This window comes from Xenopus laevis, chromosome 8L (genome assembly GCF_017654675.1).
Source record: "Xenopus laevis strain J_2021 chromosome 8L, Xenopus_laevis_v10.1, whole genome shotgun sequence".
NCBI lineage: Eukaryota > Metazoa > Chordata > Amphibia > Anura > Pipidae > Xenopus > Xenopus laevis.
Window position 1 is genome coordinate 4,578,589 of NC_054385.1, and position 144,179 is coordinate 4,722,767.

Below are 144,179 nucleotides of genomic sequence, written 5' to 3' on the forward strand. Positions count from 1 at the left end.
CATGAGCAGTACAGTATGAGGGTATAGCTTATTGTGTGCCCAGAACATTCCTTCTCTGTATATTTGTATTTATACATATGGGAGGAGGTGCTATATTGATTCCCTTAGACAGTACAGTATGAGGGTATAACTTATTGTGTGCCCAGAACATTCCTTCTCTGTATATTTGTATTTATACATATGGGAGGAGGTGCCATATTGATTCCCTTAGACAGTACAGTATGAGGGTAAAGCTTATTGTGTGCCCAGAACATTCCTTCTCTGTATATTTGTATTTATACATATGGGAGGAGGAGGTGCCATATTGATTCCATTAGACAATACAGTATGAGGGTATAGCTTATTGTGTGCCCAGAACATTCCTTCCCTGTATATTTGTATTTATACATATGGGAGGAGGTGCCATATTGATTCCCTATAGACAGTACAGTATGAGGGTATAGCTTATTGTGTGCCCAGAACATTCCTTCTCTGTATATTTGTATTTATACATATGGGAGGAGGAGGTGCCATATTGATTCCTTTAGACAGTACAGTATGAGGGTATAGTTTATTGTGTGCCCAGAACATTCCTTCCCTGTATATTTGTATTTATACATATGGGAGGAGGTGCCATATTGATTCCCTATAGACAGTACAGTATGAGGGTATAGCTTATTGTGTGCCCAGAACATTCCTTCTCTGTATATTTGTATTTATACATATGGGAGGAGGAGGTGCCATATTGATTCCATTAGACAATACAGTATGAGGGTATAGCTTATTGTGTGCCCAGAACATTCCTTCCCTGTATATTTGTATTTATACATATGGGAGGAGGTGCCATATTGATTCCCTATAGACAGTACAGTATGAGGGTATAGCTTATTGTGTGCCCAGAACATTCCTTCTCTGTATATTTGTATTTATACATATGGGAGGAGGAGGTGCCATATTGATTCCCTTAGACAGTACAGTATGAGGGTATAGTTTATTGTGTGCCCAGAACATTCCTTCTCTGTATATTTGTATTTATACATATGGGAGGAGGAGGTGCCATATTGTTTCCCTTAGACAGTACAGTATGAGGGTATAGCTTATTGTGTGCCCAGAACATTCCTTCCCTGTATATTTGTATTTATACATATGGGAGGAGGTGCCATATTGATTCCCTATAGACAGTACAGTATGAGGGTATAGCTTATTGTGTGCCCAGAACATTCCTTCTCTGTATATTTGTATTTATACATATGGGAGGAGGAGGTGCCATATTGATTCCTTTAGACAGTACAGTATGAGGGTATAGTTTATTGTGTGCCCAGAACATTCCTTCTCTGTATATTTGTATTTATACATATGGGAGGAGGAGGTGCCATATTGATTCCCTTAGACAGTACAGTATGAGGATATAGCTTATTGTGTGCCCAGAACATTCCTTCTCTGTATATTTGTATTTATACATATGGGAGGAGGAGGTGCCATATTGATTCCCTTAGACAGTACAGTATGAGTGTATAGCTTATTGTGTGCCCAGAACATTCCTTCTCTGTATATTTGTATTTATACATATGGGAGGAGGAGGTGCCATATTGATTCCCTTAGACAGTACAGTATGAGGGTATAGCTTATTGTGTGCCCAGAACATTCCTTCTCTGTATATTTGTATTTATACATATGGGAGGAGGAGGTGCCATATTGATTCCCTTAGACAGTACAGTATGAGGGTATAGCTTATTGTGTGCCCAGAACATTCCTTCTCTGTATATTTGTATTTATACATATGGGAGGAGGAGGTGCCATATTGATTTGATTTGGATTTTGCCAAAGCGTTTGATACTGTGCCCCACAAACGACTGCTTTCTAAACTAAGGCCTGTTGGGCTTAATGAAGTAGTTTGCACATGGATAGGAAACTGGCTACAGGATCGGGTACAGAGGGTGGTTGTTAATGGGACATTCTCTACTTGGAGTAAGGTTCTTAGTGGGGTCCCCCAGGGCTCAGTATTGGGTCCACTTTTATTTAACTTGTTCATTAATGACTTAGGGGAGGGTGTTGTAAGTAATGTATCAGTGTTTGCAGATGTCACAAAATTATCCAGCCCAATTAATTCCATCCAGGATGTGGCACTTGCAACAGGATCTTGACTAACTGGCAATCTGGGCAGCTAAGTGGCAAATGAGATTCAATGTTGATAAATGTAAAGTCCTGGGATGTAACAATATCCACTTATACCCTTAATGGGACTGCACTAGGCAAATCCATAATGGAGACGGAGCTTGGAGTCCTTGTAGATAATAAACTTGTCTGTAGCAAGCAATGCCAGTCAGCAGCATCAAGGGCAAATAAGGGCTTGACTTGTATTAAATGGGGCAGAGAGTCACGGGAGGAGGGGGTCCCACTGTATAGAGCACTGGTAAGGCCCCATCTAGAATATGCCGTACAGTTTTGGTCTCCATCACTCAAACAGGACATTATTGTATTAGAGAGGGTACAGAGAAGGGCAACTAAGCTGGTAAAGGGAAAATCTTAGCTATGAGGAAAGTCTGGCCAAATTGGGGATGTTCACGCTGGAGAAGAGGCGCTTAAGGGGTGATATGATAACTATGTATAAATATATAAGGGGATCATATAATAATCTCTCTAATGATTTATTTACCAGTAGGTCTTTCCAGCTGACACAAGGTCACCCATTCCGATTAGAAGAAAAGAGGTTCCGCCTAAATATTGGGAAGGGGTTTGTTACAGTGAGAGCTGTGAAGATGTGGAATTGTCTCCCTGAATCAGTGGTACAGACTGATACATAAGATAGGTACAAGGAAGGGTCGGATGCTTTATTCACCTGTAGCTCCTCCCAGCAGACAGGAGGGAGCCAATGAGATTAGAGGAGGGAAAGGGGTGTTACAGGGAGAGCTGGGAAGTGAATCAGTGGTACAGGCTGATACATTAGATAGGTACAAGGAAGGGTTGGATGCTTTATTCACCAGTAGCTCCTCCCAGTAGACAGGAGGGAGCCAATGAGATTAGAGGAGGGAAAGGGGTGTTACAGTGAGAGCTGGGAAGTGAATCAGGGGTACAGGCTGATACATTAGATAGGTACAAGGAAGGGTCGGATGCTTTATTCACCAGTAGCTCCTCCCAGCAGACAGGAGGGAGCCAATGAGATTAGAGGAGGGAAAGGGGTGTTACAGGGAGAGCTGGGAAGTGAATCAGGGGTACAGGCTGATACATTAGATAGGTACAAGGAAGGGTCGGATGCTTTATTCACCAGTAGCTCCTCCCAGTAGACAGGAGGGAGCCAATGAGATTAGAGGAGGGAAAGGGGTGTTACAGGGAGAGCTGGGAAGTGAATCAGGGGTACAGGCTGATACATTAGATAGGTACAAGGAAGGGTCGGATGCTTTATTCACCAGTAGCTCCTCCCAGCAGACAGGAGGGAGCCAATGAGATTAGAGGAGGGAAAGGGGTGTTACAGGGAGAGCTGGGAAGTGAATCAGGGGTACAGGCTGATACATTAGATAGGTACAAGGAAGGGTCGGATGCTTTATTCACCAGTAGCTCCTCCCAGCAGACAGGAGGGAGCCAATGAGATTAGAGGAGGGAAAGGGGTGTTACAGGGAGAGCTGGGAAGTGAATCAGGGGTACAGGCTGATACATTACATAGGTACAAGGAAGGGTCGGATGCTTTATTCACCAGTAGCTCCTCCCAGCAGACAGGAGGGAGCCAATGAGATTAGAGGAGGGAAAGGGGTGTTACAGGGAGAGCTGGGAAGTGAATCAGTGGTACAGGCTGATACATTAGATAGGTATAAGGAAGGGTCGGATGCTTTATTCACCAGTAGCTCCTCCCAGCAGACAGGAGGGAGCCAATGAGATTAGAGGAGGGAAAGGGGTGTTACAGGGAGAGCTGGGAAGTGAATCAGGGGTACAGGCTGATACATTAGATAAGTATAAGAAGGGGTTGGATGGTGTTTAGCAAGTGAGGGAATACAGGGATATGGGAGATAGCTCATAGTACAAGTTGATCCAGGGACTGGTCCCATTGCCATTTTGGAGTCAGGAAGGAAATTTTTCCCTCTGAGGCAAATTGGAGAGACTTCAGATGTTTTTTGGTTTTTTTTGCCTTCCTCTGGATCAACTGGCAGTTAGTCAGATTTAAAAAAAACAGAAAAATCTAAAAGGTTGAACTTGATAGACGTGTGTCTTTTTTCAACCTTACTTACTATGTAATAGAAGGGCTTGTTATTATCCACAGAGTGTTGGGCCAGAGAACTGGGGGGGGGGAGCTATAATGTAAATATGAAACAGATCAGAACCAGGATCTGAAAGTGGTTCTTGGTACTGAGAGGAGAGTGAGACATTCTAGAACCCAACTGGTTACTGCTCCAGTTTATCCACTCACCCAATAGTGGAGACCTTTGTCTCTTGAGCCTCCATTGTTACATTGAATTATCAGCACCTCTCCATGGATTCAACTAAATTGGATAAAACCCAAAAGCAAAAATACCCCATGCCACCCCCCAATGATGCCAAAACTCCCCCCTGACTGCAGTGCCCCCTGGAACCTCTCTGACAGCGGCCATACTTGCATCTTATATTACAACTTCCATTACCCTGTCTAACTGATCCAAGGAGAAGTCATCCACTAAATGCATATTGGGAATTCCGTTGGGCTGTGGATGTGAGTTTGCTATGATAAATAATCTCATTATTTGAGAGAGACGTCAGAACAACAAGCTTCTGTTTGCTGGCCCCGCTATGTAAGCAGTTTGGGAACTTTTAGGTCAAGCTGACCAAACTGAGAGCATTTTTATACATTGCGTTGTTAAGGGCAACATGACACTGGGACAGCAAAATGCACAATAATTATATTTTATAGTAAGAAGGGAAAAAAAGCCTTTGCAAACACAGGTAGCTATAGATTAGGGGTTAGTGGAGAAGTGACGCTACAATGCAGTTTATTGCCAATTGTGACGTCATTATTAACATTAAAGTAAGATAATAATACACCAATAGAAAACAGACGAGCCGGGGGGTTGCTTATCTTGGGTGTTCACGCAGTGATTGAGCAACAGCCCAGAATTCAGCATATGATTTTGGTGGCCTTTGGGTCAGACTTACTGGTTTGCAATAACATGTACTGCTCCAGCATCACACCTCCCACTGGACTGTACCACAGCAAAGCCCAGAGTGGAGAGGAGGAAGTGTGGGTTACTATTGGGGGTCAGGGGGTTCTGTAGCAATCCTCACTAGCTTTAGGCATCGGAATGGGTAAAAGGGAGCAAATGAATATGTCATTTTAAAGCTCAGCTGCTTTGGTGAATTCAACACGGACCCTCTAAGTAAATTATACAGGGGTCTCCTCTATGCAGCAGAGACCTAATGTATCCCGATGCACATGCAGCATTACTAAAGGCCTTGCTCTTATATATATATATATTTTTATTACTTGGCAGCTGTCACATCGCTTGTCAGCCATGAGATGGGGAGACTTTAATCAGCACCGGCACCCCCACCCCACTGACATGTTGTGATAGACAGAGGGCAACTGTCAGCCGAGACGACTGTCACCCACACTGAGTCTGTGTCTCTCTTCATCATTGTGGGACATTAATCTGGAGATCTGCACAGTGGCATCAGGGGAGGCAAAATACTGAGACCCAATATTGATGAATTAATCAACAATAATGGTTTTATCAAAAGCCTAATAAGCAGAACATTACATTTGTAATTTAAATGAACAAGGATCAGCTTGTAAGTCATTACTATACCTTTAAATTTCCACTAAAAGTCCTTATAGCTTCACTGATACAGAATCTCAGCTGCCATAAAGCAGGACAGGACTGCTGCTTACAATGGGGATCAGATAGGAAATGTGCAGCCACTGGGACAGAATGCTCTGTTATACAGATAGCTAGAATCTCAGCTGCCATAAAGCAGGACAGGACTGCTGCTTACAATGGGGATCAGATAGGATCTGTGAAGCCACTGGGACAGAATGCTCTGTTATACAGATAGCTAGAATCTCAGCTGCCATAAAGCAGGACAGGACTGCTGCTTACAATGGGGATCAGATAGGATCTGTGCAACCACTGGGACAGAATGTTCTGTTATACAGATAGCTAGAATCTCAGCTGCCATAAAGCAGGGCAGGACTGCTGCTTACAATGGGGATCAGATAGGATCTGTGCAGCCACTGGGACAGAATGCTCTGTTATACAGATAGCTAGAATCTCAGCTGCCATAAAGCAGGACAGGACTGCTGCTTACAAGGGGGATCAGATAGGATCTGTGCAGCCACTGGGACAGAATGCTCTGTTATACAGATAGCTAGAATCTCAGCTGCCATAAAGCAGGACAGGACTGCTGCTTACAATGGGGATCAGATAGGATCTGTGCAGCCACTGGGACAGAATGTTCTGTTATACAGATAGCTAGAATCTCAGCTGCCATAAAGCAGGACAGGACTGCTGCTTACAATGGGGATCAGATAGGATCTGTGCAGCCACTGGGACAGAATGTTCTGTTATACAGATAGCTAGAATCTCAGCTGCCATAAAGCAGGACAGGACTGCTGCTTACAATGGGGATCAGATAGGATCTGTGCAGCCACTGGGACAGAAGGCTCTGTTATACAGATAGCTAGAATCTCAGCTGCCATAAAGCAGGACAGGACTGCTGGAGAGCAGCATTGGGCCCCAGGTTAAGTACAAACAGGCTGGGAGGCCATTCCAGTGGGAAATAAGATTTCTATTCATTTGCACACGGCAGAAGTAGAGAGATATTTGCCAGACAAGCAGAGGCAGTAGGAATTGTTGTCTCTAATCAAAATTTCACACATTTATCACATTTTGGGAGACACAGTAGACGGAATATCAAATCTCGGAGGGAAAAGGGGCTTGGTGTCTGGATTGGCCATTAGATGTTACAGAAGTGTAAATTGGTACAAACGGCTGCCGAATTGTCTCCAATAAAAACACTGTCACCTTCCCCCAGAGGCTCCAGCCGCACACACAGGAGACCGACCCACAGACGTCCGAGTGTACGCAAAGCAAAACGGATCTTTTTTCCCTAAACTTTATTAACTGGTAGAACAGGGAACTTTAACCTATGGGTCCCCAATGCTTTTTAGGGTGCACCTCCTAACACAGTCTCTACAGTTGGGTATGGGATCTATTAACCAGAAACCTCATATCCAGAAAGCCCCACAATACACAAATTAAATTTATCATGGGTCCCAATTCAACAAAATGATAACCCCCACACAGGGACCCAGATATTTCCTTGCCTGTTCAGAAATGGGGCACCCATGGGGCAGCGGCCATTTGGTTGGACCTGTAGCTTGACACCCATAAAGCCCAGATATTGCTGGATTATACTCATCTAAGTCCCCTGCAGTCCCCGCTGTCCCCCTGTGGTGGTTCTGATTCCAGGGCCCAGCAAAATAAAGCTTCTATAAGACATTTTAGCAAAGCTGAGGTTGGATTGTTAATGTCTTTAAGTTCTACTGCCTCGGGTGGTTGCTTAGGTTCACCCTGGAAACCAAAAAGCAGGTAAATTGCAAGCCTTATTTTATTATTTGCACTTTCCCACCTTATTCTTCATCTGGTCTCCGTCGAAGCAGTTTGCGTCAGTCGGAACCTAGAAAACACAGAAATTATTTTTGGCTTTTAAGGTGTAAACCCCCAAAATGTCGCTTTAAAACAATGTAGCAATAGCCGGCGCAAAGAAAAAACCCCAAAAAATGCAAGGCATACTTTTTCTCAAGAGTCGGAAGCAGCAGTGCAGAAAATAAAAAACAGCCAGGGAGATAGTGCTGACATGAAGGTGCTCCAGGATCTCTAGGAAAGGGCAAGTTTGCCCAATGATTCTTCCTTGGATGAACCTCAGGGGTGCAATGGGGAAAGGTTCTCGATTATGATTGGTCGGTGGAATTGGGAGCAGATGGAAGGCACCAGATTAGAGCAGTGCAACCTTGTTAAATGTGTGAGTTTGGGTACAGTTATGTCCCTGACACAGGAATTGCACCCATGGGAAACTCAGAGCCAGGGCCCTTCCCGGGGCCAATTAAATAAATTGATCAGGGACAAATAAGGAAAGAGAAGCAGAAACAAGTAGGTCTGTGGCACCCGCTGGGCAAACCCATTAGCCACTTTGGGAACAGGGGGGCCAACAATGTCAGCAGAGGACTCCTAGAGGCCAATTAGGATTCTTTCATGTTCTGATTCTCACTATACAGCTGCTTTCCTTGGGTTTATTCCTAATTCTGGTCCTACAGGCAATAACACTGCACAAAAGGGCCCCTGGCAAAAAAAAAAACAACAAAATAAATTAAAATAACACTTTAAAAAAAAGCAAGTACTGAAATATCCCTGATAAATGATATAAATATAAATGTGTGTGTGTCTGGCCAATGGCTGGGCTTGTTATACTCGTATCCACATCTCCTGTATAATTATAGTAGGGGGAGCTATTTCTTGGGAACTTATCTTTCTTCTAAAGGGGTTGTTCCCCTTTAAATGTACTGTTAGTATAATGTAGAGAGGGATATTCTGAGACAATTATTACTTTTAGGGATGCACCGAATCCACTATTTTGGATTCGGCAAAACCCCCGAATCCTTCGCGAAAGATTCGGCCGAATACCGAACCGAATCCTAATTTGCATATGCAAATTAGGGAGCAGGAGGAAACATTTTTACTTCCTTGTTTTGTGACAAAAAGTCACGCAATTTCCCTCCCCGCCCCTAATTTGCATATGCAAATTAGGATTTGGATTCGGTTCTGGCGGGCAGAAGAATTCGTCCGAATCCTGCTGAAAAAGGATGAATCCTGGCCAAATCCCGAACCGAATCCTGGATTCATTGCATCCCTAATAATTTTATTATTAATTGTGGTTTTTGACTTATTTAGCTTTTTATTCAGCAGCTCTCCAGTTTGCAGTTTCAGTCATTTGGTTGCTAGGGGCCAAATTCCCCTAGCAACCATGCATTGATTTGAATAAGAGACTGGAATATGAATAGGAGAGGCCTGAATAGAAAGAGGAGGAATAAAAAGTAGCAATAACAATAAATGTGTAGCCTTACAGAGCATTTGATTTTTTGATGGGGTCGGTGACCCCATTTGAAAGCTGGAAAGAGCTGAAAAGCTGCTTAGAATGAGCTATTCTGTAACATACTAAAAGTTAACTTAAAGGTGGAGCACTCCTTTAATGTGAGTAATAGACCAATATAAAAGCTTGTGTATAGAGTAAACGATTATTAGGAACAGGGGGGTAATTATATAACTCAAGAAATGGTCCTGTGCTCATTGTGACATCACTGACAGTATCCGCGCAATAACCAATCCTCACGCAGGCTTTTTTTGCTTAGGCCACGCCTGTTAATAAAGAATGTGACTAGTGATGGGCGAACTTGTCCTGTTGAGCTTCGCGGGAAAATTTGCAAATTTCCCAGCAAAATGCCGAAGAATTTGCGAAACGCATTGAAGTCAACGAACATCAAAATTATTTTCATGCTCCTCAATTTCGACGTCCGCAACAATTTCTATAAGCGAAGCTATTTGGTCCAAATGCATTAAAATCAATGGGCGTCCGAATAATTTAGATGCACAGCAAAATATTATAAGACGCGGTCTGAATTTTTGCTAATTTATTCACCGGTTGCAAAATTCGCGCTTTGCAAATTTATTTATTTATTATATCACTACATGCGACCCAGTGCCATGAGTGGAATTTCCATACCGTGTCTCATGCCATGAAATTAATTAGCGAGCTCCGGGGACATCCGTCCAATCAATACTAATCCCTTAATTACGTGACGTATTGCTGCTGCTGCGGAGGATCTGCTGGGGCCTCATTAGCTTTTTCTGGACAATCTCTATTCTGAAGCCTCTGTCTAATTATAACCTTGCCGCATGTAAATCTACAACCTCCGGGGGGCGCCAGGAGGGACGTTCTTATTATTTGACCCAATTCCTGGGGTCACCCTGTGGGGTTTTAATATATTACTGATATAATGCAGGAATAGAATGATGAGGGTCACATGGTATAAGTGAATGAGTGAAGGCTAAACCAATCTAGACATAGGGTACATCTCATATATATATATACAGTATATATACCCCTATACCTCCTGTATCTCCTGCAGCCGCTGGGTCTGCTTCCTCTGTAGTTACCCCCTCTGCGGGGAATGATGGGAGCTCTAATAAGGACCAGTTTGTATTTTAGTTGCCCTTTACATTTAGCAGAGTTCTAGTAGTCCACGTGGGAAGAGAAGGGGCACTTAGTAGCATCACATGGATAACAGAAGTGCACATAGTGACAATGCATTGAAATTGAATTGATCCCCAGAGTTTCCCCTGGTTTCAGTACAGGGCAGAGCGAACATTAGCAGGAGACACAGATATTTATCACAGGGAGGCCATACATATTCACGGCACTTACTGGAATAATATCCTCCGTTCCACAGTCGCATGAAAAGCAACATTGTAAATTTATGAAGGTAATTATTTATGCTTCGAACTGACTAACTGAGCTAAAGGCTGCTGGAGCATGCTGGGAGTTGTAGTTTAGATATAAAATGGCAACAGGACATAGACCCACAGAGGCCAAGACACTTGGGTTCCAGCTCACAGCTGGGTCTCAGGAGAGACTCAATGCTCCAGCCAATCAGTGGCAGAGGGGTGCACACACGAGCCAATGGGCTGTCGGCTCTGTCCAGAGGGGCCATGCTGGCAGCCAATGGTTAAAAGTCAGAGTAATGGATATAAATACAGAAACAGCAGCTCCAATGGGTCCAGATGGGAATGTTCTGACACGGTTGCCTACATTTCCCAGCATCCCCTGCTGGCCAGTCTGCATTTGCAGTGAAGGGGGTTTTTCTGCACTACAGATTCTCAGAGCTATAAAGGGAATGGAAATTAAAAAAAAAACAGGTCTGTTAATAGGATGAATCTCAAGGCCGATGTGCGGGGGCTAATAATGCCCATTGTGCCCAGCACCCAGGGGGCCAATACAAAACCCAGGGGCAGAGTAAAAGAAATGCCAAATGCCTGGGCTGCTGCTGAAGCTCTTGGCTCAATCATGAGCAATTTCTGAAGGATTTGTTTATACTGTGGGGGGGACCCAGAACAAGACAAACCAAGGCTGATGCTGCTGCAGAACCTCTTGTCTCTGGGGGGCTGTCATTACTAAATCTATGGCTTATATAAAAATATAGATAAACCCCACAGTAGATCAAACTCCTGGGCTGCTGCTGCAGAACCTCTTGGGCTGTCAGTGTAGAGCAGCTGCTTCATTTCTCTGCCCCCACCCTGCCCAATAATAACTCCCAGCACCTGCCAATCTCCGACACCCACAGCCCCTCCCTCCATTCCCTTTCCAGTCGGAGGACACAAATCCCACAGCAGCCGTTGCCTTTAAGGCAGAGAAGATGCGAGAGGAGGACCCGGCGCTGCGAATTCTTCACTGACTGACGGCCGGACGGAGCAGGAGACACGGGGAACTGACAGGGGCGGGGTCTGGGGAGACAGAGGAAAGGGGAGACGGAGCAGGGTCCCCACAATAGTCTCAAGGGAAGGGAGGGGTTAATCTCCTGGATATTTGGGGGCAGGGAGGGACACAGGGTAAGGAATAGAGCCCCCCCCCAGGCTAGAGAATAGGAAAACTAAGGCTCCCCAACCAGCAGGACAGGGGGTGAGACAGGAGAAGGGACCCCCATAGGCAGAAAGGAAGGTCCCCCCAGTCTGTGGTTGGAGAGGAAAAGAAAGGGAGGCCCCCCCGAGATTGGGAAGAGGTAAGTGATCCCCCCCCCCAGACTGGACAGAAGAGAAGGGTCCCCCAGACTGGGCAGAGGGTAAGAAGAAGTGGGGTCCCCCCAGACTGGGCAGAGGGTAAGAAGAAGTGGGGTCCCCCCAGACTGGGCAGAGGGTAAGAAGAAGTGGGGTCCCCCCAGACTGGGCAGAGGGTAAGAAGAAGTGGGGTCCCCCAGACTGGGCAGAGGGAAGTTGAGGCAACAGAAGGAAGTGCAGACTCCCCAGAGGATTAGGGGGAGCAAAGAGAGAAGAAGGGGTGAGAGAAATAGACGAGAAGACTCTGCAGTGATAAAAGCAAAGTGTCTGGGACAGAGAAGTAATAGTGGGGTGTCTGATATAAGGGGGTACAAAGGAGAGAGGGAAGGACATTGGGGTGCCTTGAGTTGGAGGAGATGACCTGCTGTTTAGTACTGAGGACTGAGGAGACTTCCCGGGATTTGCTCCTCGTGTAGGTGAAGGGGGGGGGCCTCAGACACGCAGGGGTTAATTGATTAGGAGCTGTGGGTCCAGCAATAGGGGAGAAGGTGCTCAGAGATACACAGGGAATTCTGGGATAGGACTGAGTGGGATTTGGGAATACGGAGCTGACAGTTTAGTGACAGGGAATGAACTGAACAGACACAGAGGGGGAACCTCCTGCAGCCTCTCAGCTCCCCGACCCCCGAAGAGGAAGCTGATTGTGTCACCCCGAAATGATTCCCAACTGCCTGACTCTCTGATCTGCATCAGCCGCTCGGGACCCGGGAGGATGAGAAAACTCCGGAGATTTGTGCACTTGGTGCTGTTCTGCCCCATTTCAAAAGGATTCCAGGTACTGCCTCCCCCATCCATCCTTCTCCCCCCTCACCCATCCACACTGTACCCCCCAAACTCTCCTGCAACCCCTGATAATGTCCTACCCCACATACCCCCCCCCCTGCGTTTATCTAGAGCTGCACTGGGCACCCACACAGCTTAGGGGTTAAATTAAAGGGGAAGTCTATTTACAACCATCATCATTAATAATAAAAAAGGTAAAGTTGGGAATATCAGCAATTAAATCCCATTCACTTTCTGTTCCCAGAGGAACGACTGGGATATTAATGATGTGGCTTGGGCTGGGGGTGCTCTCGGATATATCTGACTTTATTACTGTCTATTAGACTTCCCAGACAGCTCCCTAATCTGTTATTATTCTGGGATGTACATGTGTCTTTAAACTCCATGCGCCACTAAATTAACCATCGCTGCGCTGCATGCAAAGGCAAGAGATATACTGATATATATATATATATATATATATATATATATATATATATATATATATATACATATATTTGATGTGTACTGAACCCCAAAAGACTGTCACGGTCCCAGAGAGAGAATTTAGCCACTTTTATCTGTATATTCAATGGTATTTGCCTTGGGTATTGGCTCAGAACTACAAGCCATGGGCAACGGTTGTGTAACATTGTATTGGTGCTGAGCTTGTGATGGAGGATACAGCAGATTCCTTTTACTACAGGTGTAGGTATATATGAACAGGATTGGCCTGGAAATTGTCCCACCCCCCTCTTTTTCTCTAATGGCCACTCCCATATGTATAAATACAAATATACAGAGAAGGAATGTTCTGGCCACACAATAAGCTATACCCTCATACTGTACTGTCTAAGGGAATGAATATGGCACCTCCTCCTCCCATATGTATAAATACAAATATACAGAGAAGGAATGTTCTGGGCACACAATAAGCTATACCCTCATACTGTACTGTCTAAGGGAATCAATATGGCACCTCCTCCCATATGTAAAAATACAAATATACAGAGAAGGAATGTTCTGGGCACACAATAAGCTATACCCTCATACTGTACTGTCTAAGGGAATCAATATGGCACCTCCTCCTCCCATATGTATAAATACAAATATACAGAGAAGGAATGTTCTGGGCACACAATAAGCTATACCCTCATAATGTACTGTCTAAGGGAATCAATATGGCACCTCCTCCCATATGTATAAATACAAATATACAGAGAAGGAATGTTCTGGGCACACAATAAGCTATACCCTCATACTGTACTGTCTAAGGGAATCAATATGGCACCTCCTCCCATATGTATAAATACAAATATACAGAGAAGGAATGTTCTGGGCACACAATAAGCTATACCCTCATACTGTACTGTCTAAGGGAATCAATATGGCACCTCCTCCTCCCATATGTATAAATACAAATATACAGAGAAGGAATGTTCTGGGCACACAATAAGCTATACCCTCATACTGTACTGTCTAAGGGAATCAATATGGCACCTCCCTCCTCCCATATGTATAAATACAAATATACAGAGAAGGAATGTTCTGGGCACACAATAAGCTATACCCTCATACTGTACTGTCTAAGGGAATCAATATTGCACCTCCTCCTCCCATATGTATAAATACAAATATACAGAGAAGGAATGTTCTGGGCACACAATAAGCTATACCCTCATACTGTACTGTATAACACAGGGGTAGAATGAGCAGTGGCCAGTTGGCTACTAGTTCAGTGCAGACACGAAACGGGTGTTTGTCGCCATCTGATCTGATAATCCTAATCTTGTTAATGGGATGAGCGGTTCCCTGGGACAGACTGCAGGATATAAAGCAGAGCTATAGACACACAATGACAATGGTTGTGGCCTCTAACACAACAATAAACATTCACAGTTAGAGATCAATAGTAAATTAACTGTAGTTAAAGGTTCAAGTACCATCTGCCTGTCCATATGTTCTCTATCAACAGGCCACGCCCACTTACCCATCATTCTATTTAGTGGCCCCTGGTATAACTGAATCAGTGAAGGCCAAACACACCTACATGTTCACCTTTAAGTTAACTTTTAGTACATTATAGAATTCTAATCAACTTTTCAATTGGTCTTCATTATTTATAGTTTTGCCTTCTTCTTCTTCTGACTCTTTCCAGCTTTCAAATGGGGGTCACTGACCCCATCTAAAAAGAAATGCTCTGTAACACTACACATTCAATTTTATTTTCACTTTTTATTACTCATCTTTCTATTCAGGCCTCTCCTGTTCATATTGCAGTCTCTTATTAAAATAAGTGCATGGTTGCTAAGGTGATTTGGACCCTAGCAACCCGACGGCAAACTGGAGAGCTGCTGAATAAAAAGCTAAATAACCACAAATACTTAAAAATGAAAACCGACTGCAAATTGTCTCAGAATATCACTCTCTACATCGTGTTAAAAATCAGTTCAAAGGTTAACAACCCCTTTAAGTAAATTTGGCCCCTGGGGGCCCAGGATGCAGTTTGTTCTACCAATACTGCTCAGGGCATTGCTGGGGCTCATATTCCCCATCTCCTTGTCATCTGGCCAAAGGGGATCCAGTGACACCCAGTTCAGGACGTCTATAGAACAACATCACTCAACAGCTCCCTACAAAAATGCCCGTGTTGTTTCCGGAGATCCCATTACAGCGCCCATTGTGACGTTAGACGCCGGTGGGATTAGAACGATCCCCAGCAAACCCCACGGTATGTATGACCAGGGGTAACTGGATAGCACCATCCATCAGTCACAGGTTACTGCATGAGAATAAAGAGGATAAGTACTGATCAGTGTGCAGATGTAATGAACATACAGCAGGGGCAAACAAAAGAACGACCCATTGTGATATCACTCAGCAGCTCTTACAGACGATTATAGTCTTCCTAAAACAAATGTATGTTATATTCATTATACAGATATACATAACCTGCTTCCATATCACAGAGAGAACTTGTGTACCTATCCTATATATATATATATATATATATATATAAAGTGACATAGTACTGCACTCAACGGGAATATTTGTGAAAAAATCAAGATTTATTGAAAAAAAATCAGACGTTTCGATCACCAACTGTGCTCTCCAGGACAACATATATAGTGGATAATGTACCCCCTACTGTAATTTATAAAGATATTATAAGTCACCGGCTGAGTCCTTTTATACAGGTCACATAACTCCGAGGTGACTTCTGATATCTTTATAAATTTCTAGTAGGGGGTACATTATGCCTTATAATCTACATTTTGTGGGGGGGGTCGGCATCAAAATTTTGGTCACCGCCGTTTTGGGCGAGGCGGTGTCCGTTTCGGATGAGCAGCGTCAAATACCGACGCACGGCGTCAAATTCCGACGCGATACGTCAAATTCGGCGCCCTGGGGGCCCATGTTATAAACGGCGCATTCAGAACGTGCCGTTTATAAGGATAGAATTTACAGTCTGGTCCCATAGGGAAATGACTGTAGATTATATAGTGAATAAAGTACCCCCTCTTGTAAAATATAAGGATATTAAAAGTTACCAAGGATTTTCATGACCATACAGGTCATGGAACTCCGAGGTAACTTCTAATATCCTTATATTTTGCAACTGGGGGTACTTTATTTATTATAATACACAAGTTTCAGTGAGTCATGTGACAGAAATGACATCAGAACTCACCGTTTATAACTGATGACATCAGAACTCACCGTTTATAAGGATATAATTTACAAGATATTCATGGCTTTTGTGTATTATATATATATATATATATATTCATGGCTTTTGTGTATTATATATATATATATATATATATATATATATATATATATATATATATATATATATATATATATATATATATATATTGCGGTGTGCCCAGAACATTGCTCGGAATTGGCTGAATCCCAAACCCACTACATTGTGTTATCGATGGATGCAGTTGATACAGCGGATATAAAAGAAAACATTTACAAAGGGATCGATGTGATCTGTTTGTAAGCAACAAAGTGGGAGCCCCATCAAGTTTGACTGCCTAATGCATTAGTAGATTGCAAGCTCTTTGCGTCAGTGACTTTCACTTCCCTCTATTAAGTTGGAGTGAAGCCTTTATGTCCCTGTAAGATATATATATATATATATAATATATACACATACACACATTCATTTGTACTTGAGTTTCAGGACAATCCTTCCCATACGGTTTTATTAGAATGAAATGACAGTCAGACAAGACTGGCAGTTACTGTGCGTAACACATTGCTTTAGGCATAAATTTATCTTTATGTGGAGGAGAGGAGAGGATTCTGCAGGAGAAATGATAAATATTCATAAATAAATGGCAGGATCTGCAGCTGAGAGATGGGATTGGGTAGGAGAGCGGCCGCAGAGCAATTAATGGCATCACAGAGCCGCGGCCGCTCACCTGCCGGATGGAGAGAGAGATGTGAGTTCCATTCCCTGATTGTAACTACACACAAAGCTACTGAAGTTAACACTCTATTAACTTGTCCTGAGAGAAGAGAGAGAATTAGTACATCTCTATGAAAGGGGTTGTTCACCTTTAAATGAACTGTTAGCCAATGGCTGGGCTTGTTATAGTTCCAGCCACATCTCCTGTATAATTGCAGTAGGGGGAGCAATTTCCTGGGCACTTATCCTTCTTCTAAAGGGGTTGTTCCCCTTTAAATTAACTTTCAGTATGATGTAGAGAGTGATATTCCGATACAATTTGCAATTGGTCTTCATTTTTTATTATTTCTGCTGTTTTTTTAACTTATGTAGCTTTTTATTCAGCATCTCTCCAGTTTGTAATTTCAGCCATCTGGTTGCTAGGGTCCACATTTCCACTAGCAACCATGCATTGATTTGAATAAGAGACTGGAATATGAATAGGAGATGCCCTGAATAGATACATAAGTAACAATAACAATAAGTGTCTAGACTTGAAGGGCATCTGTTTTTTAGATGGGGTCGGTGACCCCCATTAGAAAGCTGGAAAGAGTCAGAAAAAGAAGACAAATCATTATAAAACTATAAAATAAATAAATAATGAAGACCAATTGAAAAGTTGCTTAAATTGGCCACTCTATGATAAACTAAAAGGTAACTTAAAGCTGAACCACCCCTTTAAGGCGTATTATATCTGCTGTAATGCAACTCCCAGCATCCTTCGCCAGGACAGCGGGAGTCGCAGTGCAGATTTGGTTCCTATCAGGAGATATTTAGGATTCAGACACAAGGGATTTGATGAAGGCACCCCATAAAGTTTTTTTGGGGGGTTTAATTTAACACGTTCGTTGCTGAAAGGTGGACGTACAGAATGTTATTGGTGCAGAAGCCACTAGTATGAATGACTGTTGCCGCCTTTTTATAGTAGAAACGATGAGCACTAGCTTAACCCCAGCAATGCCAGGAGGATCACTGCAGGAAATGGATAATGAGCACTAACCCCAGTCATCAATGAAATACCAGTAATAGAAGTGCAGCAGGAGTCCGCTCTCCATCCGACTTCTGCTACATTGTTTCAGGCAGAACCAGCAGTGCAGAGAACATAACGAGCAGACGGGTCCTTAATAATAAAAAGAAAAAAAACATTGTGATTCCCCATTATTGAAATAGTTTTATCAAAGGCAAAGAGTATTCTGGGGGTTGCGAGGTGTCATGCAGGGAAAGATGTGTCGTGACTATTAAGTGTTTGGGAAACGGGAGAATTGAGTCTGATTATCCACAAGGTGTACATTCCGCTTGGAATCCGGCGCAGGGAGGGCATTTCAAGTGGAAAAACAGAAGCCTGAATGGGGGGAAATGAAAGGGTTTAATCCCTTTGTAACTCAGCAGGACAGTCCGATGATGTGCCCTGGTATATACAGACTATTGCACAGATAGCTAGAATCTCAGCTGCCATAAAGCAGGACAGGACTGCTGCTTACAATGGGGATCAGATAGGATCTGTGCAGCCACTGGGACAGAATGTTCTGTTATACAGATAGCTAGAATCTCAGCTGCCATAAAGCAGGGCAGGACTGCTGCTTACAATGGGGATCAGATAAGATCTGTGCAGCCACTGGGACAGAATGCTCTGTTATACAGATAGCTAGAATCTCAGCTGCCATAAAGCAGGACAGGACTGTTGCTTAAAATGGGGATCAGATAGGATCTGTGCAGCCACTGGGACAGAATGTTCTGTTATACAGATAGCTAGAATCTCAGCTGTCATAAAGCAGGACAGGACTGCTGCTTACAATGGGGATCAGATAGGATCTGTGCAGCCACTGGGACAGAATGTTCTGTTATACAGATAGCTAGAATCTCAGCTGCCATAAAGCAGGACAGGACTGCTGCTTACAATGGGGATCAGATAGGATCTGTGCAGCCACTGGGACAGAATGTTCTGTTATACAGATAGCTAGAATCTCAGCTGCCATAAAGCAGGACAGGACTGCTGCTTACAATGGGGATCAGATAGGATCTGTGCAGCCACTGGGACAGAATGTTCTGTTATACAAATAGCTAGAATCTCAGCTGCCATAAAGCAGTACAGGACTGCTGCTTACAATGGGGATCAGATAGGATCTGTGCAGCCACTGGGACAGAATGCTCTGTTATACAGATAGCTAGAATCTCAGCTGCCATAAAGCAGGACAGGACTGCTGCTTACAATAGGGATCAGATAGGAAATAATGCAATATATGCGCAGTGTATTACAGCCAGGGCAGCCATCAGGGGGGGACAGGGGGGAGAGTTGTAGAGGGCCCCGAGAGTAAGGGGGGCCCGGCCATGCCACACTTACTTGATTAGCCGGGCCCCCCATCTTTCTGAGAGCTGCTGACTTCGGGAAGGCTTGGATGTTTAAGGGGCCCTGGCCACCAATTTTCTTATAATGTGGGGGGGGGCCTGGCCACCAATTTTTTTTTCTCATGTGGGGTCCGAGCCACCAATATTCTTTAATGGGAGAGCCCTGGCCACAAATGTTTTTTTTTAATGGGGGGCCCTGACCACCAATATCTATTTATTTTTTATTTATAACATGTGAGAACCCTAGCCACCAATATTTTTTTTGTTTATTTTACTGTGTGGTGGGGGGCGGATCTATCGGGTGGGGAGGGCGGACCTGCAAGTGGGGCTTGCGGTGGGCACAGCCCAGGGGGCCCAGGAAATGTTGTCGTATGGGGCCCTGTGATTTCTGATGGCGGTCCTGATTACAGCTGTGTGTCATTATATACAGTGTTAGGGCCTATATATATTATATATATATATATATATATATATATATATATATATAAAACCCTCTCACAAACCGCACTCCAAGGACTTGTAAGGTGTCAAAAATCAAAATGCCTTTATTAAAAAGGCATTTTGATTTTTGACACCTTACAAGTCCTTGGAGTGCGGTTTGTGAGAGGGTTTGATAGAATTATTTTACCAGCACCCAGGCGGATGTTTTTTGGAAAAGAGTGCACCTGACTAGGATTGATATATATATATATATATATATATATATATATATATATATATATATATATATATATATAGCAATCCTAGTCAGGTGCACTCTTTTCCAAAAAACATCCCTGACGAAGGTTCCAAGAAGGAACCGAAACGTAGGATCACAATAAACCGCATGGTTTCACCTTATTTGATCGTTTGATTTTTTGCCTGTGAGTGCCGTCTTTTCTGCATTGACTATATATATATATATATATATATATATATATATATATATATATATATATATATATATATATATATATAAAGCCAGACTGATCAGCAAAGTCTGAGTGGTGCCATTTTCGGGGGTTATTAAATTAAATGATACGTTCCCAGGTGCAGATTTGGGGCAAATCTCTGGCTGTTTCAGATGGGCGACACTCAATCAGAACCTCCCACTCAAGATGCTCCCCGGCACCTAATTGCAATCAGTTATGGCACATCTCAAGCTGGCGGCGCAGAATGAGCCCGTCTCTCATCCAATAAGGGACTGCGGGGGGCTCAATGCTGTGTGTCTGCACCACTTACTGGGGACTCAGAGATGCAGAAAGAGTTAACTCGTGGCAGAGAGGAACAGCAGCACAGAGGCCTATGTATCAGAGCTTGAGGAGCTTCCTTGTAATTAGCAGCACATTTTAAAGCCATTAATTAAGGGAACGTGTGCTTTGTGCAGCCGTGTGGCCCACCCCTTCTTTGTGTGACAGCGGGGGTCGCACAATGATGTGACAATGTGGCTTAATACACTCAGCTGTTTCCGTCATGTGTATAGAATCACTCATGTATATAAGGGATAATGTACCCCCTACTGTAAATGATAAGGATATTAGAAGTCACTGAGGGGTTGTTCTGTGACCATATAAAGGCACAAGGCTGCAGGCTGAGTTATACAGGGAACTCTGAGTATCACTCATGTATTATAAGGGATAATGTACCCCCTACTGTAAATGATAAGGATATTAGAAGTCACTGAGGTGTTGTTCTGTGACCATATAAAGGCACAAGGCTGCAGGCTGAGTTATACAGGGAACTCTGAGTATCACTCATGTATTATAAGGGATAATGTACCCCCTGTAAATGATAAGGATATTAGAAGTCACTGAGGGGTTGTTCTGTGACCATATAAAGGCACAAGGCTGCAGGCTGAGTTATACAGGGAACTCTGAGTATCACTCATGTATTATAAGGGATAATGTACCCCCTACTGTAAATGATAAGGATATTAGAAGTCACTGAGGGGTTGTTCTGTGACCATATAAAGGCACAAGGCTGCAGGCTGAGTTATACAGGGAACTCTGAGTATCACTCATGTATTATAAGGGATAATGTACCCCCTACTGTAAATGATAAGGATATTAGAAGTCACTGAGGGGTTGTTCTGTGACCATATAAAGACACAAGGCTGCAGGCTGAGTTATACAGGGAACTCTGAGTATCACTCATGTATTATAAGGGATAATGTACCCCCCTACTGTAAATGATAAGGATATTAGAGGTCACTGAGGGGTTGTTCTGTCACCATATAAAGGCACAAGGCTGATTTCTTTTATAGAGGTCATGGTTTCAACGACTTTTGTGGTACAATCCCTGCAACAATAAGGCAGCCCCTCTATAAAGCATAGAAATATACAGAGTACGGATGTTTTCAGCAAGTGAAACCATATGGCAGCTCCTCCCGCACTTGCACAGTCTCTAGTATTGCCGGTTGCTTGATGTTTCCTCTTCTCTTTCCAGACTCGACTTCCCGGCATCAAGGTGAAGTACCTGTTCCTGGCCTGGCTGGGTGTATTCGTGGGCAGCTGGGCGGTGTATATCCATTATTCCTCCTACTCGGAGCTCTGCAGGGGCCACGTTTGCCGCATGATCATTGTGAGTAACAACATTCCTTATGACCCTTCTGATTATATACTGTACATGGGAACCCCCAGCAGGGGAGAAACTACAGGGGAAGCAGAGGGGGGCCCAGGAGGCCTTCATTTATTTTAGGGATTCGCCGAATCCAGAATTCGGCCTTTTTTTTTAGCAGGATTGGGATTCGGCCGAACCGACTTCGAATCCGAATTTACAAATGCAAATTAGGGGCAGGGAGGGAAATCACGTGACTTTTTTTCACAAAACAAGAAGGTAAAAAATGTTTCCCCCATCCCACCCCTAATTTGCAATATCAGTAAATATTGGTAAAAAGTTCAACCTCTAGTAACATCTAGTTACTAGTGACCCCCAGCAGCCTCTAAATTACCAACCAATCATCATTGAGCTTCTGTATATTAGGGATGCACCAAATCCACTATTTTGGATTCGGCCAAACCCCCGAATCCTTCACGAAAGATTCGGGCGAATACCGAACCAAATCTGAATCCTTATTGACATATGCAAATTAGGGGTAGGAAGGGGAAAACATTTTTTACTTCCTTGATCTATGACAAATGCAAATTAGGATTCGGATTCAGCCCAGGCAGAAGGATTTGGCCAAATCCGAATCCTGCTAAAAAAGGCAGAATCCCGAACGGAATCCTGGATTCAGTGCATCCCTACTGTGTATATATGTATATAATGAAAGGCCACAAGCCCAGAGGAAGCTTTAGGGAAGAGACATACGCTGCGTTTTGGGGAGATTAGGCACCCAACAAAAAATCTCCTCTTCTTTGAGGCGACTAATCTCCTCTTCTTTAGGGCGACTAATCTTCTCTTCTTTGGGGCGACTAATCTTCTCTTCTTTGGGGCGACTAATCTCCTCTTCTTTGGGGCGACTAATCTCCTCTTCTTTGGGGCGACTAATCTTCTCTTCTTTGGGGCGACTAATCTCCTCTTCTTTGGGGAGACTAATCTCCTCTTCTTTGGGGAGACTAATCTCCTCTTCTTTGGGGCAACTAATCTCCTCTTCTTTGGAGCGACTAATCTCCTCTTCTTTGGGGCAACTATTATCCTCTTCTTTGGGGCAACTAATCTCCTCTTCTTTGGGTTGACTAATCTCCTCTTCTTTGGGGCGACTAATCTCCTCTTCTTTGGGGCGACTAATCTCCCCAAACTGCCTTCCCGCCAGCTAGAATGTAAATTGCCAGCAGGATGGCACTCAAGAGTCCTTTGTTTTCCGAAGTCACCTCTTGAGGCAGTTTAGGGAGATTAGTCGCCCCAAAGAAGAGGAGATTTGTTGCCGGGTGCCTAATCTCCCCCAATCGCAGCGTGTGTCTCTGCCCTTATAGTTACTGCTGATTTATTAGACAAATAAGAGAAAAGCGCAATGAGGCAGATAAAGTGCTCGGCTCTCCCAGGATTTCTCTGCAGAGACTGAGCCCAGGGGCAGCGTTATGATTCTCATTGGATGGAACGGAAGTTTATTTTGGCCTTACAGGCAGCTCTGATCCCTCTAAGAATATTATAGAAGGTAAAGGAACTAGGGGTGAGCGTTTGTTTTCGAGGTGTTCTGCCGGGGAAATGACTCCCATAGACTTCAATGGGAGAAAAAAAATGTCGCCCATAGACTTCATTATTGGTCTTCATTATTTATTTTTTATAGTTTTTGAATGATTTGCTTTTTTTCTTCTGATTCTTTGCAGCCTTCAAATGGGGGTCACTGACCCCATCTAAAAAACAAATACTCTGTAAGGCTACAAATGTATTGTTATTGCTACTTTTTATTACTCATCTGTCTATTCAGGTCTCTCTTATTCATATTCCAGTCTCTTATTCACATCAATGCATGGTTGCTAGGGGACTTTGGACCCTAGCAACCGGATTGCTGAAAATAGTAAATAACTAAAAAAATACAAATAATAAAAACCAATTACAAATTGTCTCAGAATATCCCTCTCTACATCATACTAACAGTTCATTTAAAGGCGAATAACCCCTTTAAGGGCTCTATTAGCATCTGGGGTAAGGAAAACATGAAAGCAATATGGCAGCTTCCGCCAAGTGCTAAGGGAAATCTGCAGTGCTTTACAGACTCTGTGACTGCTGGGGCCCCCCAAAAAGTATAGGGGGTGCTAAATGATAATCAGTTTCAATATAAGTAGTAGGCCAAGGAGCTGCCATGTTATTCTTCAACTCCCAGAATCCTCCAAAACATCAGCAAGGGCCACATTACTAGAGCATGCTGGGAGTTGCCATCCACCTGCCAGTTTGGGAAGCGAGTAGAGACCCTGCTATTAATCTCCCGGGGGGAAGAGACACGGGGAGGGTTTTCTGTGAAAGGGCATTTTAACTTGATGGAAGATGTTTTATATATTGATGTTCTCAGCACTACGGAGGGAAGTAATATAACCTGCGCTTCCAAGCCGCACGCCTCGTCCCTGAAACGCTCGAAATAGCGAGTACAATGCCAAAAAAAAAAAAAAATCCAAGAAAAGCGATAATTTACAAGGAACCTAAAACAAATAATTTTTTTTGTATCCAACTGTAATTGTTCTTTTGCCTACAATGCGTCACCTTCACCCAAAACTGTATTGGGCCGATGCCATCGGATTTAAAGGGAAACGCCACCCTAAAATGGTGCGATTCTAAGCAGCTTCCCAGGATCCATTTATTCCTCCTTCTCACCGGGTTTATAGTTATTTCTACACCGCTGAGCAACGTAGAAGAGGTCGGCTTGATTAAGAGACCTGGAAGGGGACGGCCTTCTGCAATACTGTATCTAGAGCATTTAATGGTTTTAATAGGTTGCTGTTTCTTTAAATCGGTGATCTGAAATGTCTGGGGTCTCACATGCGCCCCCCTTACTTCACAAGCCATTTGTGGCCCCTGTTGCTGGTGGAACATGCAGGGCCACTGGATTAAAACTAGAGATGCACCAAATCCACTATTTTGAGTCCTCAGTGAAAGATTCGGCCGAATACCGAACCGAATCCGAATCCAACATGGGGTCAGGAAAGGAAAAATTGGAAAAAAATCTTTTTTTTTGTGATTTCCCTACCTGCCCCTAATTTACATATGCCAATTGGATTTGGTTCTGCCAGGCACAAGGATTTGGCCGAATCCGAATCCTGCTGAAAAAGGCAGAATCCTGATCCGAATCCTGATCCAATTCCTGGATTCAGTGCATCTCTAATTAAAACTTAAACTCCAGAATCTGAGTTTTGGCCGGGCGCCATTGGTCCATTTGGCTGTAATTAATCGGACACGGTGCGTAATATTCCTTCACGCCGTTACCCCTGCAAACGTTCCCTAATTATCCGCCGGCTCCTGGTAATATTTCCACTTACTGCTGCCTCTGTCCTCTGTCTCTCTCCATTAGCGGATCCTAAATGAATGGGAACCGTCTCTATATTCTCCTTATCAAGTGCCGAGGGGTCGGACCGGCAGCCATTCACCCGCTGCTTAGGAAAAAAGGCCCCAGAAACTAGTATCTCACCCCTAGCAATCTGTTACACTGTGTTGCCATAGCGACCAGAAGGAAAAGTTGAGTTGCTGTAAATAATTAAAGGGGTTGTTCACCTTGAAATTATATTTTAGTATGAAGTAGAGAGGGATATTCTGAGACAATTTGCAATTGGTTTTCATTTTTTATTATTTGTGGTTTTTGAGTTATTTAGCTTTTTATTCAGCAGCTCTCCAGTGTGCAGTTTCCGCAATAGGGTCCCCTAGCAACCATGCACTGATTTGAATAAGAAGAATAGGAGAGGGCTGAATAGAAAGAGAAGTAATAAAAAGTAACAATAACAATACATTTGCAGCCTTACAGAGCATTTGTTTTTTAGATGGGGTCAGTGACCCCCACTTGAAAGCTGGAAAGAGTCAGAAGAAGAAGAAGGCAAATAATTCAATAACAATACAAAATGAAGGGCAGTTGAAAAGTTGCTTAGAATTAGCCATTCTATAATATACTAAAAGTTAACTTAAAGGTGAACCACCCCTTTAGGGATAAAAGAGACAACAACAGAAATCATTGTTTGACCCCTGAGCTGTGTCAAGTGACCCATACAAAGGGGGCGTCCGAAATGATCACCCCAACTGGGGCGTGAATATTAGGGATCCAGGATTCAGTTTGGGATTCAATATGCAAATTAGGGGCGGGAGGGAAATCATGTGACATTTAGTCACAAAACAAGGAAGTAAAAAATGTTTTCCCCTTCCCACCCCTACTTTGCATATGCAAATTAGGATTCGGTTCGGTATTCGGCCGAATCTTTTGCGGATTTGGTGCATCCCTAGTGAATAGAGAGCAGTAAGCAATAGAAGTAGAAGCTTATAATGTCTCCAGCTTTAAAGGGGGAGTAAACCTAAACTGTTCGAGCTCTGTATAAACAAACCCCTCTTTTCCCTAAGCTGCAGCATTTGGTAAACTTTGCGATAAGGACTTTATCTGTGAAAATCTGGTTTCAATACCTTCTCCTCCCCAAACAGTGACTCGGGCTTCAGTGTGAGAATTAAATCAATAGGTGGCCCTGTTTATTTAGCTCCTGTTTGACTCGAAATGATTGTTAGAATTACTGGAGCAGGGATCCAAGCCCTCCTCTGGTTTTTGGCACAAGAACTCATGCTGGCATTTTCCCAGAAGTACCGGGAAAGAAAGAAAGAAAAGTGCGAGCTCTGTGGCCAGATTTTCTAGTGTGTGCCCCCGGCTTACAGTATGAGTCACGGAGCATGAAAGCCGTAGGCACAGGATGGGAACACTAAGAGCTTGCAATTAGACAGCTGTTGGCTATGGTGTGTGTATGTGACTTAGACAAAGCCGATTTGGCCAGTGTGGAGCAGGAGGAGGATTAGGAAGGTCAATAGCCCGACATGAGGCTGCGGGTCCAACTGTGCTGAGGTCGGAACTCTTTGAAATTCAAATGGGGTGTCAGAATTATTCAGTGCCTGTCGGCTAAGAACTCATGAATACGCAGGGAAAAGAGCAGGAATCCTCCCGGCAGCAATTCTGCAACTGTCACACACTGGGCTGTTTTAATTCGAGAACTGGGGGCAGCGCCATTCCTGGGGGCGGATTTATCAAGGGTGGAAGTGAAAATTCTAAATTAAAAAAATCGAATTTCGAGCTAATTTTTGTGTACTTTGACCAGAGAATATTCCAAATTCGAGCAGAAATTGAAGAAAATTAGAATTTCGATGTACTGGCTCTTTAAAAATTCGACTTCGACCATTCGCCATCTAAAACCTGCCGAATTGCTGTTTTAGCCCATGGGGGACCTGCTAGAACCTAATTGGAGTCAATTGGTGGAAAAATATTACTTCGATTCGTACGATTCAAATTCAATAAAAAAAAAAACCCTTAGATTTAATTTCGGTTGGTCTTTTTGAATTCGAATTTCGAAGTTTTTCAAATTTGACCCAATTCGAAATTGCCCCCTAGTGTGCCAACGGGGGGCACGAGTCATTCTCAGAATTCAGTGTCTGTCCATATGTTCTCAAGGAAACAGGCCTGGTCTATTACATCACTATGTCGCACTCACTTACCCTTTATTTTATGTGCAGGAGTCTCATGGCATTACAATGAGTTCTGAGCGTTACATCTTATCACTGATTCAAAAACTAATTTCCTGTTGCCCCTTAAAGAGACAGGGAACCATTTCCTGTTGCCCCTTAAAGAGACAGGGAACCATCTCCTGTTGCCCCTTAAAGAGACAGGGAACCATTTACATACTGCGAGTTTAGTGAGCAACTTCTGACACCATCAGCATGTTTTATTTTTATTTATTTTTTACCTACAATGCAATGTTTTCCACCATAATTCCAGTGCCATTGCTGTTTCCAGGGGGAATTGTGCCTGACGCAATTGCACAAAATGGGCACAGATGCTTTTGCATTCGACTCACGTGGAAAGCAATTGTGCTGAACGTCTGGTTCCCTCGCTTCAATAGGCGCAACTGTGTGAAATTCGGAACAGGAGGCAGGAGAAAGGCAGCGGTGCTACAAAGTGCGAGGGCTTTATTTGCCTTTAAAGGGATACTGTCATGGGAAAAAACATTTTTTTCAAAATGAATTAGTTAATAGTGCTGCTCCAGCAGAATTCTGCACTGAAATCCATTTCTCAAAAGAGCAAACAGATTTTTTTATATTCAATTTTGAAATCTGACATGGGGCTAGACATATTGTCAATTTCCCAGCTGCCCCAATTCATGAGACTTGTGCTCTGATAAACTTCAATCACTCTTTACTGCTGTACTGCAAGTTAGAGTGATATCACCCCCCTCCCTTTTTCACATTCAGTTACATTGAGAAGGAAAAACAGCAGCCTGCCAGAAAGCATTTCTCTCCTAAAGTGCAGGCACAAGTCACATGGCTGGGGGCAGCTGGGAAATTGACAAAATGTTTGAAAAAAACATGTTTTGTGATGACAGGATCCCTTTAAATTAATTAGTATGATGTAGAGCAGGGGTCCCCTGAACTGGGCCGCCGAGCCTAGCGACCAATAAACGCAGTAGGGGTGTGTCCAGAATTGGACGCCAATCCCTCCTGACCCGGCCAAAAAAATTTGGGAACACTGATGTCGAGGGTTATATTCTGAGTCAATCTGCAATCGGTTTTCATTTTTCATGAGTTATTTGAGTTATTTGGATCCTAAAACTAATATCCTAGAATAAAAATTCAGCAGCTCTCCAATTTCAGCAAACGGGTTTCCAGGGTCTGAATTCCCCTAGCAACCATGCACTGATTTAAATAAGAGACTGGAATATGAATAGGAGAGGACTGAATAGAAAGAGGATGAATAAAAAGTAGCAGTAACAATACATTTGTAGCCTTACAGAGCATTTGTTTTGTAGACAGGGTCAGTGACCCCCCCCATTTGAAAGCTGGAAAGAGTCAAAAGAAGAAGAAGGCAAATCATTCAAAAACTATAATAAATAAAAATGAAGGCCAATTGAAACGTTGCTTAGAAGTAGCCATTCTATAACACAGGGGTCCCCAGCCACCGGGCCGCAGGCCAGAACCAGAACAGTCTTGAACTGGGCTGCCGAGCCTAGGGACCGATTAACAAGGCGCAATTGCATGCCAGCTTGCCAGAATTGGATGCCGCAAATATACAGAGAAGGAATGTTCTGGGCACACAATAAGCTATACCCTCATACTGTACTGTCTAAGGGAATCAATATGGCACCTCCTCCTCCCATATGTATAAATACATATATACAGAGAAGGAATGTTCTGGGCACACAATAAGCTATACCCTCATACTGTACTGTCTAAGGGAATCAATATGGCACCTCCTCCCATATGTATAAATACAAATATACAGAGAAGGAATGTTCTGGGCACACAATAAGCTATACCCTCATACTGTACTGTCTAAGGCTGGGGTCCCCAACCGTTTTCACCCATGAGCAACATTCAGATGTAAAAAGTGTTGGGGAGCAACACAAGCATGAAAAATGTTCCTGGGTGCTGCCAAATAAGGGCTGTGATTGGCTATTTGTAGCCCCTATGTGGACTGGCAGCCTACATGAGGTTCTGGTTGGCAGTACATCTGGTTTTTATGCAACCAAAACTTGCTTCCAAGCCAGGAATTAAAAAATAAGCACCTGCTTTGAGGCCACTGAGAGCAACATCCAAGGGGTTGGGGAGCAACATGTTGCTCGCGAGCTACTGGTTGGGGATCACTGGTCTAAGGGAATCAATATGGCACCTCCTCCCATATGTATAAATACAAATATACAGAGAAGGAATGTTCTGGGCACACAATAATCTATACCCTCTTGCTGCAGCAGCCAAGGGCTGAGATTATTTGCCTTGATACCCCAGGGAGGGTATGCAAACAATAGTTACTGCTGGCTTTCTTGTCCCGTGCATTTCAAGTCAAAATCCTGAGATTCTATTTGGAGCTTTTCAAACCCCCCTCCCTTTATTTTAGTGCAAGTTCTGCTCCAGCTTGTCGGCCTCCTGTTTCCATGGAGATAGCAGAGTAAGGCCTACACCATAGGTATCGGGGAAAGAGGCAAAGCTGTCTCTCTGCATCCCACCCAAGGTCAATACGGAGCCAGTCAGCTCTCATTTGCACCTAGGGCTCCTCCATATATGTGTCAAACTGGATAGATTTCATTTCCCAGGTACCCCAGGGCCCCATCTGTCCTGCTCATGGCCAAAAACCAAGCTGCAAATCCCTGACTTTCCATTTCAGCCTGAGGCACAAGCCATTGAGATACAGAGGGAAGAACAGAGTCTACCCTTTATATATATATATTTATCTGTCTCTATTTATATAATATGAGTGTGTGTCTTAAGAACATTAACTGAAACAATATTATATACAATTGTATGAGCAAATTCTGTAAAAGTAGGTTTTAGAGAAAGGAACATTTTGTTTATAAACCTCACTTCCTGTTCTGTAGACCAAGAAGCCATCCTTATTTCCTGTTCTGTAGCTGTCCTTACTTCCTGTTATTAGATCAAGATGTTCTTAGACCAGGCTCATTTCCTGTTCTTTAGCCATCTTTACTTCCTGTTATGTAGGCCAAAAAGCCATCCTTGTTTCCTATTGTGTAGCTGTCCTTATATTCTGTTCTATGGCGGTCCTTACTACCTGTTCTGAAGACCAAGAAGCCATCCTCATTTCCTGTTCTGTAGCGCACCTTATTCTTCTGTTCTGAAGACCATGAAGCCTTCCTTGGTTCCTATTCTCTAGGTGTCATTACTCCCTGTTCTTAGGCAAAAAAGTCCATCTTCATTTTCTGTTTTGTAGACCAAGAAGCCATTCTTGTTTCATATTGTGTAGCTGCCCTTACTTCCTGTTCTGAAGACCAAGATGTCAACCTCACTTGTTGTTCTGTAGCTGCCCATACCTTCAGTTCTATGGCGGTCCTTACTTCCTGTTCTGAAGACCATGAAGCCTTCCTTGGTGCCTACTGTGTAGCTGTCCTTACTTCCTATTCTTAGACCAAGATGCCATCCTCATTTCCTGTTCTGTAGCGCACCTTATCCTTCTGTTCTGAAAGACCATGAAGCCTTCCTTGGTTCCTATTCTCTAGGTGCCATTACTTCCTTACTTCATTCTTGTTTCATTCATTGTGTAGCTGCCTTTACGTCCTGTTCTGAAGACCAAGATGTCAACCTTACTTCTTGTTCTGTAGATGTCCATACCTTCTGTTCTATGTCGGTCCTTACTTCCTGTTCTTAGACCAAGATGCCTTCCTCATTTCTTGTAGCTGTCCTTACCTTCTGTTCTATGGCTGTCCTTACTTCCCACTCTAAAGACCAAGACCATTCAGTTTTGTGGACCAAGAAGTAATTCTTGTTTCCTATTGTGTGGCTTTCCGTATTGCCTGTTTGTAGATCTGGATGGCATCCCTTACTTCCTGTTCTGTAGGCCAAGAAGCCACCCTTACTTCCTGTTCTGCAGCTGTCCTTACCCTTCTGTTCTATGGCTGTCCATATTTCCTGTTCTGGAGACCAAGAAACTATTCTGTAGTGGTCAACACTTCCTATTCCTATACAATGGAGTCATTCTCCCTTTTTGTTCAGTATCTGTCCTTACTTCCTGTTCTGAAGACCAAGAAGCTTTCCTTGTTTCCTGTTTTGTAGCTGTCCTTAAAAGCATATCATATGGAGACAGTAGCAGGGAATGGTTGACAATAAGTGTTGGGAACCCAGGGAGGTCCTAATGAGTCATTTTGAGACATTTTGTGTTCAATAATTTCCATTTATTCCACTGCTTAATGTGTCCTTTACTTTGTGTGGGAGCTGCCACACTGCTGCTTGCTAAGCTCAATGGAAATACCTTCTTTATCTGTGGCTGTGAGGGGATGCTGGGAGTTTTTGTTCATCCATAATTATGATGTGATAGGAGGGTGATACTATTGGCATCCTATAATAGTCTAGCCAATAAATGCCAGTGCTGATATATATAGTGAATAAAGTACCCCCTCTTGTAAAATATAAGGATATTATAAGTTACCGAGGAGTTTCATGACCATATAAAAACACGAGGCCGAAGGCCGAGTGTTTTTATACAGGTCATGGAACTCCGAGGTAACTTCTAATATCCTCATATTTTACAACTGGGGGTACTTTATTAATTATAATACACAAATTTTAGTGAGTCATGTGACAGAAATTACATCACTACTCACCGTTTATAACTGATGACATCACTACTCACCGTTTATAAGGATATAATTTACAAGATATTCATGGCTTTTGTGTATTATAAATTGATATACTTATATACTGATGCAAGGAATGGTACCACAATACATGCCCCAGTATGACATGTATGAGCATGACACTGGCACCAATCACAAGGCAGCACAGAAAGCAGCTCTCACCGTATTTCACCCACTGCCAGTGCGTATGATTAGGGGGTAGAAAGACTATCAATTAGGAGAGAAGGAATTTTAGAAAAGGAATGTGTTTTGTTGGATGATCAGATGGGCACTCGGGCACCTGCAGATATAAATGGCACCTACAGACGCTCGTTATGCTGGAAATTTTACAAGCCTGGGATTTCCTAGAAAAGTCAGGCTGGATGATGCAACGGGACTCTCAGTCATAGATTTTATGGTAGTGGATTTTATGGTAGTGGCCAAGAAATCCAACGAATCCAAAAAAAATCAAAAAAGTCTTAACAAGCTCCCTCCAACGTTCTCTACGAAGCGGCACAATTATCCCAAATTGCAAATGTTCATGGGCTGGAAATAAAAAACAAAGAAGCTTTGGCCTCCCCCTGTTCTCACCACTTGTCCTAAAATATTTCACACTGTGGACTTTTTACAGTTCATCAGGGAGTTGATGAAACCATTTAATGGATCCAATTCATTAAGATATCAGCAATATTGCAAACAAGGCAGGATGGAGACAGCAGGTGAGATGAGACTGAAGAAAGTAGGGCAGAGTGGTTTTAATAGGGTAAAATGACTACGGTAAACAAGATGGAATAAGTAGGACAATAGATTAGTAATAATGCAAAGTGCTGTCAGTAAGGATTGATGAAGACAGCAGGCCACAATGGAGATGCTAGACCACAATAGAAACAGCAGGCAATGATAAAGACAGAAGAAAGAATGACATAATAGAGTAAGAAGACTGTATAAAGAAAGATGGAATCAGTAGGACAATAGATCAGTAATAGTCCAAGGTGGTGTCAATAAGATTTGAAGGAGACTCTAGACCACAATGGAAACAGTAGGCCACAATGGAGACACTAGACCATGATAGAAACAGCAGGCCACAATGGAGACACTAGACCATGATAGAAACAGCAGGCCACAATGGAGACAGAAGAAAGAAGGTCATAATAGGGTAAGAAGACTGTAAAAAGCAAGATGGAATCAGTAGAACAAGATATCAGCAATAATGGACAATGGAGGCACCAGGGCACAGCGGAGAACAGTAAGAAAAGGTGGCAGCAGTTTGAGTAGGGTCAAGTAGGTACAAGTCATGATGGAGGCAGTAGAAAGTAGGGAAGACTGGTTTAAGTAGGCCAAGATGACTAGAGTAAACAAGATGGAATTAGTAGGACAATAGGTCAGTAATAGTGCAAGGTGGTGTCAGTAAGACTAGATGGAGACCGTGTGGCACAATGGAGACAAGTAGGACAATATGGAAGAAGTTTGGCAACAGTAGGGTACAATGCAGATAGTAGGACTGCAAGATGGAAACAGTAGGACAAGATAATCGTTAATGATGATGGCAGTAGAAAGTAGGGGGAAGAGGACTGCCAAAGACAAGATGGAACCATGCCATTATTACAAGGTATTGGCAATAGGGTAAGATGGTGTCAGCAAGAATAAGTGCAGACAGTAGGGCGTCATGGAGACAGTAGGACATCATCCAGACAGTAGGGCATCATGGAGACAGTAGGACATCATTGAGACAGTAGGACATCATGGAGACAGTAGGACATCATTGAGACAGTAGGACATCAGGGAGACAGTAGAGCGTAATGGAGACAGTAGGGCATCATGGAGACAAAGGATGCAATCAGTAGGAAAAGACTGACAACAGTGCAAGATATTCAGATTATAATTAGATGGATAGAGTAGGACAAGATGAAGACAGCAAGGTGATCAAAGTAGGCCAAAATGTAGATATTATCACTTTATATCAGCATTGCACAACCTGCCACCCTTCAGTTGTTGCCAAAGCTCAACTCTCTGCACCCAGTGACCAGAGCCAGAGTCTAGTCAGGACGGGGGACTAGGAATTGTATGAAAACAACTGTCCATGAGACAACCTTCATTCATACAGTCACTATCAGTCTTGTCCTGGAAACCCTTGCCCAACCCAGAATAGGGGCCCATTCTCATATTCACCCTACCATCCTCCTGGTTTATTACCATGAACCCCCAGCTTGTTTAGCTACAGAGATAAAATGATCCAAATAATGAGAGATGTGAGATAATGATTATCTATCACAATACTTAGGGGTTTAAACGTCGGCATCTTGGCAAATTATGTCTCGTACCCCCCCCCATGTCCCGTGTGTTTATTATTAATGGTCTTAAACGCTTTCCCCTTAATTCACACCCTCCCCTTTTCCTTTTCACGCTACATTTGTCGGCTGCTGTGTGTGACATCCATATTAATCCAAATGTCTTTATTAGAACTCGTTAGTCGCACTCGTCAATCCCACATCCAGCAAACCGGCTTCTACTTGCTGCCAGGGTTCTGCTCAGAGGCGAACAAAGGTTTAGGGATGGCAATTTTATTGTCAGGTTTTAAGAACCAACTGTGACGTCCACTCTCACTAATATGACTCAGCAGTCGCTCTATTTTCCCACAGAACTTTCCTTATGAGATACAAAGAAGTAAAATAATCACACAGCAGCAGTCCTGTCCTGCTTTATGGCAGCTGAGATTCTAGCTATCTGTATAACAGAGCATTCTGTCCCAGTGACTGCACAGATCCTATCTGATCCCCATTGTAAGCAGCAGTCCTGCCCTGCTTTATGGCAGCTGAGATTCTAGCTATCTGTTTAACAGAACATTCTGTCCCAGTGACTGCACAGATCCTATCTGATCCCCATTGTAAGCAGTAGTCCTGTCCTGCTTTATGGCAGCTGAGATTCTAGCTATCTGTATAACAGAACATTCTGTCCCAGTGGCTGCACAGATCCTATCTGATCCCCATTGTAAGCAGCAGTCCTGTCCTGCTTTATGGCAGCTGAGATTCTAGCTATCTGTTTAACAGAACATTCTGTCCCAGTGGCTGCACAGATCCTATCTGATCCCCATTGTAAGCAACAGTCCTGTCCTGCTTTATGGCAGCTGAGATTCTAGCTATCTGTATAACATTGTCCCATTAAATAACGAGTCCATGTAATGAGCCTTTAATCAAAGTGAGCTTTCAGACAAACAAATCATCATTTAGACTGATAAATACATTTGAGCGGTGCAGCTGACTGGGGCGGCTCTGCATTATTTATAGCCCCATAAGTGGCAAGTTGCTCTTTAACCTCTTCAGCGCCAAGAGGTACTGCACATTAATTACAGACTAATTTGCACAGTTTGCCAATGTGTTCATTAAACCGACGGCCCCCCCTGTATTGTGCAACATTCTGTTTTGCCAAGTGAGCAGAGGATAGAAAAGTGCGTCAATCTCAAGGCTAAATATATATTGTGTGTTTCTAATATTGTCATTTTCCGAGAAATGCCAGGCTTTATCTTTAACATAAATACACTAACACCCAGTGCCAGCGCTGGGCCGCTAATAAGCATGAACCCCCAAATATTGCAAGGTTAAAACAAAGACATAAAATACTTGGTCACTTGCAGTACCATTTATCACCAGATGTCAGCAGCAAATTCCTTGCTTTGGCAGCAATAAAACAGCACCACCAAGTGGCTATCCAGATAGATTGTAGAAAACCTATTTTGGGTTCTTTGACCCTTAATTGCTTTAAGAACTTTATTTGTACAAATATCCAAAGGTCTCACTGCAGCTTCCCAGTCACACAATGTCCTCCCTGAACAGTTGACATTTGGTGATCACGCCTCCATATTGATCCTTCTGACATTCTCAAACGCTGAATAGCTCCCTAATCCGATTTCTCCCTCCACCCCCCTGACTTCAGCTGCTCCAACACAAAGATATAGGAAATATTACTATTGAATAAACACGTCCCAGAGTAAATCCACCTGGGACCACTGGAACCTTCTATACCCGGAACATTATAACAGCTAAGGGCCCCAAGTACCCCTGGAACTACAGTATGTTACCCCATTGTTTCCATATATCTGTAACCTTTTTATGAGCTAAGGGGGCCCAGTCTCAAGGTCAGTTAGGGGGAGATTTGGGGTGAGTGTTTATTTATACCCTGGGTACCCCTGGAACTATAGCAGGGTGACTGTTACCCCAATGTTTCTATATATCTGTAACCTTGTTATGAGCTAAGGGGGCCCAGTCTGAAGGTCAGTTAGGGGGAGATTTGGGGTGAGTGTTTATTTGTACCCTGGGTACCCCTGGAACTATAGCAGGGTGACACCCCAATGTTTCTATATATCTGTAACCTTGTTATGAGCTAAGGGGGCCCAGTCTGAAGGTCAGTTAGGGGGAGATTTGGGGTGAGTGCTTATTTGTGCCCTGGGTACCCCTGGAACTATAGCAGGGTGACTGTTACCCCAATGTTTCTATATCTGTAACCTTGTTATGAGCTAAGGGGACCCAGTCTGAAGGTCAGTTAGGGGGAGATTTGGGGTGAGTGATTATTTGTACCCTGGGTACCCCTGGAACTATAGCAGGGTGACACCCCAATGTTTCTATATATCTGTAACCTTGTTATGAGCTAAGGGGGCCCAGTCTGAAGGCCAGTTAGGGGGAGATTTGGGGTGAGTGCTTATTTGTGCCCTGGGTACCCCTGGAACTATAGCAGGGTGACACCCCAATGTTTCTATATATCTGTAACCTTGTTATGAGCTAAGGGGGCCCAGTCTGAAGGTCAGTTAGGGGGAGATTTGGGGTGAGTGCTTATTTGTGCCCTGGGTACCCCTGGAACTATAGCAGGGTGACTGTTACCCCAATGTTTCTATATCTGTAACCTTGCTATGAGCTAAGGGGACCCAGTCTGAAGGTCAGTTAGGGGGAGATTTGGGGTGAGTGATTATTTGTACCCTGGGTACCCCTGGAACTATAGCAGGGTGACACCCCAATGTTTCTATATATCTGTAACCTTGTTATGAGCTAAGGGGGCCCAGTCTGAAGGTCAGTTAGGGGGAGATTTGGGGTGAGTGCTTATTTGTGCCCTGGGTACCCCTGGAACTATAGCAGGGTGACTGTTACCCCAATGTTTCTATATCTGTAACCTTGTTATGAGCTAAGGGGACCCAGTCTGAAGGTCAGTTAGGGGGAGATTTGGGGTGAGTGATTATTTGTACCCTGGGTACCCCTGGAACTATAGCAGGGTGACACCCCAATGTTTCTATATATCTGTAACCTTGTTATGAGCTAAGGGGGCCCAGTCTGAAGGCCAGTTAGGGGGAGATTTGGGGTGAGTGCTTATTTGTGCCCTGGGTACCCCTGGAACTATAGCAGGGTGACACCCCAATGTTTCTATATATCTGTAACCTTGTTATGAGCTAAGGGGGCCCAGTCTGAAGGTCAGTTAGGGGGAGATTTGGGGTGAGTGCTTATTTGTGCCCTGGGTACCCCTGGAACTATAGCAGGGTGACTGTTACCCCAATGTTTCTATATCTGTAACCTTGCTATGAGCTAAGGGGACCCAGTCTGAAGGTCAGTTAGGGGGAGATTTGGGGTGAGTGATTATTTGTACCCTGGGTACCCCTGGAACTATAGCAGGGTGACACCCCAATGTTTCTATATATCTGTAACCTTGTTATGAGCTAAGGGGGCCCAGTCTGAAGGTCAGTTAGGGGGAGATTTGGGGTGAGTGCTTATTTGTGCCCTGGGTACCCCTGGAATTACCAGACAAGAACAGTTTAAATGCTGACCATGTGTCTTATAACTTCCATTCCTTGATATTTCGTGGGGCCACCGGCACCACAGTATTATTTCTACTGATTAAATGTCATGACAATTGAGAAATCTCTATATATAAGTAATTATTACTACGGCAGCTCTCGCTATAAGTTAAGGCGCTTCCCATTATTGCGGCTGTCAATTGGCCTCCATAATGATGCGCCAGAGCGAGGTACATTGCTTGTACTCCGCAGGGCTGAACGCTCGATCTAACCAAATACAGGCTCGGGGGACAGGGGGGTAAATAGGTTTCTGGTTTATTTCAGGACAAATTTACCTGGGCGGCGGTGCCATCATATAATCCAGAAGTGTTTGGTATTCGGTGCACAAAAAGCTTTTAATCACAGCCCGGGGGTAGGAATAACGATGGAGGACTCATGGAAGACAGTTCATCTATAAAAGACATGTCCATGGGGGCAGGGGGGGGGCAGTATTATCATCCATATATAAATACATCAATCCTAACACACTTCTTTTAATACGCCGGCTGGGGGTGGGGGAATAGAATAAAGCTCAACAGCTCAGGCAATGTCTAAATGTTGGTGGCCAACATCAAGTGTTGGGCTTGGATCCTGGTCTAGGGGTCACTGACATTTGTCACTCGGATTCGGTGAGGGAAGGTGATGGATTTCAGCCAGATTCTGTGGCTCACAAGGCAGATTTAGCCTTTTGTAAACTCAGACTAATTGCCCCAACCTTCCTTATACCCTCATAAGGCTCCTATTGTGTTGCTGTACTCCAGCGAGACAACAGAAAGGGGCACGACAGTACTTCCAATCAGATCTACCCTCACATGGAAAATACTCTCTTGATGCTAAGGTGAGTGGATATGGACAGGGTGGGCATCCATAGATCAGTCAGATGTGAGCCTATATGGACTTCATGTTGACTAAGGGCAGACGGGTAGCCATAGTTTAGGCAGTAGGGACATCCCAGTGATCAAGGACAGATAAGCATCCGTAGTTTAGTCAGATATTGGCAGTAGAGACTTTCTGGTAACCAAGGGAAGATGGGCACCCATTAGTAAGTCAGCTATGGGCAGTAAAGACGTTCTGTAAAGGGAAGTGGGCAACCCCATAGGAGAGTATGGATAGGTCTGCTAACCAAGGGGCACCATTAGGAAGTCAGCTATGGGCAGTAGAGACGTTCTGCTAACCAAGGGAAGATGGGCACCCATTAGGAAGTCAGCTATGGGCAGTAGAGACGTTCTGGTAACCAAAGGAAGATGGGCACCCATTAGTAAGTCAGCTATGGGCAGTAGAGACGTTCTGGTAACCAAGGGAAGATGGACACCCATTAGGAAGTCAGCTATGGGCAGTAGAGACATTCTGGTAACCAAGGGAAGATGGGCACCCATTAGTAAGTCAGCTATGGGCAGTAGAGACGTTCTGGTAACCAAGGGAAGATGGGCACCCATTAGTAAGTCAGCTATGGGCAGTAGAGACTTTCTGGTAACCAAGGAAAGATGGACACCCATTAGGAAGTCAGATAAGGGCAGTATAGACTTTCTGGTAACCAAGGAAATATGGGCACCCATTAGTAAGTCAGATATGGGCAGTAGAGACGTTCTGGTAACCAAGGGAAGATGGGCACCCATTAGTAAGTCAGCTATGGGTAGTAGAGACTTTCTGGTAACCAAGGGAAGGTGGGCACCCATTATTAAGTCAGATATGGGCATTAGAGACTTTCTGGTAACCAAGGGAAGGTGGGCACCCATTAGTAAGTCAGATATGGGCAGTAGAGACTTTCTGGTAACCAAGGGAAGATGGGCACCCATTGGTTAGTCACCTATGGGCAATAGAGATGTTCTGGTAACCAAGGGAAGATGGGCCCCCATTGGTTAGTCACCTATGGGCAGTAGGGACTTCTCAGTGACCAAGGACAAATAACCATCCATAGGTGAATCATATTTGGGCAGTAGTAACTACCTAGTAACCAAGGGCAAATGAGCACTGATTGGTTAGTCAGCTTTGGGCAATAGCCACATCCTAGTGACCAAAGGAAGATGGGCACCCACCGGTCGACTTCTCAGTAACCAAGGGCAGTAGGTGCAGACAGATGGATATTGAGCGTGGGTGGGATTAGAAGCAGTGACAGAGATTAGGGAAAGATGGAAAAAATTAATTTATTTTCAATCTAATTTTCTTCCTTTTCCTTCCCGTTCTAAACTCACATTTATCAGTGGGAGTAAATCTCATGGCCCCGGCTCAAGGCACCCAACCTCCTCACATCCTAGACTTCTTCCTCAACTTACATTTATTTTAGTTTAAATCTTATTTTGAACATATTGAAAAAATAGAAACCAACCTTCAGGACAGATATCTCATGCTTCCATGGCAACCACCAATTAAAAATTTTTTTTCTAGCGCTATAAAAAAAGTGGGCGTCCTTTAGATTCTTCTAAAGAAATCCAGAATAAATGGGAGATTATATTTAATTGTGTGTTTCTGGCAGCAAAACACTAATTTCTGCAGTCCTGTCCTGCTTTATGGCAGCTGAGATTCAGCTATACCATGTTTCCAGCTGTCGTTCTGTACCCTCCAGTGGCTGCACAGATCCCTAATCTGCATCCCCACTGTGTCAACGAGACATCGCGTCCAAGATCTTACTGGATTCGCCTGCTTCATCTATGGCGAGCTGCGACATTTCCATAGGCGACGTTATCTGATCATACGTCAGCATATACGATTGTCGTATCCCCATGTGGCCTCTTAGCCGCCTGCAGCAGATCTAATCTGGCATTCCCCTGATCTCGTAAAGTCGCAGCTAGTCCTGCCGTGCTGCTTCTATGGGCTCGATCATAGCTGATATTCTAGCTCACGTGTTATACAGCGCGCAACTGTTCATGTTCCAGTGGCTGCTACGGATCCTTAATCCTGCTCCCATCTGTAGGCAGCAGCGTTCTTGTCGCAGCTTGCCTTCGCTTATGGGGCGCATTGAGTGACTGTTCGTAGCTACGATTCTCTGTATCATGCATGGTTTTCACCAACCGTTAGTGAGCCATTGATAATGTCCTGCTTTATAGGCAGCTGAATTCTAGCTATCTGTATAACAGAGCATTCTGTCCTAGTGGTGCACAGATCCTATCTGATCCCCATTGTAAGCAGCAGTCCTGTCCTGACTTTATGGCAGCTGAGATTCTAGCTATCTGTATAACAGAGCATTCTGTCCCAGTGGCTGCACAGATCCTAAATATTATAAATTGGTACATCCCTACTCTTCATCCTTTACAATTAGAATATTGGCATAAGGTGCCACCTATTCCAGCCAAAAAGCTTCCAGCTATTTTCTATCCCATTGATGCTGCACAAACTAAAAACAAGGTTTAATTCTGCCTATAGCTGGTGCCAGGGGGGAAATGATTATTTAATCCAATGTAAAATTAACCCCCGGCATCATCTTTGGGGCAGGAGCCCTAAATGAACCTGGGATCAGTCCTCGGGGAATATAATATTAAGAATTAATATTTATTTATTATTAATAATTTATTCCTTCCAGCATATGGAATGCTTTATCTGCTGCAGCCCCAGCGTTGCTCTGTTGAAGCTCAGATAGTGATTTAATTAATAAGTAACATGGATACAGCAGGCCCTTGCTTTGTGTCTATGTATTGCTGCAGCGCGGGGGTCCAGGGTTCAATTCCAGCCGGGGCACAATCTGTAAGGAGTGTGTATGTTTCCTCACTATAACATGCAGCAGCTTAATTGGGGTTAAGGATTTGCTTAGACTCAATCTACTTGCTGGTTTAAAGAGGAACAGCCTGTTATCATGTTCTAAACTTTGCTTGATACAAAAGAAAAAAATCAGGATTTTACAGGTACTGGATAGGAATAACTGATAGGCCGCTGACATGTTTGGGTTATATATTGGTAATGAGAAGCAGCAGTCGTGCTGTTGGCATGTCACCCCCACAGCGTACCCCCCGCAATAAACTGTCCGTCGCATTAAACTTGAAGCAGAGATTGTATCAGTACGATGGTCCGTCCCCTCTAATCTGATCACTAAGTGTCAGCCTCCAGCACAGCTCAGTCCCGTGATTAGTTTCCCCCTTCTGATGGTGTCTGTCTGGTGACATAACAAATGAATATCTTATTACTGAGCAATTGTAATGGAACAGGAGGGAGATCACAGATGTAATGCATATTTATACACTGGATATAAGTAGGCTCTGTAGTCTCCAATAGTAGTTTAGATCTACACCCATTTCTTTATCTCATAGTCTTCCTGATGTGTTACAGTATTCCTGTAAGAGGGCAGAAAACATCACGGACTGGCAGTCAAAAAAGGTATAGTACAGTTGGATGAAATATAAGGGCAAATCCCAATGAGACTGGGCTAGCAAGCAGGAAGCTACAGTTGCTGCTCATACCTGCATTTAGCTAGCAGTCCCATAAAACTCACTCTGCTAATGCGCTCGGTATTCCCCGTTACTAAGCACAATTTCAGTCAGGAACAGTCCTAAGTTTGCTCACTACTAGTCTGTACAGTAGAACATCCATTAGAAACATACTGGCGTCTACGTCAGCTGAGCTCTATAAATTCCCGTTACTACGCATCAAGTTCACGCCAAGGAAAGCAGTAGCCCTGAAAGTTTGCTCCAATAGTTGTTCAGGAGTTCCATATGGTAAACTTATGGCCGCCATAGTATTTCCTGAATAAGGGCAAACTTCAGCAGGAAAGTTCCCTAGTTTGCTACATAGTCTGTACAGAGAGGATCCCTTAAAATTGGAGATAGGTATTACCCTGTACTAAGACACATTCAGCAAGGATACAGTCCCTAAGGTTTGCTCAATAGTTCTGTTACAGAGACGATCCCATAAATATAAGGCCGGATACGTTATCCTGTTACTAAGCACAATGAGTTTCACGCAAGGATACAGTCCCTAAGTTGGCCTCATTAGTTGTCCAGAGAGCATTCCCAGTATTAAATACTATGGCCGCATAAGGTATTCCCTCATATAACTAAGCACACAATCAGCAGAGACAGTCCCTAGTCTTGCTCATAGTCTGTTACAGAGTAGATCCATACAAACTATGGGCAGCATAGGTTAGGTATTCCCGTGCTACTAAGACAATTCAGCGGACTAGTCCCTAAAGTTTGTTCATAAAGTCTGAATACAAGAAGAAAGATCCAATAATACTATCGGCAGCATAGGTATAATTCCCATGTACTAGCACAAAATTCGAGCAGGACAGTCCCTATAGTTTGCTACTAGTCTGTTAAGGACGATCCATAACGTATGGGCAGATATAGGCTCATTCCTAAGTTATAACCTTAACGCACAAATCATCAGCCAAGGAACAGCTAACACTAAAGGATTGCCTTCTAGATTCAATGTTACAGAGAGATCCCCATAAACGTATGGCAGATTAGAGTTAATCTTCAACCCGAAGTTACTAAAGCAACAATATCAGCAGGGAACAGCTCCCTAAAAATTATGAATCATAGTAGCTGTACAGAAGAGAATCAACAATAAACGATATAGGCATATAGGTAATTCCTGAGTATGTCAGCACTAATTCAGCCAGCGCACAAGCCTCGATGCGCCCCCAATCATGATATGTAAGTAGTGAGTATGATTGCCAGGGGAACAAGACAACCAGCCACCGAGAATAGTTTGAGATTGCCAAGAAGGTCCCAATAGCGAACTGGCACGTGGGTGGCAGGCGTTTATCAGACAGCCAGAACATGAGCAAGCATTAATGAATGAATAAATAACATAATTCTACCTTGAAGAGCAGAACCTTGATTACGGAAATAAAGAGGCATTCTTCTGCATCCCCTGCCGGATAGATAGAGCATGGTCCGGTGAGTGAAAGAGATGCCCCCTTCCATACAACTGAGAGTGGCATCCCTTAAATTAACCATAAGAAGCGTTAAATACAGTTAGTGCAAAGAGAATACATTTGCATATTTACATAATATCCCCATGTAATAAATAATGTGGTGTTAGTTATGGTGCCTGTTTGATCCAACTGATATACCCTACAGTATTTTTATATTTGTATTTATACATATGGGAGGAGGAGGTGCCATATTGATTCCCTTAGACAGTACAGCGTGAGGGTATAGCTTATTGTGTGCCCAGAACATTCCTTCTCTGTATATTTGTATTTATACATATGGGAGGAGTTGCCATATTGATTCCCTTAGACAGTGCAGTATGAGGGTATAGCTTATTGTGTGCCCAGAACATTCCTTCTCTGTATATTTGTATTTATACATATGGGAGGAGGAGGTACCATATTGATTCCCTTAGACAGTACAGTATGAGGGTATAGCTTATTATGTGCCCAGAACATTCCTTCTCTGTATATTTGTATTTATACATATGGGAGGAGGTGCCTAATTGATTCCTTTAGACAGTACAGTATGAGGGTATAGCTTATTGTGTGCCCAGAACATTCCTTCTCTGTATATTTGTATTTATACATATGGGAGGAGGTGCCATATTGATTCCCTTAGACAGTACAGTATGAGGGTATAGCTTATTGTGTGCCCAGAACATTCCTTCTCTGTATATTTGTATTTATACATATGGGAGGAGGGAGGTGCCATATTGATTCCCTGCTTAGACAGTACAGTATGAGGGTATAGCTTATTGTGTGCCCAGAACATTCCTTCTCTGTATATTTGTATTTATACATATGGGAGGAGGTGCCATATTGATTCCCTTAGACAGTACAGTATGAGGGTATAGCTTATTGTGTGCCCAGAACATTCCTTCTCTGTATATTTGTATTTATACATATGGGAGGAGGAGGTGCCATATTGATTCCCTTAGACAGTACAGTATGAGGGTATAGCTTATTGTGTGCCCAGAACATTCCTTCTCTGTATATTTGTATTTATACATATGGGAGGAGGGAGGTGCCAAATTGAGAGAGGTGGGAGCGATTGCCTAAATAGTGCCGTAGGGTCATTGGGAATCCCACCATTGATTCTATGGAGTGTGATAGAAGCAGAAATGTTCCATTATTAACGTTTATTAAAGGGGTTCATAGAGCAGAAGCAAAGCCGGGGAATTACAATAGGCCCCAACATGTACCCAGGGGCCCCCACTAGCCCAGTAACAAGTGCAGGTCTATCCTCCAGCAGCCCCCCTGCTATTTGCCACAATCCACAGACTGCCAGTCCGGGCCTGCTCATCACTATACAGAGCACCAAATGCATTATCAGTCTATAGATACTCAGTACTGTTATACAGAGCAGCAAGAGTATTATCAGTCTATAGATACTCAGTACTGTTATACAGAGGGCCAAGTGTATTATCAGTCTATAGATACTCAGTACTGTTATACAGAGGGCTAAGAGTATTATCAGTCTATAGATACTCAGTACTGTTATACAGAGGGCCAAGTGTATTATCAGTCTATAGATACTCAGTACTGTTATACAGAGTATCAAGAGTATTATCAGTCTATAGATACTCAGTACTGTTATACAGAGGGCTAAGAGTATTATCAGTCTATAGATACTCAGTACTGTTATACAGAGTATCAAGAGTATTATCAGTCTATAGATACTCAGTACTGTTATACAGAGCAGCAAGAGTATTATCAGTCTATAGATACTCAGTACTGTTATACAGAGCAGCAAGAGTATTATCAGTCTATAGATACTCAGTACTGTTATACAGAGGGCTAAGAGTATTATCAGTCTATAGATACTCAGTACTGTTATACAGAGCAGCAAGAGTATTATCAGTCTATAGATAGTCAGTACTGTTATACAGAGGGCTAAGAGTATTATCAGTCTATTATCAGTACTGTTATACAGAGGGTGAAGAGTATTATCAGTCTATAGATACTCAGTACTGTTATACAGAGGGCTAAGAGTATTATCAGTCTATAGATACTCAGTACTGTTATACAGAGCAGCAAGAGTATTATCAGTCTATAGATACTCAGTACTGTTATACAGAGGGCTAAGATTATTATCAGTCTATAGATACTCAGTACTGTTATACAGAGGGCCAAGTGTATTATCAGTCTATAGATACTCAGTACTGTTATACAGAGAACCAAGTGTATTATCAGTCTATAGATACTCAGTACTGTTAGACAGAGGGCCAAGTGTATTATCAGTCTATAGATACTCAGTACTGTTATACAGAGTATCAAGAGTATTATCAGTCTATAGATACTCAGTACTGTTATACAGAGGGCTAAGAGTATTATCAGTCTATAGATACTCAGTACTGTTATACAGAGGGCTAAGAGTATTATCAGTCTATAGATACTCAGTACTGTTATACAGAGCAGCAAGAGTATTATCAGTCTATAGATACTCAGTACTGTTATACAGAGGGCCAAGAGTATTATCAGTCTATAGATACTCAGTACTGTTATACAGAGGGCTAAGAGTATTATCAGTCTATAGATACTCAGTACTGTTATACAGAGGGCCAAGTGTATTATCAGTCTATAGATACTCAGTACTGTTATACAGAGTATCAAGAGTATTATCAGTCTATAGATACTCAGTACTGTTATACAGAGGGCTAAGAGTATTATCAGTCTATAGATACTCAGTACTGTTATACAGAGTATCAAGAGTATTATCAGTCTATAGATACTCAGTACTGTTATACAGAGCAGCAAGAGTATTATCAGTCTATAGATACTCAGTACTGTTATACAGAGCAGCAAGAGTATTATCAGTCTATAGATACTCAGTACTGTTATACAGAGGGCTAAGAGTATTATCAGTCTATAGATACTCAGTACTGTTATACAGAGCAGCAAGAGTATTATCAGTCTATAGATAGTCAGTACTGTTATACAGAGGGCTAAGAGTATTATCAGTCTATTATCAGTACTGTTATACAGAGGGTGAAGAGTATTATCAGTCTATAGATACTCAGTACTGTTATACAGAGGGCTAAGAGTATTATCAGTCTATAGATACTCAGTACTGTTATACAGAGCAGCAAGAGTATTATCAGTCTATAGATACTCAGTACTGTTATACAGAGGGCTAAGATTATTATCAGTCTATAGATACTCAGTACTGTTATACAGAGGGCCAAGTGTATTATCAGTCTATAGATACTCAGTACTGTTATACAGAGAACCAAGTGTATTATCAGTCTATAGATACTCAGTACTGTTAGACAGAGGGCCAAGTGTATTATCAGTCTATAGATACTCAGTACTGTTATACAGAGTATCAAGAGTATTATCAGTCTATAGATACTCAGTACTGTTATACAGAGGGCTAAGAGTATTATCAGTCTATAGATACTCAGTACTGTTATACAGAGTATCAAGAGTATTATCAGTCTATAGATACTCAGTACTGTTATACAGAGCAGCAAGAGTATTATCAGTCTATAGATACTCAGTACTGTTATACAGAGCAGCAAGAGTATTATCAGTCTATAGATATACAGAGGGTGAAGAGTATTATCAGTCTATAGATACTCAGTACTGTTATACAGAGGGCTAAGAGTATTATCAGTCTATAGATACTCAGTACTGTTATACAGAGCAGCAAGAGTATTATCAGTCTATAGATACTCAGTACTGTTATACAGAGGGCTAAGATTATTATCAGTCTATAGATACTCAGTACTGTTATACAGAGGGCCAAGTGTATTATCAGTCTATAGATACTCAGTACTGTTATACAGAGAACCAAGTGTATTATCAGTCTATAGATACTCAGTACTGTTAGACAGAGCAGCAAGAGCATTATCAGTCTATAGATACTCAGTACTGTTATACAAAGCAGCAAGATTATTATCAGTCTATAGATACTCAATACTGTTATACAGAGGGCTAGGAACATTTTTTTAGAATTATTGTATTAGCAGATACTCAGTACTGTGATATAGAGCAAAGAGAAAGCAAGACAGTGATTGGCTTCCAGTAAAATTGACTTGGAATCCAGACAAGACTAGTGGCACTTACCTATACAGGTGGGGGGGGTAGGAGTCAGGTAGGTCACTCCATTCCTCCTCTCATTAGCAACAGGATACTAAATTCAGAAAACTACAACTCCCAGCATCCTTTGTCCAGCTCAGTTGTTACAGGAATACTTTGCCTTTGTAGTTGCGCAATATCTACTGCAGCTTTCACTCTATAGGGAGTGGGGACACCTAGTGGCAGGTGTGTGTAAAGCAGCTGAATCCTCTAACACTTTCCTTCTCTCCCCAGTGTGACCAGTACAAGAAAGGGATCATCTCTGGCTCGGCTTGTAAGGACTTGTGTGACCAACACTCCTTGGTGTTCCAGCAATGCTTGTCCTCGTCTCCCACCCACCAGGTACTTAGGTGCTCCTTATCCTAACAGACAGCATAGACCCTCCCCCCCCCCAGTTCTTGCACCCTAACACCAGGCAGGTCAAACGACTTACTGAGACTCATGTAAAACTGGGGGACCCCATTAATTCAGCCCGACATATAAAACCCACATTCTGCATGGCTAAACTGTGGTTATATTTAGTTTTGTGGTGCATATAGCATTGGTTTCTATACAAACATGCAGCATGCACCAGAACAATTTGCATATTGAGCATGTAGCTAGTAGCTGGATTGTATTTAAGATGTTAAGCAACCATGCATCTCAATGACTTTATAATTAGCCATGCAGCATGCATCTCAGTGACTTTATAATTAGCCATGCAGCATGCATCTCAGCGACTTTATAATTAGCCATGCAGCATGCATCTTAGTGACTTTATAATTAGCAATGCAGTATGCATCTCAGTGACTTACTAATTAGCCATGTAGTTTGCATCCCAAAGGATTCACTAATTAGCCATGCAGCATGCATCTTTATGACTCGCTAATTAGCCATGCAGCATGCATCCCAGTCACTTTCTAATTAGCCATGTAGCGTGCATATTAATGACTTTCTAATTAGCCATGCAGCATGCATCCCAGTCACTTTCTAATTAGCTATGTAGCGTGCATATTAATGACTTTCTAATTAGCCATGCAGCATGCATCCCAGTCACTTTCTAATTAGCCATGTAGCGTGCATATTAATGACTTTCTAATTAGCCATGCAGCATGCATCCCAGTCACTTTCTAATTAGCCATGTAGCATGCATATTAATGACTCACAAATTAGCCATGCAGCATGCATCCCAATGACTTTCTAGTTAGCCAAGTAGCATGCATCTTTATGACTCACTAATTAGCCATGCAGCATGCATCCCAGTCACTTTCCAATTAGCCAGGTAGTGTGCATATTAATGACTTTCTAATTAGCCATGTAGCATGCATCCCAAATGATTCACTAATTAGCCATGCAGCATGCATCCCAGTAAATTTCTAATTAGCCAAGTAGCATGCCTCTTTATGACTTACCAATTAGCCATGCAACATACATCACTTACTTAGCCATGCAGCTCACATCCAAATAACTCATTTAGTCATGCAGTGTGTGGATTTTATGTGCAGCTGTTAAACTAACCCTACTGCATCTTTATATGCGATGTTGCAGCCACGTAAGCACATATTCAGGCCGTGCAGCAGCTGTCGAATACAAAGGCTTGTGGCCACCACATCTCCAGAGCAAGTTTTTGTAACTAACACATTTACTGTACATTCCCCCCTCCCTGCAGATCTACAGCGGCAAATGGGGGGACGGGGAGGTGATTATTAAATGCGGCGTGGAGGAGAATGTGAAAGTGGACAGCAACCCCGACAGCCCCCCGCGCAGGGAACTGGTTCTGTTTGACAAGCCCACCAGAGGGACCTCCATGGATGAATTTAAGGAGATGCTGGGGAATTTTTTAAAAGTGAGTCCCAGCAATGGGGGTCAATCTCAGATCATTATCTGGGTCCCCGTATGGGGAAAAGAGGGGGCCCCCATCTCTGTCGCCTTCTCCATGAGTCACATTGACTCCAGCGCTTTTTTTTTTTTTTAAAGGGTTTGTTCCCCTTTAAATGAACTGTTAGTATGATATAGAGAGGGATATTCTGAGACAATTTGCTATTGGTTTTCATTTTTTATTATTTGTGTTTTTTTTATTCAGCAGCTCTCCAGTTTGCAATTTCAGCCATCTGGTTGCTAGGGTCCAAATTCCCCTAGCAACCATGCATTGATTTGAATAAGAGACTGGAATATGAACAGGAGAGGCCTGAATAGAAAGAGGAGTAATAAAAAGTAGCAATAACAATACATTTGTAGCCTTACAGAGCATGTGTTTTTTAGATGGGGTCAGTGACCCCCATTTGAAAGCTGGAAAGAGTCAGAAGAAGGCAAATAACTCAAAAAGTATAACATATAAATAATAAGGACCAATTGCAAAGTTGCCAAGAATTGGACATTCAATAACATACTAAAAGGATAACCACCCCTTTACTATACATTGACTTTTAGTATGATATAGATGGATCTATTATAAACAATATTTCTGTTGATTTTCATTTTGTATTTTTATTTTTTCCAACCGTTACCCTTCCTTCTGGTTCTTTATACCCTGCAGTTAAAAATGGCATCTGGTTTTCATCGGGGAAGCCGATGACCCTAGCAACCAACAAACAGATGAACCCTGAAGCATCAGTGTTATTGTTCTTCATATATTTGTATTGGAATTTTTTATTTTTTTCGTACCCTCTACTTTGAACCCTGCTTGCTGGTTGCTAAGGTAATTAACACATAGCAACCAGCTACATGTTTAAATTCCAAGCACTGGATGATCCTCCTGCATAAGGAATGACTGGATATCTGCACTGCTGGTTCAGGAGTCAGAACCAGCAGTGCAGAGAATATAACCAGCCAGATACAGCTTCAAACTGTAAATGCATTTACACATAACTATAAGGAAAGAATGGAGATTGGGAAGTTGTGTGGCTGTGGTTCACCTTTCAGTTCATTTGTAGTTTGTAGCATCTTTTCAATTGGTCTTTTTTTTAATCTTATATTTTCTGAATTATTTGCCTTCTTCTTCTTCGTCTTGACTCTTTCCAGCTTTCAAATGGGGGTCACTGATCCCGGCAGCCATAAAAATGATTGTTTTGCGAGGCTACAGTTCTATTGTGGTTCTTATCTTTCTATTACACCTCTTTCTATTCAGGCCTCCCCTCTTCATATTCCAGTCTCTTATTCAAACTACTGCCTGGTCGCTAGGGTAATAGCTAGCTGTAGCAACCAGATAGCTGCTGAAATTCCAAACTAGAGAGCGGAAAAGGTAAATAATTCAAAAAACCACAAATAGTAAAAAATGAAGACCAATTGCAAATTGTCTCAGAACATCTCTATGTCATACTAAAAGATACTTTTAAGCCCTTTTAATCTTCTGCTGTGGTTAGTTGGCCACATGTTTGGAATTCGATACAACAGCAGCTGCTAATATCTTGAAAACTAGAAAAAGTGTAAATTGTGTAAATTGTAAAGTGCTCAGAAGAGGTTTATATTTGCTTAGAGATTGGGCAATGGCCAATAGGAGAGCAATTAGATTTAAAGCCGCAAATTCCTAATGGATGGAAATTCCATTAAAGGCGTTTTTTTTTGTATTTCAGGTCAACTTAGGAGACCAGGCATCCCTTACTTCCTTGGTGAGTCGGATTTTGACCATGGCCGATGTAAACAATGACGACAAGGTGTCGCTTGCCGAAGCCAAATCCATATGGGCCCTGCTCCACCAGAACGAGTTTCTGCTGATGCTCTCCCTACGTGAGAAGGAGCACACCTCTCAGCTTGTTGGCCACTGTGGTGACCTGTACGTGACGGAGAAAATCCCTCACGATTCCCTCTATGGCACTCAGATCCCCGGGTTCCTCCAGACTTTGCTACCTTCCCCCGTGCATCGGCTCATCCACCAGTGGTGTGCCCCTGCTTGGCCGAGAAGGGCCAAAATCGCCATCGGGTTGTTGGAGTTTGTCGAGGAGATATTCCACGGAACCTACGGGAGTTTCTTTATCTGCGACGCCAGCTTCAAGAACATTGGCTACAATGAAAAGTACGACTTCAAGGTGGTGGACCTGAGGAAGGTGGCCACGGAAATGACAATCAGAGGTTTCCTCAAGGGGCGTCACTGTGAGCAGAACTCAGACTGCACCTTCGGGAGGGACTGCACGGCAGCTTGTGACAAACTGATGAAACAGTGCAAAAACGATGTAATCCAACCAAACCTGGCCAAAGCCTGCATGCTGCTACAGGACTACTTACTCTATGGTTCCCCATCTGACCTAAGGGACGAGCTTCAGAAGCAGCTTCGGACTTGCATGACACTGAGCGGCTTGGCCAGCCAAATGGAAGTCCACCATTCCCTTATCTTGAACAATATCAAGACTTTGCTCTGGAAGAAGATATCCAACACCAAATATTCTTGACTGAGCATTCCCCTGAAGCCTACAAAGTCATGGGAACCGTAGGTGTCTTAAATGGGATGAGCCAACATCTACTTCTACCTTGAGGAACCTGCAAATGTGGCCACGTTTGACCTGTTTGCACTTTCACTTGGTATTGCAGGCTAAACCTTTGTTAGGTCTTGAGTTACGGGCCAAACCATCATTAGGTCTGGAGTTACTGGACAAACCATTGTTAGGTCTGGAGTTGTGGGCCAAAACATCATTAGGTCTAGAGTTGCGGGCCAAACCATCATTGGGTCTGGAGTTGCGGAGCAAACCATTTTAAGTCTGGAGCTGTGGGCCAAACCATCATTAGGTCTGGAGTTGCGGGGCAAATCATTGTAAGTCTGAATTTGCGTGCCACACCATTGTTTGGTTTGGATTTGCAGGCCATACCATTGTTATATCCATCATCTAAAATGCTGTAATCCTCCTGTAAAATAAATTGCTTTTATGTGAATTTTACCAACTTCTATGTTCAAGTGCACGGCAGGGTGCGGGAGGGAGAGAACTTGAGTGGAGACGGCGGTGAGAAATCTCACTGTTTCCTCTCCAGAGCAAACATCTGCCCCCTATCATTAGAATGTCTTCTGCAGAACTTCACTGGGATAAGGGCTTTGATTTTGCTTTATCTTCCTCCATTCAGTTCCGAATATCAGTTGGAGCACCGGAGATGGCAGGTACACACTTGAAATGATTTCTATGGCAACCTCAATTGCCACTGAAGGTTATTGTATGTCATGGAGTGGGGGGGGGGGGAGAGCTTAGTAATTTATTAATCTACCGGCTGCTGGAAAGGAAGCTTAGTTCTCTAGTTATTGTGATTATACAACTTGAAACATGCTTGGGCCGATGTCAAGATAGCCGAGGATGCTGGGATTTGAGTACATTCAATATTGATTGAGACTGTTCTGCTTAGAACTGACCAGATAAATGTCAGGCGACTTCTCTGCTCACAAACTTCTTTTTCTACCGACTGTGGCCAAAATGAACAGGTGGGGTGGTGCAGTCATTTCAAACTCTATATTTTAGGATTGTAAACATGTCCTAAGCAATTTTACTTTCATTAGTTTTGAGGGTTTACATTTTATATGGTGCCCGTCCAATGGTTATAAATGTTGCACTGAAGGAGTGGGTAATAGAAGGTATAATGAACCCCACTGGACCAATAATCCATATGGGCAACTCTGATAAGGAAGGGTCCAAGGATTCATTCTTATGATTACGGAGTATGAGGAAATTACAGAGGGTCTGTAGGTGGGGGAGATTGTGAACTAAGATAGAAAGGCTGAGGGGCAAGATCAGTTGCTTTATTACATGCCTGTATTTTTTTTAATTAGAAACAAGAAATCTAATTACTGACAACACAATATAGGTTTAAAATCAGCTTTGATAAAAATATATTGTGTAGAATAAACCCACAGTGCCCTCTAGTGGGATGTTGTGCAAAGTATCACACTTACCAGACCGCAATATCTACAGTACAATAGGATAGAAAAACAGCAGTAACAACAGGCGGAGCCTGCCCAGACAGAGGGGAAGGTGAGGGGCACATACAGATTGAGGAACCACAGATGGACCCTGCCCAGACAGAGGGGAAGAAGAGGGGCACAAAGAATGAGGAACCACAGATGGACCTGCACAGTCAGGGGGGAAGGTGGGGGCACATACAGAATGAGGAACCACAGATGGAGCCTGCCAAGACAGAGGGGAAGATGAGTGGTACATTCAGAATGAGGAGCCACAGATGGAGCCTGCCCAGACAGAGGGGAAGGTGAGGGGTACATACAGAATAAGAAACCACAGATGGAGCCTGCCCAGACAGAGGGGAAGGGGAGGGGCACATACAGAATGAGGAACCACAGATGGAACCTGCCCAGACAGAGGGGAAGATGAGGGGCACATACAGAATGAGGAACCACAGATGGAGCCTGCCCAGACAGAGGGGAAGGTGAGTGGTACATACAGAATAAGGAACCACAGATGGACCTGCCCAGAGGGGAAGGTGAGGGGCACATACAGAATGAGGAACCACAAATGGACCTGCCCAGACAGAGGGGAAGGTGAGGGGCACATACAGAATGAGGAACCACAGATGGAGCCTGCCCAGACAGAGGGGAAGGTGAGTGGTACATACAGAATGAGGAACCACAGATGGAGCCTGTCCAGACAGAGGGGAAGGTGAGTGGTACATAGAGAATGAGGAACCACAGATGGAGCCTGTCCAGACAGAGGCAACTAGATAACATGCAAAGGCACTTTATATTAAGTTCAACACAAAACTTTTAGTGCAGTTGTGGTACCAGTGTTGCCATGTTCTGGGTGTCGGATGTGCTGTGACCTGTTTGGACCATTACTGACCTGTGAAATGTCCCTTTATGGAACCTGCTGGTAAGATCAGCGCCACCTCTGTAGAAGCCTCATTAACATTCCTCCCGGTGACTGTTCCATTAGGAAGCGACTTTCACCAATTAACTGCTCTGCTGCCAGCGCCCGGCTAATTACACCTTTGGCCCCAATAATGGGCATTTAATGAGGGAATGTGGCACATTGTGCTGCTCAGACTATCGCTGCTTCTTACAGTCGACATGGGGGGGATGTGGGGCGCCCCCTTCTACTGCAATTCCCAAACCATTTATATCCCAGGTCTGTGTGTATGGTCCAGAGATGTCTAAGAAAAACCCCCTTTTAGGTTTCCTTTAAATACCCCAAATAAAAAAAAAAAAACAAAAAAAAAAACTGCACAACAGGGAATAGTCAAATTATATTTATTAGAAAACAAATGGGTCACATTCAATACATTCTCCAGGGTGGAATCCAATATTCACTGAACACCTTACTTGCCAAACATTAAGTCTTTCAGCTGCTCCTATGGCTTCTACTGTTGAACTACACCTCCCAGAATCCTAATTAATAGCCATTTGCAAAAGGACAAAACCGTGAATGCTTGTTCCCCACACTAACTCACCCCCAATGCTGCTCTCCCTGTAATTCTTCCCTTATAAACTACAGTTAATATCAAATTGGCCATATGCCTGAATACCTCCCATATTTATAAATACAAATATACAGAGAAGGAATGTTCTGGGCACACAATAATCGATACCCTCATACTGTACTGTCTAATGGAATCAATATGGCACCTCCCTCCTCCCATATGTATAAATACAAATATACAGAGGAGGAATGTTCTGGGCACACAATAAGCTATACCCTCATACTGTACTGTCTAAGGGAATCAATATGGCACCTCCCTCCTCCCATATGTATAAATACAAATATACAGAGAAGGAATGTTCTGGGCACACAATAAGCTATACCCTCATACTGTACTGTCTAAGGGAATCAATATGGCACCTCCTCCTCCCATATGTATAAATACAAATATACAGAGAAGGAATGTTCTGGGCACACAATAAGCTATACCCTCATACTGTACTGTCTAAGGGAATCAATATGGCACCTCCTCCCATATGTATAAAGACAAATATACAGAGAAGGAATGTTCTGGGCACACAATAAGCTATACCCTCATACTGTACTGTCTAAGGGAATCAATATGGCACCTCCTCCTCCCATATGTATAAATACAAATATACAGAGAAGGAATGTTCTGGGCACACAATAAGCTATGCCCTCATACTGTACTGTCTAAGGGAATCAATATGGCACCTCCTCCTCCCATATGTATAAATACAAATATACAGAAATGGAATGTTCTGGGCACACAATAATCGATACCCTCATACTGTACTGTCTAATGGAATCAATATGGCACCTCCCTCCTCCCATATGTATAAATACAAATATACAGAGGAGGAATGTTCTGGGCACACAATAAGCTATACCCTCATACTGTACTGTCTAAGGGAATCAATATGGCACCTCCCTCCTCCCATATGTATAAATACAAATATACAGAGAAGGAATGTTCTGGGCACACAATAAGCTATACCCTCATACTGTACTGTCTAAGGGAATCAATATGGCACCTCCTCCTCCCATATGTATAAATACAAATATACAGAGAAGGAATGTTCTGGGCACACAATAAGCTATACCCTCATACTGTACTGTCTAAGGGAATCAATATGGCACCTCCTCCCATATGTATAAAGACAAATATACAGAGAAGGAATGTTCTGGGCACACAATAAGCTATACCCTCATACTGTACTGTCTAAGGGAATCAATATGGCACCTCCTCCTCCCATATGTATAAATACAAATATACAGAGAAGGAATGTTCTGGGCACACAATAAGCTATGCCCTCATACTGTACTGTCTAAGGGAATCAATATGGCACCTCCTCCTCCCATATGTATAAATACAAATATACAGAAATGGAATGCTCTGGGCAGACAATCTATATCATGGTCCTTCTGCTCCATCTGTGGCCCCTTGGATTTCTTGTTACTCACTCATTCAGCAATAGGAGGCCGCTATGGTCGCATAATTCTGTGTCCCACCTGCAAGCAGAGAGGAAATTAAGGTCAATAGGGAGCCCCTCAAAGAACATGAAACAGAGAAACCCTGGGCTGTTTGCAGAAATACCCAAATGCCTACAAGGTTGGAGGACGTTAGTCTAAGCAGGGCCACATTTAGGGGGACAGAGTCCAGTCTGGGGTCCCATGACAATAAGGGGCTGTGAAGTGTTAAGGGACTTGAGCCAGACTTGGGTGGGCTGCGGGAGTGCTGGAGGCTGATAGAGAAGGGAAAAGAAGGGGGGACACGTGTATGGCTGGTAACCATTCAGATTGCCCACAGGTCAGAGCTCTGAGCGTAGACTCGGCCACAGGTTTATCTCTGCCGCCTAATGACACAAGAGGGACACTGCAGTCCAACCTGTAACGCCTCTAGGGGCAACTGAACTTTATAGCAAATATAGAACCTACCAGAATATGGCTCCATCTGCTGCTCATTTCCCTGGAAAAATAAAGTACCGAATTAGATTCTTTGTAAAAAACACCAAAATTATCCATCTGGCTGTTTTATATAATCAATGCACTGCTGGTTCAGACCCCTGAAACAATGTAGCAGAAGCCACCCGATTAGACATAGGGCAGAACCGACTGCTGCTACATTGGCTCAAGAGTTGGAACAAAGGGACAGACAGACTGCTTCCCATTCAAATTACTTTTACGAGTATTGGAAAGATGCTCAGAATCACATTTTCAATTAAAATAGGCAGGTCCAACCCCCAAAACTGCAGATACGGGTAAGTGTCTGGCTGCTAATCATTCTTAGTACCCACAAGTCAGAGCACCGAGTGTAGACACAGCCAGTTTTCTCTATGCCACCTAATGACACAAACATGTAATGGGACACATGTCTGTAACGCCTCTAGGGGCAAGAATCATCCACAAAATCCATGCACAGAACCCCAAAATATCCTAAAAGAAGATAAACGATCCCTTATAATACATGAGTGATACTCAGAGTTCCCTCTATAACTCAGCCTGCAGCCTTGTGCCTTTATATGGTCACAGAACAACCCCTCAGTGACTTCTAATATCCTTATCATTTACAGTAGGGGGGTACATTATCCCTTATAATACATGAGTGATACTCAGAGTTCCCTGTATAACTCAGCCTGTAGCCTTGTGCCTTTATATGGTCACAGAACAACCCCTCAGTGACTTCTAATATCCTTATCATTTACAGTAGGGGGTACATTATCCCTTATAATACATGAGTGATACTCAGAGTTCCCTGTATAAATCAGCCTGCAGCCTTGTGTCTTTATATGGTCACAGAACAACCCCTCAGTGACTTCTAATATCCTTATCATTTACAGTAGGGGGTACATTATCCCTTATAATACATGAGTGATACTCAGAGTTCCCTGTATAACTCAGCCTGCAGCCTTGTGTCTTTATATGGTCACAGAACAACCCCTCAGTGACTTCTAATATCCTTATCATTTACAGTAGGGGGTACATTATCCCTTATAATACATGAGTGATACTCAGAGTTCCCTGTATAACTCAGCCTGTAGCCTTGTGCCTTTATATGGTCACAGAACAACCCCTCAGTGACTTCTAATATCCTTATCATTTACAGTAGGGGGTACATTATCCCTTATAATACATGAGTGATACTCAGAGTTCCCTGTATAACTCAGCCTGCAGCCTTGTGTCTTTATATGGTCACAGAACAACCCCTCAGTGACTTCTAATATCCTTATCATTTACAGTAGGGGGAACATTATCCCTTATAATACTCCTTATGAAACTGTATCAAACACACCAGTAAAAAGAACATACACAATCCCCCTCATTGTAGGTCAGCTGATCACAAGTCATTAAGCAACAGTATATTTTATGTTACAATATCTTCAGGGTTACAATGAAATCAAACTTTGCTCCAGTTTAATCCTTACCTGAAATCCCCACAGACATCAGGACAAGGAATTGCTCAAGGAGGCTCCATTCCCCCAATAACGGAGCTCCAGCTCCCAGACAGTGACTGTCTCCAACACAGCTCAGCACAGAAAGAAAGACACGTGCTCCTGGGAGAGAATTTAAACGGCTTCCTACGGATCATAGTAAGGGTCAAAATAAAACGCACTACCATTTTTCACACTGCAATACCATCTGTGTCCACAAGAGGTTACTACAAATAACACGTTTTTTTTGTTTATTAGACAGCGTTTTCAGGTTTATTAGGGTTTTATAATGATTTTATTAGGGTGTCAGGAAGTAGTTTAAGCCTTTCCACTAAAACTCCCAACACCTCTTATTGCATATATTAATCATTAAAGGGGTTGTTCACCTTTGTAATAACGTTTAGTAGGATGTAGAGAGGGATATTCTGAGACAATTTTCAATTGGTTTTCATTTTTTATTTGTGGTTTTTTACTTATTTAGCTTTTTATTCAGCAGCTCTCCAGTTTGTAATTTTAGCCATCTGGTTGTTAGGGTCCAAATTCCCCTAGCAACTATGCATTGATTTGAATAAGAGACTGGAATATGAATAGGAGAGGCCTGAATAGAGAGACGAGGAATAAAAAAGTAGCAATAACAACATACAGTATTTGTAGCCTTAAAGAGCATTTTTTAAATAGAAGGGGTCAATGACCCCTATGTGAGAGCCGCAGAGAAAGAAGGAGACATATAATTGTAAAACTATAAAATATAAATAATGAAGACCAATTGAAAAGTTGCTTAAAATTGGTCATTCTATAACATACTAAAAGTTAACTTGTAGAATATGAACAGGATGAGCTGTGCACTTACCCTAACTAGGCCCCCTTAGCTCATAACAAGGTTACAGATATATAGAAACATTGGGTAACAGTCACCCTGCTATAGTTCCAGGGGTACCCAGGGTACAAATAAACATTCACCCCAAATCTCCCCCTAACTGACCTTCAGACTGGGCCCCCTTAGCTCATAACAAGGTTACAGATATATAGAAACATTGGGGTAACAGTCACCCTGCTATAGTTCCAGGGGTACTCAGGGTACAAATAAGCACTCACCCCAAATCTCCCCCTAACTGACCTTCAGACTGGGCCCCCTTAGCTCATAACAAGTTTACAGATATATAGAAACATTGGGGTCACCCTGCTATAGTTCCAGGGGTACCCAGGGTACAAATAAGCACTCACCCCAAATCTCCCCCTAACTGACCTTCAGACTGGGCCCCCTTAGCTCATAACAAGGTTACAGATATATAGAAACATTGGGGTAACAGTCACCCTGCTATAGTTCCAGGGGTACCCAGGGTACAAATAAGCACTCACCCCAAACCTCCCCCTAACTGGCCTTCAGACTGGGCCACCTTAGCTCATAACAAGGTTACAGATATATAGAAACATTGGGGTAACAGTCACCCTGCTATAGTTCCAGGGGTACCCAGGTTACAAATAAATACTCACCCCAAATCTCCCCCTAACTGACCTTCAGACTGGGCCCCCTTAGCTCATAACAAGGTTACAGATATATAGAAACATTGGGGTAACAGTCACCCTGCTATAGTTCCAGGGGTACCCAGGGTACAAATAAGCACTCACCCCAAACCTCCCCCTAACTGGCCTTCAGACTGGGCCCCCTTAGCTCATAACAAGGTTACAGATATATAGAAACATTGGGGTAACAGTCACCCTGCTATAGTTCCAGGGGTACCCAGGTTACAAATAAATACTCACCCCAAATCTCCCCCTAACTGACCTTCAGACTGGGCCCCCTTAGCTCATAACAAGGTTACAGATATATAGAAACATTGGGGTGTCACCCTGCTATAGTTCCAGGGGTACCCAGGGTACAAATAAACACTCACCCCAAATCTCCCCCTAACTGACCTTCAGACTGGGCCCCCTTAGCTCATAACAAGGTTACAGAGATATAGAAACATTGGGGTGTCACCCTGCTATAGTTCCAGAGGTACCCTGGGCACAAATAAGCACTCACCCCAAATCTCCCCCTAACTGGCCTTAAAATATTAACCTGGTTGTCAAGGTCATTGACCCCAGCAACCAAAAGCAAAGCCTGCTACTATGTGAGGCTACAAGCTCATTGCATATTGAAGGTTTATTTCCCCTTTAAAGGACAAGTTACACAATAAATGGAATACAATTTTATTATGTGATTAATGAGCAGTGCAGCTTTATTACAACAAAAATATTCAAAAACAAAAAAATAATTCACAAAAATAGTTTTTACATGAAACAAAAAAAAGTCCTATTTTACAGTAACGGGGGTTACGCCTCGGAGATTTTACTCTGCAGCCCCTGTAGCAGCTCCATCTGCTTGCGCTTGTCTTTGGCCCGGTTGATGGTCATTTTAAAGAGGCGACAATAGAGTTCCATGGCGGGCGGGGAGTCGTCGTTGCCGGGGATGGGGTAAGTGATTAAGCTGGGGTTACAGTTGGTATCTACTATCCCCATGGTCGGGATATTCATCTTGGCTGCGTCACGGATCGCCAAGTGCTGCTCGAATACGTTGTTGAGGGAGCTGAGGAAGATGATCAGGTCGGGGAGTCGGACGCCGACCCCGTATTGCACCGGGGCGTTAGTGAGCAGCCCCCCTTGCCAGTAGCGCGTGTGCGCATATTCCCCGCAGTCTTTGGCTGTGCTTTCAATCAGATGGGTGAACTGCCGGTTGCGACTCACGAACAAGATGACACCTTTCCGGTAAGCAATGTGTGCGGTGATGTTTAGCGCCAACTGTAGGTGACTCATTGTCTGATCCAAGTCTATTATATCTTGTTCCAATCGGCATCCAAATAGGTAGGATTCCATGAGCCTGGGGTGAGAAAGTGTCAAACATTAATTAGCACTTTATTTAGGGTGCCCAGAGCATTCCTTCTCTGTATATTTGTATTTATACATATGGGAGGAGGTACCATATTGATTCCCTTAGACAGTACAGTATGAGGGTATAGCTTATTGTGTGCCCAGAACATTCCTTCTCTGTATATTTGTATTTATACATATGGGAGGAGGTGCCATATTGATTCCCTTAGACAGTACAGTATGAGGGTATAGCTTATTGTGTGCCCAGAACATTCCTTCTCTGTATATTTGTATTTATACATATGGGAGGAGGAGGTGCCATATTGATTCCCTTAGACAGTACAGTATGAGGGTATAGCTTATTGTGTGCCCAGAACATTCCTTCTCTGTATATTTGTATTTATACATATGGGTGGAGGTGCCATATTGATTCTCTTAGACAGTACAGTATGAGGGTATAGCTTATTGTGTGCCCAGAACATTCCTTCTCTGTATATTTGTATTTATACATATGGGAGGAGGGAGGTGCCATATTGATTCCCTTAGACAGTACAGTATGAGGGTATAGCTTATTGTGTGCCCAGAACATTCCTTCTCTGTATATTTGTATTTATACATATGGGAGGAGGAGGTGCCATATTGATTCCCTTAGACAGTACAGTATGAGGGTATAGCTTATTGTGTGCCCAGAACATTCCTTCTCTGTATATTTGTATTTATACATATGGGAGGAGGAGGTGCCATATTGATTCCCTTAGACAGTACAGTATGAGGGTATAGCTTATTGTGTGCCCAGAACATTCCTTCTCTGTATATTTGTATTTATACATATGGGTGGAGGTGCCATATTGATTCTCTTAGACAGTACAGTATGAGGGTATAGCTTATTGTGTGCCCAGAACATTCCTTCTCTGTATATTTGTATTTATACATATGGGAGGAGGGAGGTGCCATATTGATTCCTTTAAACAGTACAGTATGAGGGTATAGCTTATTGTGTGCCCAGAACATTCCTTCTCTGTATATTTGTATTTATACATATGGGAGGAGGTGCCATATTGATTCCCTTAGACAGTACAGTATGAGGGTATAGCTTATTGTGTGCCCAGAACATTCCTTCTCTGTATATTTGTATTTATACATATGGGAGGAGGAGGTGCCATATTGATTCACTTAGACAGTACAGTATGAGGGTATAGCTTATTGTGTGCCCAGAACATTCCTTCTCTGTATATTTGTATTTATACATATGGGAGGAGGGAGGTGCCATATTGATTCCTTTAAACAGTACAGTATGAGGGTATAGCTTATTGTGTGCCCAGAACATTCCTTCTCTGTATATTTGTATTTATACATATGGGAGGAGGTGCCATATTGATTCCCTTAGACAGTACAGTATGAGGGTATAGCTTATTGTGTGCCCAGAACATTCCTTCTCTGTATATTTGTATTTATACATATGGGAGGAGGAGGTGCCATATTGATTCACTTAGACAGTACAGTATGAGGGTATAGCTTATTGTGTGCCCAGAACATTCCTTCTCTGTATATTTGTATTTATACATATGGGAGGAGGAGGTACCATATTGATTCCCTTAGATAGTACAGTATGAGGGTATAGCTTATTGTGTGCCCAGAACATTCCTTCTCTGTATATTTGTATTTATACATATGGGAGTAGGGAGGTGCCATATTGATTCCCTTAGACCAGTGATCCCTAACTAGTAGCTCGCGAGCAACATGTTGCTCTCCAACCCCTTGGATGTTGCTCCCAGTGGCATCAAAGCAGGAGCTTATTTTTGAATTCCAGGCTTGGAGGCAAATTTTAGTTGCATAAAAACCAGTTGTACTGCAAAACACAGCCTCAATGTTGGTTGACAATCCACATAGGGGCTACTAAATGGCCAATCACAGCATTTATTTGGCACCCCAAGAACATTTTTCATGCTATTGTTGCTCTCCAACTCCTTTTACTTCTGAATGTTGCTCACGGGTTCTAAAGGTTGGGGATCCCTGCCTTAGACAGTACATTATGAGGGTATAGCTTATTGTGTGCCCAGAACATTCCTTCTCTGTATATTTGTATTTATACATATGGGAGGAGGAGATGCCATATTGATTCCCTTAGACAGTACAGTATGAGGGTATAGCTTATTGTGTGCCCAGAACATTCCTTCTCTGTATATTTGTATTTATACATATGGGAGGAGGGAGGTGCCATATTGATTCCCTTAGACAGTACAGTATGAGGGTATAGCTTATTGTGTGCCCAGAACATTCCTTCTCTGTATATTTGTATTTATACATACCTATGGCGACATCCCTTCTTGTGTCCCAGATGAACACGGGCGTCAAATAATTCTCGGAGGGAGAAGAGTTCCTTTACATTGAAGAAGTCCGGATGCTTTAAAGGATTCATAAGAAGCTTCTGGGTAAAGTCTGAAAGTCAGAGAAGAAATAGTTAACAAGGCAGCCAATCCCCGTCATTTTTATGAACAGCGCCGGCACATCACAAAGAGATTATAACAAACAATGGGCCAATAAGAGGTGTGGGGTGAAACAGGGACAACAATCACAAGAGCTTACAATCTAAAGGTGACACTAAACCAGTGTTAGGGCCCCTAAAGTCATCATCCTCCCGACATTGTGTGAAATCATTTAAAGGGAAAGACACAATGTGTTCCGTGTTATAACCAGTCCTGTTACTCACCGGCGGTGCTGGTTTCCTGGAGCTGATGTGCCGCAGGGGCTGAACTGTAACATCTCCCACGTGCCTCTGGGTATGAGACCGGCCCGACACATAGTGAGGACTGGAGACTGGCAGCGCCAAACCGTGGGAATGCTGCACGACAACAAGGGGTTATGTTCATTATTGTGCAGAGAAATCAGAGCCCTACCTGTCCTTAGCAGAGCCATTAATGCAGAAGATGCAGAGCCCTACCAGTCCTTAGCAGAGCCATTAATGCAGAAGATGCAGAGCCCTACCTGTCCTTAGCAGAGCAATTAATGCAGAAGATGCAGAGCCCTATCTGTATCTATCAGAACACTGAGTGCAGAGGAGAGATGCAGAGCCCTACCTGTCCTTAGCAGAGCAGTGAATGTACAGGCCGCCATGCTGAGTCCCACACGGGGAAGGTCACTGGATGCTGCGCTTCCTGTTCAGTCATTTCCTTTTGCAGAAAACGCCGGTACCACAGCGACACCTGCTGGACACACTGCTAACTGCTGACCTCTGGAGATAGGGCCCAGCTAAATTATTTTTAGGCTCCTCCTCCTGCACTACAATTCCCAGAAGCCCCTTTTGCAGCTCTGGTTGTTTGTGCTGGGGGGGGGTTATTATTTGGAGGATGTGTGGCCTCTCTCCCCCTGTCTGTGCTGGAAATGCTGACTCACACTCTACTACACAAGTTGCCCATACACTCATGCACCAGCCGCTGGCTCTCAGAGGAAACCCCCAGCATGGCGGAGAGTCCATCACAGTCACCATCCTCTGCCCCCCATCCTGAGCCCCCAAACCACTTGTACAGGGTGAGTGAGAGCCTGCCAAGTTCAACCACCCCCACATATGGAGACAGGGCTACAGGTATGGACCTCAATGCACCCTGGGAGCCAGGTCATGTGATACAGCAAGGGGCCCACTGGTACATCTGTGGCCCCTGCGGGCCAGTGCAATGATGGCGGCTATGTCAAGCTTGCAGTGCTCAATGGCAAAACTCTGATGTGATAAAGGAACAATTACTGGGGCTCATTTATCAACACTGGGCAAATTTGCCCATGGGCAGTTACCTAAAGCAACCTATCAGTGATTAGTTTTTTGAAGCCAGCTGCAAGTAGAACAATCAATGCAGCCATTTGATTGGTTGCCATGGGTTACTGCCCATGGGCAAATTTGCCCAGTGTTGATAAATGACCCCCAGTGACTTTTCCCTGGCACAGTACAGAAACAGCTGAGGGTTTTGGGAATTGTAGTTCAGAATCTGATAATGGCAGCCAATAAAGAGCCGGGGCTTTGGGAGGCACACTGTGTATATAAATGTCCCCTTTTTCCTTGTATACAGTACCAGACGTTTGCATTTAAACCCCAATACCTAACCCTAAAACCCTCACCCCAATGCTCAACCATCGAACCCTCAATACTTCCCTGTGATTGGCAGAGAATGCTGGTGACAATCCTAACAATAAATGGATCACACCCCCATTTGCTCTCCCTGACCCGCCACCTTGTACTGCCAACTTCCTTTTTTATAGCCGCGCACCTGCTCATCCCGCCCTTTTGTGACATCATCGGTGGGCGGGTCAGCGCGGGTCTATAAAAGGAACTCGGAAGTTGGGTGCAGGCGCGGGCTGAGGGAGGGCGGGGTAGGGTCAGGTGTGAGTCTAATTTTTTCCAATCCGCACATTACTATAGGGAATTGTTAAAATTAAGGATGCACCGAATCCAGGATTCATTCCGGGATTCGGCCAGGATTCAGCCTTTTTCAGCAGGATTCGGCCGAATCTGAACTTGTATATTATGCAAATTAGGGGCGAGGAGGGAAATCACGTGACATTTTGTCACAAAACAAGGAAGTAAAAAATGTTTTACCCTTCCCACCCCTATTTGCTGTTGCAAATTAGGATTCGGCTGAATCTTTCATGAAGGATTCAGGGGTCCGGCCAAATCCAAAATAGTGGCTTCGGTGCATCCCTAGTTAAAATTAGATGAGTTTTTTTAAAAATTTGAATTTCGAGATTTATCATACTCTGGCCCCTTCAAGGACTCAAATTCGACTATTCACCACCTAAATCCTTTCCGAATTGCTGTTTTTGTCAACAGGAGACGTCCTGGGATCAATTTGCAGCCTTCCTGACATTCAAGGTTTTTTTAGAAGGAAAAAACTCGAGTTTTTAAAACTCGAATAGAATTCGATTCGAATTGAATTCGAGTTTTTGGGTCAATCCAATCCATTAATAAGTTTCAATTGGTCGAAATGTCAAGTTCCATGAATTGGAACCTTGATACATCTGCCCCATAGTGTCAGTTAGGGACCTGGCAGCCCAGATGGGTCAGTAACTCTAGAAACAGAAGCCAAGAACAGGGAAATGACTACAATATATTCTCTTTTTATTTTAGACCCAAGGCTGATAACCCCTTGTACAGAACCTCCCCGTATATCTGAACCTCTCAGATATAGGGGAGCAGACCCACAACGGTCCATGAGATGCTGATAAGAGACTGATTTATGTGATGTTACTGGGGGAGCATTCACTTTTGGCCTGGACTCTATCTACTGGGAGTTTGTGGAGCAGATATTTGGTTGGCCAAGTGCAGCTTTTCAGGCAGGTATTGATTGGGCAGATGGTCCTTTATTGGCCCTTGTAGGAAGAAACCTTGGCCCAGCCTTGTGATTAGGTCCGGCCTATATTTGGAGGCAAACTATTTATATGTAAAGTGTATAATAATAATAATAGCACCCAAAAAGTTCCCTTGTTACCCCATGTATTGTTCAGCATGTTATCAGTCTGATGTACACACCCTTCTATTGTACTGTGCCATGGAATATGCAGCCGCTTTATAAATACCGGTAGGGGATCCGGTATCCAGAAAGCCGTCAGTTACGGAAAGGACGTCTCCCATAGACTCTGTTTTATGAAGATTTTTAATTCTCTGTAATAATAAAACAGTTGCTTGTACTTGATCCCAACTAAGATATAATTAATCCTTATTGGAAGCAAAACCAGCCTATTGGGTTTATTTCATGTTTACGTGATTTTCTAGTAGACTTAAGGTAGGAAGATCCAAATTATGGAAAGATCCGTTATCCGGAAAATCTCAGGTCCTGATTATTCTGGATAACAGGTCCCATACCTGTAATAATAAAACAGTCGCTTGTACTTGATCCCAACTAAGATATAATTAATCCTTTCACATACATAGGGATCTAAGCAAGTTCATGGAGCTGAATTTAGACCCACTATTGCCCCTGCTAGAAAACAAGACCAAATTGTGGCATTCTCTCCCGTTAACCCTATTAGGCAGAATAAACCTCTTTAACCCTTTGCCTGCCAAGCACGTACGGCGTACGTGCTGGCAGGCAAATGCTCAGGCTGCCAAGAACGTACATTGTACGTTCTTTGGCAGCTGAGCGCTCTCTCTGCTTCGGCGGCTTTTGCCGCCTCCGCAGAGAGTGGGGAGAGAAGACAGCCCCCTAGGCAACGAGGCTGGGGGGCTGTCAAGTCGGATCTGCGACTCGATTGTCGCAGATCCGACTTCAAAGTAGCAGACGCATCGCATGGAGCGTCTGCTACTACACTCACCTTCTTCCTGCCTGCAGAGCCGCCCACGCACTTCCTGCTGCGCAGCAACTCTGCAGACACGCTGCCAGGACTCCTCCAAAGAAGACAGCGATTCTCCTGCTCCAAAAACGGTAAGTGCACGTTTTTTTTACACACTTACCTGCACCTACACATACTTACAGTACATTTATGCATTTTAGTAAAGATTGGAATTTTTTTTAATTTTTTTTTTTTAATTTTAGCACACTTGGTCCCTTTTGTACAGTTATTTACACTTATTTACACTTATTTACATGTATTTGCACACTCAGATAACTTTTATTAGTGCACAAATATGTATACACAAACAGGTGTTTTTTTTTTTTTTACGAATTCATTATACTGTTATCTTTTGTTTTTTTTGCCTAAAAACGTGTTATTTTGGCAGCGTGACTATTGGATAATCGATTTCGGCCACTAATTACGCTGTCAGAACAATTATTTTGTTATTTCATTGATTTACGCTATTTTTGTGGTTTTATTGCAATTTTATCCCTGCATTATTGTTCCCTATGTATCTTTAGTATCGTTTTGCTGTTTGGTGCTTTGGTATAGAAAGATAGATTTTACTTAGTTTGATCCGCCAAAATATGTGCTTTCCAAAAATATATGGGTTTCTGGGGGTCTTTTTACAGTTTGGGGGTCTTACGGCACATAACGTACAGTTAGGGTTCTCTTTTCTGCAGCTTAGTTGGCTAGCGTGAAAATTCATAGTTACGTTTTTCATTTGGGGTCCATACACAACACATACTTTGGTAAATCTATACATATTGGGCATCAAACTATTTATTAGACCTCTGACGTCCATATTTAGAGAGATTTTTCTTTGTACGTAAAACATTGTGTCCGATAAATGCGGCAAACTGCAACATTTTTAGGCGATTTTCAGAAATGTTGTAAAAACCTATATGTTTAGAAAAGCTTTGCAGTTTGGTAGTTTCGTGTAGAAAGACGTCGTTATCTTTGTTGGAATCGGCAGAATGTGTACTTTCCAAAAATGTATGGTTTTGGGGGGTCATTGCTGTTAGGAGGGTCTTGAGGCAAATAATATGAAGTCAAGGGTCTATGTTCACAGAAGGCAAATCGGCAGCGGAGAAAACTCATATTCACTATTTTTATTTGGGGTCCGCACATGCCAGCTGCCTTGGTATATCTATGCATATTGGGCATCAAACTGTTCAGTAGACCCTTGGCATCAATATTTATGGTGTTTTACAATTGTATGTAAGAAATTGGGTGAGATAAATGCGGCCAATTGCAATATTTTTAGGCGATTTTCAGAAATGTAAAAACAGTTGCTTTTATCGCCAAATTTAGGAAAGGCTTGCGACTTGGTACTTTGGAGTACAAAGACATGCATACCCAATTTGGATTCGCAGGAATGTGTACTTTCCAAAAATATATGGTTTTATGGGGTGAACGCACTTTTTTCTACCTTTGCCCCCCCCAAAACAATGTAAATGTGTTGATTTTGCAGTACCTGAAATGACAGACCATATGGGGGTCTTTGTTTTGGGGCCCCTATACGCCACGTGCTTGGGTACACCTATACATATTGGGCATCAAACTGTTCAGAGGACCCCAGGCTTTCATATTTGGGGTGATTTGTCTTGATACCTAAAAGTATGTGGGTAATACAATGCTGCAGGGTCGAAATTTTGAAGTCATTTTTGGAAATGTCCCCAAAATCACCAAATTTAGGAATGGTTTGCGGCTTGGTACTTTGGAGTACAAAGACATGCATACCCAATTTAGATCCGTGGGAATGTGTACTTTCCGAAAATATATGGTTTTCTGGGGTGAACTTACTTTTTTCTACATTTGCCCCCCTCAAAACAATGTAAATGTGTTGATTTTGCAGTACCTGAAATGACAGACCATATGGGGGTCTTCGTTTTGGGGCCCCTATACGCCACGTGCTTGGGTACACCTATACATATTGGGCATCAAACTGTTCAGAGGACCCCAGGCTTTCATATTTGGGGTGATTTGTCTTGATACCTAAAAGTATGTGGGTAATACGATGCTGCAGGGTCGAAATTTTGAAGTCATTTTTGGAAATGTCCCCAAAATCACCAAATTTAGGAATGGTTTGCGGCTTGGTACTTTGGAGTACAAAGACATGCATACCCAATTTAGATCCGTAGGAATGTGTACTTTCCGAAAATATATGGTTTTCTGGGGTGAACTTACTTTTTTCTACATTTGCCCCCCTCAAAACAATGTAAATGTGTTGATTTTGCAGTACCTGAAATGACAGACCATATGGGGGTCTTCGTTTTGGGGCCCCTATACGCCACGTGCTTGGGTACACCTATACATATTGGGCATCAAACTGTTCAGAGGACCCCAGGCTTTCATATTTGGGGTGATTTGTCTTGATACCTAAAAGTATGTGGGTAATACGATGCTGCAGGGTCGAAATTTTGAAGTCATTTTTGGAAATGTCCCCAAAATCACCAAATTTAGGAATGGTTTGCGGCTTGGTACTTTGTAGTAGAAAGACATGCATACCCAATTTAGATTCGTGGGAATGTGTACTTTCCGAAAATATATGGTTTTCTGGGGTGAACTTACTTTTTGCTACCTTTGCCCCCCCCAAAACGATGTAAATGTGTTGATTTTGCAGTACCTGAAATGACAGAACATACAAGGGGGGGTCTTCCTTTTAGGGCCCCTATATGCCACGTGCTTGGGTACACCTATACATATTGGGCATCAAACTGTTCAGAGGACCCTAGGCTTTCATATTTGGGATGATTTCTCTTGATACCTAAAAGTATGTGGGTAATACGATGCTGCAGAGTAGATATTTTGAGGTGATTTTTGGAAATGTCACCTAAATCACCAAATTTAGGAATGATTTGCGGCTTGGTACTTTGGCGTAGAAAGACATGCATACCCAATTTGGATTCGTTGGAATGTGTACTTTCCGAAAATATATGGTTTTCTGGGGTGAACTTACTGTTTTCTACTTTTGCCCCCCCCCCAAATCGATGTAAATGTGTTGATTTTGCAGTACCTGAAATGACAGACTATATGGGGGTCTTCATTTTAGGGCCCCTATATGCCACATGCTTGGGTACACCTATACATATCGGGCATCAAACTGTTCAGAGGACCCTAGGCTTTCATATTTGGGGTGATTTGTCTTGATACCTAAAAGTATGTGTGTAATACGATGCTGCAGGGTAGATATTTTGAGGTGATTTTTGGAAATGTCACCTAAATCACCAAATTTAGGAATGATTTGCGGCTTGGTACTTTGGCGTAGAAAGACATGCATACCCAATTTGGATTCGTTGGAATGTGTACTTTCCGAAAATATATGGTTTTCTGGGGTGAACTTACTGTTTTCTACTTTTGCCCCCCCCAAATCGATGTAAATGTGTTGATTTTGCAGTACCTGAAATGACAGACTATATGGGGGTCTTCCTTTTGGGGCCCCTGTATGCCACGTGCTTGGGTACACCTATACATATCGGGCATCAAACTGTTCAGAGGACCCTAGGCTTTCATATTTGGGGTAATTTGTCTTGATACCTAAAAGTATGTGGGTAATACGATGCTGCAGGGTAGATATTTTGAGGTGATTTTTGGAAATGTCACCTAAAGCACCAAATTTAGGAATGGTTTGCGGCTTGGTACTTGGCGTAGAAAGACATGCATACCCAATTTGGATTCGTTGGAATGTGTACTTTCCGAAAATATATGGTTTTCTGGGGTGAACTTACTGTTTTCTACTTTTGCCCCCCCCAAATCGATGTAAATGTGTTGATTTTGCAGTACCTGAAATGACAGACTATATGGGGGTCTTCATTTTAGGGCCCCTATATGCCACATGCTTGGGTACACCTATACATATTGGGCATCAAACTGTTCAGAGGACCCTAGGCTTTCATATTTGGGGTGATTTGTCTTGATACCTAAAAGTATGTGTGTAATACGATGCTGCAGGGTAGATATTTTGAGGTGATTTTTGGAAATGTCACCTAAATCACCAAATTTAGGAATGATTTGCGGCTTGGTACTTTGGCGTAGAAAGACATGCATACCCAATTTGGATTCGTTGGAATGTGTACTTTCCGAAAATATATGGTTTTCTGGGGTGAACTTACTGTTTTCTACTTTTGCCCCCCCCAAATCGATGTAAATGTGTTGATTTTGCAGTACCTGAAATGACAGACTATATGGGGGTCTTCCTTTTGGGGCCCCTGTATGCCACGTGCTTGGGTACACCTATACATATCGGGCATCAAACTGTTCAGAGGACCCTAGGCTTTCATATTTGGGGTGATTTGTCTTGATACCTAAAAGTATGTGGGTAATACGATGCTGCAGGGTAGATATTTTGAGGTGATTTTTGGAAATGTCACCTAAAGCACCAAATTTAGGAATGGTTTGCGGCTTGGTACTTTGGCGTAGAAAGACATGCATACCCAATTTGGATTCGTTGGAATGTGTACTTTCCGAAAATATATGGTTTTCTGGGGTGAACTTACTGTTTTCTACTTTTGCCCCCCCCCTAACGATGTAAATGTGTTGATTTTGCAGTACCTGAAATGACAGACTATATGGGGGTCTTCCTTTTGGGGCCCCTGTATGCCACGTGCTTGGGTACACCTATACATATTGGGCATCAAAACTGTTCAGAGGACCCTAGGCTTTCATATTTGGGGTGATTTCTCTTGATACCTAAAAGTATGTGGGTAATACGATGCTGCAGGGTAGATATTTTGAGGTGATTTTTGGAAATGTCACCAAAATCACCAAATTTAGGAATGATTTGCGGCTTGGTACTTTGGCGTAGAAAGACATGCATACCCAATTTGAATTCGTGGGAATGTGTACTTTCCGAAAATATATGGTTTTCTGGGGTGAACTTACTGTTTTCTACTTTTGCCCCCCCAAAACAATGTAAATGTGTTGATTTTGCAGTACCTGAAATGTCAGACTATATGGGGGTCTTCCTTTTAGGCCCTATATGCCACATGCTTGGGTACACCTATACATATTGGGCATCAAACTGTTCAGAGGACCCTAGGCTTTCATATTTGGGGTGATTTGTCTTGATACCTAAAAGTATGTGGGTAATACGATGCTGCCAGAGTAGATATTTTGAGGTGATTTTTGGAAATGTCACCTAAATCACCAAATTTAGGAATGATTTGCGGCTTGGTACTTTGGAGTACAAAGACATGCATACCCAATTTAGATTCAGGGGAATGTGTACTTTCCGAAAATATATGGTTTTCTGGGGTGAACGTACTGTTTTCTACCTTTGCCGCCCCCCAAAACGATGTAAATGTGTTGATTTTGCAGTATCTGAAATTACAGAACAAACGGGGGGTCTTCCTTTTGGGGCCTCCTATGCCACGTGCTTGGGTACACCTATACATATTGGGCATCAAACTGTTCAGTGGACCCAGGATTTTATATTTGGGGTGTTTTACATTGATACCTAATGATGTGTGGGAGATATGTTGCTGTAGAGTGGAAGCTTTGAGGTCATTTTTCAAAAAATTCACCAATTTCTATAAAAACACTATAACTTTAGGAAACAATTGCAACTTGGTGGTTTGGAGTACAAAGATATTTCTACCCATTTTTGATTCACCAGAATCTGTTCTTTCTAGTAATGGGTAGTTTTCTTGGGTAAACCTACTGTTAGTGGAATGTTTGGCCTTGAAATCAAAAGTATGCCGTTTGGGGAGTGTTGCTTTGGAAATTTGGTTGTGTACTGCTTGTAGATTTTGAGCTATACAAGTGAGAAATCTCCATAAAACTATATATATTTGGTATTGTCGCGTTCAGGAGACATAGACCTTTCTAAATCAGCTGTGTTCTCGTACGTAAAATGAATGAAGTTTCTGATATATGTGATTGTTCTTCGTGCAACATGATTTTTTTCATTTTATTTGACACTTAGAATCCAATATTTTTTTAGAGAAGTAGAATTACACCAAAATTCTTGCATATTGTGAAAGTTCAGGTTGTCCTGAAAAAAACAATATATTGTTTTCCTGGGTTAACTAAAAGACCACCCCAGGAAAGGCCCTTAAAGTGAAAGAGTGCAAAATATCTAAAAACTGCTTGGCAGTAGATGTTCGCATCTAGGACAAAACGGCTGGCAGGGAAAGGGTTAAGATGATCCTACTCCCCAAATTCACTTACTTATTTCGCCAGGCCCCTCTCACACTCCCTAGTAGGTATTTCCATAGACTGAAATCTCTGCTCTCTACCCACTACTGGGCAGCTACTGCTCCCCGGACTTCCCTTGCTACCCTACAACATCCCACTGACAAGGGGGGGCTGGCGGCTCCTAATTTATTTTATTATTATTTGGCCACTAAACTGGTGACATCTGGATGGTGGGCTGCCCCTACACCCCAAAATGCTGCCACGACTATTGAAGCACAAACAGTGGGATCATATGAAGCTTTAAAAAACTTGCTATATCGAGGCACCAAACGGAAATCGGCCATATCCCCTCTAACAAAAGCTAACGTACAAATTTGGAGGCTGGCCCTCACTCATTTTCCTAGGACAGACCCTTATGCCTCTACATTTACCCCCCTTTGGTATAACCCACACCTCCCACATTTACTCACCATTCCGGACCCTGGAATTTGGGCCCGATACGGCATTAAATATGTAGACCATATTACGGAGAATGGTGTTTTATTGACTTTTGACTCACTGAAGGCCAAATATAGCTTACCGAACCAGATGTTTTTTCGTTACATTCAACTCAGGCATGCCTGGAAGGCCCAATTCGGAGATTCGGTCTTAGATTTTTCCCCTCGGAGGTTGGAGGAGATGATATTTACCCCTGCGCTCCCGAAACCGATTTCCCAATACTATTCTTTATTAAACACACCGGCTAGTCCGGTGTTACCTAAACTGTATGCCAAATGGACCCAGGATGTACCGGACCTCACCCCTGAAGTTTGGGATGATATATTAGACACTCATTGTGCACTGTTGATTAGTGCTAAAGATAAAATGATACAGTTTAGGTACTTGCATAGGTCCTACCTCACACCACACAGATTGCATCTCATTAATTCTGATATCCCAGACATCTGTCCTAAATGTGGTCATACCCCTGCGGATTACATCCACATGGTATGGAGTTGCCGGCACTTACAGGTATTTTGGGGGAAAGTGGTTGCGGAAATGAGTCTTGTAATGGCTCTCATAATCCCGCTTGATCCGTTGACTTTACTACTGAATCAGGTTGCGGAAACCGCCCCTAACCCGTCAGAATGGGCATTAATGTGTTTTCTCCTAATTCAGGCAAAGAGACTTATTGCTCTTCATTGGAAATCAAAACAACCCCCAAAAAGGAAACAATGGGTGGATATGGTAAATGCCTCCGTCCCTATGTATCAGCTTACGTACTTTAGCAGGGGTTGCCCTAAAAAGTTTGATAAAATTTGGTCCTTGTGGATCTCGGAGCATCTACCAGGCCTCTCACCTCCGACTAATTGATGAGAATGTAATTCATCCTCCGCCCTCCCCTGGTCAAGAATGACAGTTGAGCACATAGAGGGAACACTGTGTCTTTATTGTTTACAGTAGCTATGCACACAGCTTTTTGCAATAGTATATCGCGGGGACAGTCCTGCTGTTGGTTATATATGATTCATGTTTACTGTCTTGGTAACAGGACAGCGTCTTAATGATGCACGACACCTGAATTCTATGCTGACTGTTATATACAACTGTGTGACTTTGTATCTGTTTTATTTTTTTGTTTTTCTTTTTGTTTGTTTGTATGTGGGATTGTTAAAACTCAATAAAAACAAATTTGTAAAAAAAAAAGATATAATTAATCCTTATTGGAAGCAAAACCAGCCTATTGGGTTTATTTCATGTTTATATGATTTTCTAATAGACTTAAGGTATGCAAATTACTGAAAGACTTGTTATCTGGAAAACTCTAGGTCCACAGAATTCTGGATAACAGGTCCCATACCTGTACTAATAAAACTAATAATACAGTCGCTTGTACTTAATCCCAACTAAGATATAATTAATCCTTATTGGAGGCAAAACCAGTCTATTTAATGTTTCCATGATTTTCTAGTAGACTTAAGGATGAAGATCCAAGATCTGTTTTCCGGTAACCCCCAGGCATGTGCATTCCGGATAACAGGTCCCATACCTGTACATGTAATCATTATGAGAGATGTGGCTTTCTTTGCATACGACGTTTAACGGAATCTCGGACAAGTTTTCAGATAAATCGATGAAGTGTGGAATGTAAAGGAACCACGGGTTGAAGGCGTCTATAGAGAAGAGCTACGTGAGTGGGCCGGATAATCTCATCACCGCCGCTGATAGGCTGAATTTCCATAGGAGCTACAAAATCATGGGCCCCTCCCACTGAATGGCGGTTATCCATGGAGATGTACTGACAGGCCCAGACAACTGTAGAAAGGAAGCAGCCGCTGCGTTTCGCTTTTCTCAGTGTAGGATAATGTACTTAGTAGTGGTGTGTGGGCCGATTTACCCGCAGGTTGGGCGGGTTAGGGCCGACCTCGCACTCTTCTTCGCAGGTGGGTGCGGGTTGAGATCTTCTTCTGCTCTACCGCCCGTTACCGCCAAATGCCGGCTTCCGGGTTCTTCTGAGCCTGAACCACAAATTGGGGAAATCCCGACCTGCACATCACTAGTACTTAGGTACCTCATTGGCTGCACAAATCTGATTACTTTCCCTTTATCTGTCGGTTCATCCCGGATCTGATCCGAGCCCTCCGTTTGCTCACATTGAGGACAGATCACATACCGGGGCTCTAATATTTCTACATGGACAAGGAAAAGGGCAGACGGATAATAAAGTTCAATACAAAACCTTTATTGGAAGCAGAACATGTTTTTAACCAATGAACAGACACATCAACTACTTTCATAATATGTATTTTTTTTTTTGTAGAAATAATGAATTGGTTGAAAGTGAATAAAGAAATTGAGCTATAGCCGTGATTGCAATGGCTCACCTGGGACTCCAGGCTTCTATATACTGAAAACTGCACCAGCCCAGGGTACTATGGGAGGAGCAATACTAATAAAGGAGGGTCCAGGCACATTAGACAATCCACGGGGGGGACACAAAATATGAAGTAAAAAGTTATTTATTTCAATTTTAACTGAAAGTGAACATCTCCTATTGGCCCAACGCGTTTCATGCCATTAAGGCACCTAGTCATGGGCTAATAAACTAATAAAGGAGGGTCCAGGCACACTAGAAAATCCATGAGGGGCTACAAAATATAAAGTAAAAAGTTATATATTTCAATTTGAACTGAAAGTGAACATCTCCTATTGGCCCAACGCGTTTCGTGACCATAAGGCATCTAGTCATGGGCTAATAATGGGGGTCCAGGCACATTAGAAACACAAAATATGGAGTAAAAAGTTATTTATATCATTTCAAACTGAAAGTGAACATCTACTAATGGCCCAGTGTTTCGCGACTAAGCCTTATGGGCATGAAACGCGTCGGGCCATTAGTTCAGTCAGTTTCAATTTAAATAAATAACTTTCTACTTCATATTTTGTAAACCCCCTCCCATTAATTTTCTAATGTGCCTGGACCCCCATTATTAACCCATGTGCCTTATGGGAACAAAACGCGTTGGGCCATTAGATGTTCACTTTTAATTCGAATTGAAATAAATAGCTTTTTATTTCATATTTTGTGTCCCCCCATGGATTTTCTAGTGTGCCTGGACCCTCCTTTATTAGCCCATGACTAGGTGCCTTATGGGCATGAAACACATTGGGCCATTAGTAGATGTTCATTTTTAGTTGGAACTGAAATAAATAACTTTTTATTTCATATTTTGTGGCCCACCCCATGGATTTTCTAATGTGCCTGGTGTTATTAGTATTGCTGACGATTTTTCCGCTGGTGCACCTGGACCACCGTTTCAATTTGGTGAGTTTATCAACAATGGTTATTTGTGCCACTTTTTTGGATTGTGATTGTAAATACTAGGGATGCACCGAATCCACTATTTTGGATTTGGCTGAACCCTACTGAACTGAAACCTAATTTCAAGGAAGAAGAAGATGGCAGCGTAAAGCTCATACATTTCTGATACCATTTCAGCAAACTGGACCAATGGCCTGGGGTCTCCGCAGTTATAATCACTGGGTGCCTTGTCTCCTTTAATGGCGTGGATTTAATGGAGGCTCACTACTGCCCATGTGACAGTCAGCCATACTTCTGGCACTTTTATAAAACATTTTAATCCTTAAATGATGGAAAATCCACTGGTTTGGAGAAAACAGCCTGAAAGTAAAGTGGCCCATGTGGCATTGCACAAATCTAATATCTATAATAATAATAATGAAACAGAACAATTCACCATGTGTTTGTGTGAGTTACAACAAAACCATTATTGGCACTTTCTTACAACAGGTGCCCAACAGGGGGGTGCACATGTCTGTCCCCCGGTTTTACCATCGCCACGTTCTGATCTCTTCTGCCGCCCTTGAGTGACTTTCATTGGCAACAGCCAGTCTCTGTATTTGCTCTCCTAGATAGAAGAAAACATAATATTAATAATAAAAAATCCTAAATGCCATGTTATTCAGCCATGCCTGAAGAAAGGTATAAAATACCAGTGTGTATATGCTCCACCCACACTTGTTATAAGGGCATTAGCTTGTAAGCTCACTGGGAAAGGGACTGATGGGGATGTTATAGGGACCTTAGATTGTAAACTCACTGGGGCAGGGACTGAAGGGAATGTGATAGGGACCTTAGATTGTAAGCTCACTGGGGCAGGGACTGAAGGGAATGTGATAGGGACCTTAGATTGTAAACTTACTGGTGCAGGGACTGATGTGTATGTGATAGGGACCTTAGATTGTAAGCTCTCTGGGGCAGGGACTGATGGGAATGTGATAGGGAACTTAGATTGTAAGATCACTGGGGCAGGGACTGATGGGTATCTGATTGGGACCTTAGATTGTAAGCTCACTAGAACAGGAACTGATGGGAATGTGATAGGGACCTTAGATTGTAAACTCACTGGGGCAGGGACTAATGGGAATGTGATAGAGACCTTAGATTGTAAGCTCACTGGTACAGGGACTGATGAGAATATGATAGGGACATTGGATTGTAAAATCAATGGGGCAGGGACTGAAGGGAATGTGATAGGAACCAAAGATTGTAAGCTCACTGGGGCAGGAATTGATGGGAATGTGTTAGGGACCTTAGATTGTAAGCTCACTGGGACACGGACGGATGGGAATGTGATACGGACCGTAGATTGTAAGATCACTGGGGCAGGGACTGATTGGAATGTGATAGGGACCTTAGATTGTAAGATCACTGGGGCAGGGACTGATGGGAATGTGATAGGGACCTTAGAGTGTAAGATCACTGGGGCAGGGACTGATGGGAATGTGATAGGGACATTAGATTGTAAGTTCACTGAGGCAGGGACTGATTGGAATGTGATAGGAACCTTAGATTGTAAGATCACTGGGCAGGAACTGATGGGAATGTGATAGGGTCATTGGATTGTAAGCTCACTGTGGCAGGGACTGAAGGGAATGTGATAGGGACCTTAGATTGTAAGCTCCACTGAGAAAGGGACTGATGGAAATGATGTATAATATGTTCAGTGCGCAGCAGGAATGTTGGCATTCAGCATGGCCGCACCGTTAGACACATACCTTGCGAAGCAGGTCGAGATGCAATGTACCATGTGGAAAAGTCTTACATTTCCCTGGAGACAGATCGATATATGACGTTGGCAACCAACTCTCCTGCTTAGATGAACTGGAGCTGGAAACCAGAAGAAAGAATGTCAGGGTAACAGGGAAAGTCACAATCACTGGGGGCCTGGGGTGCAGCAAACAACTATTAATATTTGACAAATTTAAAGAGACGGGATGTGCAGGTAGGTAGGCAGTTTGTTGAGAATGAAGCAGAGGGTACCCAGGGCACATATCAGCACTCACCCCACAACTTCCCCTAACTGACCTTCAGACTGGGCCCCCTTAGCTCATAACAAGGTTACAGATATATAGAAACATTGGGGTAACAGTCACCCTGCTATAGTTCCAGGGGTACCCAGGGTACAAATAACCACTCACCCCAAATCTCCCCCTAACTGACCTTCAGACTGGGCCCCCTTAGCTCATAACAAGGTTACAGATATATAGAAACATTGGGGTAACAGTCACCCTGCTATAGTTCCAGGGGTACCCAGGGTACAAATAATCACTCACCCCAAATCTCCCCCTAACTGACCTTCAGACTGGGCCCCCTTAGCTCATAACAAGGTTACAGATATATAGAAACATTGGGGTAACAGTCACCCTGCTATAGTTCCAGGGGTACCCAGGGCAGATTACATTTGCAGGACAATAGCACAGTATATTGCTCTCAGGGTATAAGCAGAACTTTTTTCCTTGGCTCTTCTGTTAATCAGTGTTTGGAGCAGCTAGTTGGTTCCTGGTGGGTTCTGTAACTGAGAGCGCTGGTCAATCCTTACAATAATGAACTACAACTCCCAGCATCCTCTAGATTCAGGGATTGGTGTTCGACATGAATAAGAGAGACACAGTTTGCACGTCTCTCCATCTATTCGTGGCGTTGCACCCCAGAGATCTGTCTCATCTGTTTCTGTGATAATTACAATAAAGGATCTTCCCTGCAGGATTCATTATAAATATTCCCCTCCTGTGACTCTTCTATTTATATTCTCTGACTGATATTTTCCAGCTGCAGGTTCTAAATCACTTTCTCAAAAGAAAAGTAAAGTCAGGCATACACTGGCCAATATAAGCTGCCAAATTGGCCCTTCCAGATCATTGGCTATCTATGGACAGCTTTGAAAATCCTGTTGGGCAAGAACTGCTTCGGCCTTTTGACATGGTCCTCTCTGAAAAGGTCTGCAAAAGACCCCAATATTAAGTCATCCCTGGCCCAGGGGCCCACCACTGGTGGGAGTCTCTTCTACAATTGTGGCTCCAGAACATTCATCACGGATCCCGTAGACTAGGCAAGTGATGACCAAGGTAGCCCAACATAAATTAGGCCAATGGCACATGGATCCTTTTCTTCATCTGTGTCTCTACAACCCAACTGCCTCTGGGGACAGCAATGTGTTACTCTACCCCAATGTAATTTTTTTTCCAATCAGAAGCTGGTCTAGTGCTGTGCTCCATCTTACCTATATAAGCCCACATGAGTTCTTCAGACCGGTGCATGTAACTAGAAGAAAAGTTGATGGCACCTTGATAGGTATGAGAGATCCCCTGACAGGAGCACCAGGCTCAGGAGAAAAAGTTAGTGATAGAAAACACTATGTTCCCTTCAGTGTGTTACTCTTTCCTTGCTCTTATATTAGTGAGCTGGCAGTTGTCTTGTCCATTGCTGTGCTCTTGTGGATTCGCTGGCATTCAGTATGGAAGCTCTTGAATGAACTAAAACTGGCCATACACAGAAGATCAGTTTGCTTGCTGAGGTCACCTACATTTTTTGAAAAGGCTGATCTTGGCCCCTTAACGCAAAGATCCGACCTTAACGCAAAGATTCCCATCTCCCGACCTGCCACTAAACATTCCGATCAAATAAAGTAGTAAAAGAACAGATCAGCCGATGTTCTGCCCTGACAGCAATCGTACAAAAGTTATGTCTGACATAGCTGGTGAAAATCGTCCAATCTGCAATACATGCAGAGAAATTATCAGCAGTCAACAGAAATCTTTTCACCTGTCCGATAGACCAAACGACCTATCTACGCGGGACGAAAAATGTCGGGACTCTCCACACACGGTCTGAAAATCCACGAATCCTCGATTTGTACTATCGGATATTTGCATCTATGGCCAGCTTAAGTCAAGTATTGGATCAAAATGAACACCGGCAGGAGAAGGCAACATCTATAAGCCAAAGTTTTCTCCTACTGGTGGCATTTTCTAAGCTCCGTAGTTGACATCTGAGGATATCCTATCAGCTATGGCAAGGGAGGCCGTTGTTTTGGCTCCATAACCTACAGCCTGTGCATGGACAGTTTGAAGGTGACCATACAGTGATAGATTTGGAAAGGTAGCTTGGCCAATAAAAAGGTGTTGCATCTAAAGATAGACTACAAAGAGTGGTGGTACATGGAACATTTTCTAATTGGACCAGTGTTGTTAGTGGAGTACCGCAGGGCTCTGTACTAGGTCCCTTGCTTTTCAACTTGTTTATTAATGACCTGGAGGTGGCCATTGAAAGTACTGTTTCTATTTTTGCAGATGATAATAAATTGTGCAGAACTATAGGTTCCATGCAGGACGCTGCCACTACTGGGCAGCAAACTGGAAAATGAGGTTCAATGTTGATAAATGCAGGTTATGCACTTTGGCAAAAATAATATAAATGCAAGTTCTACACTAAATGGCAGTGTGTTGGGAGTTTCCTTAAATGAGAAGGATCTTGGGGTTTTTGTAGATAACAAGTTGTCTAATTCTGGGCAGTGTCATTCTGTGGCTACTAAAGCAAATAAAGTTCTGTCTTGTATAAAAAAGGGCATTAACTCAAGGGATGAAAACATAATTATGTCTCTTTATAGGTCCCTGGTGAGGCCTCATCTGGAGTATGGGGGGCAGTTTTGGACTCCAGTCCTTAAGAGGCATATAAATGAGCTGGAGAGAGTGCAGAGACTAAGTGCAACTAAACTGGTTAGATGGATGGAAGACTTAAATTATGAGGGGATGGGGTTGTTTTCTCTGGAAAAAAGGCGCTTGTGAGGGGACATGATTAGACTTTACAATTACATTAGAGGACATTATAGACAAATAGCAGGGGACCTTTTTACCCATAAAGAGAATCACCGTACCAGAGGCCACCCCTTCAGACTAGAAGAAAAGAACTTTAATTTGAAGCAACGTAGGGGGTTCTTCACAGTGAGGACACTGAGGTTGGGGAATGAACTGCCGGGTGATGTTGTGATGCTGATTCAGTTAATGACTATAAGAGGGACTTGGATGATTTTTTGGACAGACATAATATCAAAGGCTATTGTGATACTAAACTCTATAGTTAGTATAGATATGGGTATATATAATTTATGTGAGAGTATGGAGGGGTGTGTGTATGGATGCTGGGTTTCATTTGGAGGGGTAGAACTTGATGTCTTTTTCCAAGCCCGATTTAACTATGTAACTATGTAATCAGCAGTTTAAAGAAAAGTTCCTGCAAATCCACTGGGAGGCAGAAAGTCTTCCCAGGTATCGGATTTGTCTCATAGAGTTCATTTTAATGAAATAATTCAAAAGTTTCCTTTTTCTCTGTAATATTAAAACAATATATTGTACTTGATCCCAACTAAGATATAATGATTTCTTGTTGGAGGCAAAAGTATCATATTGGGTTTATTTAATTTTTAAATAACTTTTTAATGGACAAGGTATGGTGATCTAGGTTATGGAAAGAACCTTTATGCAGAAAACCCTAGGTCCAGAGAACTCTGGATAATAAATCCCATACCCTAGTGATCTGTGGGCCGAGAAAACCTTGACCAGCACGGGCCTTCCCCCCTCCATTTATAGACCAACGCCATCCCGCAATGACATCACAAAAGTGGCGGGGCAGAAAGCCGGAAGTCTAAGGTCATGGGCCGGGAGAGCAGGCAGAAGGGCTCAACCCGAAGCTGCCTCACAAGAGGAGCAGCCAGAACCGGTCTGATCTGCAGGTATCGGGCCTGCCCACACATCACTAACAAACCTGTATAAAAACGCTCAGTGGGTACTTTCTATGGGCTCTTGCAAGTTGAGGTGGAACTGTCCACTCAGAAGTGACATGGGGTGGAAGCAGACCGCATCAGCCATAAACGACACCCTTGTATTAGTGATGTGTGGGCTGGCCTAATACCCGCGGGTTTGGGATGAAATCGCACTCTTCTTCGCGAGTGGCGGACTGAGCTCTTTTCCTGCTCTCCCTGCCCACACCCTTCAAATGACAGCTTCCGACTTCTTTTATAGACGCTGCGACTGCTCGCAATGCCCCTTTTGTCACGTCATTGGCATGGCGGTGCGGGTCTATAAAAGGAACCCGGATGCGGCAGGCGTAGGCTAAAGGTGGCCATACACGGGCCGATAAAAGCTGCTGACAGACCGAGTCGGCAGCTTATTGGCCCGTGTATGGGGCCCCCCGACGGGCTTCCCCGATCGAGATCTGGCCGGATGGGACTAAAAATCCCGTCAGATCGTGGCCGCATCTGTTCGTTGATGCGGTCCCGCGATCCGACCGCCCGTTCGCGTTCACTAGGATCCGATCATTGGGCCCTAGGGCCCATGATCGGATCAGCCCGATATTGCCCACCTCAAGGTGGGCATATCGGAGGGAGATCCGCTCGTTTGGCGACATCGCCAAACGAGCGGATCTCTCCCTGTATGGCCACCTTAAGGGAGGACGGAATAGGATCGGGGAAATCCCGACCCGCACATCACTACTTTGTACTGTGGCTCTTTCTCCTGTCAAGAGAGTAAACACAGATGGCATTGGGCACCTGCTACCTCCTGCTGCTCAAATATTTTACCTTTGGCCAGACAGGCAAATGACTAACTGAAAGGAATATTTGCTAAGGCTTTTATGGCAGCTCCCCAATGTACAAAGTCTCACCCCCCCCACTATAGAACCTACCTGTTTATAACAGAACAAGCTTTCTGCTGCATATTCCCATTCATCATAAAGTACCCCAAACATGACATTTACCCCGCTGTTGATCACACACAAGAAAGTTCAAAGAACAGACGAAACAGAAACAATCTGAATGTTTTATTAGGTGTATAACCTGCACACAAAGAAGTCATTTTCTTCTTTCAATCTTTTCGAAAACAAACATTTGGAAAATCCATGGCAACTGGCGATGCTCAGCATAGTCAGTACATATATACAAAATAAGTTACAATTCTTCTGTTAATGGGAATCAATAGAAATTTACATTGAGAGGGAAGAAATCAGAAAAAAAAAAGACCACCCCTCCGTCTCCACATTTTTATAGAAAGGGAATATAAAAAAACATAAAACATTTTATTTATTTTTTACTTGTCCCACTTAACCATTAGCCATGAAGCCACAAATAGTGGGCAACATCAGTGGACATTTTTTTAGTAACATTTCGGGATTAGAGAAAACATTTTTTTAACCCCTACTCCAGTTTAAATTAGTATTATTTCTTTAAAAACAAAACAAACACAAGACAAACAAAAAAAAAAAAGCCAGTTGACCATACAAAAGAATCTGCCCGGTTTTATACAGCAATGATATGGTTAAGATATGCGGTGGAAGTACGGTTTTTCAATGTATTTTGCACAATTTTAAAAAAACTGATAATGAATTTATAGAGAAAGGGGTTATAAAGCATGGTTATAAATGTTCCTTTGTCACCAAGGAGAATGCAGACGAAAATAAAAAGCGCCCACCCTACGCTTGTAAGTCATTGCCTGCGCTACATTTCGCTTACACTGAAATAACTCCGCCAAGAGTTGACAAAAACAAATCCAGATCTTGAACACAGATAGACCTAAACAAAACAATACACTTTGTGATGGTGGACGGGCCCCTTCAATTTCCTTCTTCTATCGGCAATGCCATAAATTCAGCATATATATATATATATATATATATATATATATATATATATATATATATATATGTAACCTACGTTTTTAGTGCAAATTACTACCATTACTTAATCCCTCTCGTAAGGATCAGATCCTGAACTGAAACTCCAAAATGGTGCAAAATAATACAAGCCAAGAATAGTCTTTTATTTTACTACTAATTTCTTGGACTGTTCTAAATGCTACAACTGTTCCGTTGAATTATCTATAATACAGAAGAGCCGCGAATGACCTATAAAATATACCTTTATAAACAGTGCTTAGAAGTAGTAGTAGGTCCCGATTCGTAAAAATAAATCTGATGCCTATGCCAGGAAAAAATTAACTACAGGAAAAGTAATCAGTAAAAAAATTAAGAGAGAACAGAAATGTCCAAAGTCGTGTGAATTCCTCCGTAAACAGTTGGACCTTTAACTTTTGTAAAACAACCAACCTTTTCCCACCGGAAAAGAAGTTGTAGCTCCTATGTGGTCATAGACGTACAGATTTACCTTCATATCAGACGAACGATCGTTCGGTGCCATCTCCCGACCTGCCATTAACCATTCATATCAAATAAAGTAGTAAAAAAATAGATCAGACGATGTGCTGCCGTGACAGCAACCGTACCAAAGTTATGTCCGACAAATGCTGGACGGATATTGTCAGATCGGCAGAGATATTATCTGTAGCCGACAGAAATTTTCTAACCTGTACGATCAAGCGAACAACCATCTCACAAAAAATTACGGGACACTCCACACACGGTCCAAAAACAGAGTTTTGTGCGATCAAATCTTTGCGTGGCACTTAAAGCAACTCTAGTTATCAAGTATCTACCTCCGTATGTACAAAGCTGCTCTTTGGAAGCCGAGACCTCGCTAAATACGTTTCCAAAAATAACAGCGTCCTTAAAAAGACCAAACATTTTTAAAAAAATGAAATGTTAAAACCAGTGCATACCAACGCTTTCAGTTGCCAAGGTATTTGGCTTCGGAAAGCGAAGGGGGAAAAACAAAATTTTATACAAATGAGTTAAAGCTAAAGTTTTTACGTTGCCAAGGAAAGAGAGCAAAAATATCATTTCATTTATTTACTCGAGATTGTAATTCACAACACTGAGGTGTCCCGTCCGTAAGCGTCTGGAATGTACACGTCCATGTGGAAATACCAGGAACAAAAAAAATGCAATGGGCTGCCGTGGTTCGTGATGATATATAAACATGCCTGGTACAATCTTTGGGGGGTAAAGAATTGCAATACCTCGTGCTCCTGCAGTGGGGTCGGAATTTGAAATGATCTTAGAAGAGATACACGTAATAAAAGCTCGAAATTCTGCTGTTCTGACTTTTAAAGTGCAAATTTTTTTTTACATTTCTATTTTTTTTTTAGAATGCCGGCTATTATGAGGACAATATCCCTTTTAAGATCATTGGAAATCTGCAAGCAGTTCATTCCAGCTGCACAAGCCTAACAAAAGGAAGCCTTGGGAATATTAAGCATGCAGAATGGAATCATGCAACTTAATTAAAACAACAGGCAGTCTCTTATGTTGTGGTTTACACTGAACCTGGCTGCCCATCCAATTCATAAGGGACACCTGGGGAACTGACTGATGATCAACCAAAGTGGGGAAATCCATACGTTCAATCCATCTGCTTTTGATTCCTTCAAAATTATACAAAGCTGCTCTGAGCAGTAGAACATGTTTATTTCCTACGGAAATCATAAAGGATCGAGAGCTGAAACTAAATGTAGCAGCATGAAATCTAAAACACTTGGTAATGATTCACCAAGTAGCAAGGGATGATAATTAGGGATGCACTGAATGCATTATTCGGTATTCGGATAAATCCCCGAATCCTTTGTGAAAGATGCAGCCGAATACCGAACCAAATTTGAATTTGTATAAGAAAATTAAAGGCTGGGAAGGAAAAAGTGGAAAATTTTTTTTTTTTTACTTCTTTGTTTTGTGACGAAAAGTCACATGATTTTCCTTCCCGCCCCTAATTTACATATGCCAATTAAGATTCGTATTCAGTTCGCCAGGCACAAGGATTCGGCCAAATCAGATTCATGCAGGAAAAGGCCGAATTGTGGATTCAGTGTATTCCTAATGATAATTCAGCAACGTGTTTTTTTTTTTGCGAGAATTTTTTATGAAAAAAGAGACTTTGTGATTTCCAGGGTTTTCTAAAAATGCTGGAAAACACTCTCAACACAAGGCATGGTGAGCAACAAATTCCTGGCTTTGGCAACAATGCCAGGCTTCAGGTGTACTAAGCACTAAAAATATAAAAAGAGACTGTGAGAATCAATAATCGAAAAGTTAGAGAGAGAGAAAAAAGGCTATTGTGCACGAAGAGCAAAAATAAAATGATGTACAATTCTAAAAATATTATCTGTTTTTTTTCTAAACATGGAGATAAAAATGACAGAAACCCTAAAGAGGAAAAATAGGGGGCGGGAATTTTTAGAAACAGTTATATGCTCATTATATGCGCTAACATGATTAGTAATGCCATGTCATGTGTTGTCTTATCCTTCAGGTATTTAAGGTTATCCTATACAACTACAAAACTGATATGTGGCAAAAACAACAGGAAAAAAAATGTACTTACACATTTTTGCTTTCTTGTGAATTTTTGATTTCCTTCACTTTTTTAACAGAGTCTGCCACTAAGTCGTGACTGGCTGCCTTGTTAAGGTTTGTTCTGCCTTCCCTTTCTACACCCTCTCTGGCTGCCTTAAACTCTCTGCTTCTGGTAACAAAGAGAGGCGGGTTTGTTGCATGGCCGGGCACTGACACTCTACTTTCTGCACTTTTCGGTTGGTTAACCGACAGCTCGCCTACGCACGGAGGTTTCTGCGTGTTCACCTGGCAGTACTGAATGCTCATTAAATTAATCCCTGTTTTGTACGCTGTGGTGTTAATGGGGAGACACAAGGAAGGAGAGTTCTCTTTACACACTTTTGTGGTGAGCAAGTACAAGCCGGAGCGGACAAGGGGAGATTTGGGAATGATGCTAATGGCTGGCAACTCTTTAGATCTTTCCAAGGCAGGTCCTTTCCTGTCCAGCGGCGGGCAATTCGCCAGCCGGGAATTATGCACCATGCTTTTGCAAATCTCGGTGGCTAACTTGGATGGACCAGTATTTCCTACATTTAACAGAAGTTGTTTTTCGGTGCCAGACACATATTTAAGTCCAGCCACAAAGTTTCCTGCAACGGGAAAGTTCTGGGGGCTGTTGAGATTTGCCTGCGTAATCACCCGTCCGGGAGCAGTTGGAAGGCACTGCTCGATGGGTTTAATGATACTGTTCTGCTCTACTAAACATTCTTTCTTTATTATGAAACAATTTGGTGTACTCTGGGGGCTCATTCCTGTTCTGACCTCAACAGGGCGGGTATTCGACAGTCTTACAGGCAGTAGGCTTTGTTTACCACTGTGCAGTGCTAATGGCTGCACCACACTTGCCTGTGCAGTGGCTGCAGTAGAAATGTTTGCACATGGTTCAGGTTGAAGCGCAGTTTCAGGTACAGGATTTAACAAAACTGCCTGTTCCTGCTTTAAAGTTTGGGTATTTTTCTCTATGTTAGAATCAGAAACTGCCTCGTTTTGTGCTGCTGTAAGCGCAGATGACACTTTCGCTCTTTCGGCCAGGAACTTCCTTATCTCCTGTTCTATGCCGTCATCGCTATCCACAGAGCTGCTCTCATGTGCATCGTCTAAGGCACGTGTTTTACTGTTGGGCTCATTGGAGGCACAAGCTGGCATAGGTTGACCATCTTTATTACCCTGGGGAGAAGAAGAACACGATGGAATGTTTCTCTCGACTGCCTTTTCCTCTCTCCTTTTCTTTGACTTCTCGAGAGAACTTTCCTTTGCAGTACTGGAATTTAAAAGGCAACTTTTGATGAACGGTGGATCTTTTGGGGGTTGTTTGGAGTCCTCGGATATCTCGACTGGCTTGCTAATGGTTTCATCGAATCGGACTCTCTTCTTACACTGAGATTTACCATCTTTGGGACGCTTTTTGTATTTCCTTTTTGATTTGAGCAGATCTTTTATGGCGGTGTCTAGATCTTCGTCGCTGTCCAAGGAACTGCTTTTATCTCCGCTAGAGTAGCTTCTGGTCAGTCCATGGGATCTCCCTCGGCTCCTGTTTAACGCTGTTGAGACCTCAGGAACCACAATACTTTCTCCAGCCCCCATGTGAATTTCCGAAGGTGCTGATAATTTAGCAGCAAACTTACCACTGCTTTGTAATCGTTCATCTGGTTGTGGGTACTGGTTTAGCTCAACATTAGAACCCAATTTATCCAAAGGAAGAGTTTTTCTCATTAAATCTGATTGCATGGCCTTGGCTTTTCTCTTGTGTGTTAGAGAAAGCTTCGATATTGAAGACTGACTTCCCAGTTCAGGACTAGTTTCTATCGTTGTCTCCAGTTTAACAGGTGAAATGCCAGCACCCTCCACCTGTGCCTTGCGAGCCAAAAATGTCCTAATTTCTTGCTCTATGCTGTCATCGCTGTCAACCAAACTGTCACTATCACACTGCGGTTCAGGAGGAGGTGGGGGAGGCTCTGTAGGAATCACGTAAGTTCTTTGAGGTTGTGAAGGCAGGATTGTTTTAGAAATGTCAAGTATTGCTTCTGCACACATGAGTTCCGCAGCCGTCTCCGCTCTGCAAGTAGTTGGAGCTCCAATTTCACGTTTCGAAAAGCTAGCCTCTTCAGAAAGGACTGGTCTCTTGCTTAACAGAGGCTGGCAATTCGATATATCCTGGGAAGCAGCAAGTTTGTTATTCAGACTTTTTCTTTTCCTGCTTTCAAAGTGTGTCAGCGAATTAGCAGAGGTGGGACTTTTTACTTTCTCTGGTGTGACGGTGGGCGTTATCCCTTGCCTTCTCTTCTCCAGCTGGTAAAGCTGAATGGCCTCTTCGATTCCATCATCGCTGCTCGAGTCTGAAGGCTCTTCCTTTACAATTGGAGTGGATTTTGGAGACGGAGAGCTTGTCTTGGTGTTCTGCTTTAGAACACAGGCCTTTGGTTGTATTTTGGTAGTCTCTGGGCTAGGTCTAAGCAATTTAGAATCTGAAGCATGTTTCCGCAATAGTTCAGACCCTGCTTGCTTCGAGTTCTGCTTTTCTGAAGTCTTGCTGGTTTTTAACTTTGGTTTCGACTGAGTTTCGATGCAAGGGACTTTTGGTGGGGAGCTGATTTTGCTCTTACTTTTTTGCTGCTTTTTGTCATTGAGGAACTGCTCAATTTCAGCCTTGATGCTCTGCTCGAAGGAGTCATCACTGCTCACGCTAACGGGGGAAGAGCTCCTTTGCTGTTCTTTCAGTCTAAAGCTATTGCAAATGTCACTAGTAGTAACCATGCTGACGGGACAGGTATTGGCTGCAGCAAAGTTCTGAGCGTCATTCAGCAAAACTCCATGCTCAACAGAAGTGGAGCTCGTTGTGTTGAGACCTTCGTTCGATGCTTCACCGGTATCTTTCTTTTTAAGGTACTCCTGAATTGCTTCTTCTATATCTCGATCTACAGAGTCGTCGCTATCCGATTCCAACATCAGTGGGCCAAACTCTGAATGATCATCTTTATTATCTCTGAACTCAGCAGGGACTACCAGCGTAGCGCTCTCTCTTGTGTGGCCCTTAAGCACAGCAGCATTCGTTTTCAGTCCTCTTTCAATATTAAAATCCCCCTTCCTAGTCTTCTGCATAATACCCTCATGTTCCACGGTCACTTCAAGAGAAGACTCATCGCTTTGTAGAGTGCTGATAATGCCCTGGACTTGCGTGGATATAGTGGCCCTGGAAATATCTTCTTCAGACTCGGAGAAGCTGACGGGTATTCTACAAGCTGTGGTCTGCCCAAACGGTGCCCATTTTGTTTGGAAAGAAGCCAGAGGAGGGGCATTCACAAGAAACATTCTAGCAGAAGCAGCCACGGTCTGAGTGAGTCGTTCCGGGTGTGCTCACATCCTAAAAAGAAAAAGATAAATATATCAAATAAGTTTTACCCATAAAGTACAACAATGATGAAGACATTCAACTGTATGCAAACACCCTCTGCCATTCGCATTTTGAGAATCTGACCAATTGCAGGGGTGCCAAACTCTTGTCCCTGAAGCTACAAAAAACCAGCAGTGGCCAGAATCTGAAACATTCCTTGGGGCACAATCTCAGGAAATCCAGCCTGGATTTCCTAATTTGGACTTTTTTTTGACCCGAATAGCCCTTCAAAAAAACGGGCTGTCCGGGTCAAAACCCTAGGCACAATGCAGTCCAAAACAGATGGGGATTTTCAAGTTCAACAGCTCTGACATTAAAGGAGAAGGAAAGGTAGAATCACAAAGGGGGTGGCTAGTTGTTAGGTAGCCACCCAGTGACAGGCTTGGGTAATTTTACTGCAAGCACTATTACAACTGGGTGCATGTGTAGTACCAATCGGCAAACTGTAATATGAATGTGTCTGCCCAGGGGAAAATGCAATTATATGACCCGTGCTTACAAGAAAAATACCCGGGCCCCCGTGGTCTCCACCCGAGGTTTATTTGCTCATGGGAATTTTAATGTAAACTCATAAAAGCCTGTGGTGGGAGTCACATAATGCAAGTAATGAGCCAACTACAGCTTGCTGGGTTGACACAGAGCTGGTGTACAGGACAGACTACACATAAGTTCCACAATAGTTAACATAGAACCCCCCAAAAATATACAGACTCTTTATAGCAGGTGTAACTCCAAAGAACACACGTTGCAGCAAGGCCGAAATGTTGGCTAGTTTGTTGGCACAATTAATCACTGTCACACGATTTCGAGTGCTGCAGTTTGTGTTGTTTGGTGTTATATGTGGGTGACTGGCAGGGGGACCAGCAACTTGCACCCGAAGCTACAACAAGCGGATTGGGATAGTTGAGCATCACCCGCATTGACTTGTTTTATAGCAGGTGCAGGTTACCCCACTAACATTACACCCCCCCCCCGAGAGACAAGAACCAGTACAAATACCCAACTCTGAACCAGTATATGATTCTCGTCTTATTCATTCACTGATTAAAGCAGCCCATGCCAGTGTCTCCTGTTAGTAGAATACAGATCCCAGAATCCCCTGCCAAACAGGCAACTGGGACGTGTAGTCCAACAGTACCAGGACAGCAGCAGACCGGGCAACTTGATGCCCCAATATCAAGTCCAGTTCCTAATCGTTTCTAGCTCGGCCTGGTACAGGTCAAGGACAGTTGATATTATAGGGCAACATGTAGGGGTACAGGGAGTTGTAGCTGGTACCAGGGGAAGGTACAGGACACTAGTCTATAAAGTTGGGTGCCCATATGATGCTAAACTACAAATCCATGCATCCTCTTATCACCCGATCAAGGGTCACTGACTGCTGAGAGTTGTAGTCATACTGTATGTGGGGAGCCAAGGGTACAGGGAGTTGTAGTCATGCTGTATGTGGGGAGCCAAGGGTACAAGGAGTTGTAATCATGCTGTATGTGGGGAGGTAAGGGCACAGGGAGTTGTAGTCATGCTGTATGTGGGGAGCCAAGGGTACAGGGAGTTGTAGTCATGCTGTATGTGGGGAGCCAAGGGTACAGGGAGTTGTAGTCATGCTGTATGTGGGAGTTAAGGGTACAGGGAGTTGTAATCATACTGTATGTGGGGAGCCAAGGGTACAGGGAGTTGTAGTCATGCTGTATGTGGGGAGCCAAGGGTACAGGGAGTTGTAATCATACTGTATGTGGGGAGGTAAGGGCACAGGGAGTTGTAGTCATGCTGTATGTGGGGAGGCAAGGGTACAGGGAGTTGGTAGCAGAGGGAGACAGAGTTGTTACCAGTCCAGTTCTCCCCCCAGAGGCCTAGTCGATGGGCTGAAGCCGCAGTAGCAGTAGGAGGGAGGGAGACAGGGGCCGCTGGGAGCTCCTCCCTGACACAGAGGCCTCGGTCCTTGCCCTACTCGAGCCTCACACTTACCCGGTGCGCAGGGACAGCCCTCGGGCAGGGCCCGGCTCCATCTCATGCTCGGAGTCCGCGTCACTCTGAGGTTAAACGGTGACCGTCGGGGAAGCACTGAGCAAACACTCGCGCACTCAACCCGCTCCTACTCCTGCCGCCTGCACTCAGACACCGGGCACCAGCGCGTAATCCCGCGCTCTCCCTCCAGTGCAGAGACGCGCACGCACCTCCTTAGCAACGTTCGCACGTACGGGCACGAAACCCTGAGGTGCCCGCGCAACTCGGCGCCTCGGCGTCACCATAGCAACCTGTGTCCTGCCACACGCTTCCTGTCTATTGCTCCCAGAATCCCACGCGCTTGTCCTGCCGATAGGAGAACTCTGGGGGTTGTAGTTCTGCCTTTCCTTCATGGCTTCATGTTGTTGTAAATTGAAAGTGACGCCCTTACTTCGTGCTACATGTTATTCTCAGTGCATCTTTGCGTTTTAAGAAAATAAAGCATTAAGTACTACATCCCCAGACACACGATGTCTTCAGCCACATGTGAACTACAACTCTCAGAATTGACTTGTTACTAGTACAGACAACTCCCAGCACTCCCAGCGACACTCTGTACCTTCTCTATTGCTCATGGGAGGTTTAGCTACTGGCTCACAACAATTCCCAGCACCCTGAGGCCATTTTACTTCTCCTCTGCCAATTGTGACAGTGAGATCATGTTAATGGATAGCTAAGCATCTTTTGGGGTACTTGAGCATCTTATGGGATACCTGAGCATCTTATGGAGCACCTGAGCATGTTAATGGATAGCTAAGCATCTTTTGGGGTACTTGAGCATCTTACGGGTTATCTGAGCATTTTACGGGGTGCCTGAGCATGTTACGGGATAGCTAAGCATCTTTTAGGGTACCTGAGCGTCTAACAGGATACCTGAGCATCTTATGGAGTACCTGAGCATGCTAATGGATATCTAAGCAACTTTTAGGGTACTTGAGCATCTTATGGGATACCTGAGCATCTTATGGAGCACCTGAGCATGTTAATGGATAGCTAAGCATCTTTTGGGGTACTTGAGCATCTTACGGGTTATCTGAGCATTTTACGGGGTGCCTGAGCATGTTACGGGATAGCTAAGCATCTTTTAGGGTACCTGAGCGTCTAACAGGATACCTGAGCATCTTATGGAGTACCTGAGCATGCTAATGGATATCTAAGCAACTTTTAGGGTACTTGAGCATCTTGTGGGATACCTGAGCATCTTACGGGATGCCTGAGCATGTTACGGGATAGCTCAGCATTTTATAGGGTGCCTGAACATATTACGGGATATCTAAGCATATTACAGGGTACTTCAGCATATTAAGGGATAAATGAGCATCTTATAGGACGCCTAATCTTACAGGGTGCCTGATCATCTTACAGGGTACCTGAGCATCTTACAGGGTACTTGTGCATCTTACCAGGTACCTGAGCATATGAAGGGATGCATGAGCATTGTACAGGGTACCCGAGCATCTTATAAGATACCTAAACATCTTACAGGGTACCTGAGCATCTTACAAGATACTTGAGCATCTTACTGGGCACCTAAGCATCTGCAGGCCTGGATTTGTGGCAAGGCCACAAAGGCCCGGGCCTAGGACAGCACAAATTAAGGGGCAGCATACCACCCAGCCACACGTGAAGTTTGCACGAGGGACTAGGCATGCGGGAGACTTTACACGTTTGCTCTAGGTATAGGAATAAAGGATGCTGGCGGGGTGACAATGGAGGACGACAGCATCCAGGTGTCCTCAGTAGAAATCCGGCCCTGAGCATCTAACACATAGGGTTACCACCCAGTCGCATTTTACTGGTCTAACCAGTAAATCACCTGCTAAGGCTGGGGTTGATATTACAAATAAGGTTGCCCATTGGGCTGAACAGTCTAAAAAACCCTCCTAGGTTGCACTGGTCTAAAACCCAGACATATTTCTATGCTGGGACACCCAATCACTGTTGGGGAACTGCTGATTACACAAAAATGTCATCGCCGAGTAGGGTTGCCACCTGACCGGTATTTTACTGGCCTGAACGGTAAAAATGATGGTTGATCCTAATGTTATTAATAGTTAATGTTATTTCCGGAAAAGGTGGCAACCCTATCGCCCAGTTCCCATCAACATCGCCCAACATCACCCAACCCTATGACATCATTGCCCCATGCCCTTTTACATCAGCGCCTGGTTCTGAAGCAGCAGAAATGTGGCAACCCAAATTACAAATGCCTCCCTGCTCAATTTCATCTCCCAGTTGTGTTTAAATAGCTCCAAAGCCAACACAGCTGCCCACTGGATCCACCCACTCTCCTTGCTGCAATGTCATTATCAAGGTCCATTAAGAATTCCCAGTAAAGGTGGTGGCCCTAGTAGCTAGGCCTACGTGCCCTATATCTACATGTAATTATTGTGAGAAAGGGCCCTGGGGGTGTCTATTGCATCCTACAATGTCTGTTTGCACTAAAGTATGGATACAGATGAGGTTTGATACACTGGTATTTATTGAGAGTAGGTGCATTTCGGGGGTCCTGATGGCAAAAACATCTGCCCTCCCAGGGCCTCCAGTTTTACTGTTAAAAGTTCAACAAGTGCTGATGGGAATTGTAGTTTATTATTAGATAGAGTGACATGGAGAGAGAGCATGCCAATCATCTTGAGGCAGATTAAAATGACTGCGTCCTAGTAGCTTAAATTAATTACTCAGAGAGCTCCTCTGAGCACTTTTGCAATTTACATACATTTTCTGTTGTTGGTGCTTCCTGAGTTATTAGCAATTTTAGGCGGATAATCTAAAAACGTCTCTTTCAAGGTCAGCAACCCTAACTGTCTATGCACTTATATGATGAGTTAAATCTAGGGCTGCTAACTCTCAGACTTTCAGACAGAGCTGTTGATCTATAAGCTTGGTGCGATCTAAAACTGCTAATATATCAAAAATAGAAATGATCATTGCAAAATTGCAAAAGTGCTCAAACAATCAAGTTTACATCAATCCATTTTTTGGGGTTTAGATCCACTTTAGCCTGCTAAAAGGGTTACATATTTATATTCCGATTATTAGGTGAGTCCTTCTTCAGGCCAACAGGAGGAGCTGTTTACTCACATACCAGGAATAGGAGCTGACTGCCTGTTACCGCCTAGGAACGAAAAGGATTCGGTAATTATTGAAACAAATTTGAGTTATCACAGCAGAAAAGCAATTAAAATGATGAGGACTTTTTGCCCTCTGTCGCTTTACACGTTCTGCTCTTTAGAGTCTCATTTTTCTTATAATTATTTTATGTTTCAAGCAGGAAAAATCCATTTCCATCAGTAAATTAATAACTAAACAGAGACTTCAACAATACTCACAACAACGAGGGCTCGGCAAGCATACTAACAGCATGTTCTCACTTCCTTCTATAGATCTGAATCTGCGCTTACAGAGGTTATACATCATTCCCATCAGTCCCTGCCCCAGTGGAGCTTACAATCAAAGGTCCCAACTACATTCCTATCCATCCCTCACAGGGACTTATAGGAATCTAAGGTCCCTATTGTTATGTTTTAGTAGCCAAGGATGAGTAGAGTATAGGTTGGTGCAAACACCACACCTATCACATTCCTACAAGTCCCTGCCCCAGTGGAGCTTACAGTCTAAGGTCCCTATCACATTCCCATCTGCCCCTGACCCAGTGGAGTTTACAATCTAAGGTCCCTATTAAAGTCCAATCAGTCCCTGATCCAGTGAAGCTTACAATTTAAAGTCCCTATTACAGTCCTGTCAGTCCCTGTCTGATAGGAGCTTACAATCTAAGATCCTTATCACATTCCTATAAGTCCCTGTCCCAGTGGAGCTTACAATCTAAGGTCCCTATCACATTCCTATCAGCCCCTGTCCCAGTGGAGCTGACATTCTAAGGTCCCTATCATAGCCATGTACAATACAGTAAGATTTCTCAGGAGTCAATTAACCTGCCTGTATTTTTTCTCTGGTGGAAACGGAGTACTTGGAGGAGAAATCAGGCAGAATGGGGAGTAATTAATAAATACTTCCAAGTTATTCATATATGAGTCTCTTTCCTTATAAAACTTAGATTGGGTTTGATAAGGTAAAACGAAATGTGACATCATCATAGGCCTGAAGTGACATCATTCTAAAAGTGGAAGTAACACCATATAAAAGTAGTGTCTAGACAAGAAGTGGAAGATGTAGTAGAAGAAGTGGAAGATGTAATCCATGCCCATTCTTGGCTTGACTCCTGACTACCAACACCTTGTTTTAAAGGGAAATAACAGAGTAAAATGAAACGTAGCGTTACTTTGCAATGCATAGACAGAGCTAAAGACCAATGGTGCAAATTGTCAGCCCCCCTCCCCAACTAAGCTTCTTATACCTCGTGGGTGCCCCAGTAGTCTCACGATCTGCTTTCTCTAGTTACACTAACTACTTGGAACTTTGCAATGCTCCTGGTGTAAAATGATTCTTCCTTTGTGTGCATTCAAATAGCATCCCCATTAGCTATTATAGATCATTTGACAAAATGTTGACCACCCTGTAACTGACAGTGTAGTCTCTTGGCATGCCTGAAGGGCACAGCTCAGGAGGAGGCCGGAACCTCTGCCAGAACATCAGCAATACTTGTCAGCCCCCCACCCCTCCCCGGGGCAAGGCAAGGGTAAATGCCACTTATATCAGAAGTGTTAACTCTGCAAGGGAAGGAGTTTTATCAGGAGCATTCACTTGTTGTTAGGCATCAGCATAAAATCTAGTGGTAATTATAGATTTATACAGACAGAAATTTAAAGTTTCAACCATTTATCAATATTGGGTAAAAGGGAAGTTGTTATGCAGATGTTGCACAGGATTGCAGGGCTCATTTATGGACACAAGTACAACTGCAACACTATGCATGCATTATTATTGTCGAGTATTTTTAGAATGCCAACATATTGCGCAGCGCTAATTTTTTTGGCACTATTCCCAAGGGTACTTGCATCTATTCATGCTTCTTAGCAAAAAAAATATTTGCTTCCAAATTCAATTTGTATCATGCACAATGCATGAATTGAGCCATCCCTTCTTGGGAACCACCCTCCATCTGCAGTGGAGTCGCTGTGATGTTGTTTCTGCCAGAGACCCAGTAGGACACTGACCAATAAGCGGTTTCAATACAAGTATGGAACTGTTTTTCAGAATGCTTGGGACCTGGGTATTTCCAGATAAGAGGTATTGCAGTAGTTTGGGTTTCCATGCTTTAAAAACTACTACTACTAAAAAAATTATTTAAACATTAAATTAGCCCAAAAGGATTGTTGTGCCTCCAATAAGGATTAATTACTGTATATCTTAGTTGGGATCAAGTACAAGGTACTGTTTAATTATTACAAAGAAAAAGGTAATTATTTTTTAAAATGTTGAATTATTTTATTAAAACAGAGTATATGGGAGACGGCCTTCCCGTAAATTAGAGAACAATTCACATTTCCAGTCATTTTCATTGAAAATATGCTCATTATTATGTATCATCTGATTTTCCTATTATCATTACTGAGTAACCCAAACAAGGTAAGTGTGATATAAGAATTCTAATCCGCCCACACCAGAGCCCAAGATTATCAAACCAGTGTGCCAAGCCTGTGAGTGCCATCCCAGAGATACATTCATTTATTTGCTGACATTTGGCAAGGAAAGCAGAGAAAGAGAGAGAGAAAGCGGAGCGTCTGTACTTTGGGGAGACGTCCCTTTCATTCCAGAAGTGTCACAAATTCTCATTATCCGGGACACAGTGTTATTCTGCTCGGTGGCTCCATGTATCCAGAGTGCTGGCCTTTCCTTTGAAGTTCATTCTTCTCGTGATCAATAGTGCGGCCATTTGCCTCGAAGAGTCGCCGTGGCTGTTAGAAACACAGAGAGCGCATTTATTGGTTGCAGAGGGAGATCTGACCCTGTCGTTGCATTGATGAGACAAGCTTGGATAGACCGAGCAGGATTTGTCAACGTAATTGCAACTGAAAGCAGCGATTGTTTATATCCCTGTCTATTCTCTGGTTCTGACTCTTGAAACAATGTCGCTTCTCCTCCGTATCTGCCCTGCTTATGAAATTTTTCCCTCGCTGATTTGAAACAAGGGTTTTACTTTATATATATATATATATATATATATATATATATATATATATATATATATATATATATATATATATATATACAAACCAGTTATTACTATAAACAGAGACGTCAGGAGATGGGACAGCAGTTTCTAATTGCCTTGCTGCCACTAATGAGAGCGGAGAAGTTAGCAGAGTTAACTTTTACTATGTTATAGAATGGCTATTTCTAGGGTTGCCACTTTTTCTTGAAAAAAATACCGGCCTTCCTATATATTTATCTTTTTTTCCCTATTAATAACATTGGGATCAGCCATCATTTTTACCGGCCAGATGGCAACCCTAGCTTTTCCAGTGGCCTTTATTTTTTTATAGTTTTTGAATTATTTGCCTCCTTCTTCTGACTCTTTCCAGCTTTTTAATTTGGGTCGTTGACCCCATCTAAAAAACAAATGCTCTGTAAGGCTACACATTTAATGTTATTGCTACTTTTTATTGCTCATTTTTCTAATCAGTCCCTCTTCTATTCATAATTGTCTCTTATTCAAATCAGTGCATGGTTGCTAGGGTAATCTGGACCCTAGCAACCAGATTGCATTTACTGCAAACTGGATAAAAAGCTAAATAACTAAAGGGATCAGATGAGCTAAATAAAGTCTGGGCTCCTGTGTGGGCAAAGGGTTACAGGACGGTGGAGGACAGTGTGTGGGTGTGATAAAGAATTCTAACCACAACATTCTGTATAAAGGGCAATACAGGCCTCAGTCAGAGACCATTGTTTGCACAAAGGTGAAAGGGACGCTGGGTAAAATGCAATGACGTCATCAGTGAGCGACGAGAATAGCCTGCAAGCACCAGAGGGCGCTATGGAGAACTGCAACCTTAGCGCGGGTCACGTGGTCCTGAAACCCCTCCCCCCGCGCGGGTAAATGAGAGGTAGGAGGGGCAAGACGAGCTGAGATTGGGCGGGAACTCAGCTGTGAGAAATAGCGTAGCACAGTTTCAGCAGCAATTCAGTGTGTGACAGGGATGTTTATGCTGTTGTGCCGTTGTTATATAGTGTGTAGCTGTGTGTTAAAGAAGCAGTTACGTTACAAGACATCACTGGGAGCTAAATCACTTTCTGGCCTCCATCAAATTTCTGAATAAGACATTTTCCATAACTACTCTCAAACATTTGTTTTGTGTGTGTCAGGCAGTGTATGTGTAAGGGCAGAATAGCCTGTGTTTGTGTGGAACAACATTTTTGTGTTGAGAAAAGAGATGTGAGTGAGGAGCATGTGATTCCCTGTCACTTTTCCACCATGAAAATTCTTAGTCACACGAATATATTTATATACAGCTTTTTATGTGTCACGTATCCTGTCGCTGTGTGACACCCTCCCCACATACACGTGTGACACGCGGGCTATTGTGTAATAAATCAGGACACAGAATTATATATATCATATTTATTAGAAAGACTGGGACCTCTGCACCCGGCTACAATATGGCTTCAGAGCAATGTAGCTCCTCATTACTGTACACGTCATCATTACACTGTATATAGAGGGAGAACGTGCCCCTGTATTATATTTTATTCTTAATGTAGTTAATACACCGGGTCTGGACTGACAACTCAAATACACCCTGACGTTTTACTTACACAGAGGCCTAAACAGCCCACACAGTAGGGTTCCACCTTTTCTGAAAAATAATACCGGCCTTCCTATATATTTATCTTTTTCCCTATTAATAACATTGGGATCACTGACCTTCCTATATATTTATCTTTATTCCCTATTAATTACATTGGGATCACTGACCTTCCTATATATTTATCTTTATTCCCTATTAATAACATTGGGATCACTGACCTTCCTATATATTTATCTTTTTCCCTATTAATAACATTGGGATCAACCATCATTTTTAATGGCTGGGCCGGTAAAATACCGGCCAGGTGGAAACCCCTATGGGTGGGCTGTTTGTGCCTCTGTGTGGGTAGGGTTGCCACCTAGCTGCTACTTTACCGGCCCAGCCATTAAAAATGATGGTTGATACATTAAAAATGATGGTTGATACCAATGTCATTAATAGGGAAAAAGATAAATATATAGGAAGGTCAGTGATCCCAATGTTATTAATAGGGAATAAAGATAAATATATAGGAAGGTCAGTGATCCCAATGTTATTAATAGGGAATAAAGATAAATATATAGGAAGGTCAGTGATCCCAATGTTATTAATAGGGAATAAAGATAAATATATAGGAAGGTCGGTGATCCCAATGTTATTAATAGGGAATAAAGATAAATATATAGGAAGGTCAGTGATCCCAATGTTATTAATAGGGAATAAAGATAAATATATAGGAAGGTCAGTGATCCCAATGTTATTAATAGGAATAAAGATAAATATATAGGAAGGTCAGTGATCCCAATGTTATTAATAGGGAATAAAGATAAATATATAGGAAGGTCAGTGATCCCAATGTTATTAATAGGGAATAAAGATAAATATATAGGAAGGTCAGTGATCCAAATGTTATTAATAGGGAATAAAGATAAATATATAGGAAGGCCAGTGATCCCAATGTCATTAATAGGGAAAAAGATAAATATATAGGAAGGCCGGTATTTTTTTTCAGAAAAGGTGGCAACCCTATCCACACAGCGGCCCAAAAAGCACACAAAGGGGCCCAAACAGCCCACACAGAGGCCCAAACAGCCCACACAGAGGCCCAAACAGCCCACGCAGGGGCCCAAACAGCCCACATAGAGGCAAAAACAGCCCACGCAGGGGCCCAAACAGCCCACACAGAGGCAAAAACAGCCCACACAGAGGCCCAAACAGGCCATACAGCGGCCCAAACAGCCCACACAGAGGCCCAAACAGGCCATACAGCGGCCCAAACAGCCCACGCAGGGGCCCAAACAGCCCACACAGAGGCAAAAACAGCCCACACAGAGGCCCAAACAGGCCATACAGCGGCCCAAACAGCCCACACAGGGGCCCAAACAGCCCACACAGAGGCCCAAACAGCCCATACAGGGGCCCAAACAGCCCACACAAAACAATGCATGGTTGCTAGGGGAATTTGAACTCTAGCAACCGGATTGCTGAAATTACAAACTGCAGAGCTTCTGAATAAGAAGCTAAATAAGTCAGAAACCACAAATAATAAAAAACAAAAACCAATTGCAAATGCTCTCAGAATATTACTCTCTACATCACACTAAAGTTAACTCAAAGGGCTACAACCACTTTAGGCAGTAGTCTGTTGCACCTTTTGATGAAGCTGTGGAAACTAGGGAATTAACGCCATGTTCAGGATGATGTTAGCTCCAGGATTGATGTTGGATGATGCAGGATGATGTTAGTGCACTTGTTTGCGATTCAGCAGTAGAGTCAGTATGAATGCAATGGCAATAATAAAGATGAATTGTCCGTATGTGTGTCACTGTGCTCATCAACAGGTTGCAGCCCCTGTGTCAGGATGCTAAAATTCCAAGTAGCAATAAAGTGTTACCCGGAGAGCATGTGTTCTATTCAAATCGTCATCTGTTTTTATTGCTGAAAAACATGCACAACATGTTCGCCTTCATCAGGTGCAACGAAACATGTTGTGCATGTCTTCCCTGCAATAAAAACAGAATGATGATTTGAATAGAACACAGGCACTCCGGGTAATACTTTATGAATAAAGTGGCACTTTGTGCAGCTATACAGACGTGCAAAGTGTTTGTACATGTAGCTTTAGTGGATAGCATCAATACACAGTAACATAATTACATGGTGCGAGTACAGGCCAAGTAGCCAAGATAATTTTCGGTGGATTTGCATTCGCGAGAACCACCTGTGGGGGTGTGGGCCCTGGTGCGATCGCACCCCCGGTAGTTCCACCACTGACAATACAAGCAACAATTGTGTCCATTTTATATCGACTGCACTTGAAGTTGTGTTACTATATTACCCTCATAGCCCATGGAGATGCTGCAGAGGCTATTTCTAGGTGGGGTTGTCTTTTCCCAGTTATGCCTCCACTACCGTGCCCAGTAACATCATTTTGATTCCCACACTGTCATCCCCTACTTAATATATGAATCCAGGAGGTTTGACAGGCCTGAGCCCAAACCAATGAGAGTCCTTCTTATTACTGTCATTACTGCATGACATCAAGCAGTGCTGGGTTCTTCTTTAGTGTCCATTTAAGCATTATGGCACTGGCTACTCAGGCACTTGCACAATGATTCTTATTACAGGCTCACCCTTAATGTTCCCTATTTAGGCCAATTATAGATCCCCCAGTTGCTTATAGTTACTTAAAAGAGTGTTATACTCACGGGTATGTCTATGGGCCTTATTTATTAAAATCCAAATTTTGCTGAGTATTTAAATAAAAAAAGTCAGACCAAGCTAGAATCCACGATGTGACCTTATTTATTAATCAAAAATGCACGATTTAATGTGATCGGGGACAAACTTGATAAAATAGAGTTTTTTCCTGAATCGCTCATTCCCCCCCACGAAAAGCCTGAATTTTTGGGGTTTTTGCCCGAAAAGTCCAAAATAGTCAGACTTTCGGGCTTATTCCATAGCAGACCACAGAACCTCCACAAATAGGAAAGGGACCTCTCCCAATGACTTATATACAACAACTCAGCAGGTCTGAGATGCCGGAGATTTGGATTCAGACTTTTTCAATCCTCTTGGTATAACAAAAATTTCGAATTTTATAGTAAAAAAAAACTTGAATTTTTCTAGTTTTTGACATTCGGACTTTTATAAATAACCCCCTAAGTGAAATGGGGAGTGACCATGGTCTAAATGATCATACTATTTAACATTCAGTTGTTTATGTTATCCCTTATCCAAATACCCCTGTTCTCAAGCATTTTTGGCTATAGATCCCATAATGATATAACATATTGTCAAGCATTTATCCTGGTGATAATAACTATTTTTCTGTTCCCATTAGCTTATTAGAGCGGGAGTTGCCCCCAGACAATGACCTTGTGAGCAAAAGACATTTTACATCATAGCAGAAGAAGGCCATTGACTTCCAGAGTACCTTTTTGGCACCCAAAGGATAATCAAGAATCTTTATGGATTAACAAGTAAGTCATTAAATCTTAGAGGGGGTATTTGTCCTCTTGTGCTTTAGCTGATAAATGTTAATGCTCTCTATCTTCAGTGATAACTAACACCAATTAGGAGATCTACGAGAATGACTTGTAAAATTGATTTCTCTCATTTAGAAAAATGATCCACCCACTAGGTTTTTTTTTTTTTACTTCTTTGGTTCAGGCATTGCTGTGAGATCCAACATTTGGTCTCTGGGGCCCCATAACATGGTTAAAGATTTATGAAAATGTAGTTCCAAGGATATCTAACATAGCAAATAAAGTGTTCATCCCAAAGGCCATCCTAACGAATCTACAAGCTGGGTTTCCATGAGTATCTAGAAGAGCAAATATCTTAACCTAACTCGCCTTTAGACTGTACTCCCCAGCCACTGCTTCAGCAACTCTAGTCGGGCCAGGCACATAATTTAAAACTACTGCATTGGATCCATTCTCCACAGGCATCAACAGCACTTACTGATCTTCACAAAACACATGATGCTGTTTTATTATTGTACATTGAAGAATTGTGGCATCACTTACAGACTTACCCCAATGTTCCCTTTTTAGGCCAGACAGAATCCTGAATTCTGCACTTAGAAATGGGTGTAACTTACTGGAAGGTGCAATATTTTCCCCAGAATTCTAGTGTAATTGCAGCTGCCCAGAAAGTTTATCTGATGCTCCAAAACAAATGCAAATGCTTTTTCATAAATCAGATGCAAATTTGGGAACTCAGTTTTCTTTTAGTGCAAGTCTCCTGCATCTATTGATGCAACCCACTGCGGCAACCCAGGAATTACTGCCACATACAGGGGCCGATACACTAACTTCGAGTGAAGGATTCGAAGGTAAAAAACTTCGAATTTCAAAGTTTTTTTTGGGCTACTTCGACCATCGAATGGGCTACTTCGACCTTCGACTACGACTTCGAATCGAAGGATTCGAAGTAAAAATCGTTCGACCATTCGATAGTCGAAGTACTGTCTCTTTAAAAAAAACTTCGACCCCCTAGTTCGCCATCTAAAAGCTACCGAAGTCAGTGTTAGCCTATGGGGAAGGTCCCCATAGGCTTGGCTAACTTTCGAAGGATATTCTTTCGATCGTTGGATTAAAATCCTTCGAATCATTCGATTCAAAGGAATTTATCGTTCGATCAAAGGAATTATCCTTCGATCGTTCCATCGAACTATCTGCGCTAAATCCTTCAACTTCATTAACCCTCAATATTCGACCCATAGTGAATCGGCCCCTAAGGGTGGCGGAAGCTGTAGGGTTCCCCATCGTCAGTATAAAGTATTATACGGTATATAGTATTGTGCACAATTCAGCATAAGAGGCAGAACAGACACATTGGTACTTGATGCAACTGTACGGTTAAATGAGCTTGTTGTGGCTGTGTTCATAATTACCCTTGTTGTCCTTTATTATATTTATATATAAATATCCCATAACTCTAAAACTCTATAACTTTATTCCACTAATTATAACTGTCATTTTTCTGTTCTCATTCACTTAGAGTGATTGTTGCCCCAAACAAGAACCGGAGACAAGAAAAAGACATTTTCATCATAGCAGAAGAAGCCCATTGACTTGCTTAGTGTATCTTTTTGGCACCAAAAGGATAATCAAGAATCCTTATGGATTTACAAGTAAGTCATTAAATCTTACAAAGAGAAGCTATCCTCTTGTGCCCAGCCAAAAAACGGAAAATGCTCTTTATCTTCAGCGATATCTAGCACCAATTAATAAATATCTACAGGAATGACTAGTAAAAATTGATTACTCCCTCATAGAAAAATGAGCCACCTGCAAGTTTTACATTCACGGGAAAGTGACTCAGAGCATAAAGCTGCAAACTGGCAGCCTAATGGTTCAAGGAGAACTGATATATCTCACGGCCGTAATAAAAAAAAAAAAAACTCAGCTTCACAATGCAGAAATTATAATGTAATAAATAATCACGGGATCTATAGTGTAGGACTATGACGCAGGGACATATCACTTAATCAATGCAATATTTCTCAGTACTTAAGAACTAAAAATATTGCCAAGTGGACAACAGCAGTGTATTGATTAGTTAATGGGGAAAATTCATCCTTACAGGACATTTTTAGAGATTTACTAGACACAGTTAGAGTGCTCCTGAAGAGATTTTGAGCCCCCACAACTGGCAGCACAGACTTTTGATTTCATGTGGGCTCCTTTCTATCCTGTAAAGAAGGGGACCAGTTGGCTTCCTTTTAATCTGTGAAGCTGCAAGTGAAGCTGTCAGACATGGGTGGGATTTCTGGCCTCAGGGAACTATAGTACGACATTGTGCTACCCCAGTGCAATTGCTGATTCTGCTCCCATTAGTGTGATAGATAACCCTTTACGTTTTCTGACTTGACTTTTCAATGATGCGCTAATATATGAGAGCCATAGGCTTCTGAAGCAAGTGTTTCTGAGTGGTAGTCCACTTGTCACTACTACGTCTGCTTTAGGGACTATGGGAAGCCATGACAGGTTTATATTGGGGTTGGTAATGACATGCGGAAAGTGCATGACATTGCAGAGACCAGCGACTACCTTCATGGATACAACTTTGTCTGCACTTTAGTCATCTGCAGGCAGGGGAACAGGTAGGTGTCACCCCTACCCATTCTTTACTTCTAGGGGAGTGGACAGGGCCCCATAGCAGGTGGCAATAACCAGTGCCCTCTTACAATTCTGCCCAGGGGAATAGTAAATTACCCCTGAAATGTGCTGCCTGCCATAGGTCTTAGCCATACAGTCCAGAAGACTATATGGCCTACTGCATGGAACAGCCGTTGTCTTGCAAATTCTATCACTTGTTTCCTAAATCTCCCTGATTTCCCCCCACATTCAATTTGTACACTGAATATTCTGCAACAGTGAGCCAAACAAAGACATATGTTTAACATATTGATATCAGTTAATGCTAGGCATGCACCGAATCCAGGATTCAGTTCGGAATTCAGCCAGGATTCAGCATTTTTCAGCAGGATTCGGATTCGGCCGAATCCTTGTGCCTGGCTGAACCGAATCCGATTCCTAATTTACATATGTGAATTAGGGGCGGGTAGGGAAGTCATGTGACTTTTCATCACAAAAGAAGCACTTTTTTCACCTTCTCCTTTCCTGCCCCTAATTTGCATATGCAAATTCAGATTCGGTTTGGTATTTGGTGCAACAGTGAGCCAAACAAAGACATATGTTTAACATATTGATATCAGTTAATGCTAGGGATGCACCGAATCCAGGATTCGGTTCGAAATTCAGCCAAGATTCAGCATTTTTCAGCAGGATTTGGCCGAATCCTTGTGCCTGGCTGAACCGAATCCGATTCCTAATTTGCATATGTGAATTAGGGGCGGGGCGGGAAATCATGTGACTTTTCATCACAAAAGAAGCACTTTTTTCACCTTCTCCTTTCCTGCCCCTAATTTGCATATGCGGATTCGGTTTGGTATTCGGCCAAATCTTTCACAAAGGATTCACCAATCCAAATAGTGGATTCGGTTCATCCCTAGTTGGGACTTCTTATTTTTTTCAGTCAGACTTGACAATAATTTTTTTTCTGCCACGCGCTTCATGCCGACACAATTAGTGACAAAAGCGAAAGAATAAAATGTAATCTCCACTTTTATACGTGCCATCTGTTTTCATAAGCAGAAATGAAAAGTTACAATGGAGCATGCCGCCTATTCATGTTCATCAAGAAACCCCATCCATTTTTGTTTGTTTTTATTAATATATGCCCGTTCATCTGTTTGGGGGCAGCTCCTCATTAACCAGAGACACTTGTATTTATATTTGTATCAAGCACTTATTCACATGAAATTATCGGCGTCTTAGTTCCCAGGCTGTGCAGCAAACTGTCGCACTTCAAAATGAACGTACGCTTCCCAATCAGGTACAAATTAAATGTTGTCTGAAGGTCCTAATGTCCCCGTTGAAAGATGGATTAATATGCGCAGGTGGCAGAGACTCATACACACTGCGGATTTCTTTTTTTTTAGTCATTAATAAGCAGAACATTCTGTACCTCCACACCTGAACAAAGAATGCGTTTAATAAGCTTGTCATCGGAACTGTAATAAATCCAAGGTAGTTTATCTTTATTCAGCCCCGGAAACTACGCTACAAATACTTGTCGGGATTAAGAAGTACGTACCTTATGTTAGCACGGAATTTGAGGTTTTTATTGATCTCATTTTTGTTTTATTTTTTGCAAACGTATTAAATCTGGAATTCCTTTACGAAACAGAGCAAAACAACCAAAAACAACAACTCATATGTAAAAAAAAATAAGAAATGATTCACCTGTTCCCTTACCATCTGCCATTTTTCTCTGGCATAAAACAAGGCACTAAGGTTGTTTTTATTAATCTGAAAAAAAGCGTCACATCAGTTTTAATGTCCTATTTATTTTAATGTACTAGAACATTTGGCTTTGTGTGCTGCATAAGCAATATACAAAGCCAACATAAAGGAGAACTAAATCTTAACCACAAACACTACAGGTATGGGATCCGTTATCCAGAAACCCGTTATCCAGAAAGCTCTGAATTATGGAAAGGACATCTCCTGTAGACTCCATTATAACCAAATAATCCAAATGTTGAAAAATGATTTTCTTTCTTCTGTGTAATAATAATAAAACAGTCGCTTGTACTTGATCACAACTAAGATATCATTAATCCTCATTTGAAGCAAAACCAGCCTACTGGGCTTATTTAATGTTTACATGATTTTCTAGTAGACTTACGACACGAAGATCCAAATTATGGAAAGACCCCTTCTCCAGAAAGCATTTTTGGAAAACAGATCCCATACCTTTAGTTGCATTTATATAAATTATCCAGGAGCATATGTAGCTAAAAGGGTTTTGACACCGGGTATTCATTTGTAAATATGTTTTTCTTCCTTTTCCTGCTATAACAGCCTCTACTGTTGTGGAAAGCTTTCAACTTGATGCTGGAACATTGTTTTCCGGATTTGGCCCTGCACATGGGTGGCCAAATCGTGCCCAAATCTTCTTGTTTGGCGAGGTCTGGCCTAGCTTTAGATTTCATGTTGCCAAAAGACACTTCAGTGCCCTACTCAGACATCTCACCCTAAATGACCTTCAGTCTGCTCTCCCCATCCATTTCTGTGGACCCCCATTGGGGTATATATATATATATATATATATAGTAACTTGGTAACGTAGGTTGATAAAATACCAAAGTCTGTCAAGTTCAACCTTTTATATCTCTCTATTTAATCCAGAAAACCCATCTGAAGTCTTTCCAATTTGCCTCAAAAGGGGAAAAACTCCTTCCTGGCTCCAAGAGTTCAGTTGGACCAGTCCCTGGATCAACTCTGTACAAGCATCAAATCAAGTTTAAGGATACCTGATACCCCAGGTCTACTCTTAGCAGAAAACTGCACCGGCCTAGGGCACTTGCAAGAGAGTGATCCTCTTCTTTCCTTTCTTCAAACTTTAGATGCATGCACAGTAGAGTGAAAAAGCCAGCCTTTAACTCTACTACAAATGCACACCTGTGCAAAGTAGGGTGGATGGCTTGCAAGTCCCCTAGCTGGGGCTGGTGCAGTTTTCTGCTAACAGGAACACGGGCCTGGGGTATCAGGAAAATCATTACAATCCTTGGGGGTGCCCTAACATTTGGCACCCCCCTTGGATTGAATCTCCTTCAACATTAAATCCCTCTCTTTTCTAGCTCCCTCTCTGTGCGCAGTATTGCTCTAGGTCTAGTAACCCATAGCAACCAGCTGGTAGTATTCAGTTATAAGCAAATGGTTAATGGTTAATGCAGGGGCAACCTTTTTATTAAATTTCATTTTTGGGAGTGTGATGAGCTGATGCTGTGGCTGGAAAATAGGGTGACCAGTAAATGAGGGGCACCACCTGCCTTCAACTAATGAAGGACGAGGGAAGGGGAAAAAAAGCCAACAAGCCTTAGATTTATTGGAAGTAAAGCAACAGGAACTGTCCTTCAATGGACTTAAACCTGAGCATGTGGGATTGTGTATTGACCCCTTCTCAGTGATTGTTGAGGAGGGGGCTTTCATAAGAAAATGCTGTTGGACATTGGACTTAATTGACCATAATCAGTAAGGGACAGTACAGAGGTATTCGATCCCGCAAAGTCCAGGAGGATAAAAGTTTTTTGTATATTGAAGCAAAAATGTACACCTTCCGTTGCACTGAACTGAATCACTAAACAGATTATTTTAGCAGGCCAATACACAGCACGTTTCCTTATAGAGAATAGCCATCTGTTTTGCAAGGTCCTAAGCGCCGTGAACTGAATAACAAAATAACATGCAAGAACCAATGACATGAATCCCAGCAAGTGGGCAAAGCCAATTCCAAATGCTACAGTATCAGTGCTCTGCAGATATTATTATTATACGTCTGGCCTGGGGTGATTTCAGCTAAGGCAAAAGGGACCTATAAACACAAAAAAATTCAAATTAAATTCCTTTTGCTTCCATTGACTCTTAACATTCATCCATTAATGTAGGTTTAATGGAATTTTAGCAGCACTTTTTAAAATCGCATGTCAAAAGGTGTCATCTTCATAAAGAGATGCATCTTAGAATACATATGTATACAATTTCCTGCACTTTTAATTTTAAACGGAAGGGAAATGGTATGTGAAATATATAATATCCCTCCGACTCGCCTCCGTTTAAGCTGCCATATAAAAGCAGGTAATTGGTTTGGAACATAAAACGTTTCTCCATAAACCAGTGGCTTTTTAGAGTCTGCTAACTTAAGTAAATATGCGCAGTTCTCACTTTAGCCGTTGTAACAAAGAGTATATATATTGCTTACTAAGTAAACCTCTAAGCGCTGGAGCTTACAGTATAAAGTGCAGAGGAAAAACTGACACATGAGGCTGTCGGCAAGAATTAGTGATGATTCCTTGTGGTATGTCGGCTTGTGATAACGCAAGGTGCATCAAAGAGGCTTCTTTGAACAGGTGGATCTTCTGGGAGCATTCGGTGTTCTACAAAGAAAGAAAGAGTGTGATAGTTTGCTCTTACAACAGTAGCTTGTGTGGTCCCATCATGCTTGGGCATTGCAACCATTGTGCTACAGCTGTTTTCAAAAACGTTACTGAATGCAGAAATTAAAGGCCACTTAAAGGAGACCTAATGTCTAACTAAAGAAGTAGGCATAAATGTTTTACATTATCTTTTGTGCTTCTGTACCAGCCCAAGGCAACCACAGCCCGTTAGCAGTAAAGATCTGTGTCTCCAAAGATGCCACAGTAGCTCCCCATCTTCTTTTCTGCTGATTTACTGCACATGCTCTGTGCTGCTGTCACTTACTGAGCTTAGGGACCCACTCACAATATACAGTACACATAGAATAGAAATGTCACAATATAAGGCTGATTAGTAATTAATACACATAATTACTACATGGCAGCACAGAAACCAGTGCAATTAGCATCAGAATTTAATAATCAGCAAACTAACAGATAGATAGATAGGCTGATGATAGATAGACAGACAGACAGACAGACAGATAGAGTGACAGATAGAGAGATAGATAGATAGATAGATAGATAGATAGATAGATAGATAGATAGATAGTGAATAGGTAGATAGAGAGAGAGAGTGACAGACAGAGAGATAGATAGATACAGTAGATGATAGATAGATGGATAAACAGATCTATAATATATATCTATGAATGATAGATAGATAGATAGACAGACAGACAGACAGACAGACAGACAGACAGACAGAGAGAGTGACAGATAGACAGAGAGATAGACAGATAGATAGACAGAGAGAAAGATAGAGAGACGATAGATAGAGAGATATCTAGACAGACAGTGATTTAGAAAGAGAGATAAACGATAGATTGATAGATAGAGAGATAGATAGATAGACAGACAGACAGAGAGAGTGACAGATAGATAGAGAGATAGATAGACGATAGATACATAGATAGATAGACAGAGAGAAAGCTAGAGAGACGATAGATAGAGAGATATCTAGACAGACAGTGAGTTAGAAAGAGAGATAGACAATAGATTGATAGATAGAGAGAGAGAGAGATAGATAGACACCAGGGGACCACCCAAAAAACTTAGACCAAGGGCCCACTCTCAGTATTATTATTTTTCCTCTCCTCACTCAACCTCTATTCTCTTCTCTCTAGTGTCTATTTCGCTGGCGAAAATTCACACGCAGTGACAATGAAACGGACGCCCATTGACTTTAATGTGCGTCAGAAGTCGCCGGAGTCGGAATTGTCACCAGGGTCAATTTTGACGCCCATGGATTGTTGCCGGCGCCAAAGTTCGTGTTTCGCGATTTTCACTGCAAATTCACGAATTTCACGGCAAATTCACAAATTTCATGGCGGAGATAGATGCGACAAATTCACCCATCACTATTCCTGATTACTATATATATATATATATGTATGCTTGCCTTTAGTCTCCCAGTTCCCCTGAAAAAAATTGCTATAAATCAGACCTTTTATTTTTACCATTTTCAGAGCACAGATGAAACAAATCCATTTCCAGGCACTTCAGCATCACTGGGAACATTGTGTTACATTCTGCGCTTGTTTGTGTAAAGGGCAGGGTTTTTTTTTTTAATCGCTGCGAAAATAATTCTAAAAACAGCGTTGTCTGCCGCGTATCGATTCACGTAAAAATAATAGCTTCTCGCCTCCCATCTCTCAAAAATACTGCTTTGTCCTTATCACACTGAGTTTCAAATTAGATATGAGGATTGTGGGTAAAGAATGGAGAGCAGATTTAATCGTAGGGCAGGTGTAAGATTTCAACTCGGTAGTTACGGCTGCATTACAGGCAATGGCAAACATCTCGAGTGGCTGCACTTTCACTTGTTTGTAGTCTGTAATGTAGGAATAAAGAAACACAGGTGGGAATTTATTTTAATATGAACATTTGTATTCATATTTTGCGGCTGTGTGCTCTGGTAGCACTCTCTCTCCAAATGGAAAGTTACAGACAGAACAGAGTAATAACGGTTTGGGCTCTACTGTCAGTTTGCCATGTAAAGTGGACAGGTACCAGGTCAATTGATGACCTCATAAGTGCACAGACTCAGGTCATCAGCTGATCAATCATTTTCCATTCTGATTAGCCCTGTCCCTTTTAAAGGAGAAGGAAAGGTTTTAGACTAAGTTTATCAGAAAGGTCGATATAAACAGGGCCGGATTTACATAGTGGGCCCCCCAAGGCCCACTGCCGTTCGTCGCCCCTCTCCCCTCCAGGGGGACAGGAGCAATGGGGATTGGCGCATGGGAATTTTAAAAAATGGTTGTATATCCAGCGCATCCCCAGTGTTTTTGAACCAATGTGGGTATGGTTGGGCAGCATGCCGCCACCCTAGGCCCGGGCCTAGGTGGCCTTTCCACAAATCCGGGCCTGGATATAAATACTCTGTCAAAAGAAACACCACATTTCTTTCCTTCTATTGTGTACTCACGGGCTTCTGTATCAGACTTCCTGTTTTCAGCTTAAACCTCCAGGGCTAGGGCTTGAGCATGCTCAGTTTACTTGTAACTAACTCGTTATAGTGAAACTTGCTTGGCGGCGGGTACACAATGCACAGGGTATCCCTGCAGTATCCGCTGTTCACTGACACCTTTGGGGCTTTCTGCTGCAGAAAACACAAGGAAAAGTGCGTGACAACAACAAGTCCATAAACGTGGTACCGGCAAGGATAAAGAGGAGACGTGGTTGAGAATCAGGCAAAGAGTTCAAGGTGGGTGGCAATAATCGTAGTCAAAAGTCAGACGGGAGTCAAAAAACAGGAATTCAGATCACAACAAATGCTTGGAGAAGATAAGGAAGCAGAGCTGTCCGGCACTCAAACGGATCCACAGGACCAGAGATATTCAGTTAAAAGATATTTTTATTAGTAGAAAAATTAAAAATATATCTGCATCTCCATCCACCCTACGCGTGGAGCCCATGACTAAGCACCCCAAAAGGTGTGAAACGCGTATGGTGGATGGAGATGCAAATATATTTTTAATTTTTCTAATAATAAAAATATCTTTTAACTGAATATCTCTGGTCTTGTGGATCCGGACAGCTCTGCTTCCTTATCTTCTGCTGTACCACTCCCTAAAGCTGGGGGTCTGGGGCTGGTGCACCCGGACCACTTTCACTGTATGGTGAGTTACTTTACATTTAATTCTGGAGCACCTTGTTCTCCTTTACACATTTGAACAGTAAAACTGGAACCAACTTGGGCACTATCAAAATAGAGGACTGGCCCTTTAAGGGGAGTTTGGCGCCAAAAATGACATCATGACGCCCAGCTTCAAAACGTGGGTGTCACAACTCTGGGCATCCACTGCAGAGAAAGGACACCAGCGTCAACCAGCCCTGGTGCGCAGGGAGGGAGGAGACCGGGAGGACCTCCCGGCGCATCTCACATTGCTCCCCTTCCTCCTCCCCTCCCTGCTGTAATCTGAGCTCAGAGCTATGAGCAAGCAGGGAGAGACTCAGGCAGGAAGTGATGTCACAGCAAGCTCTAATATGGCAGTTGGTATCCTAAGCAAACAGATAAAGTGCCTAGAGCTGTTTAATAGCATTTTAAAGAATAAAAATGGTGTTGTAGCTTGCACTGCTTTGGCTAATCAATTGGCAATAAACTGCCTTGGTAGCTTTCCTTCTCCTTTAACAAATTACAGTTTCTGGCAAAAAAAGCAACAGTAGAACCCCATTGTATGTTTTTCAGGGGACCAGAAAAAAATTGTGTAAAATCCAGGAAAATATAAAATCAATGAAATGGATTATGCATTATATTTTGGTGGGACCACAAAAAACGGCGTGAAATTCAAGAAAATCAGGGGATGTAAAACTGAGGTTTCACCATTAAACTCCATCTACAAGACCTGCAATACTCACAGGGTCGTTGAGATTTATATGTTTGTATTTCATCAGTGGGACAGAGTGAATGTGTTAAATAGTGTCTGATATAAAAGGGATATCTTCTTTATTTTTTCATGTGCCCTTTCTGTTTCAGGAGTGTGTATAAAAAAACTGCAGCAACATTCTGTGTTCTTAGGCAAAGAAAATGTAAATATGTTTTTCCTCGCAAGGCGATGGAACGCATCAAAGAGTTTACTATCTATAAAGCCAAACCCCTGGGCATTCTATCTCTTGATTCTGTTCTCCCGTCTGTAGACTCCACAATGTGCTTCCCAAAATCCAACTTGCAGAATTAACTTTAACTTTTTATTTTTATATATATATATATATATATATACATTTTGTTATTTACAGTAGTAGAATAATTTTCATTCTCTTTTTATTGTTTGGGTTAAAAAAAAAAGAAGAGCAACAGTTTTCTGGTATAATGTTATTATAATATGTGTGTGTGAGCGTTGCTTCGCATTTTCAAGCAGAAACTGCCTGCCCCATGGAAATGAATGAGAGGGGGTTCTTATGTTTTCCAGCTCCCACATGAAATGGAATTTACTTGGGTGATAAAACACCCTAAATTGGGGAATCGGGTGACTCGTAATGCCCCCCAATGCTGCCTCTGAAGATCGCTCCGAACCCTACATCCATATTGTCACATCCCTCCTCCTTCCGCCAGTTGCTTGCTTGTTCACATTCCCCGCCAGTGGGAAATTCACAGTCCCCACTCCAGATTGACTCCCCACCTTTTTGCACCCTAGTCACTCCACCTCTGCAGCGTACCTGTATTTCCATTTCTGACATTAAAGGAGAACTAAAGCTTAACTAAAGAAACACGGGTAGAAATGTTGTAGACAAATACAAGAGGTCCTCTGCACTCAACCAATATAGTTGAAGGAGAATTAAGTCCCCACTGGCCCCCCTCCCTGCCTACCCCTCTGCACACTCTTACCCCTGAATTCTGACCCCTCTAGAAATAGCGACCGTATATGCGGTTCTCCTTTAAGACAATTTGTTCATACAGCTACTAAAAAAATCCCTACCCTTTAAACAAAAAGGCGCACATGCGCACACATCGATCCCTCAGTGCGCATGCGTACAAGGCGCCCCATCGGTGCGCATGAGCTAGCGTTAGCCACTTCACTTAAATCTGCCCCTTAGTTGGATCAAGTACAAGCTACTGTTTTATCATTACAGTGAAAAAAGAAATTATTTTAAAATATTAGAATTATTTGATTAAAACGGAGTCTATGGGAGATGGTCTTCCTGTAATTTTGGAGCTTTCTGGATAACAGGTTTCCGGATAATGGATTCCATACCTGTATTGGCAAAATTGGGTCTCTCCCTAGACACCACTAGTTTTTTTTTTATTCTCACCTCTTTACCTACTCATGTTCATAAAAACTTTCTTGTGGGATTGCTTGTTCTCTTCTTCTTTAAACAGCAGTTTTTTGTTGCCACTCTAGTAGATATTGTCTGCCCATGAGTCTTACTTAGGTCCCAAGGTATATGGTGTGGTTGCTCCATATATGTATATATTCAGTATATATATATATATATATATATATATATATATATATATATATATATATATATACACATACCGTATATATATATATATATATATACCGTATATATATATATATATAAATACATGCACCAAATCCATACCTCTAACTTATTCCCGTTTCTAACTTATGTGGCTTTTGGCAGAGAGACCAGAACAGCCACAGCAGGAGATAAGATACCTTTGTAACAATTTCTAGATAAGCAAATAAGTAATTGTAACAAGATAAAATAACAGGTCCCCTGGGAAAAGTTAGACTTACAGCTTAAAGGGCAATTCACCTTCATTAGCAAAAGTGTAATAACTGAAAAGAAAAACACAGAAATATGTTCAAACTTTCATAACCTGCCAAATTTTGTAAAATTAACATGGTAATTAGGGTGTGTGGTCACAAAACGGGTGTGGTCAACTCATTTTTGCCACGCTACGCACAACAACTCTTTTGTCCCTCTTTTTATTTCCTAAATGTTGGGAGGTATGCCGAATCCAGGATTGGATTCAGGATTTGGATTCGGCTGAATCCTTCTGCCCGGCCAACCGAATCCTAATTTGCATATGCAAATTAGGGGCGGGGAGGGAAATTACATAACTTTTTGTCACAAAACAAGGAAGTAAGAATTTTTTTTCCCCTTCCCACTCCTAATTTGCATATGCAAATTAGGATTCGGTTCGGTATTCAGCCGAATCTTTCGCAAAGGATTCAGGGGTGGATTCGGTGCATCCCTAATATATATATATATATATATATATATATATATATATATATATGTACAGTATGCACCATTTTCTAGTTCATATGATAAAATTAATTCCTAGCAAAATAATTACGCTAGTGTCGCTGCACCTAGAGTGTAGGTTTGTGTAGTAATCAAATGTAGTTTTTTTTCTGAATCTGCACAGAAGCTTACACCTTACAACACATCTTCCCAAACTGTGTGGCTGCTTGTCAGTATTCTCCGGACTTTCTTTCCTTTACTGCACACTTTTCTGCAATTATAGAAGTTGCATTTGTGAAGCAGCATCTCCTTCTTGCTTAATTATCCTCATCAGGACGAGCTAGATTTCTTCCCTTAATGCGACTTTCTTACCTTTCGTACGACTCCTTACTTGCTTATTATAGTACCGTCTCAGCATAAACAGTTCATTTCCAGCATGGAAGCTGAGAATTTATGATGTAGTTATTTCCAAATTAGGCTATTAGGAGATTTTTTTGCTGCCAGCAGCAATTAATGATTTGGAGCCTGGTCGTTTCTCGAGGCACAGAATAAAAAAAAAATATCCCACCAAATATAGTACCTGGCGGCAAGAGACTGGATATTAATACTGGGGCGAGGGATTTTTTTTTTTTTTGATGAATTGCGTTTTTTTCAGATGGGAAAATGTCACAAGCGCCCGAAGTTAGCAGCAAACGACGAAATAAAATAATTAGCATCGGGAGTACGTTTGATCAAAACGTGGATTGATTCTGTTATTTGATTGCTCGCAATTTATATGCACTTGTGCACACGCGCTGCTGAAATCCAGATCCATACTAAGCAGGGAAAAAGCCTCCACACTAGTGATGCGCGGGTCGGGCGGGTTCGGGTCGACCTCGCACTGCTCCTCGCGGGTGGCCGGCTTCTGGGTGCCGGTTTTATAGTCTGCGTCTGCTCGCCCAGCCCCTTTTGTGACGTCATTGTGACATCATTGGCGGGGCAGGTCGGTGCGGGTCTATAAAAGGACCCCGGGAGCACGGGCACGGGTTGGAGCAGGGCGGGTTAGGATCAGGTGTGGGTCAGGAAAACCCTGACCCGCACATCACTAATCCACACACCCCAACATCTATTTTATGTGCAGAAAATTTCAATATCCATAAACCACCGGGGCATAAAGGGGCCCGTTTATTGAACCTCTATTTTTTACTGGGGTAATACAGGTATGGCATCCGTTTTCTTGAAACCTGTTACCCAGAAAGCTCCAAATTACGAAAAGGACTCAATTTTATCCAAATAATCCAAATTTTTTTAAAAATTATTTCCATTTTCTGTGTAATAATAAAACTTGTACTTGATCCCAACTAAGATATAATTAATCCTTATTGGAAGCAAAACCAGTCTATTGGGTTTATTTCATGTTTAAATGATTCTCTATGAAGATCCAAATTATGGAAAGATCCCTTATCCGGAAAAGCCCCAGGTCCCAAGCATTCTGGATAACAGTTCCCATACCTGTACTTGAATTTTTCACGGAAAAAAAAAATCTAATTTTTAGAGATTTATCATACCCCAAAACTGCGAAAAATCCGAATCCGAAAATACGCCACCTCAAACCTGTCGAGGTCATGTAGAAGTCAATGGCAGATGCCCCTGAAGTTGTTTCTTGACACTGTGATCTGCGATGGATAATCCAAAAAAGAGTCAGGGTTTCCTCTGATAATCCAAAAGAGTCCAAAAAGTAGATTTTTTTTCACAATGAAAATTTGATAAAATTGCTTTTTTCGGGGCATCAATCATACGATACGAATTGACCTTTGATTTTGTCGAGAAAATTTTTTGATAAATGAGTTAAGTTCTTGGAAGGGGATTTGGTCGGCTTTGTTATCATAAAAAAATTAGATTTATTCGAGTTTTAGTAAATACACCCCTAAATGTTTCTATTGCTTTTATTTCAATACTCTTTCAATATATTTAAAGGGGACAGAAACCTCAAATTATGTTTTGTCATACTTTGTAACAGCTCTGTTAAAAGGGGTTGGTCACCTATTAGTAAGTATGTTATAGAATGGCTTATTCTAAGCAACTTTTCAACTGGTCCTTGTTTTTTTCTTTTCTCTTATAGTTTTTGAATTATTTGCCTTCTTCTTCTGATTATTTTGGACCCTAGCAACCAGGTTCCCAAAACTGCAAACTGGAGAGTTGCTGAATAAAAAGCTAAATAAGTCAAAAACCATGATAAAAAAAAAAGAAAACCAATTGCAAATTGTCTCAGAATATCCCTCTGTACATTATACTAAATGAACTCAAAGATGAACAACCTCTCTAAATGAAATTGATGTAGACAGTGATATTGTGATACAATTTGCAATTGGGTTTCTTTTATTATTATTTGTGGTTTTTGAGTTTTTTTAGCAGCTCTACAGTTTGCAATTTCAACCATCTGGTTGCTAGGGTCCAAATTCCCCTAGCAACCATGCATTGGTTTGAATAAGAGACTGGAATATGAATAGAAAGATGAGTAATAAAAAGTAACAATAACAATATATTTGTAGCCTTACAGAGCATTTTAGTGATTATTCAGTGACCCCCTAGTTGAAAGCTGGAAAGAGTCAGAAGGCACTAAATTCAAAAACTACAAAAAAAGAAAACACGAAAGCTAATGTAATAGTTGCTTAGAATTAGCCATATTAAAATTAAAATTAAAAAAAGGGGAACCATCCCCAGCTGACTTCTGGTACATTGTTTCTAAAGTCAGAAGCAGCAGTGCAGAGAACATGAAGGGGCTGGCAGCTGTATTATACATGATATATATATAATACACAAAAGCCATGAATATCCTGTAAATTATATCCTTATAAACGGTGAGTTCTGATGTCATCAGTTATAAACGGTGAGTTCTGATGTCATTTCTGTCACATGACTCATTGAAATTTGTGTATTATAATAAATAAAGTACCCCCAGTTGTAAAATATGAGGATATTAGAAGTTACCTCGGAGTTCCATGACCTGTATAAAAACACTCGGCCTTCGGCCTCGTGTTTTTATATGGTCATGAAACTCCTTGGTAACTTATAATATCCTTATATTTTACAAGAGGGGGTACTTTATTCACTATATATTGGATGTCAGGGGAAACGCTACTTCCATTCTAGGCAATGGGAACGCTGAAATGCAAGATGAGCCTAATTTTAGTCGCAGTTAAAGGCATAAAACTCTATTGTTTTCATATTAGCGTTGGTTAACTTTTATGCCCTCTGTTTTGGCAGCACGTTTTTAAATGAAAGCAGCAGCTGAAAACGGCGTTAAATACGCGAAAATCATTCACACTGTTTTCCTTCTAATTTGATTTGTATTATGTTCGCTTTGGTGCAACGGCTGAATGCTTTTGCTAGGAGGAATTCTAGTGCCGATATCCCTAGGACTGGATACCTCCCAACATTTTGGAAATAAGGGACAGTGTTGACCACGCCCATTTTTGTGGCCACACCCCCTAATTACCTCGTTCATGTTAAACAATTTGGCAGGTTATGAAAGTTTGAACACATTACAGTTTTGCTAATGACGGTGAATTGCCCTTTAAAGCTGCGAGTCACCGTTTCCCCAAGAGACTTGCTTATCTTAAATTGTTACAATTGTTTCTTTTTCTTATCTTAAATTTTTACAAATGTATGTGCACCTGCCACGTATTCTGGGCTCTCTACCAAAAGCCAATAAAGTTAGAAACGTTGTATCTATTTCTGGCTGTTCAGTGCAGGAGATCAAAGAGAAAGTCGGAACATTTCAGTATCAATCCGGGACTGTTGGTTGAGCTGTCCAAATCAGGACTGTCCCATGAAAAAAGGAACATTGGGGAGGTATGGGCATATAGCAAAATCTGCTGGGAGCATTTCCGCTTTCTATTTTTACCCAAATTCTTATAATCAATCTATAGGGGCATTTATGGAGGACCCGAACAGCAGAACAAGAGCATTAATAGTCACAAGTGGGCGCTCCTACGTCTCATGCCGAGAGCATCATTTCATTGGTGGGTGCAGGTAAGTCTTCTACCCCTCCCTAATGTAAATGGTTGTCAATGATTACATATGTGTTGAAATGACAGTTGTGCTATTTACACAGTCTACAAACCCCACTACCTTGCTATGCATTGTATTTTTTACTTTGACTAAATTCACAGTATTTTTTGTGGTTTTTTTATACTTAATAAATCTCGAATATTTCGAGCTTTTAACAGGAAAAACCACACATTTATTTTTAGAGATTCGGGGGAGAAATAGAAATTCATTTGTTAGTAAATCGGCATCTAAAGAATGTGAATTCTGATCACTTCTATCATACTTCTTATATGCCAAGCAAACTACACCTGTCCCACTACAGGCAAGGAAACCTTAGGCAAACTGCACCTGCCCAGTTGCAAAAGCAACCAATCAGCAATTAGATTTGAGCTGAATACTTAGCAAATGAAAGTACAGAACTGATTCGTTGCTATGGGGAAGTTCACCTATGCTGCAATATCAGGCCCGACGTTTGCTCCCAGTGACTGGATTTTAAACTGATGCTCAAAAATAATAAAACAAAGGTTTCATAATATTTATTTGAATGTCTGTTTGTGAAAATAAATTAGGGTATGGTTAGTACACACCTGTATTTCATAGTGATTGGACAGCTTCACGAGAGGCGGGGATATTCATTCTTATTGGTGATATTTGGCCAGGCCTGTGTGGCTGTATACACACTATGTGCAAGCAGAAGGAGGCAGCTTGACAATATCAGTACCGTAACTAGAGGGGGGCGGGCCCTAGTGCGTGACGCGCAGCTGGGCCCCGCCCCCCTCTGTACAGCCCGCATTTCAGTGGCGGTCAGGCTGCCAGGGGTCCCTGAGGGGGTGCGGGCCCTGGCTCACTCGCACCCCCTGCTCCCCCGGTAGTTCCGCCACTGGACAATATTCTAGAATAGATACATAATGGCAACCTGGACTTGGGGCCTGAGGCCCACAGGGGCCGCTATTTCAGAGGCCCCCACACCCCCCAGCCACAAACTAGAGTCCTGTGCGGAACCAATTTGTTAAACCGACCCGCAACCCGGACCCGCAACCCACATACTTACCCACTTGGAGTCGCTGCCCGACCCAACCTGCAAGTACCTTATCCGCAACCCGATTCGCGACCCGCTGACCATCAAGACACAGGAAGTGCTGTCATTGTAAACTGGAAGTGACAGCATTAAAAGTAGGCGTGATCAGAAAAAAAGCGTAAAACTCGCTATTGAGAAGTCCCGCGACCCGCAAACACGGAGAACCACCGACCGCAGGTACAGCAGGTTTTTGCGGGTACCTGACCCACTGCAGGACTCTACCACAAACCCCGTGGGCCCACGCCCCAATTAACCCCTGACACAACTCCCCTCCACCCCCGCGAGTAACCTCCTAATATTGCTGCCAAAATCTGGCCCTCGCAGCCCCAGTCGGAAACCCCACGGGGCCTGGTCCCAACCGCATCCATCCCCCCCATCCCCCTCACTGCATACCTTACTAATCTTGCGGACGCCATCATTACTGCCCCACACAAATCTTGAAAGGTAGCGGATCTGGGCCGGCACAGTCCGAACCTGCATAATTTTTGGGGGGCATGTTTTGTGTGAGAATGAAATTAATGTTAGTGACTGTCAGTTCTGGTCAATATACAGGTATGGGATACTTTATACCCGTTATCCAGAAAGCTCTGAATTACCGAAAAGGCCGTCTCCCATAGACTCCATTTTATCCAAATAATCCAAATTAAAAAAAAAAATAATTTCCTTTTTCCCTGTAATAATAAAACAGTCGCTTGTATTTGATCCCAACTCAGATATAATTAATCCTTATTGGAGGCAAACCCAGCCTATTGGGTTTATTTTAATTTTACATGAGTATGACAATCCAAATAACTGTGAGATCCGTTATCCGGAAAACTCCAGGGGGTTTATTTATCAAACAGTGAATGAAGAGATCGCCCCACTCCTCTAGAGTGAAATTCCGCCACTCTCCATTCATTTCTATGGGATTTTGAAAGGCCTTTTTAGCAACGGATGAACTTTCACTTTCACCCATTGATAAATACTCAACAAATCTCAGAAAAATCCCATAGAAATGACCTGAGAGTGGCAGAATTTCACTCTAGAGGACTACGGTGATCTCTAATTTCACTCTTTGATAAATATACCTCTCATACCATTCAGGTCCCATGTTTAAAAATATCTGTATGCGTTGATCAGTAGGTAAGAGCATTGGGTTTATTTTGCAGCGTTAATCAGAGTTTGCCATAACAGGTGTAGAAATGTCTTCATTCCCTGCTGTTTGACGTACTGCCCAGGATGGCCCTGCTGCGCGTTACACAGAAGTTATCTTTCAGCATGTCAGTGCTTAATGTTGTTTTAATTTGGTAAAAACAGAAGGAACAATTTATCACGGATTCGCTGAAGGCTGCACACATATCCAGGTTAAATCCTACAAAGCGTCCCTACCCTGGGAGCGGGACTGTAGACATTCTCAATGCAGAATAACTTGTAAATAGGATATTTTTGGGGGGAATACATCCTATTTTTGAATTATTTGCCTTCTTCTGACTCTCTCCAGCTTTCAAATGAGGGTCACTGACCCCTTCTAAAAACCAATGCTCTTTAAGGCTACACATTTTGGGGCCGATTCACTAACTTTGAGTTTTTTTTGGGCTACTTCGACCATCGAATGGGCTACTTCGACTACGACTTCGAATCGAAGGATTCGAACTAAAAAACGTTTGACTATTCGACCATTCGATAGTCGAAGTAATGTCTCTTTAAAAAAAACTTTGACCCCCTAGTTCGCCGGAAGTCAATGTTAGCCTATGGGGAAGGTCCCCATAGGCTTGGCTAACTTTTTTTGATCGAAGGATATTCCTTCGATCGTTGGATTTAAATCCTACGAATCGTTCGATTCGAAGGATTTAATCGTTCGATTCGAAGGATTTAATCGTTCGATTCGAAGGATTTAATCGTTCGATTCGAAGGATTTAATCGTTCGATTCGAAGGATTTAATCGTTCGATCGAAGGAATTATCCTTCGATCGTTCGATCGAACTATCTGCGCTAAATCCTTCGACTTCGATATTCGAAGTCGAAGGATTTTAGTTCCTAGTCGAATATCGAGGGTTAATTAACCCTCGATATTCGACTCTAAGGGGCTGCTTCACTATGGGTCGAATATCGAGGGTTAATTAACCCTCGATATTCGACTAGGAATTGAAATCCTTCGACTTCGAATATCGAAGTACTGTCTCTTTTTAAAGAGACAGTACTTCGACTATCGAATGGTCGAATAGTCGAACGATTTTTACTTTGAATCCTTCGATTCGTAGTCGTAGTCGAAGGTCGAAGTAGCCCATTCGATGGTCGAAATAGTCCAAAAAATACTTTGAAATTCGAAGTTTTTTAACTTCGAATCCTTCACTCTAAGTTAGTGAATCGGCCCCTTAGTGAATCGGCCCCTTATTGTTATTGCTACTTTCTATTCCTCATCTTTCTATTCAGTCCCTCTCTGATTCATATTCCAGTCTCTTATTCCAATCAATGCATGGTTGCTAGAGTAATTTGGACCTTAGTAACCGGACGGCTGAAATTGCAAACTGGAGAGCTGCTGAATAAAAAGCTAAATAAGTAAAAAAACCACAAATAATAAAAAATGAAAACCAATTGTAAATTGTCTCAGAATATCGCTCTCTACTAGGGATGGGCGAATTTTTTCGCATCGTTTTGCCGAAAATGACGCCCATAGATGAATTACGCCGGCGGCGAATTTTTGGCGAAATGAAAGAGGTCAAATTCACCCATCCCGACTCTCTACATCCCTACTCTCTACATCATACTAATATACAATCTATCGATATCTCTTTCTATGTAGCCAGCCTGTTACTGAACGAGTTAATACTTATACACTTGAACAGCAAAAAGGCCATTGCTGCACACAAAGAAAATAAAATGGTATGGCAGTAATTACACAACATATGCAAATTCTTCCTTTCAAAACAACACTCTGTTAGTTAAAGGTTAACAAAACAGATTCAGCAATTCCTGCTGCTACAGAATAATTGATGCAGAACACTGAACCTTTGGAAGCTGGGAGCGGGATTCACAGAGCATAGAAATGGAAATGTATTTAAGAAATGAATTACTGCCATGCAGATGTTGCCATTGCGCTGCGCCCCTTGGCCTGGTGATAAATGTACCTGTCAGAGAGGCAGGCGCACCGGAGATGTTCAACAGTCAAAGCCAGTTTTTTTGGAAAACCCCTTTTTTTTTTTGCTAGAGGTTTAAAGGAATATTATTTAAAATTAGCAATGAATTGGGGGAAGCATCTTGCAACCCGGTGGTGTTATAAAACAGCTACATTGTGGCTCACTGCAACAGTGCAAATGTGAACATGCTGATACTTGACTGTGCCATGTAAAGCAAAGTATTGGAGCCACAGTCTTGAGTGGGAGCTCCAGGGGACACTAAAGCTGAACAGATTGTAATTGGCTATGTATTTTTAATCAAGCTAAAATTTACTTCTAATGTGGTGGTTAAGAGGGATTTCTTTTCACAATTGTTTTGCAGTATATCTCAGTAGGCTAAATGAAAAGTTCTTGCATATTATATCTATCTATCATCTATCTATCCTTTCACTATCTATCTATCTATCTATCTATCTATCTATCTATCTATCTATCTATCTATCTATCTATCTTTCTTTCTTTCTATCTATCTATCTATCTATCTATCTATCTATCTATCTATCTATAATCTATCTATCATCTATCTATCATCTATCTATCCTTTCACTATCTATCTATCTCTCTCTCTCTCTCTCTCTCTCTCTCTCTCTCTCTCTCTCTCTCTCTCTCTCTCTCTCTCTATCATCTATCTATCTATCTATCTATCTATCTATCTATCTATCTCTCTCTCTCTCTCTCTCTCTCTCTCTCTCTCTCTCTCTCTCTCTCTCTCTATCATCTATCTATCTATCTATCTATCTATCTATCTATCTATCTATCTATCTATCTCTCTCTCTCTCTCTCTCTCTCTCACTATTCTCTGTCTATCTATCTATCTATCTATCTATCTATCTATCTATCTATCTATCTATCTATCATCTATCTATTCTCTATCTATCTATCTATCTATCTAGTCTCTATCTATCTATCTATCTATCTATCTATCTATCTATCTATCTATCTATCTATCTATCTCTCTCTCTCTCTCTCTCTCTCTCTCTCTCTCTCTCTCTCTCTCTCTCTCACTATTCTCTGTCTATCTATCTATCTATCTATCTATCTATCTATCATCTATCTATCTATTCTCTATCTATCTATCTATCTATCTATCTATCTATCTATCTATTCTCTATCTATCTATCTATCTATCTATCTATCTATCTATCTATCTATCACCTATCCATCCATCCATTATCTATCTATCTATCTATCTATCTATCTATCTATCTATCTATCTATCTATCTATCTATCTATCTATCTATCTATCTCTAGATTACAGTGAAATTAGCTTAACATATATGAGTTTCTAAACCAAATATTATCTTCTAGTTGCAACCAACACACTTCTGCCATGAGTCCCTGACACATTTATCCTGCTGTCATTGGCTCTTTCCGCTGTCACCATTTTGAAGTGTGCTACAGACAAACTAATATTTCTGTAGGAATAGAACCCTGAATGGAAACCTCCACTTATCTTACACATCACCAACACCCCTTTGTAAAATGTTTATGGAAAATATGCAACTGTATATATACATGTATGGAAACTAATAGAACCCCCTCCACAAAAACACAAAGGCCCAGAGCATCATTATACGTACGAATTCAGGAATGGCCATCTCCCATAGACTCCATTTTATCCAAATAATCCAAATTTGTAAAAATGATTTCCCTTTTCTCTTTAATACGAAAACAGTTTTAGATCCCAACTAAGATATAATTAATCCTTATTGTAAGCAAAACCAGCCTATTGGCTTTATTTCATGTTTAAAATATTTTCTAGTAGACTTCATTATCCAGAAAACCCCATACCTGTATAAGTGACAGAAATCTGCTACAGGTTCAGTATATTCTAAACTGAATTTAAGTGTAACAGAGGCTTGTGATGCCATTTTAAGGTCGAAATATTGTGCTTTTGTTATATAAAATACCTTTCCTGCTGCAAGTTTGTCAGCTGCAATGTTTTGCAGTTTACTTGTCATTTAAAGTAAATCCAAAAGTATTAGCAAGCTCCTTTTAGTAGTCTATAGATTCTAACCCTACGGTGAAGAATCCAAGCTTTGGTATAGCGCCAAGCTTTCTCTTTAACAGCGGGCACAGCTAAGAATGATTGATCCCCTTTAAATGCTGCATTTGAAGGGCAAAGTACATCGTATAAAGATCCCGGCTCCCATTTGTTTTATGCCGTTTGCCAACACAGACATATGTGAGCTTGTTTATTACCTGAGATCATTCCAGAGACGAAACGAACAGAACTTTCCAGAATAGCATTAAATTAAGCATAAAACTTTGATGAATCCCTCCTGGTGTGTGCCATCTTGTATGCCCTCTACTCTTGCAGGTGCATGAATAACTCAAAACTCGAAAAAAAACTAAAAAAAAAAAAATTGTTTTGCAAAACAACATTTTCATGTATGGTACAACAGGCGGGACTGAATACTAATACTGTGCTGCCATGCTGAAATGAATTAGAAAAATGAAATGCATAAATATTTTTTAATATATTTTTTCCGGCAGTAGCAGGATCATTTTGGCTGGTGTGTTGCCAAGGGATTTGGTAATATCTGAAACCAGTTTCCTCACTATGCTATGCATGAAAAATAGAATAACTTGTCTTGTTGAGCACAGAAGGTATTGATGTTGAGGACAGACACAAGCACCTAGGCCGTATTAAGCATGAACTTCATAGTAATGGTAGGGGTCATTCGCCTATTCCATGACCTTTGTTGGTGGGGATGGAGGCAATGACCTTTTGGCCAATGCCCATGGTCCTAGGCCCTGTAATATGAACTCCATACTGTTGTAATATACCTTAATAATTTCCTCCCCCCACTTGCCTGTTACTTTGATGACTTCTAAAGACCCTTTCCTCTTAGGATCTTGAATGCTGCCCTAAATGAGCGTCTTGTCCTTTACCTGGGAGCAAAACTACATCTTTATCCTCTCCAGCTTGGAGCAACTGTCAGTAGGAAAATCCATTCATGGACATGCCATTGAAAATATAAATGAAATAGACAGGGTTGGACTTGGGGGCCTGGGGCCACCAGGACTACTGTCTCAAGGGCTCCCCTCCAGTGCCCCTCAATTCTCCATGCCCCAGCCGCAAACTCCCTGCAGCCCCCTAGGTGGGTTTGTACCTTTTTTTTGGTTCAACCATGGCTGGAGAGGGAGGTTGAGCTGCAGTGTTGGACAGTGTTGGACTGGTGTTGGGCCCAGGTGTCAGTGGACCTCTTGCTTCTAATCATTTGGTCTATTTCATGGTCACTCACTATTTCTTTATGGGAACAAAGAGGCTTAATAATGGAATACTAAAGTATAGTATGTAGAGAAAATAGACCAGGAGAATGAAGAGGTTGAGTGAGGAGAGGAGGTATAATAGTTTGGAAAGTGGGCCCTCAACCTAAGGTTTTCTGGTGGGCCCCTGGCATCCCAGTCCAACACTGGGTAGGAGACAGCCACAACTGACTCGGGCAGGGAGCGGGTTTTTCCCCAGTGTACTGCTGGCCCAGTCCGACCTTGAAATAGTACGTTCTTGAGGAACACTTATCTACATGCAAGCTTGGAGTCAAAACTGAATCCAAGAGGTCATCCTTATATTAGACTGCTAGGTCTTCAATATTCCATTTGGAAAGTGGGCCCACGATCTAAGGTTTTCTGGTGGACCCCTGGCATCCCAGTCCAACACTGGGTCAGAGACAGCCACAACTGACTCAGGCAGGGAGCGGGTTTTTTCCCAGTGTCCTGCCGGCCCAGTCTGACCTTGAAATAGTACATTCTTGAGGAACACTTATCTACATGGAAGCTTGGAGTCAAAACTGAATCCAAGAGGTCATCCTTATATTAGACTGCTAGGTCTTCAATATTCCATTTGGAAAGTGGGCCCTCGACCTAAGGTTTTCTGGTGGGCCCCTGGCATCCCAGTCCAACACTGGGTCAGAGACAGCCACAACTGACTCAGGCAGGGAGCGGGTTTTTTCCCAGTGTCCTGCCGGCCCAGTCTGACCTTGAAATAGTACATTCTTGAGGAACACTTATCTACATGGAAGCTTGGAGTCAAAACTGAATCCAAGAGGTCATCCTTATATTAGACTGCTAGGTCTTCAATATTCCATTTGGAAAGTGGGCCCTCGACCTAAGGTTTTCTGGTGGGCCCCTGGCATCCCAGTCCAACACTGGGTCAGAGACAGCCACAACTGACTCAGGCAGAGAGCGGGTTTTTTCCCAGTGTACTTCCGGCCCAGTCCAACCTTGAAATTGTCAGGGAGCCGGGAGCTCCCTCCAGGGAGGTAGTCAGGATCGAGGAGGAAGCCCTCTTGAGGGTACAAGGTCGCGGTGTCCAAAGGGTTAAACAAAGGAGTAGTCAGAATCCAGGCAAGAGTTCACAGGCAGGCAGATAACAGCAAGGTCAAAGTCCAGGCAAAGGGTCAGGATAACAATCAGGAACAAGAATATAGTAATATCAAATGTCAGGGAACCCAGGATACACATAGGCAATGTTTCCTATACTTGGGCGCCATTCTGGCGTCTGGGTAGAGTTTTTATGTTTGAATTTGGCACCATAGTGACGTCACCGACGTCCTGACGCTGGCGTCGATGCGCTGGCGTGTTTGCGCCGGCGCCGCTACCCACGTGGCGGCCATGGGCGCCGCCATTTTGGGAGCGACGCCGGAAGACATAGACGCGCCGCCCGGAGCTCCTGGAACTGCTCCGGGCGGCGTTCGTGACAGAAATAGTACGTTCTTGAGGAACACTTATCTACATGCAAGCTTGGAGTCAAAACTGAATCCAAGAGGTCATCCTTATATTAGACTGCTAGGTCTTCAATATTCCATTTGGAAAGTGGGCCCTCGACCTAAGGTTTTCTGGTGGACCCCTGGCATCCCAGTCCAACACTGGGTCAGAGACAGCCACAACTGACTCAGGCAGAGAGCGGGTTTTTTCCCAGTGTACTTCCGGCCCAGTCCGACCTTATATAGTACGTTCTTGAGGAACACTTATCTACATGCAAGCTTGGAGTCAAAACTGAATCCAAGAGGTCATCCTTATATTAGACTGTTAGGTCTTTAATATTCCACACCCCATTGGGTCTGCAAAACTTATAAATGATGGATGTCCTACTGAGTTCATAACTGTGGAGGCACTTGTCCAGAATGTCATGTTAGGAGCAAAAGGTATAAGTGTCACAAGAGAGCAAACTACTACTCCTTTAACTGTCTGAAGGCGTTTGTTTCACCTCTCGGTAAAAGTTACTTCCCTCTGTCTTAATTGTCCATTCTCCAACTGACACCTCAATATCTCATTTTACTGGCATGGAAACTAAGAGGAAGGTTTTACAAGTAAAATCCCACCTTGCTGAATATCCTAGAGTTTTGTGGGTGGAAGTAGGCATTTCAGGCCTCAGGCTTCTTCAAGGCTTTACTCTTTAAGCCACTGCCTGTTTCCATAGACTAAAAAGAAAAATGTAAATACCAGTAAGGATCATTGTCTTTCCCATTGCAAGGATAAAATAAAATACTTGTTACACAACAGGTTAACTTTATGGAAATCATTTGTCTTTAGGCAACCTCTCCATGAATAATATTTTCTTCCTGGAAGAATTAAGATAATGCACTCCTCGCTGAAAGACATTATGAGTAAACAAGGAGAATGCCGTATTTCAATAAATGGGGATTTAGTGCGCTTCATCAGTAGATTCACATTTCCAATTACGTCTTGCTAATGAGCACCCATCTGGTAATGACGTAGCCCCTTGGGGCTGAAAGGAGATACATTTGATTTCATTTTTTACTTTTTTTTTCCCTTTGGAACCTCTAATCCTTTCATCCTCTCAACCATCCCACCCCTGGCCAAAACTACAGAGCTCTAAATTACATTCTGCTTGTTTTACTTTAAAACAAACAGCCATTTTTTTGCATCATTTTGCATGGGAATTTGCATTTCTGATGAAGGTACCCCAAACCCAGGCCAAATACTGATTATTATTGAAAAGCATAATGATTCTCTGGGTCATTGGTGTAATTAGAGTGTAATGAGCCACACACACCAAACCGTAGACTAGAAGTAGACTACATTGTTGTGGCCAGATGCCCTGGTATTAATATTATGTTATTATCAGGTGGAAGCTCAAAATGGGCAGATCCATTCATTTGGCCCCCAAATCATGAGGCCATTTAAAGCAAGTGGTAAAAAAAAATATATATTACCTGTAACGTGTTCTCTCCCATTCCACCAGCAGAGGGGGCACTCGGTTTATGGGACACAATTCTGCACTTTCATAAATTGATGGATTCGTAACCCGATAACCAGACAGAAGAAATGCTAATAAATAGTGATGGCAGATTATGAAACAAAATCGGAATATTAAAAAAAAATTTAAAAAAAAAGTGTGCATACACAGTACTCATCAATTCATCAGCTCCTGCATGTTAATGCTATTTAAATAAACTGAAATAGATCTTCTCCGGTATAAGACAGATGTATCTGGTTCTGGGTCCAATGATAAACAACAGTCTTTAATAAAAATTAATGAAGAATATAATAAAATGTTCCCATGCATATTAAACGCTGTTATCTTAAATTGAAATAGAGAATAATTATAAATTATCTTGTATCTGATTCCCTTAAAAGGACTTTAAAGTATTGTGAGGCATAGCTTACTGTGTGCCCAGAACATTCCGTCTCTGTATATTTGTATTTATACAAATAGGTGGAAGAAGGTGCCATATTGATTCTCTTAGACAGTACAGTATGAGGGTATAGCTTATTGTGTGCCCAGAACATTCCTTCTCTGTATATTTGTATTTATACATATGGGAGGAGGAGCTGCCATATTGATTCCCTTAGACAGTACAGTATGAGGGTATAGCTTATTGTGTGCCCAGAACATTCCTTCTCTGTATATTTGTATTTATACATATGGGAGGAGGTGTAATATTGTTTCCCTTAGACAGTGCAGTATGAGTGTATAGCTTATTGTGTGCCCAGAACATTCCTTCTCTGTATATTTGTATTTATACATATGGGAGGAGGAGGTGCCATATTGATTCCCTTAGACAGTACAGTATGAGGGTATAGCTTATTGTGTGCCCAGAACATTCCTTCTCTGTATATTTGTATTTATACATATGGGAGGAGGTGTCATATTGTTTCCCTTAGACAGTTCAGTATGAGAGCATAGCTTATTGTGCCCAGAACATTCCTTATAATCAGTAGAGGTAAACGTTTCTTCAGCAAATCTTCTCTAGTTTTATAGATAGTTTTAAAGGGATACTGTCATGGGAAAAAATTTTTTTTTCAAAATGAATCAGTTAATAGTGCTGCACCAGCAGAATTCTGCACTGAAATCCATTTCTCAAAAGAGTATACAGATTTTTTTATATTCAATTTTGAAATCTGACATGGGGCTAGACATATTGTCAATTTCCCAGCTGCCCCAAGTCATGCGACTTGTGCTCTGATAAACTTCAATCACTCTTTACTGCAAGTTGGAGTGATATCACCCCCCCTCGCTTTTCCCCCCAGCAGCCAAACAAAAGAACAATGGGAAGGTAACCAGAAAACAGCTCCCTAACACAAGATAACAGCTGCCTGGTAGATCTAAGAACAACACTTAATAGTAAAAACCCATGTCCCACTGAGACACATTCAGTTACATTGAGAAGGAAAAACAGCAGCCTGCCAGAAAGTATTTCTCTCCTAAAGTGCAGGCACAAGTCACATGACCAGGGGCAGCTGGGAAATTGACAATATGTCTAGCCCCATGTCAGATTTCAAAATTGAATATAGAAAAATCTGTTTGCTCTTTTGAGAAATGGATTTCAGTGCAGAATTCTGCTGGAGTAGCACTATTAACTGATGCGTTTTGAAAAAAACATGTTTCCCGGTGACAGGATCCCTTTAATCTGTGTCTTCCCATTTGGCAAATGTTTTGGCTGAGACGTAAAGTTGAGCTACAGTATCTATCCTTTTGCTTGTACCCTCCCAATATCCCAATTCTCTTTCATGGTGAATGATCCGATGAGGGAGCCACCCAAGCACAGACAATTGAATTATTACATACTTACCTACTGTCCTCAGTGTTCCAGGTGAATGCGGGCAATCAAAGGGACGTGAGGTAAATAAGGGTATAACTGGCTGTGATGGAGTCAATTGAGTGAGTTTCTTTAAATGGCCCAATTTTTAAAAATATATCGGCAAGTATGTATCGCTGTACGATGACTAAACTATACAACAAAATATGTGTTTGTCGTGCCTTAGGGGAAAATCAGCTTCAAGAAATCTTAATATGTGATTCTTTCATCTCGGAAACTCGGTGCATTGGCCTGTAGCATGCATTAATGCAGAATCCATACATTTTTATCGTATTAGCTCCCAATTAGTAAGAGTAATCATTTCTCCACTGCAGATCAGAGGCTTCTTTAAGAAAACCACAGCTGTTATTTGCATGGGTATAATCAGATATTTATAGATTCAGTTAGCGGAGTGGAGGGAACGAAGGAATCACGTGCGACCCTCGATCATGTTAAACCTAGACCTTAAAGGAGACGAAAAGGGTAAAACTAAGTCAGCTTTATCAGAAAGGTCTATATAAATACACCAGTAACCCCTCAAAGTAATGCTGCTCTGAGTCCTCTGTCAAAAGAAACAGCACATTTCTTTCCTTCTATTGTGTACTCATGGGCTTCTGTATCAGACTTCATGTTTTCAGCTTAAACTTCCAGGGCTAGGGCTTGAGCATGCTCAGTTTGTTCCTCTCTCCCTCCCTTTTCCCTCCTCCCTGCTGTAATCTGAGCCCAGAGCTATGCATGAGCAGAGAGACACTCAGGCAGGAAGTGATGTCACACCAAGCTAATATAGCAGCTGCTATCCAAAAGAGAAATCACAGTGCTACGCAATATGTTGGCGCTATATAAATACATGTTAATAATAATAATAATAATAGAGCTGTTTACTTAGGTATGGTAAAACATTCTACAGAATAAATAGCTTGCACTATTATGGCTAATCTATTGGCAATAAACTGCTTTGGTAGCTTTCCTTCTCCTTTAATAATGTCGATATTCTGCACAGAACAAAGCTGCTTCATGTGTAAACACACCTGGGAGAATGAGTTCATAAATGCCTTTTAAAGTTCTTCGGACTGCGAGGCTGTAGGAAAATCCTCCTGCGGATTTCCTTTGTCACTCCTCATTTATTTATAAATCCTCTTTAATGTCATATATAAAACATGCTTTGATAATGCTCACGTCTCTGAGACAGATAATAAGAGGAATGAAGGCTCCCAGCGTAGAGTGTTTACATTGCAGCCAGACATTCTGGGAGAGGAGATTTCACTCACTTTATCAATAATTTGACAGACGGAAAGAAATTCTCATTCTTAGCAACTTCCCAACATTTTTTTTTAAATTAAGGGCAGAGACACACTGTCAGATTCGGGGAGATTAGTCACCAGGCGAATGCTAATTTTTGGCGAAGCAAAACTGGTCAAATTCGCCCATCCGTAGACTTAAAGGGGTGGTTCAACTTTAAGTTAACTTTTAGTTTGTTATAGAATGGCCAATTCTAAGCATCTTTCCAATTGGTCTTCATTATGTATTTTTATAGCTTTCAAATGGGGGTCACTGACTCCATCTAAAAACAAATGCTCTGTGAGGCTACAAGCTCATTTTTATTTCTCATCTTTCTATTCAGGCCCTCATATTCCAGTCAGCTAAAAAAAAAAAATGCAAATTGTCTCAGAATATATTAGACATTCAACTTTTTTCTTAAATAACCTCAGACAACGCGTCAGACCATGAGCTAGCATTTCTTCTTTTTTTAAACTGATGTAAACCAATAAAGGATGATATTTTAACTAATAATCTATTTGAGCGATCCTTTCGACATTGGTGTGCGCTGCAACGACTTGGATGTGAACGGTGAAAACGTCTCCCTTTTCTGAAATATACTCTTACCAAATCCACATGGGTTATTTCCCATTATTTATCAATACATTTTCCTGAAAAATCCCAATTCGGTAAAAAACTTGAAAAAACTGTCCAAAAATTTATTTATTATATATTTTTGGATCTTTGCCTGAAAACCACGAGATATTCGGAATTTTGCCATGAAACCCAGTGCAGATCAGGATATCTTCGGGACCTCTCCCATGACTTCTATACAACTGCGGCAGGTCTGAGATGCCGGATAATAAATGACGAAAAATTCAAGTTTTGTTTATACTAAAAATTTGGATTTTATAGTAAAAAAAAACTCAAACTCTTCGAGTTTTTGCCATTTGGGCTGCCACCTCAGGGACCCTTCACTCCAGTTGCTAAGTCTGCCAGCCTACACCCTCAGTGCAAATCCACCTCGCCATGTCTCGTTCAACATGTGACAATGCGCTACATTAAAATTTTTACTTTACACCCGAGGTGGGGTGTCCAAAGTCCAGACAGGCAGCGACCCAGTCTGACCCTGCCTTCTCCTCTTTATACATTGTTGTGAGGGTGTTCTGCCACTTGTTTGTGGCTTCTAATGACTTCTAGTGTGTTGACAATGCTTTTGCATCTTCCATTCCGGCCCTTTGGGTCAGATTATCTGATTTTCTGACCCTTGGCCTACCTACCCAACTTTTCCTGTTCATTTTCCACCTGACCCTGAGTATTGTCTCTACAGACTCATTGACCAATGTGACTGTTTAATATTTCTCACACCACTCCATCACCAGGTACTTCTGTCTTCAGTCTCAAGGGTTTGAAGAAATCTTCTTTCTGCCTCCAAGAAACAGTATTTTCTTTCTTGCTAAACAGTCATCCAACCCTCTCTTGAATCAGTCTATTGTTGCAACTGATACACTGTAGATGGCATCTTCAAAGGGAATGTCCATTCTTCAAATATAAATGAATGCCTTGTGTCTCTCAACCCTCTCCTCCTGTGAATTTGTACCCTTTTTAATACAGCTTCAAATATTCTTTACCCTTGCACCTGCTGACTGGCATTATTTGCTGCATCCAAGTTTATTATCAAACCCTGTCCAAAAGAGCTGAAATGAGGACGAATTCTGAACTTAAACGACCAAAGAAGACCAGAGAAGATGAGTGGATCTTCACAAACTGTAAAATTAAAACATATTCCGCATCTTTATTGAAGGTACATGAAAACAATTAAAAGTCGATGGAAGATTGGGCTGATGTGTCTTCGTTCTAATCCGAGTTTAGCCTTAGGCTGCAAGTGTATGCGCTTCAATCTTTCCTGTTGATTGTATACAGAGAATTATTATATTTTTCTCACCGCGCAGCAGAAGTAAATGCACAAGACAACAATCTTCTCTGCCTAGGGATCATTTTTAAGCAATCAATTGATGTGAGCGGGCCTCGCTTCCTACCACTTTTATTAATGAATTGCATTGGGATGTTAGAACTGGGGCAGTTGTCCTACATCCAGTAAAGCAGAGCATGAAAGCAATATGGAATCTTTATCACAACACAATACAGGCCCCAAGGAATTCTGCAGGTTGGAAAAAGAATTGTGCTGTATTCTGCCAGAGCCCCGGAACACTCCCGGAAGTCATGCAAATGCCGAATCCCACGGGAACAAACCTGAAATAGCTAATTTTAGCTTGAGAGCTCTGTAAAACAGCTGCAGTCATTGTGGAGTTCCTAATGACTTTTTAATGCCGGTTTGTTTATCCTTTTCTTTTAAAGAGCATGTTCCCTCATTGGGATGGGAAAATATTCATGTATTATTTAACGAGTTCAAAAAGAAAATGAGCAAGAACTGTCAGTGAAGTGAATCGAAAGAACATGCACATTAACCCTTGCAATCACACCTTAAATACTCATATGAGACTACTTCATACCTAGTTTGGAGGCATACTGACCATTAAATCTGATTTTAATCTGATTTTAGTAAATGTACAGCATTTGTCCCCATTTTGATTAGTACAAGGCTATTGTTGCACTGGTCTACCTGGAGCCCACCAGAGAACCTCAGAGTCTTTCTGGGGCCCACCGAATACATATGCATAGCCACACAAAACCCCACTGGTGGATCAGTCTGACCATGCAACATCCAGTGCAGAAGGGAGGTAAATGGAGCAATTTGATAGGAGCAATAGGGAAATGTAGGAGGTGACTGGGTATCATCAAATAACGCAAGAAGTCGAGGAGACTGGTGAGCTGGTGAAGTGGCAGAGCCTATAGGAAGAATAAAAATGTAAGGGCAGCAAAGAGAAGAGGGAATAGTAGCATAGATAGTAGATAGCATAGATAGTAGCAGCAAACCTTACTCAACATACAGTCAGGTTTGATTCATCCAAGAACACCATCAAACAAAATTCTGCCTTTAGCCACCAGTGCTTATCTCCTCTATCCTTAGTCTCCCACTATTTAAAGGACTCTGCAGGGGGCTCACAGGCTCCTCTGTCTATGTAGGAATGAAATACAGTTAGATGTAGATGGAAGAGCCCTGGTCAGTAGGGTATGCCAGTACCTGGGCCCATTGGGATTGTTCAGATACCCTGGTGGGCCAGTCTGCCCTATACAAGATCTCCATTTCTTCAGATGAAAATTATAGGCATCTTAAACTGTTGTTGTATAATCCTCATATAGTTCCAAGTATATTTAGGTCACCAAAAAATGTTCAACTGAAACGTCAACCAAACTAGCCTCAGGCTGGGCCTCCAGGAATATATAGGATAGCAAATAAGCATTATATACAAACTTCACCCTAACTGCCCTACAGACTCCTTGTAGTTCTTCAGGCCCACCAAGGTCGGACAGTGCCACCAGCCACTAAACTAGTTTTATTAACTGGGCAAAACAAGAGATCTGCTGTTTTTAAAATATGAGTTGGTTTTATCTGTAGAATACAGCACAAATAGTCATCACTGGTACTCATCTAATTCATTTCCTTAGTCCTCTGCAAAGCTGGACCTCCTGTTCAAACTCAAGTGTGGTTTGCTACGAATTGCCAGCTAATGGTACTGGCAGGCCCGGATTTACAGAAAGACCACCAAGGCCCTTGCCAAGGGCGGCAGGATTTTAGGGGCATGCTGCCCAACCACACCCACATTGGTTCAGAAATACTGGAGATGCGCAGGAGATAAAATTTATTTTTACATTTCCTGAGTGTCAATCCTCATTGCTCCCGTCCCGATGATAAAAATTTGCACGAATAAAAGGGAGGGGACGGGGGCGACGAACATCAGCGGGCCTAGGGGTGCCTGCTATGTAAATCCAGCCTTGGCTACAGGTCATTGTAGAAGGATAACATGTACACATCTAATTACCCCCTTACCCTTTTAGGGTCATATAATGTAAAAGCCTTTTTAACTGTCACTGATTCCAGTGGAATAGACAATAATGTGGCAGTTCCATGGCAACCCTGCGCTATCAAAGTTGGGCTGCTGCAGCTTAAAAAGTTAGGAAGAACTGGAAGAAAAATATTTTTTAAGTTGCGATTGTTATTGTTAAATTAGTGCTTTCTGTTAAGCCAGCACAATGGTGTAAAATCAGACAAAAGCTAACTACATTTTTGATATTGATTTTTTTTTTTGGCTCTGTATAATGAGCGCATGTTTCCTTCCGTAGTGGAAAAAAAGGCTGGTTGTTTTCTAAAGGGCTACAAGCATAAGTCAGAGAATAAGTTCATTTAACTAAAAGCGTAGGAGTTAGTCATTCAGGATTTGCGTCCTCTTCACTTTCTAAACTGCTATATAGATTGGAGTAATTATTCTTACTTAGTTGTGCTGATACAAAAGCAAATCCACACTTAATGATGTTCCGATCATAACAAAGAAGATGTATTTAGTGGTTTTTTGCTTAGTTAACAGTCCTACATATGAACCCACTCTTCGTTTAATTGACTACAAATGACTATCCCAAAGTATTTCTTGGATATATACCAGATACTCGAAGATATATTCCTTAAAGGACAAGGAAAGGTAGAATCATTAAGGACAAGTTGTTAGTCGCCCCTGTAGTGCACAAGCAGAGGGAATGTTGGGACAGTGGAAGAGCATGGTGGCACGGAAAGGTTCATTTTTGGAAGAAGAGACGTACCAGCCCAGGCAGTGGTGTAACTATAGAGGAAGCAGACCTAATAGCTAATAAAAGAACTCTCCTCCCCAGCTTCTTTCTTACCTGCGGCAAGGAAGGGGGGCGCAAGTAGGGTTGGGGAGTGGGTGGAGTCAGGCAGGAGTGGGCAGGGCAGAGGTGGGACATGGGCGGGGCAGAGGTAGGCCCCTCTGAAGATTTTTTTTGCAAGGGGGCACTCTAGTTACACCACTGAGCCTAGGGTCTTAAGTAAGCAACTAGAATCACTGATGGTGCCCAACAACTTGGCGACCCCAGTGATTCTACCTTTTCGTATTCCTTTAAGATGGCTGTAAATAATTTAAACTTAAACCCATTGGTATACATCTTCTTGGATAGAGAAATCATTTGACATTACTCCTATCTATATGAACGATCTGGGCCAGACTTGATCCTTATGTCTTTATTATAACAGAACCTTTTTTTTAGCAGTAGCACAGTATTACAAAATTGCCTCTAAAATGCTACCCAGTGGGGGGCTGACGGATGTGCCGGTTTCTTCCCGGGGATTGGGTTGTGGAGTTAAAAACTAGGGATGCACCGAATCCACTATTTGGAATTTGGTCGAATCGCTGAATCCTTTGTGAAAGATTTGTTCGAATACCGAACCGAATCGGAATCCTAATTTACGTTTGCAGATTTGGGGCAAGAAAAAGGGGTAAACATTTTTTTTATTCCCCTGTTTTGTTATGAAAAGTCATATGATTTCCCTTCCCACCCCTAATTTGCATATGCAAATTAGGATTTGAATTTGGTTCGGCCAGGCACAAGGATTCGGCCAAATCCGAATCCTGCTTAAATCATGGCCAAATCCCGAACTGAATCCTGGATTCAGTGCATCCCTATTAAAAGCCCACTAACTTTCAGTTACTGCCTATATATGGCATAGTAGAGAATATTGCAATAACAATGAAGTCTTCTCTCTAATCCATTGAGGGGGAATAAATCCATCCTTAGTTCAAAATCAAAGCCCATGTTGTAAATATGCAAAAGACTATTCACAAACACTGAAATGTTTCAGAAACAAAAAGGCAAAACATGTGTGCCTTCTAGAAGCCGGGCTCCCAATGGCCTGTCTCTCACAAAACCAGAGAAGCAATGTAGCGGTTACTTTATTCTCTTTCTGCTTAGATGCCGAGCTCTGCCTTTATAGACTTGCGACTAAATCAAAATCCCAGGTATATCCAGTAACGGTTTTAAAATGGTTATAAGAGAAATCAGTAAAAACCGAGATGGCAGGAACATTTCACATTTCCTTAGGGAACTGTCTTCCCAGCTCAAAGTTGACATAAGCCACATATGTGAAAAATAGAGACTTTTTGCTAAGGAAGAGAGATGTGTTTCTATTTTTCCAGTCTTAGAGGTAAAAAAAGAAGAGAAAAAAAAGCTGCAGAACTGAGACCAGAAGGCTTTACGGATGGGGAGTAGCAAGGATTTTTAAAAATCAAAGTATAGATGAGCCAAGTTAAAGCTATAAGATTCTATTATTTCTAGTGCATTGACAATCACTGGAAGGGATGGGATGTTTAGTCGGGACTACGGTTTGGCCTAGGATTTTATATTTGTATGTTGACTACCCTACTAATATTGGGCACCCAACATACATCATAGTTGTTTAATAGTTGTCAATAATATTCCCATAATCAATATGCAACTATCATAATCAAAAATATAAATGAGTAAAATGGACAGAAACTTCTTAGCTGAGTTCAAGCCTCCAACAGATTTTGGAGACCCCAGATCCTCCTAGACCACTCTGTACTTCTTTCAACCATCTACACCAGGGTTCCTCAACATTTTTCACCCGTGAGCAACATTCAGATGTAAAAAGAGTTGGGGAGCAACACAAGCATGAAAAATGTTCCTGGGGATGCCAAAAACGGTTGTTATTGGCTATTGGTAGCCCTTATGAGGACTGACAGCCTACAGGAGGCTCTGTTTGGCAGTGCACCTGGTTTTTATACAACCAAAACTTGCCTCCAAGCCTTGAATTCAAAAATAAGCTCCTGCTTTGAAGCCACTGGAAGCAACATCCAAGGGGTTGGGGAGCAACATGTCGCTCACAAGCTACTGGTTGGGGATCACTGATCAACACTATCTGTCAAACTGTACCCCCTTTTAGGTAGGTTCTAAAAAAAAGTATGTCTCCAAATCCACCCATATGCTGTTGTCCTGATGTTCCTTGTTGGGGATGAGATGTTTTTAAGAATATTCATTAAGAGACCCTGTATGCTTGTTGATCAACTGGAAGGGTGGAGATACCAGCTGCAAAGGGTCCATCACAAGAAGTGAAGCCTTGGAATTGCAAGAGTAGTATTAGCACTGTGCAGTGACCACAGGACTTATTAGGACTTTACTTGCCCTTAAAGTGTCCTTCAATTAGTTATCATTATAACCACAGAGCCATCACCAAAAGAAATGAAATATGGCTTAAGCTTATGTACAAGCAAGTAATAACAGTGACAGCAGGTGGGGGGTGCGACCAATCTCTGTTAATTTGTCTTTTCCTCCAAATTTAAAGCAAGGACGCTGTTTAATCAACCACTGTACAGAATAGCTTTATGTCTGTAAACTAGATTTAGATGAGCAGAAAATTGAATTCTCCGGCCATGCACCGTGGGAGAGGCAGGATACTGCAAATAACAGTTCCTTCCGAATATTAATGACAGACACGGGTGGGAGCATTGAGAAATGATGTGATTTCCGATCACAACAAGGATGTCTTAGCTAAGGGGGGCAGGAGGTATTTATGTTAAACATCAGCCCAGAAAATTGTTATTTTGTAATGGATAAAAGATAAAAGAGAAAGGCCACTTTAATCATTCTCTTAGCGACAGTACCTTTTGTATAGAGATGTTGCCCTATTATTTTTGGTAAACCATCATTGTGCTATCAGAATATGATCCCCATTCAATCCTGGGTCTGTTATGTTCTACCCTATCACTGTGCTCCTTAATGGCTTGATGGAAGGAACTGTACAAGTTCACAAAACTAAATGAACCCCTTCATTCTTGGGTCACTTTCTACCGACAACAGTGGGAAGAGTCACACGAAACACACTTTGCCTAAAAAGGCACCATTGCTTGAAGTGACCCTCGCCGAAAACCACCCATGTGTCTCAGAATCCTTTTGACCTCAAATCTTTCCATGGGAAACGAAGGAAGGAACATAATTGTGAGCATTAGCCTAGGCCACTTTCCATTGAGAATCATGGAAAATGAAGATACCAACTGTATTGGCCATAGGCCTAAAGGTTTTAAAGGAAGAGCAACACCAAAAAATATAATGTACTGTTGCTCTGCACTGGTAAAACTGGCACAGGATACACAGTAGATATTGTTTATAGTGTTATCAACAGGATACACAGTAGATAACAGATAAGTACTATTATAGTTTATATAAACAAGCTGCTGTGTAGCCATGGGGGCAGCCATTCAAGCACAGGATACACAGTAGATAACAGATAAGTACTACTATAGTTTATATAAACAAGCTGCTGTGTAGCCATAGGGGCAGCCATTCAAGCACAGGATACACAGTAGATAACAGATAAGTACTACTATAGTTTATATAAACAAGCTGCTGTGTAGCCATAGGGGCAGCCATTCAAGCACAGGATACACAGTAGATAACAGATAAGTACTACTATAGTTTATATAAACAAGCTGCTGTGTAGCCATGGGGACAGCCATTCAAGCACAGGATACACAGTAGATAACAGATAAGTACTACTATAGTTTATATTAACAAGCAGTTGTGTAGCCATGGGGGCAGCCATTCAAGCACAGGATACACAGTAGATAACAGATAAGTACTACTATAGTTTATATAAACGAGCTGCTGTGTAGCCATGGGGACAGACATTCAAGCACAGGATACACAGTAGATCACAGATAAGTACTATTATATTTTATATCAACAAGCAGTTATGTAGCCATGGGGGCAGCCATTCAAACACAGGATACACAGTAGATAACAAATAAGTACTACTATAGTTTATATAAACAAGCTG

The 144,179-nt window shown here is 42.3% G+C and overlaps 3 protein-coding genes, 2 long non-coding RNA genes and 2 other non-coding genes across 9 annotated transcripts; 1 reads left to right on the forward strand and 6 right to left on the reverse strand.

The window, feature by feature from the left end:
• The first annotated feature begins 11,394 nt into the window (after nt 1-11,394).
• Nucleotides 11,395-52,699, forward strand: dipk1b.L (divergent protein kinase domain 1B L homeolog). Of its 2 annotated transcripts, XM_018229489.2 has the most exons (5): nt 11,484-12,600; nt 21,820-21,954; nt 48,092-48,199; nt 49,506-49,682; nt 51,409-52,699. In XM_018229489.2, exons 1-5 carry the CDS (start codon nt 12,538-12,540, stop codon nt 52,219-52,221), a joined length of 1,296 nt encoding a protein of 431 aa, XP_018084978.1. In that variant the 5' UTR covers nt 11,484-12,537; the 3' UTR covers nt 52,222-52,699. The 2 variants fall into 2 exon arrangements, with proteins under 2 accessions (XP_041428284.1, XP_018084978.1); XM_041572350.1 differs by lacking the exon at nt 49,506-49,682 and having other exon boundaries at nt 11,395-12,600.
• Nucleotides 52,700-56,490: 3,791 nt separating this feature from the next.
• Nucleotides 56,491-58,771, reverse strand: LOC108698194. Its single transcript, XR_001932581.2, has 3 exons — nt 58,623-58,771; nt 57,136-57,166; nt 56,491-56,709 (listed from the first exon to the last, which is right to left on the reverse strand). It is a non-coding gene; the product is annotated as an uncharacterized LOC108698194 (long non-coding RNA).
• On the reverse strand, nt 56,973-57,107 carry LOC121397466. Its single transcript, XR_005963691.1, has one exon. It is a non-coding gene; the product is annotated as a small nucleolar RNA SNORA17 (small nucleolar RNA).
• LOC121397464 lies at nt 57,462-57,594 on the reverse strand. The gene has a single exon (XR_005963689.1). It is a non-coding gene; the product is annotated as a small nucleolar RNA SNORA17 (small nucleolar RNA).
• A 2,036-nt stretch (nt 58,772-60,807) lies between the features above and the next one.
• Nucleotides 60,808-64,610, reverse strand: mrps2.L (mitochondrial ribosomal protein S2 L homeolog). The gene is given in 4 exon segments (NM_001091834.1): nt 60,808-61,488; nt 63,788-63,917; nt 64,189-64,320; nt 64,556-64,610. Coding segments are annotated over 4 exon segments (843 nt in total). The 5' UTR covers nt 64,593-64,610; the 3' UTR covers nt 60,808-60,944.
• A 12,025-nt stretch (nt 64,611-76,635) lies between these two features.
• On the reverse strand, nt 76,636-93,636 carry ppp1r26.L (protein phosphatase 1 regulatory subunit 26 L homeolog). 2 transcript variants are annotated; one of them, XM_018228800.2, is made up of 4 exons: nt 93,407-93,636; nt 88,040-91,411; nt 79,494-79,605; nt 76,636-78,343 (listed from the first exon to the last, which is right to left on the reverse strand). In XM_018228800.2, the coding sequence occupies exons 2-4, from the start codon at nt 91,357-91,359 to the stop codon at nt 78,203-78,205; spliced, it is 3,573 nt and encodes a 1,190-aa protein (XP_018084289.1). In that variant the 5' UTR covers nt 91,360-91,411; nt 93,407-93,636; the 3' UTR covers nt 76,636-78,202.
• A 17,371-nt stretch (nt 93,637-111,007) lies between these two features.
• LOC121397367 lies at nt 111,008-128,483 on the reverse strand. The gene is made up of 3 exons (XR_005963621.1): nt 128,316-128,483; nt 111,501-111,646; nt 111,008-111,084 (listed from the first exon to the last, which is right to left on the reverse strand). It is a non-coding gene; the product is annotated as an uncharacterized LOC121397367 (long non-coding RNA).
• Nucleotides 128,484-144,179: the final 15,696 nt, after the last annotated feature.

What these genes read in the sequence shown, in the direction of transcription:
- dipk1b.L (XM_018229489.2), top strand. Translation starts at nt 12,538, where the DNA reads ATGAGAAAACTCCGGAGATTTGTGCACTTGGTGCTGTTCTGCCCCATT. An exon ending in CCTCGTCTCCCACCCACCAG is followed by an intron (nt 48,200 to 49,505) that starts GTACTTAGGTGC and finishes CCCTCCCTGCAG; the next exon opens with ATCTACAGCGGCAAATGGGG. An exon ending in TGCTGGGGAATTTTTTAAAA is followed by an intron (nt 49,683 to 51,408) that starts GTGAGTCCCAGC and finishes TTTGTATTTCAG; the next exon opens with GTCAACTTAGGAGACCAGGC.
- ppp1r26.L (XM_018228800.2), bottom strand. Translation starts at nt 91,359, where the DNA reads ATGTTTCTTGTGAATGCCCCTCCTCTGGCTTCTTTCCAAACAAAATGG. An exon ending in TCACAAGAAAGCAAAAATGT is followed by an intron (nt 79,606 to 88,039) that starts GTAAGTACATTT and finishes TCTGGTTTCCAG; the next exon opens with CTCCAGTTCATCTAAGCAGG. An exon ending in ATCTCGACCTGCTTCGCAAG is followed by an intron (nt 78,344 to 79,493) that starts GTATGTGTCTAA and finishes TCTTCTATCTAG; the next exon opens with GAGAGCAAATACAGAGACTG.